Raw genomic sequence first — 131,429 nt, 5'->3', positions numbered from 1 at the left:
GTCTTTAATGGTAGCTGTTTTTTTGTTTGAGACTGATGTCATCTGGACAAGTTTATATTCAATTCCAATAGTTTTGTGAATAAAATAATAAATTATAACTGGAAATATCTTTGCATCTTTGTGATTGCTACTATCAGTTGTAATTTTTATGAATGGAATATTTTTGTAATTGAACGTTCTGTAATATAAGTATATAACCTAAAAACATTACTGTTTGCATTAATTATAAATTCATTACTTACATGACATACGCAACTATCATATTGTCTGGATATTATTTTGGAAAGGATACTTAGAAATAACCAGATCTATGACAGTTATAATATATAAAACTATTAGGCTTAATTTTCCTTTCTGAACCACTCATTATAATGTACTTAACGGTATTTTCCATTTCATATTTCTGTTTCCATTCCTTAAAATCACTAAATGAATTATATGTCTGAATATTATTAGATATAAAAATGTCATGTACCTTGCCAAAATTTGACAATATTTTTTTTCTGATATCCACTTAAACACAAACTATATTTAAATATTTTTAAAACTCTATCCTTGCTGTAATCCTTTGCATGTTTTTCTCTCATGTGTTTGCTTAAACTTTGTTTATATTCAGGGCCGGATTAATCCACTTTGGGGCTCTAGACATTTCCTTCTTACCGGGCCCCCTCTCTCTTCCACAAAAAATAGAGCGCACAAAAAATATAAAACAATAAATAAAACAACACTAAATAATGTGAAAAACTAAAACAAATCTTAAATTTTTATTAATAAAAAATATTTAATATACAACAATAAATTTTAGTTTTTCTAGAAAAGTTTGAACAGTTTGTTTATAAATTTAAAATTATAACAGTAATAATCAGCACAGTCGATTATTATTCCTTTTATTAATTATTTACACAGGAATAATAATAAAAGGAATAATAATCGACTGTGCTGATTATTATTATTAAAATTTGTGATAATAATAAGCGCAGACCCCAAACGGTTAGGAGTTGAAAGTTGAAATTTGGTACACAGTTATGGTACGTCACTAAGAAGGGATTTTTCGAAATTTTCCCACGGGGAAGAGGGAGAGGATTAAGTCTTACCCTGAAGAACTCGGCTTCTACTGTACTATTTTAGATGTAATTTTTTGTTTTTAACTGCGTTTTAGTAGGGTACCACGTGGGGATGAAAAAAGTTTTATACTTCCGACGCCTACTAATCCCTTTGAAAACCACTAAATTTACATTAAAATTATATAATATTAAATATTAATAAACAAATAAATAATGTATATATAAAGCTCGGATAAATAAATTATCTAAAACGTAAATTATTTTAAACGTGTTAAAATACTGTATATTACGAAGTTTAAAAATTTGAATTTATACAGAAGTAATTACAATTTTGTGCTTATGTGTATAAAAACATTAATAATTTAAATAGATAAATTTAAAATATAATTAATTTTATTCGAACAAATTAAATTTTATGTAAATTCTAAATACTCTCGTCGATAAAAAGTTACGCAAAACACGGCTCGCGGGCTATCTTTCAACAAGCGTGTAAAGATTACTGTCGCGGTCATATTGCGCGCCAAGATAATGACGTAAGAGTGCTTTCAAATCGTTATCCTTATATTAAAAAAAGATGACAGAGGCTCGCCGCCTTCGCTGTCATCGGCGCACCAGTCGTTTGCGGGTCTTGGAGCGCCGGGCATGTCCATATGACGCACTCTAAGGGCTGTTTCACACTATGACCGAATGGACCGACCGGTCCGAATCCAAGTCGTGTTGCCATGGCAACAGCAGTCAGCCCACCAACTGGTCGTTCCAGTCGGACAGATTTAAAAAGTTAAATATTTGTAGTCGGGTCGGAGCAGTCGGTGAGCTACAGCCAATGAAAGCTTCGAAACTACAACCAATCAGACTTTGGATATATGAAAACTATCGAATCAATCAAACATAACTTTACATTATATATATTGCTAATTTATTTAAATTTTCCCTTGTACTTATTTCTTTCATATCTGCTTAAATTTTATATGGGAACATGTATGATTTTAATATATATATATATATAAAAATTATCGACGTAATGAGAAAAGATGGTATTATTTAGACTTTTCGTAAGAATTTATAAACGAAGTAAGATTATATCCGCAAAGTTTAACCAGGTAGATTACAAAAATATTTTGAAAATTAGAAAAACTTAAAACGATTTCTAACACGCGTTCCGATTGATCCTTACGAGTCGGCCACCGACATATAATCGTACTCAGTGTGAATGCATTTACTACTAGTCGGTCCGATTATGGGATCGGTCGGATCGGACCGGACGGTCTAGTCGGTCATAGTGTGAAACAGCCCTAAGACATCGCGCTAGGTCGACGGAGTCGACAAAGCGCGCGTTTTGGGGTAGCAGAAAGCGGGACGGGCTTTTGGTCGAATTTCCCGAAACGTCCAGGGCAGCCGTTTTGACCGGATTTCCGGGAGGCGTCGGTGGCGGCGGATACTTCGGGACGCTGCCACCGATGGATAGACCACAAACACAAACGATAATACGAGCGTAAACGGCTGCATAGCTTATATCTGAAATCGAAATGATAGATTCTATCCCGCACTCGCAAGTGTGACGGTTCATATAATTGGCCGATGTATTAGCGTTTCCGATTGGCTTCTTATGCGTAGCCGCCAACGGTACCGCTTTCGATGGAATAATGTTCTACGTCTTCGCCGCCGAACGTCGCCGCTTTCGCTGTAAACTTGTAAACTTGACTCAAAGTATTAAACACTTACTCTAAGGCTAAGCGAACTCGAACGGATTGGGACTTCTCCGTCCCAGTGGCGTGCCGTGACATTTGATGATAGGGAAGCTGTGTTTCTGTAAGAAGCCGACTTTCAGGGGCAATCAATTAATTGCGCGTCAGGACCCGTTCGTATTCGTTTGTTCGATAAGCCAGTAAAAACCGTATACTTCTTTAAATGTATTTTTAATAGATTATCCGACGTACTTAATAAATAAAAAAGTTCAATATAATTACCTCCGTTATTAGATTCAATAAATTCCCTACGCCCTCTAAATGCCAATTCTCGCTTTGAGAAAAAACATATAACGTCTATTAATTTAGATATATCTATTAATCGTAATTATCTTGTTATAATTTTCAATATTTATTTTATATTGTCTGCCAATGTTAAATTCTATTCCTCTTTGATTTCCAAATTGCTTCACATTTACGAAAGAATCGTCATTCGTCATAAATTTTATCGTCAAAATGTCGAAATTTTTTGTTGACGTATTTATATTTAATTTAGGCATTGGTCTTTCTCTTTTAATAATGTTTTCTTTTTCATTATATGGTCTCGAGCCAAAACTTTTTTTAAATAAATTTTTGAATCACTAGCCACGATATAAGGGCTAAAATTAAAATTTTCAGAAAAACTTACTTGGTAAAACAAAATGTGTGACGAATGTACATACCTAGTACAAAAAATTCTTCAATTGTATGAATATACTTTTAAAGAAACTTATAATTAAATATAACTTTGTGAAGAAACGTAAGGGAGAGCGGGGCTACAAGTCCCGTTTTTTAATCAACCTTATATTTTGTTAAGGAAACATAATTCTAGCATAAGTATTAAGAGATTAAAATTTAGTAATATATCTAACTTTGCTATAAATACAGTTTTTGGGGTTGATTTTTTGTAAGTTTTTTTATAATTAATAATACAATACCTAAAGTCGGAAAGTAACAACTTACCCCGGTTCGGGGCTAGTTGTTAACAGGGTGGGGCAAGTTGTTACAAGATCTATGGAAGGTGTAATATGTAAAAAAAAAACAATAATTTATTTAACTAAGTATGTATTTAAAGACTAATCAATAATATCTTATCAATAATTAGTTGTTTTTCTTAAATTTATTATAAAGAAAACATTTTTACGTTTCAACATTTATAACTTTTACTTAAAGAAAAGGGGAGAAAGGAACATCCTTTCCAAGTTCTTGTATAACACCAGAAGTTGCAGGCAAATTTACAACTCCTGATGACCCTGGCTGATCCAAGATTTGTCTTTCGTCAGTAAAGCTTACATTTAACAAATACTCTGCTAACTTGTTTTCCTGTTCTTCAATAAAGACCAATTTTACTTTTTTGTAGCCAATCGCAGTGTTTTCTACTCCAGATTTCAACTTCTTTACAAATCTATATAACGTCATATGACAAATATCTAATTCTCTGGCAACAGTTTTTATTTTTTAACCATCTTTAATAACTGCATCTGCAGCTCTTTGCATCAACTCCCGAGATACAGAACCCCGTGTTGCTTTTTGAATATAAGTCCGCATACTGCAAAAGGAAAAGAAAAAAAAAAAAACATTATTTTTACTGCATTACCGGTACAGATGAACTGGGGCAAGTTGTTCCAAGGTCACAACATGCCCCCAAAGAAGGGAACATCTAGCCCCGATAGCACATGGGTTCAAAACAGCAGCTACTAGATTAGGTTAAGAGACATATACAGTTTTAGCGTAGTATATCAAGATACTCGATATACTACGCTATACTCGATATACGCTACGCTCGATATACGCTACGCTCGATATACTTTTTGAATAAAAATACCAAACAACTAATCGCTAATTATTTAAATTCGCCAGATATACCAAAAATATCAAACACGAAAATATTTACTTATGTGGATCAGCGACGTACAGGCTCTCTTTCCAATGTACCGGACGTCACTGGCCTGATTAAGATACCTGCCGTCGGTGCGCAGAAACGTTCGATTTCATGACATATTTACTAATTATATATATATTTTTTCCTTGTGGAGCTATTTCAATCGGAACAACTTACCCCGGGAACTTTTAGCCCCGCTCTCCCCTACATAAAAATAACAAAATATTCTTTACTTTTTAAATCTTATAACAATCCACTTAGTGAAATACTGTAGCTCCCTACGAGTGGCTAATGAATGGAATCGGAGACGGTCCAGGTAGGTGTATCCGTGCCAAATCCCGAGGGTGCCGATACCGGTCGATGTCAAATGCCTCTTTTGTCGCGTCACTAGTATATATCAAAGGACGCGACGGGGTTGTTGTAGATTTTAAACGTTTCTCACCGTAGCTGTAAAAATCTAAATATGTTAAACTTAACAGATTGTCCGTCGTTCGTTTTTTAACTAATTCGTTTTAGGATCGAGTGTTCACGGAAATTTCCAAAATTTACAACTTTTCGGTCACTCTCATTGAACTGGAGAAGTTTCTGTCTTTATTACATCTAATATTACGAAGAGATCAGACCCCACTGTACTCGTCAAGAGATTGGTTCGGTTAAGCTTCTGTTTAAGTAAAATTTCGGCTCTTTCATCGGGGCTTTATTTATGTTTCTAATTCCCTAATCGCTTAATTATTTAACTACTTCTTAAATAGAAATAAGTCGAAACCGGTTACTTTGTACTCGAATATCTGTAGTCTTGGGAAAGAAGTGGAAAGAAATTTTTATGACAACCGATACATAAATCGTAAATTTAAGGAAAATAAATTCTAGAGCTTTTTTTGTACCATTGTACGTCTCATTCATTAAATTTGGTTGTAAATGATGCAGCCAAAGTAACAGTTAATTTTTTAACACTGTACTAGAATTGTACACGTTTTTTCTGCATCCCCTTACAGATGGGACATACTAAATCGTAATATCACCGGTTTAACATTGAAATCCGTAAGTAATATAAGATGGGAGAGCAGAATAAACGCGGAATAAATGTATCAAATATTTTAATGGATTTTTTTTAAACTCCTGTGAACTATACAGAACTATCATAAAAACGTGCCAGTAAATTCCTATCGGTTGGGTTAAGTTATAAATCTAGTCTACGGTGGGCAACCTTTTTTATAACGTGGGCCAGAATAAATTTTACGTTTTTTTTCCGCGGGCCGTAGTAGTTAATTGACGCTTTCTTGTAACTCGTAATTTTTTTAGTCTGCAAATATGAAATAAATAAATAAAATAGTTAATTACTACATTTATTTCTCTTATCGTTTTCGAAAATTACAAAGAATTGGAAAAATAACTATTAATTAGTTATTTTTCCAATTTAATAATCTATTAAAGATCTCGCGGGCCGGATAGAAACTTTTCGCCAGCCGTAGCTGGCCCGCGGGCCGGGGGTTGTCCGCCGTTGATCTAGTCTGCTCATGATTCACATAATCGGGCGAGGGTGGCCGAATATCTAGCAGGCGGCTAACAGCCCACAACCGCTCCGGGATATAAAGTAGGACTCTTTATGCGTGTGTCGCTTCTACCAGCTAAACCGGGTGAGGTTGGTGCTTTGTAAACCGCATGTGCCAATGCCTATATAATCTGGCTGATTGGAAACTGACCCGGTTTCGACACTCCTTCGCCACCGAATCATTCGAATATACAATAGCAATCTTATCGTTTTTTTTTCACATGTAGTATAGAAATTTGTAAAAGATACATAATGCAGTTATAATAAAATATTAATTCTAATTAATGCAAAGTACGTTAAAATATGAAAATTTATATTTTATAAAATACAAGGGAAGGTCATTGGAAGGTGGAATCAGCACTTCCATCGCTTCCAATGACGGCACGCCACTGCTCCGTCCTCTATCCAATGGTAATCGCCGTGGCTTGAGAGCGCGCGCGTTTGAAGGCATCTCATATTTGTATCTAGCGATAGGTTTCTGGAAAATAAAGAAATTCTCGAGAAAATTGATCTTCGAGATACTTTAGACGAGCTCGGTAAATTAATTTAGATATTGGTACTAGTTCTTCGGTGCGCAGGAAATGATGTAACGTAGCAAAGAATTACCGAACGATTAGTGCTAATGTGGAAAAGCTGCTCACAAGATCTCGCGACTACGAAAAATTATAATGTACTGTACTGTACGTTAGGGTTACCAAATAACATGATGCGAAAGGAAGACAATTCCTGTTGGAAAAAGTCAAAAAGGAGGACGCATAGGAGGACGATTTTGTAAAAAAAGGACTTTTTATTGAAACTTTACGAATACCAACATCTTTTCAAAATTATTTTTGAAACAAACTTATTTGTTCACATTTTAATTAAGGTTGCTGTACGAAATCATATTTTTCTGGTGTGCTGAGTCTGTTAAGCAGTTATTTGTTTCTTCAGATTTCATAGTAAAATTCTAAACAATTACGATTGTTGAAGTTGAATTTCACCATAACCAGACTTTTTACTGTTTCAATTGCCATTCTGTTTCGTTCATCTGTCCACTGAGATAAATACTCTTTCGGTGGTGGCATTGTGTGCGGGAATTAAAAACAAAATGCAAGGATAAGGGTTCCTAATCTTTTTCGTATATTGTCCCCTTTTAAAAAGTATTTTTTTCTGTCCACCCATTCAATTTTATGTACTTTATATATTATACAATATTATATACTGTATAATATAACCTCTTATATAATTTTTTAAAAAACATTTATTTAAGAGCAGGAAAATCGTGTAAAATTTTAAATATTTGCAAAGTTTTAGCCATTTCCGCAAACTTTCATCAACCCCTACCGACCTCGTCAAACCCTGAGTTAATATAATAAAATTGAAATATTTAACAAAATATTTCAATTTTACAATTAATAAATCACAAAAAGGGCAATTGTAAATTACTTATCAGCAGTTTATAATAAGTTTAAATTTGATTTTGTACTCGACTTTTTCAACGAAACACCAAAACACTTTGGGTTTTCAACGTCAATCGGCATAAGAAAGTTGCGCAGCTGCGCCGAATAGATAAAATGAAACAAGTAGCTCTTCGTCTGCCGTTCGTCAGTACCAGACGAACGACAACCCAGAGGTGGCTGCTTCAGAGTTCCACCAAGAGTTGGAAAGAATCCAACTCCACAAGTGACCAACATCACTTGTCGAGTCGAATTCTTCCTAACTAATAATGAAAATATTCATAATTACCTCTGAATTCAGCTATTCGAAACTCACCATATTATTACTATCTAAACTAAGAAATGCAATATTACAACAACTAGTAATAAAGAAAGACGAAAATCTATAAATACACCTGGTCGTAATAACATGCACGTTAGGATCACAAAATTTAGTTCAATCTCATACCGAACCTCATTAACCAAAAACAGTAAAAAAAAATACTCGCCCCTGCGCGCGATTTAATAAACCGGAACACAGAAAGCCCTCTCCATCTCCGGTCGGCCTCTTCACTCGAGCGGGCCTTAAAGAAACGAAACACAAAAAGCCTCACCGTCTTTTGTCTTCACCCGAGTGGGCCCTAAAGATGCAAAACACAGGGAGCCTTGGAGCCTCCCGTTCTTGTATCTTCCTTTTTCGCCCTAGCAGGCCTGTTCGCCCTACGTGGGCCTGTTCGCCCTACGCGGGCCTGTTTGCCCTACGCGGGCCTCTTCGCCTTACGCGGGCTTTATTAGAACGGGGTGCTGTCTTTGTCTTCATCCGAGCGAACCTTAAGGATGCAGAACACAAAGAGTTAGTTTGAATAAAGAGTAAAGAGTAACTCAAATAAAAAGGCCGACGGGAAATTTCATCTCTTTACTCGAGCGGGCCTAAGAGAAAGGCGACACAGAGAGTCCTTTCTGCCTCCCGTACATTACTAAAGTTTACTTAATCACAATTTTTTTCTCAAATCTCAAAGAAACGCGGAACTTTCGAACAAATTTACGCTTAACAATAGCCACCTACAATAGAAAAAGCCAACAATGCATTCTAACAATTCGTTACGTATTGTTAGAATGTATTGTTTAGAACGCGTGAGGTATTATGATCCCTTCATATTTTTACGTCACGCGTTACGTAAAAACATTAATCAGTTAGAAATATTTCAGAAAAGATTATTTTATTATAGTAATGTTTATTAGAAACAGGATTACTTTATGTTTTTTAAGTTAAAATAATGCTTTCTGTTTTTTAAGAACGGTGTTAGATAAATGAAAGTTGAGACCAGATATGGAAAGCTTAGAGGAAGGAGGCTCCTATTAAATACAAAATAGTTTATATTAAGAGATATTTGTTTAAATAAGCAAAACTATATTTTATTTATAAAAACCTTTTTTTTTTAATTTATACGGTAATTTAAATATATATCTAGCTATCGTCTTGTTTATGAAATCTTTCCTCCTCTCCTTCTTTCCTTAAGCTTTTCCTCCATGACAATTTCTGGGAGTCATTCTCTTTATATGCCCATACATATAATTTAATCTACCTGTTATTAAAATTTCAAATTTTAATATAAACTATTAATTCATTAAGCTTATAATAAATTATATAATGTATAATTCTTTCACTGGTTTCAAAAATTATTCACAGTTTAAGATTTAAAGCTGGATTTTTGGGACCAGGTACTGTATAAAAGTCGGTTTGACAACATTTAATTTGTTTGCATCACTTCTATACCAACAGGAGAATCTAGACGAATTCGTATAATTAGTGTAAGATAATTTTTAAATAATTTAAAAAAAACATTTTAACTATAATATATTAGAAACAAATACGACGTAGGCTACATTCAAAGTTTTTTTTTTAACTCTTTCCACCCTGTGGGCACTAAGAGGGCCTTTTTTTAAGCAAACTTATTATGGGTTCGGCCAAGTGGTGAGGGACGAGGGCACGACGGACCACCTCCGAAAAATTCCTAGGGATTTTTCGACCCGTATTCGACCCGGGTCCCCAGAGCAGTTAGGTTGCTACCCTAACCACTCGGCCATTCGGCCGTCACATTCAAAGTTTAAGACTATAATACAACAACAAATTGTTAAAACTTAAAATTATCAAAAATAACCAACTATAATACCTTTATCTAGGCGTGAAAGAAAAAAATGTTTCTCGAAGTAACGAGCCTTTGCAGTGTACATTTGTATTTTTTTTTTTTGTTTGTTTGTTTAATTAATACAGGGTGTCCCAAATTAAACTTGACATTTACCAGCTGGCTATAGCAAAAACTATTCATTATAAAGTCAAAAGTTTGGGAATGCCTTAATGAGATGATGAGAAATTTTTCTAGAGGAAAAAATTAGTTCTAAAAACCACCACTAATGGGTGCTTTTTAGACTAAAATAGTGGAATATCGGCCTGCAAGATCCCAGACTTGAATCCATGCGATTTTCGGCTCGGGATATCTCAAAGACTTGATCTATCGTAATCTCATGACATCGCTGTCAGACCTTAAGGACAGCATAGCACGTCATGAGCGTAATGCTGCTTGCAACCGTTGAACATGCTGTTTTACGCTTTCAGATGATAGCAGACAATGGTGGCCATTATGTTTAGACCGATAACTTGTGTAACTCATTGTATAAAGCTACCATACGCTCTAGTGGTGATTTTTGGAATTTTTTTGCTCTAGAAAAAATTTCCATCCTCTCATTAAGGCCTCCCCAAAATTAAGAATGTTTAGAAATTCATTTAACTTATTGCTACAAAATATTTTGTCTTGTTTAAAAATGTTTTTAAAAAGGGTCAAAGAAGAAATGTCTTGTTATTTACTTTCAAAATTAAAAAAAAAAAAAAAAAAAAAAAAAAAAAAAAAAAAAAAAAACACGAAGCAGGATCATTTTGATTCGCACCATCTCAGTTGAAAGTTAAAACTTTTCCTTTCCTTTGCACACTTTCACACGAATTAGAATATTTTAGCTCGTTACCTTTACGCGACACAAATGCATGCCCCTTGACTAAAAGGAAAATGGCGGACGTGTATTCAATTTTCTTCCAAAATGGCGTTGCTACATCCACTCTATGTAGTATATTCTATATAGTATATAGCTAGTTTGGCGAAACCTTTCTACTTTATGGACATCTAAGTTGGACTTTGGACTATGTATCTCGGTCAAAAAATTAAGAAAATCACTTCTTGCATAGTTTTTCATGCTAATTACGGGTATTGCATGTCATTTTTGACGAATTTAAGCCATTTGCAAATATTGCGCCACAAAGTTGCGCTTTGCCCGTACAAAACTCCATAGATGATGGCTCCTCCATATAGAGTGGCTACTCAAATTCGGGTTGTCAATTAGCGCCCTGGCATTTTTTAATTTACGATTGCACCCTTGGTTTATGTGGAAATATCCGATTAAAGGTTTGAAGAAATTTTCAAATAATTTCACTGGAAAAAATCCCTTCTATTAATTAAGAGATTTTTAAAATCTGAGTGTTATGTTTATTCTTTAATCATGCTGTCTCAATTTTCAACTTTTCCAATGGAAAAAATGTATATATATTTCGTATTTGTTATTCGTACTGCTATAAACTTTTTCAAAACAATATTAATTTTAAAATTAAAGAAAAAAATATCTAAATATTTAAAATGAAAATGAAAAAAATAGCAAAAGGAGAAAATATCATAATCTTATTTAATTGTTTATCATAATTAAGAAATTTAATATACAGTATATATATATATTTTTTTTAAATGCTTCAAAAGTAAAACCAATTTGGCCGGATCGCCGAGCGGTCAAGTGGCAGTCTACTGCTCTGGAGGACTCGGGATCGAATCCTCAATTTTTCGGGGGTGATCCGACCGGATACGTCGGCCCCCGCCCCTAACAACCGGGCCGCCCCATTGTGAGCCTGGCCGATTCCATAATGGGTTTGCTAAAAGAGACCCTCTTAGTGCCCACAGGGCGGAAGGAGTTTAAATAAAAGCCAATTTCTTTAAAATGAAACCATTCGCGTTTTTGGTAAATTAAGACAAAAATTATTTTAAATTTTGCATATTTATTATTATCGACCATTAGTTGAAAACAATTAATTTCGTTAAACTTTAATATTATCTTTCATTTTTAATATCTCATATTTTATTTTAAACGCAGGCTTCAAATCGCCAAGCGACACGTTCAATAATGTATTTTTTTACCTTTTATGTTAACCGGTTTGCTATTCGAGAAATCATACCTCGTGACGTAAAACTACCAATGAGTGCTGGCGTTTTTGACGGTGTACGTAGCAGAATTGAGCGAATAATAGCGCAGTCTTCTGTTAAAGATTTCATCCACCATCTTTAATCGATTTTGAATAGAATAGACAGACGAAAATGGATTTATATATATTTTTAATAGCAGTTTTAGGTTGTTTAGTAAACGATGTAAATAGCTTAATGTTTCATCTTCAACCTAATTCTAGGAGATGCTTGAAAGAAGAGATTCACAAAGGAGTTTTAGTTACAGGCGAATACAGTTTAAGCGATGCGCCTGGTCAGAAAACCGATTTGATTGTAAGTTATTTGCTTAAATATTTAATCCAAATCGAACTCAAGGTCTGCAACTAGATCTAAATACAAGAAAATTGTGTATTTAAGATCTATTGCTGATATTCTGTCCATCAAAAACCTGAAAAAGATGATTAGTGACCAGATGCTTGGTTTATTATGAAGCTGTTCCGTGTTCTTAGAACACGTGGAAGTCTGTGACCCAGTTTTTAAAAATGATGTTTCGTATTATACGGCATATAAACAGAAAAATATTTATAAATATATGTTTTATGGAAGAAAATAAATCAATAGAAGCAGATGTATTTAGGCTGAGGCAAATTTCAAAAATTCTGAGGTGTTTTTATATTTATTTTTTAGATTTTTTTAAAGTATAAGATATGTAATATCTTGTTAAGGTAGCTCTGGTAAACCTGGATGGTGTGAAAAAACTTAGGAAATTTTTGCAGGTGCTCCATCCAGGGTATGTTGGACCTCATTTCTTGTCGTCCCTGTGCGGGCCCAGCTAAACTCATGATGGGTGTGCCTGCAGGATGGAAAGATTTAAAATAAAAAAATATACAGTATATATCAAATTTCATTGATCATCAAGTTTCTTGGTTTTATTAAAATGATTTATGTGTAAGATATACTGAATGTTTTGCTTAACTTGAAACTGTGAAATATCTCAAGAAATACACATTGTACAAAAAAACAAACATTTGAAACAAATCCTCGGTATTTTGGAGGGGAATGTTCGATCTTGCAAAATGTAGCCCCCCGCCACCCCTGGGGGTGGGATGATGGCAAATTTGTAAATTCAAATGGGAACCCCCATTTTTCTTAGCAGATTTGGATTCTACATCCAAAATTATATAAGGTTTATCTGAAACATTTTTTTTGAATTGTGGTAGATGGTGCTGTAATCTGTGAAAATTAGTTTTTTATTTTTAAGGGAAACTCTCATGTTTTATTGCATAATGATTCCAGACTGGAAGAAGAGTAACTCTGATGGCTGAATATGCTTTTTGAATCATATAGAAAAATGAAAAATAGTTTTTCATTTTTCTATTTTAATCACTATTTACACTTTAATTATATTAAATGTTTTTGAATTTTTTTTACAGAGCAAAATTTTCATTACAGACCTACTTAAAAAATTCAAAGATTTAATTTGAATATAGCTGATTTCAAATTGTAACAAATAAGTTATATATATATATTGGGTCCATATATTTAATGCTTAAATTAAATATAATTGGCCATTAGATATGAAATAAATTACTTTTCATAATTAAATCCAGGTAATGGAATCTGAATATTTATGTATTATTTACTCCTTAATACAAAAATAATATAAAATTTCAAAATTTATATATAAAACTATAATAATTTTTTAATAAATTTGTATGTTTTTAAATAATACATAATTTAACAATATAATTTTTCATGTTGAAATAAGGAATTAAAAGAATTGTGACAGATATATGAAAATGCAAAGTAATAATCTATCGATATTTAAAAAAGAATTGAATGTGCTTTAATGGAGTTAAAGTATATTTCAGGTTTTATAAATATGAAAAAAGATGATGACATTATATATACACATATATATATAATATGTGTGTACAGATAGGATAAAACTTTTGTAGATAGCATAGATCCAGAATTATTTCCTATTGAACTGTTTTACAATGAAATGTAGTTTTTTCGTAAGTTAACTAGAAATATGTATAAAACTTCAGTTTAAAATAATAATAATGCAAGTTGCAGACACATTTAAGCAATAATGATATGTAGAGCTTGGTTGGCAGGTTATTTTTGTAACATCTGGACAACACTATAATAAGTTAGATACTGGTTATATTGTCTTATCCAATTATTAAAAGGATTAATATTTTTTACCTTGATGAGTTATAAATAAAACTTGTATGAAAATGCAAAATTTATTAAAAAATTTTTAAAGTTCAGAATAATCTCTCTTATGAATAAAAAGTTTTATTTATTTTTGTAAATAATTTTATTACTTTAAAGTTAGATTTATATGCATTTTATTATTAAAATAAAACAAATTTAATTCAGATTGTTTAGCTTATATATGTAATTAGATGAAATATATCAAATTATTAACCTTAGATTTGGTTTTTGTTATTTTTATAGTTAATGATTATTAAATAATTATTCTTATCTCATATCTATTAATTTTCTAAAGGCTTTTTTCATAGCAGATTAAAATAGTTTTATTATTAATTATATAACTTATAAATTTATTGAACTTTTTTAATTTAATAATTGTTTTGCATGAACTACTGTATATTATTTTATTTTAATCTCATAAAATTTAAAAATTAAATTTTTCTAATCATAGGTCACAGACACAAAGGGCCATACTTTGGTTTCAAGAGATAACATAGAGAAGGGAAAATTTGCTTTCACTACCGATGATTATGATGTATTTGAAATTTGCTTTATTTCAAAAATGCCTGCTGGTAAGTTTTTATGTTTATTATTTCAAATTAAATTTATTACTTCATTACAACTTTCACTTGTAATACAGTCGACTCCGCATAAGTCGACACCCCAAGGGGAAGTGGAAATGTGTCAAGTTATCCGATGTGACGACTAAAGCGAAGTTGGAAAAAAAAACCACAAAACTACAATTAGGAAAATACAGTAGTGCATTAAACAGTAGTATAGGCTTACAATACATTGTGTCCTCCATTTACAATTACTCTGTAGATGAAAAACTGAAAAATTTGTTTAGTGTTGTTTGTTTTGAGCATTTAACTGTCTCGACTTTCTTTTTCAACAATGACGAACGCTTCAAAAACATCATCTTTGCAATTGTCATTGTTGGCAAGTAACATCGAAGGATTCTTAATGCCTCTAGCGTGAGAAAATGCAAAATTGGATTCTGGTGTGACATTGATGTAGATTCTATATTTTCTTTTTGTTTATCTGTTATTATTTTATACATAAAAATACATAAAATGTTAAGGCATTTTTATTAATATATATATATATATTAATTATATATTAATAAATAAATCAACTCTCCCTCCTGAAAAATATGAGTTCGCACCATACGTGTGGAGTGAATTCATTTTTTCAGGAAGGGGGTGACGACTTATCGGAGTGTGGGACAGCAAAAGTATGTAGACTTATCCAGTGGTGACGAGTTAAACGGTGTCGAGTAAACCGGAGTTTTTTAACATTAATGCCTATGTAAGTGGGCCGGGACCACAGAAAAGTGACTACTTAACCGATGGTGTCGACTTATGCAGACTCGACTGTATTTTCATTCCCTTTAATGCAAATGAAGAGGTTTCAAGTGGAAATTTTCTTGTACGTAATATGTCCACATAGAGCAAAATGCAATGTTCTCCCTGGGCCCTTTTGGCTGGATGTTCCTCCCTAATAGTTAAATGTGGTGAATTGACATGTCAAAATAATGATTCTTATAAGTTGTAAAAATTTTTAAAAAAACTGTGCAGAAACAAAAATTAGAAATAACTTTATCTGTAACATAAAGAATACCCAGAAAATCAAATTTAAAAATATTTTGAATTTTATTGTTGGAAGCAGAAGCAGAGAGTTGATAGAAAATGACAGTTATCTATAGATCAATATGGCAGACATAACAAAATGAAATGCTGATTGCTTACAAGGAAATGTGAACATTCTGCTATATTAGAAACTTATTGACATTCATCAATATTTAAGTTTTGAAAAGATGCACAGTTTGGAATTATAAATCATCATGCATAAAAAAGTATAAGATGATATATAACTGACAAATACATTGTCTTTGACTTGCAACCACCTACATTTACAATGACCAAAATTAGTGCAATTAAAAAAAAATTTTTTATTAAGTCTAAACAATTGATTGCATTTGAAACAATTATTAAGTGTTAAATATAATACTTTAATTAATTAATGGATAAATAACTGGTATATTCAAGTTTCACTATCACTTCAAAAACTGAAAACAGAACTAACTTTCTGCAGAGCTACTTGATCTGGATAATCATTCTAAATTTAATTTTATAATAAAGTTAAAGAGAATTAATAATAAATAAAATAAATAAAAATGACAAAAATAATTCCATATGAGGATTATAACACTCCCTCGGTATGATTTTTGGTTTCTTTGAAAATGGTTGGCTGCCTGCATTCCTGTGAATCTTTGTTAATAAAAATACTAATTAATTAAAATATTAAATTAATGCCAAAATCTCAAAAAGAAAATTGAATATAGCAGGTTATCACTTAACATTTGAGGAAAGATGCAAGTATATTTATAATCATTTACAATTTTTTTTATTGAAGTTTCTTTATAAACAGTAAAATTGATTTTGCAAGATGGAAAATAAATCCTGGAGGTTGCAAACGTGATCCAACATCAATAAGAATAATCAAATTCTTTTCTTGAAATTTGATTAATATAATTTTCATTCATTACACTTTCAGCTTTTTTTTTTTTTTTTTTAAATAAAATGAACTTAAATCCATTTTAACAACATGTAAGATAGCATTTAATGTTGAAATAAACAAATGGGCCATATTTGCATTTGCCATTTTAAATTTATACAGCAACCTCTATAATTTGTTGAAATTGCCAATTGTTTGTTTTTGAACTTCATTGTTGTAGGAAATGCTCTGCAATTTTTGTTTTGCAAGCATTTACTTTTTATTACTCATTTTAACCCATTACCAGTGATGAGGATTAATTGTTGTTATAACAGTGTAAGAATTGAATTATATAAAAATTTAAACATAAATGTAACTGATTTGTATAATAGCTAGAATAAAACTTTTTAAACTGAATTCAATCTAAATTTAAATTTATAAAAATAATAATCTAAAATATTTTGTTTTCTTTACAAATATAGGTCAGAGAGGAATGGTTCGTGAAGCAACACTTGTGATAAAGCATGGTGCTGAAGCAAAGAACTATGAGAATGTAATTATTTTTTAAAATGTTTAATCTATTGACTTTATTAATATTTCTATACAAGTTTTTATTTTCAAAGTTAGATACTATAGTCAATATAGAATGCTAAATTTGCATGTACATACCATATGCTGTGTGTCACAGTAGGCTTATCTTCAGCAGCAGTGGTACCCAAACTTTTCAATTAGTGGGCCAAAGTGCACATAAATCATAAGTAGGCTAGACACAAGTAGTTTGTATATTTCATACATACAAAAAGTAGGCCTGTTTCCATCATTTATACATGAAGTGTCAAATATGCTCATGCACCAGATTTGGCCCAGAGACTGCAGTTTGGGCACCACTGTTCTGCTTAGAAATAAATTTGAAATAGATAATTACTTTTAATATCCAAGTTAATTATTTTTTTAATTTTTAATTGCAACAAATGTTTTTTAATTGCAAATGTTTTTTAATTGCATTAACCACTAGTTTTCAGGTTCCAATTTTATGGAATTCTAACTATAAATGGTTATATTCTAGAACAAATTGCATTTAAATTGAAAGATTATGTGCATTATTTAAAATTAATAAATAGTGTTAGATGCAAAAGGAAAAAGTAGATGTATACATAAAATAAAAGTGTACAGAAAAATAAAATTGAAAAATATTTTAATTTTATATGCATGTAACTTAACAAAATTTAACTAAAAAGTAAAGTACATTGGTGCCTCATACTTTGAATTTAATTTGCTTCAGAAAGCTGTTTGAACTCTGAATTGTTCAAAGTTCTAATCAATTTCCCCCATTAGAAATAATGGGAATTGAATTAATCCATTCCCAGACTCTAAACAATACCCATTTTAATAAACTTAAAACAGTAAATACATATAATTTAAGTTAGGACATTTAATTGTGTTATTTTTAAATAATAAATTTACAATGTGAAGACAATAAATAAAGTACATAAATAATGTAGCTGCTTGACTTTTCTCACAAATAACTCTTATCTTAGATAGGTATTGCTATTGGAGATAGGGTTATTTGAGACAACCAAATTTCATTTTTCTACACTAGGAGAAATTTTTTCATTTTCTTAATAACATGCAATCTCTAAACACATCAAAAATAAAGCAAAAAAAAAAAAAAAAGCACTGAAAACATGAGTTTAACATTGTCTCTCACTTTCACTGTGAAAGCATCTCATTTGGGCACACAATAGATGGGTTTATGCAGTGAGTGTGTTTTTTTTTTTTTTTTTGCTGAATGTGCAGTTTGAACATAGAGAAGCATTATTCAAACTCTGGATCAAATGTCTCTTGAATTTAGTGTTCAAATTCTGGAACATTTGGAATATTAGGTAACATTGTATGAATAAGTTATTTGAGCAGCAATGTTTTAATATTGGAAAATAGATCCACATTGCATCGATTATTACCTTTTCATACTATATTTAAGGATTTCCACCATCTAAGGACTTAAGGATAGCATTACACTTAATTGTGAAAGCCTTACTGTCCTTAATTCGAATATTATTGTTAATTGTCTACTTGGTATTATATTACTATTATATTACCTGTAGTAATAATTTCTGTGACAGAAATTATTACTACAGGTAATATAATAAAGAAATTTTGTTTTTTCCTGAACTAACTCTCATTACTGTGCCAATCTTTAAACACCAGTGTAAAGTCCAAGTAGACAATTAACAATAATACTAGTATTACACCATCTATTTCTGGCTAAGCATGCAAATTCTATGAAATAATGATGACTATCTCAAAAATTTCATTAGCTGATTGTGCAGTGAATGTGGTGATGTATTCACAATCAATGTTTTAAGTGGTCATCTGGAATTTTATATATTTCAGTGATTTATTGCCTCTATTGTTGTTATATTGTAACTGGTAAATAGTCAGGTTGCATAAGTTTAAAATTATCTTTTACCAGTACTTTTGCAGGGTTTGCATGCTTATCAGGGTACTTTTTCTTATTCTTTTCATTCTGTGGGCACTAAGAGGGCCTTTTAATCATACCCATTATGAGTTTATCAAGGCCTGTAATGGGGACAGCTGGATGGTGAGGGACAAGGCCTCACATAACTAAGATATCAAAAAAATTCCTGGGGTTTTTTGACACCTGGATTAAATCCAAGATTTCCACAGCAGTAGGCCATAACTGCCTTATTCATTTGGTCATCCTTATTAAGGTACTTTTATAAGCTATTACCGTGAACTTCTATAGAACTAGATGAAGATTCCATGTAACTGACAGGTCTGTGCCTTTATGCCTTTTACATGCAATAATTGACTTTTGGATAGGATTGGGGGCGAAACTATATTTGGCAATTTTCTTAATCTATTCTAGTTTTCAAAGGCCTGTTATGCTTGAATGATGTGTATGTTCTTCTAATGAACATTCTAAATGCTGAGAATTTGTAAGAAATCAATTTTTGGAAAAGAATATGTATAAAGGATGGCTTTAATGTCAATTGGTAGTTTATGTGCATGTTTTTATGTACTGTACAGTCTGTTACAAAAGTATAGGAACACCATAAATTTTGCATTTTTAAAAAATGTATTTTGAAATTATTACTGGAAATATTAATTATTTTTTATCATTATTTTAATTATTTTATCAGGTTTTTTTTACATTTCATAAAGCAGCATAATTTTTTTTCTTCACAAATATACATTTTTTGATGTGTTACAAAAGTATAGGTACACCACTTAAAAGTTTTTTAAAAATTAATTTATTACAATAATAATTAAAATTATCACCACTAGGGTGAGATGTCATCATTTTTAATGGTCACAGTGGCTTTTTTGAATGTTTTATTGAATGTTTTATAAACATTTTCAACAGTATCTCGTGGAACTGTACTTCAGGAGCAAGAAATACATAAAATTTATTGATTAAGTAAACATCTCTTTAATCCGAAAAAATCCTTTGGTAGCCTACAGCCAATTCAGGTTATAAAACTCCTTTATTGTTTTTTTACAGATGCATTTCAAGCTAGGTTAACTTTCTAGCTTCTCTTCAGTGCCTCAGGATCTCCACAGGTTTCAATGACTTATTTTTCACAAAGGGCGTATATTGTGTTACATCAAAAGAATGTTCACCATGAGGTTTCTTTAAAATTAAAAGCATATTATTTTAAAATATCAGTATATGTTGTATAATCTTTGAACAGTCTTCTCATATAAAATAACTTTTCATTAATGAAAAGTTATTTTGTATGAGAAGAGTGTTCAAGAAGTTTAATTTAGATGGCCCAGATGGGTTTTCATATTATTTGCATGATTTACAAAGAGAAAGTAGAGTTTAAAATGAGCCAGCAACAAGGGGGTGGGTCTGTAATGATTTTGGGTGGTTTTGGATGGGGAGGTAAAACTGATTTAGTATTTGTTGACAAAAATATGAACTCAGAAAAGTATCAAGAATTATTGTATAATAATATGATTGCATTTGCTGCATTAATTGGAGGTCATAAATGGAAGTTTCAACAAGATAATGCTCCCATTCATGCCTCAGTATCAACAAAAAATTGGTTTAAAAAAAGAAAATATTGATGTAATTGACTGGCCTTCATATAGTCCAGATTTAAATCCCATTGAAAATTTATGGGGGATTTTAGCAGCCATTGTTTATCAAAATGGGAAACAACATGAATCTGCAAATCAATTGAAAATTGCAATAATGGATGCATGGGACGAAATTAAAGATGGAGTTTATTAAATTTTTTAATTGTTCATGCCTAACAGAATTTTTCAAGTAATTGTAGCCAAAGGGAGTGAAACCAAATATTAAAAGTGTTTAAAATATATTTAAAAATTATTTTTATGTAATTTTAGAAAGTGTACCTATACTTTTGTAACAAGTAAAAAGTGAAAAACTGTTATAACTTTGATTATATTATTGTTTAAAAATAAAAAGCTTGAAAATGATATTTTTGTAATTGTTTTAAAACATTAAAACAGTTTTCTAAACAAAAATTTAAATAAATTTTGAAAAAATGCAAAATTTGTGATGTTCCTATACTTTTGTAACAGACTGTATATATACTAACTTTTTTTTCTTCCATATTTCATATGCAGTTTATATATAAATTTTTTAAATAAATATAACTTAAATTGCAGCCTAATTATTTTGCCTCTATTAAATTACTAATCATGATTTAGCTATTTTTAAAATATTTATTCTTCAGTGTTAAAAAATTTGTCATGGAAATTAACTCTAGTAAAAGCTTTTCCAGGAATAAATTGTATCATTTATATAAATTTTAGAAATCAATTTTAGTTTTTTTATTTAATAAAATATGCTAATTTTACAATTAATGCATTTTAATCTTTAAAATATTTTAAGCTCGCTGAAGTAGGCAAACTCAAGCCACTAGAAGTAGAATTACAGAGGTTAGAAGATTTATCCGAATATATTGTCAAAGATTTTGGTTACATGCGACAACGAGAAGAAGAAATGAGAGATACCAATGGTATAGTCTTTATTTAAAATTATAACTTCTACATTTTTATTAAATTATAAAAGTTTATAAAATTATCTGAATGACTGATAAGTAAAAAAAATGTTAAAAAATAACAACCAAAATATAAATCTAATTGTATAAAACATACATTCATTCAAAGGAACAAGTAAGGAGCAGATAGAAAGAAATGCTTTTTGTTTAGATCAAATACACTTATTTACAAAACACATATCTGTGCAAACAAATCAAACTGGGTGCAAAAGTTGATAGTTAGAACCTAACTTATACTATGTGTCTATCTTAGTACTCTTTGGCCTATTTAGATACAGGTAACCCCCGTATAATACGAGAGTTATGTTCCAAAAAATTGCCATGTTATGCGAATCCGTGTTATACAAAACAAAGAACTAGTACGAAAAGGGGGGTTACGTTCCAAAAATTAAAAAACATGCTATTATATTTTCATAATTAAGATAAATATCTTTATTAAAATTTTCTTAAGTGATACATATTAATATAAATTAAACAATGTTTTCTTCATCATCACTAGGCACTATTAACCGAGGGTGTTTTCTTTTTGGCAAGTTATGCTTATCCTCTGAGCATTTTTCTGCATTGTCTTCAGATCCATGCTTTACTGGGTGTACTATAGATTACTCCCTATGGAATTTCAGGACTTCGATTATATATTTGAACTCAAGGGACCGGAGACGAAAAATAAAAAAGTTATCACACTTTTTAAGTTACCATACTTTTTTAATGCTCTCATGCAGACGGCACCGTAGTTGCTAGTATTGCCATCTTGCGGTAAAGTCTGCAAACCATGACGTCGGACTACGATCATCTCCCGGAGCGTTAAACACGCGATACGAGAGCGGAGAGAGCGACGCGACTTCCAATCATCACGCGATTGCCATTTCGGTTAATGTTACTTATGGCAGCGAACATGGTGGCCCGACTGACCTCTCGTATGGGAGCCACCACACGCCGCCATGTGCTAAACTAGTGATCGATTCACGGTAGTTCTTGAACAAAGTAAAAAAAGGGGGAAACGTCTACTAAAGGCAATTTTAACGGCAAGCACACGACTCCCGATTGCGATAACGAGGCCGACTTAGCGGAGAGTGACGCGACTCCCTATCATCGCGCGATCGCCGGAAAAAAGTATAATAACTTTTATTTTTCGTCTCCGGTCCAAAAGTAGAGTATCGTTGAACTCGTCTCGGTCCCCTGAGTTCAGATATATACCCAAACACACGAAATTCCATAGGGAGTAATCTACAGTATACCCACTTTACCTTTTGCAAAAAATATGTTATTTTAGATTGCTTGCTTTTAGTTAAAAGTTCTTTATAAATTTCCTTATATGGTGCTAAGCCCTTATGAAGAATAAAGCAAGTATGGAATAAGGGAAAAACATCTGGCAACACCAAAAGCAGAAGTGTCGATCTGGCAACATTGAAACAAGTTTCGAGAAGAACCATGTGTATTGTCAGAAGGCGGGAAAAGAAAATTTACATACATAAGTACTAATAGTTCACGAAAATTATTATTTTTCTATTAGTTTCGAGGGTTTTACCCAATTCTCGAACTGTGTTAGAGTGAATCTGTGCTATAAAAGTACCGTGTTATACGGAGGTTACCTGTACTTGTCTATAATTTAGAAAATCTATATAACTGATGATAAATGAAATAAATGTGCACTTAATTTTGAGATGTGGTTCCCATATGGACATTTACAAAAGTAAAATTGGTGTATATATCAGTTTGTTGTTCTAATCTGAAATGATGATATCAAATTCTGTCAAATCTCCAACAAAGTGTTAAAGTTGGAGGTTTTATTATATTCAAAGTAAAAACTTCTAAAAATTTTTTTATTCCGACATTGAATTTTATCTTCTTTTTTTTTTTTTTTTCAAGGAAAGATTTTTGTGTTTTAAAACTCTCATGAAGTCTTCCTTACATTTAGGTCTCATAATTCATAATAACATTGCAAGTTTTTTATTTCTAAAAAATACTTGAACTGAATTAACAAAATTTGACTATTTCCTTTGTATTAAAGTGAAAAACAGATTATATTATTAATACTTCAAAATATAAAAAAGTATCTAAAAACAGAATCTTGTCTGAATATATAGAAGAATGTGTTGAATATACAAGATTCTGGAATATGCATTCTTTTTACCTCTATGTCCTTACTGTTATCAGTTTTCTGTTTGTATCCTTGTCTACTTGGACCTTGTTTATTAATAGGACTTATTACACTGGTGTCGTTTCTGAATAGCAAATAGAGGAGATCTCAGTTCAAATAGTTAAAACAAAATACAGGTTGACATTCAAAAATCCAGCAACCTCCAGACCTGAGGAGTGCCAGATTTTTTTATTGTTAGTCATTTTCTGTTAAAATATATACAGCATATATATCTGTATAATCTTTAAAGAAAAAAAATTAAACACTAAAATTTTATTTGCTTTTCGTTTAATGTTCAACTAAATAAAACAGTTTTACAGAATTTTAGTTGGGTACCTCCAGAAAACAGTGGCACACCAACACAGTAAATTTGAAAATGAACTCTGAAATCCATACCAGAAATCTGAAGGAACCGGATTATTGATGGCCAGATTTTTGAATGTCAACCTTTATCTTTATTTTTACCTGAATATAATATCTTCAAAATATCTTTGTTTACAGGTGAAAATAAAATATTTTGTTTTGACTATTTGACTAAGATCTCCTCTGTTTGCTATTCGGAAACTACACCAGTGTAATAAGTCGTATTAATAAATGAGGTCCGAGCAGACAAGGATACAAACAGAAATTTTGTAATGTGTCTTCATGTTTGTTTCCATAATGTACCATAAGTTTAAAATTAAATTTGGGCATACTATTTTTAAAAATTCTCGATAATAGCATTTTAAAATACTAATGATTTATACATTTACAGAATCCACAAATTCTCGTGTTCTCTACTTCAGCATCTTTTCTATGTGCTGCTTGCTGGGCTTGGCAACGTGGCAAGTGTTATACCTCCGTCGTTTCTTCAAAGCCAAGAAACTCATAGAATGAAGTGTGAGAGAATGCAAATGACTTCCAGAGTTAAGAGTCCATGCATTTGAAATTGCGCATTGACATTTTCATTAACTGTGTGAAAATGTATTGTATGGTGAAGGAAAGGAAACGTGGATTTTTTAAGTTATAAAAAAATATGGAATATAAAATAATGTAATTATAATAAATTGGATAAAAACATTTCCTCTTTTTTACAAATTTGTTAAGTAAATTATACTGTGTTTTTTCAATGTTAAAAGTTTGTTCACTGGTAGTTTGTTTCTTACGTGGCTTACTTATTAATGTTTTTATCATTCAAAATAGATGTAACGATCTCTTACTGAAAACTTAGAGGAGACCGAATTATAGGTTTCGTACTGTGCATGAAGGAAAATGTATATTGGCATAAAACTGAAATAAATTCAATTACAGAATGTGGTTCAAAACTTTTGAATTATTTTAAAAATACTCAAAACTTATAGACATTTGTATTTCGTGAGAAAATCTAAACTTCATTCACAAATTATGTTCAGAATCTATACAGTTTAAAATATAACTCATCTATAAAAGTTAATTCTATAGCTAAAGCTATAAAAATAAACCACCACTAAAAGATTGAGAATATTGTGACGAAAAGTTTCAGCTCGGCATTGTGACAATGTCACAATAAATAATTGCTCGTTATAATTGGTTTGATTTATTTAGTTACGGCAATGCAACATGCGAGCGATTTGCCAAGGAGAATGCATCCTGGGAAGACTTTTATGGGAAACTGGACTATATTTAGGTGAAGAAAACCTGAAAAACTCCACGTGACTGGCCCGTTTGCCATGCCTCCAACCCACAACTAACCACCAGAGTTCGGTGGTTTTTTGCACTCGGCTACTGAAGAGCGCTTATTAGAATTAAGAAAGTACTGTTTAGAAATAAAAAAAACCTGAGTTGTTAGACATAGAAAATTAAATACTGACCGTATAGGCCAGGGTTCACCAAACTTTTTTCACAGCGGGCCAGGTAACTGAGAGAACGACGAGCACGGGCCGCATAATCAGTTTGTTCAACACAGCACATTGAATACACAAAAATAAAGACAGACAACATATTTATTTACCAATACACAAACACGATCCTGTAATCGCTTTTGTTAGAAACTTCTTTGCAGGTACTTACATAAAAAGCGCTCTGATATCCAAAGTTGCAAAAAGTTGCCGAATTTTTTATTTCGCTGATTTTCCTAAAAATTATATTATTGTCATATGCAAAAATCAGATTGAACCACTACTGGAACTTTATACTTATTATGCATTAAAAAAATTTAAATAAGTAAGCTTATCTACAAACTATGACATTTCCAAATAAATAATTATATTTTACCTCATTTGTGGCACAGTGTAGTGGCGGGCCGGATTAACAGACCTCACGGGCCATAGTTTGGTTACTCCTGTTATAGGCTACACACAGGCTTTCACAAACTTAAACAATTTTGATTCCACACAGGCAAGTGCTATACGCTACCTGTCTCAGTAATGATTTAACGCATCTATTTCGCGCTATATCATTGTCGCAGTAATTAAGTGAATATAATATGTATATCTTAAAATTATAATCTTTTTATAAGAATTATATTTAGTTTTATTATTTTGTTAAATTTCCTGCCAATAGATGGCGCTACGTGTAACTCAGCAAGTCGAATGTAGATAGAAATTTACTCATTTACAGAAACTCGATAGGTATTTTGGAATGGGATGTATGACATTATCTAAGTTGCGGGTATTTAAACGTAACTGCCGAGTTTCGTAGCAATTGGTCAGACGGCCTGGGCGTGTATAAAGAACAAACAAACAAACAAACAAACATTCTAATTTATATATATATATATTAAACAATTAATACTAAAAAGAACTTACTATTACAGCAACTTAAAGAAATGTTAATGTTGTTCACTAAAATAACCTAACTTAGCTACTTGTAAGTGATCAATGGAAATTATTGGTTTATATCTTTAAAATACACACATTTTTATTTATGTAAATTAGACTGGGAGGGCAATTGGTTCAAAATGCATTTCTAATCTTTCATCTAGTAAGCGATTATTAACTCTACTGTATATTTATTACAAGCAGACACTAACAAAACAAACTGAAAGGTGAAAAATAAAGTTAAAACGTCTATTCAAATTAAAATCTGCGGTTGTTAAAATTATTTAACGTTATTTTGTCGGTATTGACAAAAGGATTTACGCAACCGGTGATGCACACTTTATCATACTCACGCAAAAGTTTATCGAATAATTTATTGATAACTAGTAATTTGATTTATTGCTTACTTGAAATGAAATGTTTCTAACAAACTCTCGCATTGACATTCACTTTATTCGTATTGGAAAGTTTTTCTGGTTAATTCTCCAGAGCCATGCAGATTGCCCCTGGTCGCGAAAGCTCCTCAGTTTAGGGTCTTTCGTGACAAATAACGCCGGGAATTCTTGGGTGAACTAGCATTACACAACAATTCACCATAGTGATATTCGCGACGAATAAACAATACAAGAAGAGCTCACGTGAACACAGATAAACCACGTAAATATTTACGTTCACGTAAATAACGTGAACGTAAATAAACCACAGAGATGGCGCCAAACAATTGCGCATGCTCGCGACGTCACTCCTGATGTCGACCCGAAATCTCTATTAATTAAGTTCGGAGCAATTCGAAAAACTAACCGAACGAATTTCGCTGCTTAAGAGTAATTGCACGTAAAAAATAATAATTTTCAAATGTAATAAATATAATTTACATAAATTTATTTTTTTATGTAAAGCTGAATCTGAATAGCGAAGTTGAGGCCGAAGTTTTAAACGCGAAAACGTGTACGTCAGACGTTCAGCGCCGCTTTCCTGTAAGTCTGGAAGTTTGACAATAGGGTTGGGAAAGTCAGTGGAATCATGCTCGACATTCCAAACGCCATTGTCAAACTTCTAGGCTTACAGGAAAGCGGTGCCGAACGTCCGACGTACATGTTTTCGCGTTTAGAGCTTCGTTTTCAACCTCGCTAATGTTATCTTTTATACAGTAAATTCGAAGTTGAAAATTCAAAATAGTAAAAGAAACAGTTAATTCAATTACAAGAAGCCAAAATAACAGCAATGTCAAAGCAGAGAGTTCAATAAACATGTCTACTACTATCAGTGGTGGCGGGCAGCGTAGTGGGGGCGGCAGTTTTAGGGGGAGGCAAAATTTCACAATAAATAATAATATAGTAGAGAACCGAAAATCGGAATCAATTGGGGACTGGGGTTGTTCAGATTAGTGATATGTTCCGATTACAAAATTATGTGCGAATAAATATATTAACCTGTCGGATGTTCAAATTTTTCTCCGTTGCGTGTCACTTCGTGTTGAATTTTTCTCCGTTGAGTGTCGCTTCGTGTTGAATTTTCGTCGATTTTAAGCCTAACGAAAATTTTTATAATAATAATCGAGGCTATCGTATCGTTAAAAATTATTTCTGCATTTTGTACAAACAAAATAAATATATTGAAGAATATAAAAACATGAAAATTATACTTTAGAAGTAAATTTAGTATTAAAAACGTTCGACTCAGCACGACACAGTACGACTGAAAATCGTGCCGATTACCGGCGATTCCGATTACCGGGGTGCCGATTAACGAGTCTCTACTGTATCGTGTAAAAATTTGAACCTGTACAATACACAATAATAATGATTGTTCTTGCTGAAAAGTTCTTTAGAATTACTGTATATTTTAGTCTTAAAAGACTAAAATATACAGTAATTGAAATACCTAATATATACAATTGAAATACCTAAATAAGGGGGCGGCGAAATTTTCTTCCGCCCCGGGCGGCTGACAGCCACGCTACGCCACTGACTACTATTATTCTGATCAGATGATCAAAGCATATAAGCATTGGAACTGTTAGTGTGCTAAAGGAGAACGCGACAGTTGATTTAAGTTACGTAGTTGAATTTTGGACCGAACGAAAAGAAAAAAACTTCAGTGGTGTAACAAAAGAAGTTTTAACGAATATAAATAATAGTAACTCGTTAACATCCGAGTGGGACGAAAGTACAAGAAGTGCTAACAGAATGGATAATTCGAAGATCAGTACTACTATTTTTTTTTTTTTTTTTTTGTAATTCTTTCCGCCCTGTGGGCACTAAGAGGGCCTCTTATAGCAAGCCCATTATGGGTTCGGCCAGGCCCACAATGGGGCGGCCGGGTGGTAAGGGACGGGAACCGACATATCCGGACGGATCACCCCCGAAAAATTCCTGGGGATTTTTCTCCCCCAGGGCGGCAGGCTGTCTAACCTTGACCGCTTGGCCATCCGGCCTAAAAAAAAGTACTGTATACCAGTGGCGTGCCGTCATTGGAAGCGATGGAAGCGCCGATTCCACCTTCCAATGACCTCTCCTTGTATTTTATAAAATATAAATTTTCATATTTTAACGTACTTTGCATTAATTAAAATTAATATTTTATTATAACTGCATTATATATCTTTTACAAATTTCTATACTACATGTGAAAAAAACGATAAGATTGCTATTGTATATTCGAATAATTCGGTGGCAGAAGGAGTGTCGAAACCGGGTCAGTTTCCAATCAGCCAGATTATATAGGCATTGGCACATGCGGTTTACAGAGCACCAACCTCACCCGGTTTAGCTGGTAAAAGCAACACACGCATAAAGCATCCAATTTTATATCCCGGACCGATTGTGGGCTGTTAGCCGCCCGCCTGCTAGATACTCGGCCGCCCTCGCTCGATTATGTGAATCACGAGTAGACTAGATCAACGGCGGGCAACCCCCGGCCCGCGGGCCAGCTAAGGCTCGCGAAAAGTTTCTATCCGGCCCGCGAGATCTTTAATAGATTATTAAATTGGAAAAATAAATGTAGTAATTAACTTTTTATTTATTTATTTCATATTTGCAGACTAAAAAAATTACAAGTCACAAGAAGGCGTCAATTAACTACTACGTCCCGCGGGAAAAAACGTAAAATTTATTCTGGCCCATGTTATAAAAAAGGTTGCCCACCCTAGACTAGATTTATAACTTAACCCAACCGGGCCGGATGGCCGAGCGGTCAAGATGGCAGCCTACTGCTCTGGGGGACCCGGGATCGAATCCGAACGGGTCGAGAAATTCCCAGGAATTTTTCGGGGGGTGGTCCGTTCGGATATGTCGGACCCCGTCCCTCACCACCCGGTCACCCCATTGTGGGCCTGGCCGAACCCATAATGGGCCTACTAAAAGAGGCCCTCTTAATGCCCACAGGGCGGAAAGTTAAAAAAAAACTTAACCCAACTGATAGGAATTTACTGGCATGTTTTTATGATAGTTCTGTATAGTTGACGGAGTTAAAAACAAAAATCCATTAAAATATTTGATATATTTATTCTGCGTTTATTCTGCTCTCCCATCTTATATTACTTACGGATTTCAATGTTAAACTGGTGATATTACGATTATAGTATGTCCCATCTGTAAGGGAATGCAGAAAAACCGTGTACAATTCTAGTAGTGTTAAAAAATTAACTGTTACTTTGGCAGCATCATTTACAACCAAATTTAACAAATGAGACGTACAACGGTACAGAAGAAGCTCTAGAATTTATTTTCCTTAAATTTACGATTTATGTATCAGTTGTCATAAAAATTTCTTTCCACTTCTTTTCCAAGACTACAGATATTCGAGTACAAAGTAACCGGTTTCGACTTATTTCTACTTAAGTACTAGTTAAATAATTAAGAGATTAGGGAATTAGAAACATAAATAAAATCCTGATGAAAGAGCCGAAATTTTACTTAAACAGAAGCTTAATTGAACCAATCTCTTGCCGAGTACAGTGGGGTCTGTTCTCTTCATAATATTAGATGTAATAAAGACAGAAATTTTTCCAGTTCAATGAGAGTGACCGAAAAGTTATAAATTTTGGAAATTTCCGTGAACACTCGGTCCTAAAACGAATTAGTTAGAAAACGAACGACGGACAATCTGTTAAGTTTAACGTATTTAGATTTTTACAGCTATGGTGAGAAACGTTTAAAATCTACAACAACCCCGTTGCGTCCTTTGATATATACTAGTGATGCGACAAAAGAGGCATTTGACATTGACCGGTATCGGCACCCTCGGGATTTGGCACGCACACACCTACCTGGACCGTCTCTGATTCCATTCATTAGCCACTCGTAGGGAGCTACAGTATTTCACTAAGTGGATTGTTTTAAGATTTAAAAAGTAAAGAATATTTTATTTTTATGTACGTTTCTTCACAAAGTTATATTTAATTATAAGTTTCTTTAAAAGTATATTCATACAATTGAAAAATTTTTTGTACTAGGTATGTATATTCATCACACATTTTGTTTTACCAAGTAAGTTTTTCTGATAATTTTAATTTTAGCCCTCATATCCTGGCTAGTGATTAAAAAATTTATTTTAAAAAAGTTTTGGCTCGAGACCATATAATGAAAAAGAAAACATTATTAAAAGAGAAAGACCAATGCCTAAATTAAATATAAATACGTCAACAAAAAATTTCGACATTTTGACGATAAAATTTATGACGAATGACGATTCTTTCGTAAAATTGAAGCAATTTGGAAATCAAAGCGGAATAGAATTTAACATTGATAGACAATATAAAATAAATATTGAAAATTATAACGAGATAATTACGATTAATAGATATATCTAAATTAATAGACGTTATATGTTTTTTCTCAAAGCAAGAATTGGCATTTAGAGGGCATAGGGAATTTATTGAATCTAATAACGAAGGTAATTATATTGAACTTTTTTATTTATTAAGTACGTCGGATAATCTATTAAAAATACATTTAAAGAAGTATACGGTTTTTACTGGCTTATCGAACAAACGAATACGAACGGGCCCTGACGCGCAATTAATTGATTGCCCCTGAAAGTCGGCTTCTTACAGAAACACAGCTTCCCTATCATCAAATGTCACGGCACGCCACTGCTGTATACTGAATAATTGGGTGTACTATAGATTACTACCTATGGAATTTCTGGACTTTGATTATATATTTGAACTCAGGGGACCGAGACGAATTCAACGGTACCCTATTTTCGGACCGGAGACGAAAAATAAAGAAGTTATTACACTAAGACCATACTTTTTTAATGCTCTCATGCAGACGGCACCGTAGTTGCTAGTATTGCCATCTTGCGGTAAAGTCTGCAAACCGTGACGTCGGACTACGGTCATCTCCAGTAGGGTTAAACACGCGATACGAGAGCGGAGAGAGCGACGCGACTTTCAATCATCGCGCGATCGCCATTTCGGTTAATGTTACTTATGGCAGCGAACATGGCGGCCCGACTGACCTCTCGTATGGGCGCCACCACACGCCGCCATGTGCTAAACAAGTGATCGATTCACGGTAGTTCTTGAACAAAGTAAAAAAGGGGGAAACGTCTACTAAAGGCAATTTTAACGGCACGCGACGGGACTCCCGATCGCGATAGCGAGGCCGACTTAGCGGAGAGCGACGCGACTCCCTATCATCGCGCGATCGCCGAAAAAAGTATGATAACTTTTTTATTTTTCGTCTCCGGTCCAAAAGTAGGGTATCGTTGAACTCGTCTCGGTCCTCTCAGTTCAGATATATACTCAAAGTCCCGAAATTCCGTAGATAGTATTCTATAGTATCCCCGAATAATTAAATATTTTGTTAAAAAAATGAACAATGGTCATCTTTTAAAGCTACAATATTAGACAAAAGATTCAAAAACCGAACAGTAGCAAATTGTTTGTAATAAATTAACTCTGTGCCTTCTGTTTCACTTATTTCTTAAAATTCAGCAATAATGATAAAATACCACGTCCCTATTCACTTTCGAACCATTGTGTATTTACACCGACTGTGTTCCGTCATGTGATTCAGTGACGTCACAACCGAACGAAAATTACAATTATGCTTGTCTAGCTTCTTGACGTCACCAGGTAGCGACATCTCGTGGTAAAAAACAGAATTACGGATACGGAATCTTCTGTAATTAGCCACCAGTAATATGACACCCTTCTGTACAAAGAATGGCCGGATTAACGGGCATCTATTGTAACAAAATTTTTCATATCATGAAAACATGAAGAATAACTGTTTTACAGAACTTTGATTAGGACGGTGTAGTGCTTGTTTTCGAAACCCATTCGTAGGCCTTCGGATATTACAATTTGTAAATTATTGAAATTCATTAAATTTGATGTTTTTATAAGTTTTGTAGTTTTTAATAAAATAACACAAAAGCAATTCATTAGACAGGAAAGATGAGAAATATAATTTCCAGCATATATAACCTAGAAAAATTACTAGAACACAACCTGTACTTTCTTTAAAACATTACACAGGAAATTATCCAGAAAACCGTTTCATACGATTATGAAGATTCAAACACTGAACTGGCTCTAAAATTTGAGTTTGGTTAAAACTATGGACTGTCATTTTCACCATAAGCCTAATTTCCTTTCCGTCTTGTAATTGCCGAAGCCTCTCCTATTGTTATCTCGATAGTCTCACGATTGTACTATTGTTCCCTTCAATAAGAAATCCTTAGAAAATTTGTGGACTGACTTTTTCGAACATTTTGTGGCATATTTTAGTCAATGGGTGTGTAAAGCAGTCACTGTGTCAGACCATCTGAAATTGTATTTAAAAAAAAAATAATGCTCCTCGTTTGAAGTACAGCAGTGGACTCCCTCTCTTTCTGGACTGTCACCAAAGAATGAATGTTTTGATAGAACTCGAGTGTTTACTGTCAAATATTAGTCTTCGGGTAAGATTTATTGTGGAAATTCTCGTATGTACTCACCGTGGTTAAGGAGCATATTAATATGTCGATAACAAATTTATTAGACAACAGGTTTACAATTTAAGTTATATCAAGGTGTCACTTTCCATGACTCGTGCGACATTAATCTCGAACACAAGGCAAGTCATTTTTATCCCTTCGGGTTTGCATAACTTGCTGGCTCGAGCCCAAAGTGATTTAGAAAAAACAGACACATCATGACAATGCTGACAAAAGCCAAGAATGAAAATGTTGGCCAGTTTTATCATTTGTATTTAGTGGACTTCTGAAAATCAGTATCTACCAAACAGATAATGATGTTATTGCAACTTTAATGTTAATGTTTCAGCCAAAGACAGAAATAAATCACATATACTGTACATTTAAAAAATAATGTACATTCTTTTGTAGTTCTTTCATTTCCTTTTATGTTTGATCTTGCTAATTCAAAAACTCGGGTAGCGAGAGTGCAATACGAATTTATAGACTTGTCATTACAAATTTGTTTGAAATAATAGTATACTAACTACTAATTAAAAAATTAAAGAAATATTCTTTTTTAATAATTTTTATTTACAGAAATGCAAGATTTACTCGCATTTGTTGTGCAGATTTCTGCATAGCAATAATTAAACATAAATTGGTTGACTCAAATTCAGTCATCTGCTGGTGTTACAAGAATGGACATATAAACACGGCAAAAAAAAATAAAACCTATCATCTTGCAACCACAAGAAAATTTCACTTTAAAATATTACATTTTGCGAAAATCACAGTCACTATCCCTTTGGACGCACACTAAGTTCATACAATACGGTACATAGAAACTGCAATCAAATACAGTCGACAAAAAACAATAAAAACAAAAATCACAAGCATTAACAAATGGGGAATGGTACAAAATTTAAATAAATATATGTATATATTTATTTGTTTTATTAAAACTGCTCTTTTAAAATTAAATTCGTTTTCAATATGTTTTTTTACTGAAAAATTGTTATCAAAATTTGAAAACAAATAATGAATTAAATTTTAAGTAAATTATTGAGTGTATGCTAATTACAAGTTCTCTCTTCTTTTCTTACAAATGAGGTGTATAATGCATAGACATGTAGATTATAAAATTGTCAGAAAAACGTTTTAATATAGGATGATTTTTTAAGATATGCTTTCTATATATTAATGAAAAACTAACAGAATTTTATAAAACAAAAATGTTGTTGTATGTAACAGTTTACCGAATTGCAATAGATATATACACCACATCATAGTGCATGATAAAATGATCTTTGTATTAGTGCCAACTAAGTTCCCGTACATATTTTTGTTTTCATTAAATATTTTACTGACACCAACAGATGACAGAAACCCTAATTCAATGGACCTATTTATTTATTTTTTTTTAATGATAGGCATTGATGAATGAATGATTTTCAGGCAGGATACTAGATAGGAATTAATTGTCCTAAGCACCTATGTATTTTTGTCACATAAATGCTAATAAATTGCTTGCATAGGCCATAGGTTTAACATTTGGATGAGGCTGAAAATAGAAATTGTTCGGGATGTATCTTTGTTATATCAAATTAGAATACAGAGCAGCATTGACAATGTGAATGAGGAAAATTACCCGCATCATGTTCAAAATGTACCTAAAAATACCCAAGTCAACCCACTCTCTTCTTCAGGAAATCATTTATGAATGATGTATTTTGACCACTCCTTAAAATTGTTTGACTTTTTCTTATGGCTTCTCCGCCTCTCGGTTTGAGTGTCCTTTTGCATCTCATTTATCAACTGAGTCATGACCTGCCATCTTGATAAATCTGCTAAATGCACCTAATTAAAAATTATCATCCCTTTATTGATTATAAAGATTACAATGTATGCAAGCCCATAAAGGAATGATGATTTTTAATTAGGTGCATTTTAGATTCTCATACATTGTAACCTTTATAATTACAATATTAATGAAAAGGAAAATTTGATTCCTAAAGCTAAAATTTTGAAAAATGCCCATCTAATATTTTCTATAATATAAAATATTATGAGAGAATTGCAAATGAACAAATATGCTTGCAACATGCAAACAACTGAAGATTTCAAGAAATGGATTTAACGTTAGTACAATGCTAAAACATCAAGATATTGAAACAATTAAATTTCTGAAACTACCCACCACAATTGAAAATTCCCAAAACTAGGTAATTATCCATACATTGCCAATGTTAACACAAAGTTAAGAAGTGTGATACTTACTACTGCACTATAAGTTACAAAATTTGGTTTCAGATCTCTTCCATTCATAGTTATGAAAGCTCCTTTATTTCCCATTGTGTCACTAAAACCAAAATTAAATTAGTGATTAATTTAAATTTGAAGAATGCCTATTGATAAGACTTACCAATAATTTGGAGCAGAAAATACGGTTATGCATTTTCCATCATGCATGACTTCGTAACCTTCCGCTTTCACTTCGTGACTACGAATAATGTAATCTAAATTATTATGAGTTATAAAATTTTTGGTAACGTCAGGACCAAACTGGATTCCGACGCCTCTCTTACTGGGCGAACGTCCCTTTTGTGGTTGAGGATCAGACCATAGTAATTCACACATAATACCTAAAAACAGATCCTCTTAAGTTGTATTGATCAATTCAAACAGATGCACTTTTACTTACCCTCTTCTGGTGGCTGTCTGTTTCTGTCTGTTTTTTCTATATCGTCTAATGTAACATCATCTTGAGAAAATAAACCACCGTGCATAACCTAATTGTTGAAAACTCATTGATTACAAAAATAACTACTTATTTAATTTTCTTTAGATATTTTTAACTTACCAGTATTTTTTTATTTATACAATATGCTAATGGAAGAAAATTAAATACTTCTGTAAATAATTCTGCCATCTGAGCAGAATATGTAATTATAGTTAAGGCTCTTTCCTCTAATTAATTTTACCAAAAAGATATATACTTTAAAAGTTTTATGATTTACAAATTAAAAACTATAGGTTATCTAGAATACGGTAACAATCAAATAATCTTTTCATTCAACCTATTTATAAATTTAATTAAAAGGATATTTTGATCTGACTTCACCTTCAAACCCATACATTTGATTCATTGTTTCACTTTCATGATTGCCTGAAAATAATAAAAATGAATATTTAAATGTTACACAAATGTTATTTTAATAACACACATTATATCTTACCTCTAGACATGTAGAAATGATTAGGATAAAGCAATTTAAAACCAAATAATGTAAAAATGCACTCAACAGAAAATGATCCTCTATCAACAAAATCACCATTAAAAAGCTTTGGTAGGAATTAAGAAAAAAATTTCAGAATAATAATATAACTAGTACAGTAATATATTTTTGTTTGATATTTTAAAAGCTTAAAAAAGATACATAAGGATTTGTTTCAGAAGGAAGTCCGTTCAGTTCAAATATATTGAGCAAATCATAATATTGTCCATGAATATCTCCACAAACCGTAAATTTGCTATCCTGATAAAATATTTAGTATTTATGTTTTCTTAATATTTTTTATTTTAATAATTAAAATATCAATTACTTACTGGTGGAACATCAATATAAACTAAACTAGGTGAATTCTGAAATATTTCTTTTATATCCAACAGCATCTAAAATTTAATAATATAACATTGCTATTAATTAGACTTGCACAACTTAAATATTAAAATCAATATTTTTTTGACAAAAGAAAATTTTTATTATTAATTCTGTAAATAAAAATAACTGTAGTATAATTATTTTAATAATGTTAAATTGAGTTTTTATTAAATCATTTACTTAATAAATATTTTTAAATTTATTTTTTAAAGCATTAATGTTTGTTAATATATAATACTAACTTTATAAGCATATTTCCTATGTAATTTTTTCCCATCTTTAAAAGCAGCTGTTAATTCTTCCATAAACTTTTTAGTTACTTTCCCATCTTCTAATTTTGGTCCTATGTAATTATCTTCTATTGCTAAAATAAAATTTGTAAAAAATTTTTAACTTTTTTTGAAATTAAAAAAATTATTTAATTAGATATATAATAATCATTTATTAAATACTCATCTATTATCTAATCATTTAATATATTCAGAATAATTTAATTGTTATTTCAATGAATTTAGAATCAAATAAGAACAACATTTTTTAAATCTGAAAGAAAATTTTACAGTAATTTTTGTAACTATCATTTTACAAAAAGAATTTAACTGAAATTTCACTGTAATGAAAACATGTTGTATATTGTATTGTAATTTATTGCTATAATTATTATCTATTTGTAGTACAAATTTATTCTTAACATTGATTTCAATTGATAAATCAATGAAATCATTTCAGTATCACAAAATTTAACTCTCATTAGCAAGCATATAGTTTGTGTATTTTTATAATTCTACATTATCTGAATTAGTTAATAAATATTGATAATTAAGACTGCACATAAAGAAAGCTAGCAATATTTGTCCATTTCAATTTATCTTAATACTAGAATTGCAATATTGTTTTTCATTAAAAATTTTATTTCATTTCAGTAATTACAAAATTTATTTTTTGTTATAATGGGGGGGCGCTCAGATCGTCACTGTGGTTGGTAACTTTTTTCCTCACTTCATCCAACTTCGATATAATTGTTAATAATTGGAAACTGTAATATTTTCAATTAAAATAATGAATCTCAAGCTAATCCTACTACTATTATTAATCTCTGGAATTGAATCAAATCCAGGACCGTTGCAGAAAACACCAACGAAGAGAGGTAGACCTCCAATAAATCGTCTAAAGCAATCAACTAACAATGCAATATCATCGGAATTAAAGACAAACCTTATCATGGACTATACTGAAATAAGAAGAACAGAATTACCAACTCAGACAGGTGAGAAATCTAATTTAAACCATTTCATAGAGCTAACAACAGACATTTCAACTACAGACCTATAGTTGAGAATTGTAGAACTTAAATACTATCAGTAATGAAAAAATGGAGAAACAATTTTCATTTATCCAAGAGGAAATTGATGTAGTTCATAATGAAATAATTAATTTTAAAAAACAATTGCAATTTATTAACGAAAGATGGCATCCGATTTAGTTAAAAACTCACGTAATAGAAAAAAAATCACTATTACCATATTATATTGATTTAAAAAAACAAGGAGTTCAACTCAAATTATGAGATTATCATCTGTTAATAAATCAGCAAACAATTACACACAGTTTTATGCAAAATCAATTAGTATACGCTGAGGATTTTTTAGAATATACCCAACAAGAAAATTTAATAAATCAGAGTTCATATTAAAACCAAAAGAAAATAATGAAACAAATAAGAATAGAAACCAGGAAAACGTACAACTAAAAATAACAAACTGGAACTGTCAAGAATTAATAAGGAAAACTACTAGTAATGACTTCTTATATTTATTAAGAAATACTGATATTCTGGGTATTACAGAAACCTGGATAACCTCTCCAATCGAAGATTTACTTAAAAATAACGAAGATTACAAAATTATATCAACAATAGCACAAAAACCAGACTGCCCAGGACATCCATATGGAGGACCAAGTTTGATACTAAAAAGAAATATTGGAGAAATAAAATTTATTCAGAAAACCACTAATTATACAAACAGTATTATGTGAGATAAGCAGAGGGTCAGGGGTTAATCTTCGCTGACCACTTACACTGCAGGGGTTGGCAAAACTCAATCTCCTTGTCGGTTGGATGCCTAGGAGGGCAAAAACGAGTGGGGAGGTGTGTTGGTAAGTGAACAGGTGTCCTTAAATTGACAGAAGACAGGTCTTAACAAATAAAACATTTATCAGCTAACTAGATTAACAACAAAATTGGTTACAAAGCTAGGCTACTAGATTAAATGCAATGCTTTACAAGTTCAAAATGGGACGGCTATAAGCTAAACCTAATGCCGATGCTAGGGAGAGAGAGTTCACAGAATTCTAACAAAATACCTCTATGTGAGACTGGATGGTATGGCTGAAGTATGGCAGTCGCTGACAGTATGGAAGATCTGCCGTTGAATGTCTTCTCCAACAGGATTCAAATCCGAAGCATGGAGGTTGACTGGCACAAGTACAATAATAACTTCTGTATGCTGACGCATGCCAAGTTTCCGACTGTGCGAGTTTTTATAGCGTTAGCGTGGGAAAGCAGTCTGTTGTTGACGATCTTGCAGTTCTTGACAGCTAAGTGTTAACTTTCCCACCTAACTGTTGATAGTTGAAGGGGGATGTTTACAATAATTTCTGATCGAAAAAAATGAAAGTTTCCTTTCATTTTACAAAAATTTTCCTGCCAAATCTGCGGTCTCACAATTATTACAAATCACTAATCCAGATATAAAGTTTCTAGAAAAAAAATTCATAATAATCATGCTGGTCTACGTACCACCGGAACAACTACAGACTCTAAATGATATTTTTAAAGATTTTGAAAAATGAAAAAATATTTCCCCATATGTTCAAATGATAGGAGATTTGAATGCTCGAATAGCACAAAAAATGGACTTGGAATATAAGAGACCGAATATGCTAATTCAAAACACACGAGAGTCTAAGGATAAAAAACATAACAAATTAGGAATCCAATTACTAGATTATACTTACCAACTACAGTAACATATATATTGAATGGAAGAAAAAAAACAATTATCCGTCAGAAATAACTTGTATAACTAATTCAGTAATTGATTTAACAATATGCTCAGAATTATTAGCAGATCTATGTATGGATATACAAGTTTTAAACTGTGACTTATCAGATCTATGTATGGATATACAAGTTTTAAACTGTGACTTATCAGATCATTTTCCTGTAAGAACTTCTATTGAAGTGGCAAAAAAATGAAGCTTACAAGAATAAACCTGTACCCTACCAAGTAACTTATTATAACTATCAACAATATCGATTACAAATTGGTGAAAGAATTAAACACATACTAAGTAGTGGACTAGAAGATGGAATTGACAAATATTTACAATTGGAAATTCAATAAAACAATTTATAAAAATACATAAAATAAACAATACAAAATCTCATATGTTTAAAAAGCCTTGGTTTGACTTTGAATGTTATATTTTAAAAATTAGGAAGAACAAAGCCTTATCATTATTCATACAAATGATTCATTTAATCACTACAAAAAACTAAAATCTATATACTTTAATTTACTAAAATCCAAAAAGATAAAATATTTTAAAAATTACAACAGCAGCTGATTACGAATAAAAATAACAATTTTTTCTGGACAACAATACAAAAACTATGGAAAAAAGATTTTGAACAACAACTGTATATTGATTTCTCAACTTGGTCTCTCTACTTCAAGAGATTTCCCAATATTGAAAAAAAAAATCCATGAAATCAACAAATCTGTATAATGAAATATTAGATACACTGTTTACTTATGAAGAATTAGAAGAATCAATTCGTAAACTGAAATTAAAATCGGCTCCAGGCATTGACTTAATTACTGCTAAATTAATAAAATTACTGCCACCATCAGCTAAACAAATATTACTTGACTCATTTAATTATTTTTATAATTCGCTAAATTTTCCAGAATCTTGGAACTCAGCTAAAATACTTACGATTTACAAAAAAGGAAACTGGAATAAACCTGAGAATTATTGCTCAATAGCTCTTCTATCGATCATAAGAAAATGTTTTACATCAATTCTAGCAGCACAATTTCAATGTTGGATAAAAGAACAAAACCTGACTTCAAAATTCCAATTTGCCTTTACTAAATCCAAGGGAACTGAATCTGCTATATTCTTTTTAACTTCAATAATTCAGATTTACTACAAAAGAAAAAAAAAAAAAAAAACACAGGAATATATATTCAGCCTTTATTGACATTTCAAAAGCTTTTGATTCCATACATGTTCCTACTTTAGTTAATAAACTAAAACTGTTTAGTGTTGAAAATAAATTTTCTGATTCTATTATGCAATTGTTCTCCTACTACAAAATTATCATCATTCATGGCAATCAAAATTATCAGGAAATAACTATAAACCGTGGTATACTCCAGGGCAAGCTACTATCATCACATCTGTCTAACTTTTATATTAATGAAGGATTTTTAAATGAGACGGAAGGAATTTATCTCAATGGTCAAACTTTCCATTATATACTTTATGCAGATGACCTAGTACTAATTGCTCCAACTCATGCAACATTACAACGTAAGATCGACAAGGTAAATAACTATCTGAACTCTCTATATTTATCAATTAATGTATAAAAATAAAAAATAATTATTTTTAGAAGTAATATTAAAATAGCAAATCAAGAAAAATCTTTACTTAAATGGGCAACCTCTTGAATTGGTCAGTAACATCAAATATCTAGGTATTACCTTTAATTGGAATGGAAATTTTCAGTTACATTTGAAAGCCCTTACTACAAAAATTAATCTACTTATCAGCAATGTCATTTATTTATGTTCAGCTTTAAAAATTACAGACCTAAAACTTCAGATGAAAATATTTAACACACTAATTACACATTCATTTTTCTACACTAGTCCGATATGGGCATTAGATTTATTTTATGATCTGGAAAAGTTTCACATCACCTACCTACGAAAACTATTTAAAATCGAAAGAACAGTCCCAGGATATGCCATAAGAGCAGAAACAAACAGATATCAACTATTCCCTTTTTTTCTGAAGAGACTGATCAAATTCTACTACAGATTAATAAATACCAATAATGACAATATAAGGTTTATACATCAAATTATGTGTACCCAAATCAACAATTCAAATTCAAAAACAAACACATGACAATTTAAATTTAATAAAGTACTTCAATCATTTGGTGTCTCAAGCAGAATATTTGATAATTCAGAGGATAATTGGAAACACAGCTATACACTAATGATGGAATCAGCCTTATCACAGTCTATTATAAAAGATCAAAATTTAATAATGAAGTTGATTTATAACCCTTGGTACTTGGAAACTCTAAATATACCTACAGAATCGAACATCTTATCTGCTAATATAAAACATGAATATTAAACATTTACTAATTCAAATCAGACTTAACAAATTCTCTTTATTTATCAATAATACTTATATAGATTTTTCTAAAGAATTCTGTTATTGGTGCAAATCCAAGTACTTTTCATTACTTCACTTGTTTAAGGACTGCGCTGCATTAGAAAAACATCGTAAAAAATAACAAATCATTGAAATAATCCACACAAACCAAGACAGACTACAGAGCCAGGATAACCTAACAATAAGTAATATGTTTAAAATAAATAATTTTTTTTATTCAAATCACAAATGAGCTAAAACGATATTGAATTAATTGAAAACTATTGTTGATTCATTACTTTATTATCTAAATTTACTATGTAAACATAATATGTAGGGATAATAATTTATTTATATTGCCATTTTTTGAAACCATGTCGTATTTTTTATATTTGTTCTGTAAGCGTGATACGGTGCAATAACGATCACTTGGCACAATTCACTTCTTTACTTCAATTGAAATAAAGACGTGAATCTTGCCAAGTGATCGTTATTGCACTGTATCTCGTTTATAGAACAAATTTATTTATATGTTCATATTTGTTATAAAAAAAATTTGTATAATTTTACTGTTGTGTTTACAGATTTGGCTAACAGAATAATGTATAAACTATATTTGTAAACTTAAAGTTATATATAATACTAACCCTCTGTAACAAGGTTTTTCCTTACTATAAATAAAGATTGATTGATAATTTTTTGTTATAATTTTAGAAAAGAACTTTTTAAATGGTAATTTTAAATCATTAAAATACATTGATTTTCTAAATGTCTATAGTGTTCTGTTTTCTACCAATGTGAGTCTCTTGTAAATGTCTTGTTTTAATTATAATTAAGCTAATCTAACAACATATTCTTACTTAATAAACAGTAAAGTAAATATCGATTTCATACAGAAGGACAAATTCATATAAACATAATTATATTAATTTTCTGAATATAAATTAATGAAGTTTTAAATTTAAAAATTATAAATCAATATAAAAATATCTACATAAATTATACATATACAGTACTATTAAAATTATATTTAAGTAATTTTTTAAATTTAATTATGTTAAAATATTAGCAGTTTGTAATATTATTAAAAAAAATGATATAATAAAGTTTGTATTTTATTGATAGTGTAAAATATTAAAATTTGTCAGGCTTACTTACTCATGCTATCAAGATTTATATCATCAGCTACTGACTTTTTTGTATCATCAACAGCTATTGCTTTTTCAAAAGCTACCCTTCTAACTATTTTATTACATTCATTAAACTTCATTTTTGCATCTCTGTCATTGGGTCTTGCTTTTGTCACCTTGAAATAAACAAAAATAAATAAATAAATAAAATTTAATCAAGAAAGATTAAAAATGGAATCATCAATAAGTTTACTAAATGAAAAATAAAATTGTAGTTGTTTTAATGCAATTTGGACGTTAAATTAAAAATGTACTGAATATAGCAAATTTAATCTATTTCATTCAATTTAAGACAAATTTATTTTAGGAAGTCATAAAATTAATAATTTCCTCAAATAAATAAATAAATGATGGGTGAAATTAAAGAATTTTAATATGTCGATATGCTGCTTACTAAAATTATTCACAATAGTCTAAACTGAATTATAAAGATCATCTTAATTGGGTACTTGAGATTGTAAAATATATTAATTCTCAACACACAAGTAATTTGTAATGAATAAAATTTTTAAATTGTAAATTATAATATTTATTTACATTAAATAAATCACAAATTTTGTAGTTTAAAAATTAAGCTAGAAATTTTTATTTAATAAATCTGCTTATGTAAAAAAATACACAGTTGTTGCATCTTCTCTAGCGTTTCTAACACTAGAGAAGCGTCACAACAACTGTTACCAGACTTTATATTAAAACTAATGTCAGGCTACCAAAATTTACTTTAATAGAATCATGTCACATGCGTAATCTGTTAAGAGGATAATTATATTTGAGGGGGACAAAAAAGGAATTGATTTTCTTACAATGCACAAAAATCAGATTTACTATTTCAATGTTTTAAAATTAAAATTTTTAGAAGTCACTAAATTATTTAAATTAAAATATGCCTAACTTTGTTTCTTATTGACATTATATCTTTGTTAGTAATAAAATCAAATAATAAAGCTCATCACATTTGTAAAGAAATTAAAATTTCATTCATTATAGTCTATTTTGTTTTAGTTATAAATATCTGTTGTTTTGAAATGTATCTACTCTTTTTAACATAACATTTAGTGATTTTATATTCTTATTTGTATAGATTATTTCAGAATGTTTGGGAAAAATTTATATCAAGTGTTAAGGTTAAAATGAACAAAATACTTTCAGCTAATTTACGCCCAAGAACAAGCTATTCTCAAGTAATGTACTGTACAATGATTTAACAAAGATTTATTTATTTCAAATAGATTGTAAATGAATAAGTAATTATTTTCCTGAGTAAAAAATTTTATGAAAGCATGTGAACTTTAACATTTAGGATTTGATTTTTATTTTCAATAAATGTTTAAAACGATAACCAATCAAGCCTAATGTATGCTTCTGCCACTATTTCAATGACTGGTAAACCTTTCCTAAAATTCCAGCAGTATTTCTTATTTAATTAAAGGTTTTTATTCTTTTTCACATATATTCTTCATTATTGACCTCATACCAATAAATTAAAATTATTGAAATAATTCCAAAGATGAGCCTTTTCTAAATTTAACTTTTGTAACTTTTGTAATAGTTTGGTCTTAGGACATAGTACAAATTTTAACCTTACTTAAAGAGTTGTCACATGGTATCCTTTGACATGATATATGAATTTTCATGTCAACAAAATATTTCTACTGTATTATTCTTCCTACGAAGAGCAAACCTCAAATACAGAGTGGTCAGTTTAATCAAAAAATTTGTTAAACCAAAAATGTTCAACTTCAAGGGACTACAAGATGGCTATATCAGTTTCATCATAGATGGAACTACTACAATCAATGAAAACAGGTCAAGTTAATTTTCTTAAATGAAAACCCCCATTTTTTTTATTGCATATTACGATTCTACACCAAAAAACTTTTATGTAAAATATTTTTTCAAAAAATGAATTTGATGAATGATGAAGGAAATATTTCTTTTTCTTCAAACAATGACTGATACAAAAACTAGGGCCACAGCATGTTAAAGCTTTTGATAAATAAGACATTGATCTTGATTCTACCAAATAATAAGAGTTTCCTAATAATATTTTTTTTTTTTAGCACTTTCTTCCTTTTTTCCAATGAAATTCACATATATCCAGATTCACATGTGCACTGTACAATGGCCATGTAAAACTTTGTGCGCTCATAACTTCTGATAAGTGCATTTTTTGAAAAAATATTTTAGACGAAAGTGTTTGTTTTTGACATAGAATCATAATATGCAATAAAAAGGGGGGGTTCCCATTTAAGTAAATGAAGATGCCCCATTCTCACTGATTGTAGTGCCATCTATGAAAAAATTAATAAATCTCAAGAGGACCACAAGATGGAACTAACATTTTTAGTTCAATAATTTTTTTTCAGGATGCATATTTTTCTGGTTATTTCAGTGGACAGATTAAAATGGACGCACAATGATAACTTAAAAAGTTTATAATATCCAAAGTAGAGTTGCTTCTGCAAGTTATTTAATTAACTTAATTATTAAACATTCATTTATTCATGTAATTTATATCACAATTTGTAAATTTAAAAAAAAAACAACAAATTTTTTAAATATTCAAATTTAATTTTATTACATTCCATTACAGTGTAGATGATATTTCCAATCAGCATGCTGATTTAGTTTTAAATACTTTTTGTAATTTATAAAATCATTTTTGTAATAATCAATACTATACATTAATTTTTGTGTTTATATAAAATTAATATTAGCTACAAGTAAATTATTGATAACTTTTATTATCTTGAAGTACTTGAGAGAATATTTGCATAACATGAATACTGTACATCTACTTAAGTTTTAAAAATGACATTATTTGTCCTGTTTGAATATCAAATTTGGTTTATACATTTAAAAAAAATACCACTTTCAATGTCTTTAAAAATAAAAATTATTTAATGGTTACAGTTATTACTTAATACTTTTTATTTATTTTTATAATTACTCATTACTAAAACACACATCCCAAAAGTAAGGTACAATATTTTATAGCAACTTAATAACAAATTACATTAAAAAATTAAATTATGCATTTGAAAGTACACAGTTAATCTATTTTTCTACAGAGTTCTTTTCTAAATACTTTTCCCAGCAGGAGACAAGAGCAAAAAATTCCTTTCTGAAAACAAGTCAATGAAGTTAAAGTTGCAATGATAATCTTAGAAGTCCAGACTACATGCAGGATGGTATGCCTGTTACATGACAATGCAACTCCCCATACTGCATGTTGGACTTCAGACTGGCTAAGAAGTGTGGATGGGAAATAATGGATTATTCTGATCATAGTCCAGACTTAACACCCTCTGATTTTTACCTTTTTGGATCTCTTAAGAATCATCATCATCTGAGTAAGCCACCAAGAAGTTAAAGATAATGATCTGAACATATGTCCATAACTGCAAGTGGAAAATTTTTTCAGAAAGGAATTTTGCCCTTGTCTCTCACCAGGGAAACTGTTTTAAAAAAATGGTGCCTATGTAGAAACATGTGCACTTTCAAATGGCTAATTTAACTTTTTCATTTAACTTGTTATTAAGATGTTATAAAAGATTGTACCTTATTTTTGGACATCTTGTATTTTCTAATTACAGGCAGTACGAACATTTGACTTACGAACTTTCGAAATTACGAACAAAGCCGACAGATGGTGGGTTAACATGAGTGTGAGTAGAGTACCTAGATATCAGAGTAGCGACACACGAGTCATCGCCGCCATGTTCTGTCGATCGACTGTCATCACGTGGTCTATGGGTTTACATTAAGAAATAACGATTTTTTTTAGTTTAATAAAGCATATTTCTTAATGTAAACCCATAGACCACGTGATGACAGTTGACAGAACATGGCGGCGATGACTCGTGTGTCGCTACTCTGATATCTAGGTACTCTAAGCGTGAGAGGTAGGTGAGAGGCTCTTAGTTGAGTTTGGACTGTAGTCATGTGTCAATCATGTGTGGTGTCATTTGTTTACTATTAAAGTGCAGTTGGCTATTTTTTTTTTTTTTAATGTAAAGTCAAGTTTATTTTTGAAGTTTTACGTTAAAAACATTTACAGTACATACATATGTACATTTGTAGTTTTGTTTTAAATGAGTAATTTTAATAAATAGTGTACATGTGATTAATTTGAATTTATACTTCACTTTAACAATCTTAATTCAACATTATTCAAGTAGCCTAAACATTACATAATTGTAAAAACAACATTATATTTGAGTTTTTGCGCCAAACATCGTCTTTTCGAGTTACGAACTTTTTGACTTGCAAATGACCACTACGAACGGATTAAGTTCGTAAGTAGAGGACTGCCTGTATACTTTTTTATACAGAGAATATTTTTAACTTGTACTTACTCTTATTATTAAAATAAAATTGAAAATTATTTCAACAATAATAAAACCCCTAATTTCTTGAATATGACATTTGTGTTTGCTAGTTTATTTATTTTATTAAAAAAAATATGAAGCTGTTTAATAATATAAAAAGAATCATTGTAAAACTGATCTGGAAAGTTTTTATGACAATCAATATTTATGATTAATCTGAGTAGTTAAATGATTATAATTTTAGTACAGTTCTCTATAATCAAAGATTATAGAGAATACTTATTTACAGTTCTCTATAGAGATTATAGAGAATACTTATTTACAGTTCTCTTACTTATTTACAGTTCTCTATAATCAAAGATTATAGAGAACTGTACTAAAATTATACTGTATGTTTATTTATAAACATGCATGCTCATGAAATATATTTATTAGAAAATAAAATGTAAACAGTTTGCTATTAACCTATAAAACAATCTTAAAAAACTTATAAAAAAGAATAAAATTAATTACTGGATATTATTATTAAATTAGTATTTATAATAATAATAATAACTCTCCCGTGGTCACCACCTGGTCGTGGTGGGAGAGCCCAGTAATTTTACTGATCCATAGGGCAATGCAGGCTGGAGCATAAGCTCCTGGTAGGGACACCCATGCCAGTAAGGTCTATGGGGAGAAATGAAGCTAAGAGTGACCACGCCCACATTCTGTGGAGATATTCATCATGGTAATAACTAGATCAAAGTGTGATACCGGCTCGGACGTCGCCCGGGTTAACAAGGTCCGCGTTCGTGGGTTAGGCAGAGGCTCACGTTCGAAAAATAGGTCACAGTCTCCCTTGGTTACCGGTGGCGAAAGCAGCACCGGCCCAAGCATGGCTACTGCAATGCCCTCAACAGATGTGAGGAACCAACCCAGCCTTGGTGTTTCTGTGGCAATGCATCCACAGACCACAAAGGCTGGAAAACCACGCCAACGGATGAAATGGACAGTAGAAATGAACGAGTTTATCATCCGTACTTACTACACCATCACAAAACTCGAAACAAACATGACAGCATACAGACAACAACTACACCATAGATTCACACAACAGTATCCTCATCTCACTGTCACCGAACAAAGGGTTGTTGATCAAAAAAGAACAATTATACACAACAACCTTATTCCACAAACAACACTTGAACTTATCAAACAACAGGTTGCTGATCAAATACATCAACAGACAGAAACATCTAACATTAATGAAGATCATGTAACCTGTCAGGATAATCCAGCAACAAGCATTGATAATAACACACATACAACAATTACCACTAATGATACTACAGACACTTCCTCATCCATCACTGATAACATAGACTTGGATTTAGTTAATACGCTCTCACTTATATTTCAGGAAACACTCACTAAATATACAGGCACAGATCCCACACAACGACCACGAATACCAAAAATCAACACATCAAAGAAAGTAGGAAAAACACTAAATTATGTAAACACTCACTTAATACCACACTACATTCATTCAATTTCTACACTCGCAGACATTCATACATTAGTTTATGCTGGGGCAGTCACAGTAGTGACACACCATGGACTGAAAGTACAGTCACAGACAAATACACAGAAAACACAATACTATCACAAGCCTGCCTGGCAGAGAAGAATAGAAATACAAATAAATGACATTAGACAGCAATTAGGCAGGCTGACACAATACACTAAAAGCAACATAACACCCAAATTAAGGAAACAGCTCAAAAACATTTTCAAGAAAATAAAAACACACACAAAACATGAACATCACAACACACACATTACAGAATACATTGATACACTAAAACAAAAACTTGCTGCCAAAGCACGTAGACTCAAACGATACAAAACATGTACACTACGAAAACAACAAAATAAATTATTTACAAACAATGAAAAACTCTTTTACAGACAAATTAATAACAAAGCAAACACTGATACACAGCACAGTGGCACACCAACAGAAGAAGAACTCACAACATATTGGTCTTCTCTTTGGTCCAGTGCTGTCACGCACAATGCTGAAGCAGGCTGGATCGAGGAGGAGAACAAAAACTTACACAACATACCAACTATGCCCTGTGTTGAAATAAGCATACAGTGATTTCCAATACACTGTTAACAGAACACACAACTGGAAGACACCTGGTGTAGACAACATTCACAATTTCTGGTACAAAAAGTTTACATCACTGCACCAGGAACTAGCTAAACACCTAACACACATCATCATCAATCCACAAGACATGCCAAATTTTCTTACTCAGGGCATCACCTACATGAAACCTAAAAACAACAATACCACAGACCCCACACAATACAGACCAATTACATGTCTTCCAACACTCTACAAATTATTGACTTCCTGTATCGCAAACAAAATATACAAACATGTTGAAGAACACGACATTCTAACGGAACAACAAAAAGGTTGCCGTAGAAATCACAGGGGATGCAAAGAACAGTTACTCATAGATTCAGTCATTCTACGGCAAGCACACAAACAACACAGAAACATACACATGGCATATATAGACTACAGAAAAGCATTCGACAGTGTTCCACACAGTTGGCTGCTACATATCCTACACATGTACAAAATACATCCATCACTCATTGCATTCTTTCAAAACACTATGCAGCACTGGAGAACAACACTACATCTCAGGGTTAGTAACACTTCCATACAAACAAACCAAATTTTTATTAGGCGAGGAATTTTTCAAGGAGATTCCTTGAGTCCTCTCTGGTTCTGCTTAGCCCTGAACCCATTATCCAACATGTTAAACAACACGCAATATGGTTACAATATCAGACACGAAAAAAACAACACAGTTTACACTGTCACATCTCATGTACATGGATGACATAAAACTTTATGCATCCACACAAAAACAACTTCATCAACTCCTACAAATCACACATTCATACACCAAGGACATACAAATGGAATTTGGCCTAGATAAATGCAAAACAGTTCACATAGAAAAAGGAATCCTGAAGAAAGAAGATTTTGCACTTGGAAATGGAGACGTTATTGAATCCATGGAAGAGGGCGAGTTCTACAAGTATTTAGGATTCCAACAGGCCAAACTAACAGAACATACACAAATAAAGCAAAGATTAATTAAAGAATACCAAAGTAGGTTAAATGCTATTCTCAGAACACAATTAAATGCAAAACACACAGTTAAAGCAATAAACACATATGTCATCCCAGTACTCACATATTCTTTTGGAGTTATACATTGGACTCACACAGATCTTGAGCAACTCCAAAGGAAAACAAGAACAACACTTACTAAGCATAAACAACATCATCCTAAATCCGCCACAGAAAGATTAACCCTTCCACGTAAAGATGGCGGACGTGGCCTGATTGACATAGTTAACCTTCACTACAAACAAATACAGTCACTGCGAGAGTTTTTCTACAAAAAACAAGAAACATCACAATTACATAAAGCAGTAACTCTAGCAGACTCGAATAACACACCATTAAACTTACACTCACATCATATGGACACAACACAACATATAAAAAGCATAGACACCATTAAGCAATCGTGGGCTCGAAAGGCACTCCATGGCAGGCATCCTTACGATCTGGCCCAGGATTTTGTTGACAAAACTGCGTCAAACAGCTGGTTAGCTCGGGGATGCCTCTTTGGGGAGACGGAAGGATTCATGATTGCCATACAGGATCAGGTCATAAATACTAAAAACTACAGAAAACACATACTCAAAGATGCAACACTCACAAATGACACATGCAGAAAATGTCACATAATGCCAGAAACTATACAACACATCACATCTGGTTGCAAGCTCTTGGCACAGACAGATTATTTACACAGACATAACCAAGTAGCAAATATAATACACCAAGAGCTTGCAAACAAACACAAATTAGCAGACATCCACAAACCATATTACAAATACATTCCACAGACAGTATTGGAAAACAACACGCACAAAATGTACTACGACAGAGCCATAATCACAGATAAAACAATTTACCACAACAGACCAGACATCACACTCATTGACAAACACAATAAAATCACATACATTATAGACATATCTATTCCAAACACTCACAATATACAAAACGCATGCACTGAAAAAATTAGCAAGTACACAGAACTCGCCCAGGAAATAAGGCATCTGTGGAGGATGGATAAGGTGCTTATTGTACCTGTTGTTCTCTCCTCTACAGGTGTCATACCACACACACTACACAAAAGCCTGGGCACATTAGAATTGAATAGAAACACATACATCACACTACAGAAGGCCACTATATTGAATACATGTCATATTGTGAGAAAATTCCTGAATACAGACACACACACTGATACACTTCTTTAATTTCTGTTTTGGTTACTATGCCTTGACGTTGGTCCGGCATAGTACACAGCCACCGGTGTTAACCGAGTATATCTAACTTAACCCAACATAATAATAATAATAATAACAAAAAATTCTTGAAATCAATTATTGTTAATTCTACTATAAAATTAACTATTCTAAATATTTTGAAATGAACCAAAAGAAACTTACAGCTTCAAAATCTTTTAAGGCCAATTTAAATTTTCCTAGTGACATGTATGCTGCAGCTCTTCTATAATATCCCTGTAAAAAAAAAAAAAACGAACTTAGTTCCAATTTATATTTTAAAATTAACTAAAAATAAAAATTATTATGTAATGCATACTATTTTTTGAATTACAAAATCACAAAAATTAGTTTTGAGAAAAAAACATTACTTCATAGCATTTTCTATCAGTAAATATCATAAATCAATAAATACAGTTCTTAATACTTAAAAAAATAAATCAAGTGCTTTGCTTCAATCTGAAATAGTTTAAATTTCTGTATTATTATATTCTTGCATAAATTTACTTATTCTAAAATCAATCTGTAATCATATGAAAAAAAATTTACTTTTTTACTTTATATAATAAAAATTTTGATAATGCCTATAAAATTCATTATTATTTATAAATTTTACCTAGTCAAGTTAGTTGTAATATCGTTCAGTTCAGTTTATTGGAATGGTATGGTATTTGAGTATCAGTCTGAGGAGAAATTTTCGATAACAAATCAATGATTATCATTCCGATATTACAGGTCAATTGCTGAACAAAATAATTTCAAATAAAATTTTATTACAAGCTGGTTGTATGTTAAATGTATTATTATTGTTTGTCCTATTTGATCATCAAATTCAAAGAAATATTTTTAAAATGTGTAAACCAAGGTCCTGAAAGACAAATTGCTTAATGAACACACATATATATGTATATTACTGTTTATCAATTACAAGATATATGTCAAAAGTAAGGGCTGATCAGTGATTAAAATAAAATTAATTAACAAAGAATTTTATAACTAGTTAAAGTAGATATGGAGCTGTTTCTTAGTATTCAACATAGTTGCTGCTGTTTTCTTTCAAACAGTTTTGGTAACAAAGTACCAATTTTTTTTTTTTATCCCCTCTATGCAGAATATATACAGAAGATGGCTCAAAATGTTTCAATCTGAACTGTTGAATTTTTTGCACTGTACAGACTGCAGTGTGTGTGGGTGTGTATTGTCACGAAAGAGAAGAATTCCTTGTTGCCGGTTCTGAATGGCACATCTAAAAGTTTCAAAAATGTTTTGCAATACATTTTGGATAAGATCATTGTTCCTGGCTCCAGAATATATACAATAAGGACACTTTTTGCAACCCAAAAAATAGTAGCTATAATCCTTCATATTGGCTGGTTTTGTTTAAATTTTTTTGCACTTTGGTGAAGATGGGGGGGGAGATACATTGCACAGACTGTTGTTTTGACTCTCCTTCACATAAGAAATCCATATTTTGCACCAGTGACAATATGGACAAAAGTTCTCCCTCTTACACATAATGGTCCAAAATTGCATGTGTAAATTCCATTCGTTGGTTTTGGTGCACATCCAACAACATTTATAGAACCCATCTTGTGCACAATTTTGATAGATTCTCACTAAGAAACTTGGCTAATACACCCTAGATGGTGACATATTGGGAAATTTCTGTGCAAGAACATTAACTGTAAAATGACAATTTTCTTGAATTCTCAAGTTCATACATCCGAGGTCATCTTTGTGAATACTGGGCCTTCCATTTCTTTCTTCATTGTACACATTTGTGCAGCTTTCCTTAAACTAGCAACACACTGCCTAATCTTTCCTTCATTCATTATTTTAGGCTTATAAATTTTGCATATTTCATAACTTTCTGCAGCACTACACCTTAAACAGTGAGAAATTGGATTATTAATCTGACTTCACAATTGGCAGAACTGTTTATTCTTATAGCCATTATAAATTGCTCTCATGGAACAGAAAACAAAATTGATAACAAAATGGCTGACAGCCATCAAGTGAATCAGTGGAAGTTACTGCACATATGCAATTCCACACACAGTGTTTAAGCTGTTGCTAGTTTTTTTTGCTAAAATGCTACAAGAATTTAGATTTAGTGATAACTTTCTTGACATGTTTCACTAAAAAATTAATGCTTTCCAGGTGGTTAAAATAGTTTTTAACAACTAACATTTTAAAGATGTTTACCAACTATGTATAGTTCCACTGGAGGCAGATGGAAAATTCCATTACTCTTGTTTGGCCTACCCTACTGTATTTTCACAGATTGACCAGCACATGGCATATAACCAGGGTTACTGAAATGCTGGTTAAACTGAGAGTAAAATTAAAATTAATCAGATCTAACAAAAGTATTTGTGAAATTAATGTTAAAGTAAATATTCTTCTGAGTACAATAAACAATCATCATCAGCTAACTCGTTAAAGTAATACTCCAACTGAAGCTGAATTATCAGACTAGTTATCTTATAAATTATCTATTATTGTAGCTGTTTCTAGCCCGATAATTCAGCTTCGGTTGGAGTACAATAAAATAACAACATTGTAATTTAACTAACTCACAATCAGGAAGTTTTTGTTTACAGGCTAATAAAACAATTAGTGGCTTATTGACATTAATAGCAATAGTTAGTAAGTGTGGACTGCACTGACAATCTGCGATGAAAGTAAAGTTTTATCAGTACGCCACTGAACTTGAAAGGTTTTTACCATACAGAAGTACCTGATTTCATGGTCTCCCAGATAGACTGACATGCTGGAAATCCATGATATGGTACTTGTTAAACTATGGCATTTAGCTAGTGTCCAATGATGTCTCGGTTAATGTGAATTCATGTTTGATGGTCATGTGGTAAAGGAGCGGCATTCTTTGGAAAATGTGAAGTGGGGTTTTTACCTACTTTGATTGCCAATTTAGAAGATAGGTTTTTCTGATTTGGAACAGTTAAAACTGTTTATCATTGCCAAGAAATATTCAGAGTTCAGACTCAAGTGAATTTACTGTTATGGTCATAATGGAATGGCAGATATTCACAAGTTCTTGCAACCACACAGTTTGATGAAATAGACAAAACAATTTCTAATGGAGTGGGATTTATTTAAAAAATTTGTTGCCTTCAGTTGTAAAAATGTCATTGGCTAAAGTTTATAAAATTATAGTTGTAAATGTCCTCTCGGATTACCCTCATGTAGTAACAGTTATTGAACTTGTTCTTTCACTTCCAGTGCACACTATTAAGCATGGAAGAGGTTCAGCAAAATGAAATTAACAAAAGCTCTAATTCGAAAGTCTTGATGTAAAAAATATCAGCAACTTGTTGAACATCTCCATAAATGACCCTCCAAGACAGGAATTTGATTTTCAATCGGCATTTGTTGCCTGGTGTGAATCAAAACCAAGAATAATTGTTCAATAATATGTGATGGTTGTATGTTGTAACAATAGATTCACCTTTCATTAACAGTGCAGTATACTGTAATAATGTACAATATCTACATGAATAAACAAATGTTTAAACAATAATGTATTGTGTATTTTTCTGAGCAGCCTCACAGGTGAGAAATGTTAGCTACAATTTCTAAAATTTTGCTAAAACTTTTTTTTTTATTAAAATTTGCTAAAATGCTAGTTTTTTCCCAGCATAAATCCTGCATACAGTGTTGTCAACAGTCTAACTAGCAACAGCCTGTAATTTTGATATATGCCTTGTATATTTTTTTAATACTATGTACAGTACAAATATACAGGGTGCGGCGCCAAAATCCGGACAAATTACACATTTTTTTTTCAAACATATTTTTTATTGAAAAAACGATAAGGTTTACAAATTTTTTTAAATCACATTGTTTGCAATGTCATACAGAATACATTTATTCAATATAGCTCCCTCCTGCTTGAATGACAGCCTCTATTCTCGGTCTGAATCGTGCGCATGCGCGCTTTAATGTCTCACGGTCGATATTGGTGAATGCCGCATCAATAGCGGCTCTCAACGATGTGATGTTTGCATGTCTGGTCTTGTTTGTGACCCTTTCAACTACGCTCCATACGTAGAAGTCCAGAGGATTTAAATCTGGGCTGTTGGGAGGCCAGAATTCTTTTGACCAAAACATGTCAACGTTATCCGACAACCAATTTTGCACCAAATGACTTGTGTGGGCGGGCGCACCATCCTGCTGGAAAACATACGGCTTTCCAGATGACACAGTTTCCATCCATGGCTTCACTACATTTGACAGAGCATGCAAATAAACATCTTTTGTGACATTTTCCCCTTTGTTAAAGAAATACGGTGGCATGACATCACCCTCACTGGACACAACACCTAGCACATGAACATTCGCCGGAAATTTCGTTTTTGCAATAACAGGGACATCTTCTGGATCGTGGGCAAGCCATCGGTCATTTCTTCGATTGATTTTCGCATCAACAGTAAAAATTTTCTTGTCGGAAAAAAATCTGAGTCGTCCGGCAGCATTGTTTTTTAAGGAACACAAAAGCAGGTTACAGCGTTCAACTCGCTTCGTCCTGGCAGCTTCAGAAAGCATCTGTCTCACTTTAATTGTGTAAGACTTGTAGCGGAGGTCCTCCTCAATGACTCTACGCATAGTTTTCTCGCTCACACCAACAACCGACGACAATTTTCGGATCGACTGACCTGGATCCTCAAAAATCAGCTCCTGAGCCCGTTGAATGATTTCAGGGGTTCTGACAATGCGCTCCTTCGAGTGAATTTTCCTTGCCGGTGTTGCAAAACCTTCATTTGACTTCTCTGACTGATTGTATTTTGCAACGACATCATAAACAGTCGATCTCGGGTATCCGAAGAACCGAATAATTTCTGTCGCCGAGTGCCCAGCGCGAATACTTTCGATAATCGCGGCTCTTCGGTTATACTCAGCACTTTGTTTCAACATGGCGACTGTTTGCACGCGGTTAAAATAATTTAATACACATGTCAAGCTATTTGAACGCCAAACACGACATCTACCGGTGGTACAGAATGGCGGGAATTTGAAATTGAATTTTGTCCGGATTTTGGCGCCGCACCCTGTATATACTTATATAGTAGTATATAAAATATAACTTATCTTTATAATTAAACTATTTTGTAACAAAACTATAAATAGTACAAAATGAAAAGTATAATAATTATAATATGAAAATCTTTAGATCTTGTTTTGATCATGAATAAATATCAATATGGATAATGTTTATATCATCAACAAATTATTAATTTAATTTATTTTTAAAAAATTCTACCTTCAGGAACAATTAGACAGGAATAAATAATTGTAATAAATAATTTGAGGAATAAATAAATTTCACATTTATTCCATTAAGTATCAAAATTCCTCTATCTTATTCATGATACATATAAAAATAATTCTTATAACTCATGGGAAAAAATTTGATGTCAAAGACTTTTAAAAATATTTTCTGTTAATTTAATATGAAAAACAATATTAAATAAATTATGTTTATTTGTAATACATTACATTATTTATTTGTCATTTAAAAAATTACCATAATTATTTTGAAAAAAAATCATAATTTAGTATGTTATAATTCTTTTACAATAGTCTTTTTATACAGAAAAACAAATAGTAAAAATAATGCAGTTTCTATAACAAATCTTTCATTGATCAAATAGTTAATCAATAAGACAATATTTAACATAAAAGATAAATTTATTCTTTTAATCTTAGTCACGTGTTTGAATCTTGTACACATATATGATTTAATATTTGCTTTCTTATCATATGTTCAAAGTACTTTCTATATATTCTTTACACTTTGTTCATTATTGCAAACAACATTAGTTTGCCTGTTCAACCTTATATTTCAAAATGTCAGTGATAAAATACTGAACAATGCATAAATAGAACTGATTCTGAACATTTTCAGAAAATTATTTTAAGAAATCTTTATATATCAATATGAAATGAAAGTCAAATATATTTGAATATTATGTTCTACTCTCTTTCAATACAGGAAACAAATTCAAATTATAATTTATTTAATTAACAATGCCATAAAAGAGAGAACTAACAACAAATTTACATAAATAGATTTATCTCTGTTTTAGGAAATTTGTAAATTTTACTCAGAAGAAAACATTAAATATTCTTAATAAAAATCAGTTTGGATTTTCAAATTTTTAGCACACTACAAAATAAGAGAGAAATGATTTACAATTTAAAAAAAAAAAAAAAAAGCATTGAAAACATTCACTTTCATAAAAAGAGTAATATATTACTGTGACAACATAAATATTTAAAATCAATTTTAAAATATTTTACAATAGTATAATTGTAATTAATTTATTTAATATTTTTTACATTATTTGGAATCTTTATAGATCCATTTGGCTTTTATTTTACTTAATAATTTTGTTTCAAATTACACATCAATGTTCAATATTGTTCTTTTCCATTAATCAACAAATAATTAATAATAATAAATACTTTTAAATAATTCAGTTTGTTTACTAATGGCTTTTCTTTCTTTTTTAATACAAATATAAAGTAAGATTAAACTATAATCTAAGTGAATAAATGAACTATGTTTTATTTTAATTGTTTCAACTTAAAGAAATTCAAAAGTAATAAAGAAATTATTTATTGTGACATTGTCACAATGCCTGCCTGTAATTTTTAATCATATTTTTAATTTATTTCATTTAAAATACCTCAAATTAGTAGTAGCTTGTCCCCATACATCATACTTTTCCTTTAACATGAACACTTTCATGAATCTTTCACAATCATTGAACACTTTTCAGGAGAAAATTTTTGAATTGAAACAACACAACTTCTGGTTTGTATTGGATGTTCGTATATAGTTAATTGGGGCCTCCCGTCCTAAGCTTCTTTCCATATCTGGTCTTGGTTTTCATCTATCTAACTCCATTCTTGAGATTAAGGAAAGACAGACGGATGGCAAACAGTGGAAATTTATAGGTCTATAATTTTTTTAAATTGCAGCCTGATAAAAATAATGGTTAAACATATACAAATTCTAGTTTATCTGTTTTTGAAACCGTATTTTACTGTGTATTGAGTATTGAACACAAGACTCTTATTTATTAAACACTTGGCTTTTTCCACCTTTATTTAGTTCCACCTAAATAAAGGTGGAAAAAGCCAAGTGTTTAATAAATAACACAGTCTTGTGTTCAATACTCAATATACAATTCTAGTAAATTTAGTTGCCTCACAGTTCCTTATATACTTTATTACAAATTCTCATAAGTCCTTTATTTCTACATATTTATACGAAACGTAAATGATATGATTAAATAACACACAAACTACTGAAATAAAATTGTATTTTTTAATTTTAGAATTTTAATTCTGTATGTATTTTCATTTATATTTAAACTAATTATAGTAATGAAATTACATTAATATAATTAGAATATTAAGCTTTTCAAGAATACTTTCAACTTTCAACAATTAAATTTTTCTTAAACTTATTTATTTATTGGTATTCAGAATTTTTTATTAGACAATTTTATTTACCTTCACATAGGATTTATCTAATTCTATGGCCTTGGAAGCATCCGACAGAGCATAACCAAAACATTCCGTCTTTAAATAGGCAGCACTTCTATTTCCATAATATACAGCAATATTTGGATTAATATTAATGGCTTTTGTGTACAGATCTATGGCTGCATCAAATTCTTTTTCTGAAATTTAAACAAATTATGATTATTTATTTCAAATTAAAAATTTTTTCTTTTCATAAATTAATTTTAATAACTAGATAAAATTGATAATATTTGATCACTACCTATACAACATTAATGAAGTTTGCTATAATGACTATAACAAGTGAATGTTTCATTCCTTTCTTTTGTTAAAGGGCATACATTTAAAAATTATGTATTGTATACATAAATACAATAAGTCCTCATTTAACATCATTGATAGATTCTTGGAAACCATAACTAAGTAAATTTAAAATGGCAAATGAAAACAGGGCATGCTTGTTTACTTCAAAATTAAATTATATCTTACACGTTGTTAATGTGGTCCAGAAAAAAAGGTGAAAATTCACATTATATTAATCAAATCTAAATATGTATATTGGTTAATATTATTTTATTGGATTATATTTGCAATGCCCAGCATTTACCTTGTAAAATCAATTTTACTATTTATAGAAGAAAATTCAACAATAATAATTACAAATAATTACAAATAATTTGTAATTATTACTTGTATCTTTCCTAAACACTGTTAAGTAAAAACTTGCTGTATACAGTATTTATATATATTAATATATAAAACCTTTTTTCAAGAAGTCAAAGAATATCTAATGATTTTAAAATCAAACCTTTTTTATATTTTTATTATTTAATGTTATTGTTGAAAAATGTTATCATCAGTATTGGATAATGTTACTTAATGTTCCATAATTTGTTTTTTGATAATATTGTAAAATGATATCCTAAAACAGCAGACAATAAAACCCATTTACTCTAATCAATAAGTTATTTGGCTACACTGATAGCAATATCCATGGTTAAAGTGAATTTTGTTGTGTTGTATTCTGTAGTCCTTCCTAAAATATATCAATTATAACTGCTGCCTGAAAAATCTTTATAGCTTAAGAAATACAAGAATCATTAGATCAAATATATTAAAGATGTTACATTTATTTTAAATAAATATAAAATCAAAGTAAATATTTGATTCTTTTATGCTTTATTTATTTTAGATTATATTATTACTGAACCATAAGAATTTTATTTTTGTTTTTTTACAACAAATGCAATAAAGAATCATCACAAATGAAGCTTTCAAGGTAACGAAAAAACTTCTCTTTGGATTAGTTTTTTAATTGGAACATCAAAACAAAAGTTAAATCAGAGTCAAAAGCAAGTTTATATGACTGTCACACCAGGTGCATGTAAGAAAAAACTCATTAAAAGAAGAAATTTAAGGTCAAGATACATACAAAGAAACAAAAATACTTCCAAAACTGCAATTTATAAAGATATTTTCTTTGAATTAATTGATGAAATAAGCAAATTCATATTATTTCCAAATAAATGTAAAATTTCTCATAAACAGTCTTGATAATTTCCTCAGTATTTAGAATTTTACAGTTATTCATAACAGCACACTGTAGACTGATGGTAGAAAAAAATTTTTAAAAATGGAATGTTTTGTTTAGAAATTTTTATGCTCGACAAGAATTTTGTAAAGACAAATCAAATAAGGATGAGAATCAAAAACTGGACCGAAGAATAACTTCTTCACAGTCTAAACTGATTTTTAACATTTTAAGCCACGACAATAAAATCCAAAACAGCAGCACCGAAAAGTGGACACAATATTCTCACGCATATGCATAGAACCTTATTTGATATCAAAAAATATTTCATTTTGTATTTCAATTTCATGAACATTTCCATTTTCAAAATTTCTACTCACCAGTCTACAATTCTACAAGTTGCTATAACTTGTCCATTGAGAATCACAATAGTTCAGCAACGAACGTAATTCATCTCCATTATATTATCTCGTTCCCTACGTTGAATTGTTCAAAGCAGGGTCAATTGAAGACAGCTTGGAAAAATTACAAAAGCAATTTTAATAAATCAATAATACATTGTGTTTACTCCTTATTAATCAATATAAATAAAAAAATAGAGTAAAAATTAAGCTTTTATAGTAAAAAAAGTTTTGAATTATAATTCCGGGTAAGAGTTACTTTTAGTTAATTTATCCATATATAACACATAGGCAGTTGACCTAAAAGTAACTTCTACCTTATTGTGTTTGCCTTAAGACAATGTAGATGCATAGACATGGTAAGAAAGCCAAGGTAAAGATACCAACATAAATAACGACTAACATTCCCTAATTATTGAATAAATATCTTCTTTTATGCATAGAAAAATCATATTAAAGTCAAGTTAGGATTTAATAAAATATTTTCTCATTCAAAACTTTATGTTTATAAATATAAAAGTTTACTTGCTTTTAAAATGTTCGTTTGCCTTTTCTTTAATGTCTTCCGCTTGTTTTTTAGTCTCTTCGGTAACTTCATTCTTAACTATTTCGCCTTCTTCGGACGAATAATTCATCTTCTGAATATTAACATCTTCGCCAAGATCCGCCATCTTGGCAAATATGACCGATTCCTATGGAACGCTAACATGGTTAAGTAATTAGCATATTTCAAAACTTGTTTAATTATCTATTTTTAATAAAGAAAATTTATTTTCGAGAAATATAATTATTGTTTTTCTATTTTAATTATTTTTAAATTATGATTATTAAAAAACAATATAGTTTTTTAATTGAATGAAGTTCACCTGATGGGCGCGCTGTAGTTTTATTCTTGTATTGAGGAGTCCGAGTTCGTATCCAGTTCGGTCTATCGTGATTTTTTTTCGTATTAATTCGAGTCTGAAATTCGTTTCTCGTCATTCATTATGCTGGCCGACTCTCTTGCGGACAAAGCCGCATTTAATTAAAAAAATAGACATAACACATTTTTTTTTTTAACTCTTTCCACCCTGTGGGCACTAAGAGGGCCTCTTTTAGCAGGTCATTATGGGTTCGGCCATGCCCACAATGGGGCAACCGGGTGGTGAGGGACGGCCGGACGGGGCCCGACATATCCGAACGGACCACGCCCCGAAAAATTCTTGGGGATTATTCGACCCGTTCGGATTCGATCCCGGGTCCCCCAGAGCGGTAGGCTGCCACTAGACCGCTTGGCCGTCCGACACAACACATTGTAAGTTGATTTCTAGCAATACGAAGCCGAATAGAAATATAATTACTATTATGATAATGTATTTTTTTTTTCATTAAAAATTAATTTTTGCCACAGGATTAGTAATTGTTCAATATTAATCCAAATGTGAAGTATCTTTGAGAAAGGAGTGATGTTTTTATTTTTGTTTATTCTATTTTGTGGTCCAGTTTTTACAGGCTCGTCGGTTCTTCCTTTCTTTTCATCCGCGATTTTGTTGGTAATGTGAATTATTTATTACTCACCGAACGAAAAATTATTTCTACTTTATCATTCGAAACGTGTACATCATACTTTTTCCGTTAGCAATGGAGTCGTGCCGGTCATCTATTAACTGCTTTTGGAAGAAAGTTTTGAAATGAAAAAACGCGACTTTTGGTCCAGATCGGTTCATATATAGTTAATCAGGACCTCCTACCCCTAAGGTTTCCAGATCTGATCTCGTCTTTCATCTAACTCCGTTCTCGAGATTAAAAAAGACGAACAGACGACAATGGGAATTTATAGGTCTACAGTTTTTCAAATTGTAGCCCAATAATTTTTCTATAAACGCAATTATATTTACGAGAACACACTTCCTACGTAACTTTATACAATCTGTTGCCAAAATTTAAACACTATCGTTACATAAAAGCAATTAGTCTAAATAAAAAAAAAATTGTAAAAATGCTAAACAAGTTTTATATGAAGTTTTTCGGACGTTAAGATTAGTAACTTCGATCACACGCTGGACTGTCTCAACCTGTCTAACACTGATCACTTTTCAAATATTAATAGTAGAACAGTATTAATTAGTAGTCGTAGACCATCCTCTCTTCCGGGAGGAAGTCAACTATTACTTTTGGTCGAATAACTTCAACTCTTTCGCGACAGTCCTTTTTTTCTATTGGACAACAATCCCCTTTTTGTAAATATAAATCAAATACTATAATATAATGCATGGTTAGAAGTACGAAATAATCTAATCTTAATGTTTGTTCTTATTTTTTGCACGGGCAACGCCGGGCTAACCTGCTAGTACTACTATAGTTTGATAGTACGATTGGATATATGTCGGGTCACGTTGCCTGGTGTAAGGCCCCCACACACGTTCGGGAAATCCTTTGACGATAAACTGTGCAGGCCTGGCCTTGGGAAATTCAGAATTTCCTGTCGCCCACACACGAGGAGGAAAATCTCTCAGTTCGTCAGTCGGCCATGGCATCCGATGACGACGTACTGGCTGTTCTTGGATGTTTATTGGCAACAAATTGTATTAAAACTCTCGGGAAAAAAACATGTGCGTAGAAGTGTGTGTGTAAATAGTAGCAGTAGTGGTTTGGGTAGCAGTAATCACAAAATTAATTTTTCATATGAATAATTTTTTAATGGCATTATTTCAGATCACAAAATTAATTTTTTAAGAGAAATCTTGGGCTATAGATTCTGTTAAAAAGCATCAATTACCAGCGAAAGATCAATGGCAAGTCGATTTTACTACCAAAAAATTCACGGGTTAAATTTTATAGACGAGAAACCATTGGATATAACTGGCTGGATCGAACATAGTAATTTACGAAACTTATTAAATTATTTCTCAACGTATAATTATTTTTATTTAAAGGTGAATAGATAGGGGAAAAAAGTCTTTTTAAAACTGGAGCTACAGGTATGGGCGCGTTTTTTTATGCAGCGAAAGTGTAGCGAAAATGACGTCACGAGCAGCGTTGGCCATTTAGAAACGGGTTTCAGAGGATTAGCAGTAAAGCGCTTCTCGAGCGCTGCATAAAAAAACGCGCCCTATTTAGACATCGAACTTCTTGGGTGTCCAAGGTCAGATAATATTAAAAAGAATTGTTATTACCACAAATATTTTAAAAAAACATTGTTCTTTTTGAGATATTCTATCTTACGAACAATTCTTAATTGAACAAAAAACAGATATTTTCAAAATCAATACGTTGTATAGGTATTTAATAAATAAGTAACAAATATAATTTAAATGATTATTATATTAAACTATTTCCCTATTTTACTTTGTCTTATTGTTAAAATATTATTTTAAGTTTTCATGTTTTAATATACTTGGATATTAAAACAATAAAAAAGAAAATGATATTATAGAGCATCAAGATGTTTTATGAAAACTAAAGAAATGAATTGAGAAGTTTTCTAAATATTAAAATTATTTATAATTTTAATTTACTCGAGAAATTTTTGATCTGAAAATAATTTATAACCTTAATTTTTCAGGTTATAAATAATAAAAGTTAAAAAGGTTATAAAAAATAATTCTTCCAAACATTCACGAGACATTGTTCTCACAACTGAACGACACGACAACACACACGTTCAGTTGGCCTGCGCAGTCCAAAACTGTGCAGGAAAATCAAATGGTTTTTCGTTTCTACTCCGGCGGCCTGCACAGCCGCCGAAACTGTGCAGTTTTTCCCCCACACACTATCAGGAATTCCTCAAGGCCAGGCCTGCACAGGTTTTCCTCAAAGGATTTCCTGAACGTGCCTTTACATTTTGATATAATGTTTTACCTATCTGGTGTGAAAATCTTTTATAATTTATTTTGTGATAAAGCATAACGATAATAAAAATTAATTAATTAATCGTGAATTTATGTTAATTCCATAAATCATTTTTATATCAATTTTATAATAAATATTTCATTTGAAAAACTCAAATTCCGAAATGCCAGCCATCTATTCCACTAACAGAAATAATTCGTATTTTTAAAAGTTTAAATTAATACATTTCCGTGATGATATTGCAAATTCATAAGACGTTTGGAATGAAAATAAATTATTATTTATATCACAAATTACATGAATTAAAAAGTTTTAATTAATTAATTGTTATAGATTTGATAACATTTTTGCTTAGAAGAGTGACAAAGAATTATATACCGATCGTAAAAAACATATATAGTATAGAGGGAGTGACAAATGACGAAGTAATAAATGTCTGAGAAACACTACAAATAGCATGTCACAGGAAGTGATGAATTTTACATCACAACGATAAGCATATGCTATCTTACTTCTTTAGTGTGCATTTCTAATTTAATTATTTCCAATTGGAGAAAAATTATGGATTAACTTTTTCAACAAATTCATTTAGCAAAAACATTGAAGTTTTAAATTAAAAAAAATGTTTAAAAAATACATAAACCTAATCATATAAAAATACATTATAAAAAATGTATTTTATTTATAACTCCTCTATTATTTAAATAAAAGAAAATTAACTCCTCATATAGATAAAAAAAAATTATGTTATATACATAAACTCAAGTTTCGTTAAAAATATTGAATAGAAAGAGATTGTATATTCATGATGTGTTTTTACTCCCACTAAATAAGAAAAGTATTCCTGGCACTGGCGATGTTCGGCCCCTTAAACATTGCAGGAAAGCTCGGCACGCATGGGGTTTAATAAATTATTAACTTAATGATTTGGTAGTATGTATTCCTGCTTCTGTTTTAATCTAGTTTGGATTTTGGATTGTCTAGGCCAGTAGTTAAATTCTGATATAATAATGAAAATAGATTTAATAGATCTTATTTATCTATAAAATTATAAAAATAATTATTAAAGATTAAACATAATTGGAAAGATCAGATCTATATTTTTAATATTACATCGAAAACTGACTATTTGTGTTTTAAAACTTTGGATTTTATTTCCAATTTCATAAGAAAGATAATTTAAAATATGAGATATTTTTTTAAAATTAATGATTTCACTTTCACTTTCTTAAAATTAATGATTTACAATACTTTGAAGGCTCATGATGAGCAAGTCCCTTTACATAAGTATCCTGTGGCAGCAATCATTCAAACTGTATAATGCTAAAACTTGGCACCTAAACAAAATTTAATATATATTTAGGTTTAAAAAGTATATGGAAAATAAAAAAATTAATAAAAAAATCATAATCTTACTTCTTTTCAAACTTTAACTCGTGAATTTGGTCCAATACTTTTATTAAATATTTCTTTTCTCTAGTGTGTCTGTAAATTTAAAGTTTCAATAAATATATAAAAATAATGAAATGAAATCTCAAATGACTTTTCCACTTACTTTTCAATAATTTCACCCACACTGTTTTCAAATGCATTTTCATTTTCCATCTGAAATATATTGTATAATATTAAAGATACAATAAATAATGTATTCAACAAAAACTTTGTTCTCATTTCAACAATGCTAGCAACTATGGTAGTATAAAAGTGTTTCCAATTCTTATATACTATTTTGACTACAAGAATAACTACTTTAAACTTGCATATCCTTAATGTGTTAAACATTAACTACTTTTACTTGCAAACCCATGTTTGAGACAACAAACTATTGTAACCCATGTCGACGAGCACTGAATCTACATTATTCAGTGATGAACCTTTTTCTGAAGATGGTCAAAAATCGAATTTGAAATTTAATAACTCCAAATTGCAGATCACACATTTAAATAATGAAAAATATATAAATAAAAATAATAATAAACTTTATAAAAGAGAAAAGAAAAATTTGGTATTACATCATTACAAAATTGTGATGGCACAATTGCTTTTACAAGGCAAATGAATGTATTCTTTGATGCATTAAATGCAAAACTGCCCGAGATCTACACTGGATCACCAAAACTACAGGTATATTACTGACAAATGAAAACTTATAGCTATAGATTTAGTGCAGTACCTTATCTAAATATATTTAAATTTGTTGAACTGTTAGAAGTCACCCTTTCTTGGCTTGATGTATGGGAACAGCAATCAACTGTAGCAGACAATGGTCTGAAGCCATTCTTCCTCAAGCAAGTCACTAGTGAAACACTTTGCATAAACCTGCACAGTTTCATGAACATTATCAAAGATCTGTTGTCTGGTTTTTCTTATGTGCTGACAGGGAAAATTAACCAAAACCATTCAGAGGTAAGTGAATCTCACTGCTAATTTAAGTTTTATAAAAGTTTACTAAAATTAAACTTTTGTAATTACACTTTGGGATGCTATGTTCAGCATGTGGTGACAATGATCATTCTACATCAGAGCAGTTTCTACATTTGTACAGACTACAATTCTTACATAGTTTGGTAAAAAAAAAGAGGAAATGTATCTTGTGCACCTCCAAGTGATCTACTTCTGAAACTGAACCAGCTAAAGAGGAATGGTGGAAGCATTAAACAGGAACAATTAATGGAATTACAGGATGCTGTGTCCTCAGTTCTGTCAACTGACAGCTTTGATGGAGCCAATAATAGGGGAAATCCAGATCACTGACTATATTCAGTATAGTGTAGATGATGCCATTGTATATTTTCTAGAAGGTTATATTCCTACAGTAATTGCAGTCATTCTCTCTTATCTGAGCAGAAGGAACCAAGAGAGAAAATTGCAGGGCTGAACATAACCAAATGCCATGGAAGACTCCTGCATCCTTCCAAACAACTGCTACATTTACTACTTTTATGTGAAAAACATTTCTCAGCATGTGAAAGATAAGAAATTTGTTGTTGTTAGAACATTTGATGATATTGAAACAGACAGCAATTTGGCTTTAATCACTTTAGAATGTAATAATCATTATGTACAATTAGTTTCACACACAACTCATTTTATGCAACCACAAGAATTCATTTTTTCACAACAGAAGTAAATAAGTCTATAAGTAACACAGTGGCCAATAAAAATGCTAGGAAACTAAGCAGTAAAGTAACTAATAGAATAAACTTTTATATACTGAGGAACTTTTAATTTTCAGTAATGTTTTCAACTCATTTCACAAATCATCATCAGATGGAACAACATTTGAATATCAAAGATAATTAAAAATATGAAGGTTTACAATATAGAATACTTACAACATAATTATGTTACCATACAAATAAAATTTAAAAAAATAAAAATAAAAAATAAATGTAGTGTGATTAAATAAAAATGCAAAATAAAAAAAGTGATATTTTGTGTTAATAAGAAATAAATTGACACAACCAACAATCACCTGAATGATCAGGCTAAAATTTGGCTAATTAAATAATTAATATAAAGCAACTTGTCACTAGAGGGAGGCATTAGGCATCATCTCTTGATTAAATTAATAATTACAGTGGGTGAATGGTTAATGAACATAATCCATTCCAAGACTTTGTTTGCTATCTGAATTGTTCGTTAACTGATTATTAATTTACCATAGGTTTTTATGGGAATTTGATTAATTCGTTCTGAAAACTCCAAAAAAATAAAAAATATATACTTTCTTACTATGTTTATTTATATGTAATAATAAAAATACATATATACACAGTCTTGCATTTTTATTAGTCATATTTTTTCCGTTTGTGGGGGTTAAAGAATCTGTCCAATGTCGATTGCTTTTCTCTCTTCTTCAGGATTTTTCGGAAGTAATTAATAGCATTGTTGTTGTAGAGATCTCCAAGCCTATTAACCTCATTCTGGTTCACATGCCATTTGGATGACCATTGTTCTGACATCCTCCCACTTCTTCAAAAGATCTTTAATAGCAGATATCGATGTTGGTCCTCTTTCATAAAAAAAAAAAAAAAGAAAGAAAACATCTCGCTGAGTTTCTTGGTGTTCTTCATTTAAGAGTTCGTGGAGTTCTGTCGTCACATCAGGTTCCATAATGTTTCAGTTTCCATAATGAGCTCTTCAATGCTCTTTATTTCTCAGATGTGATTTTCATTACTCCTTTAGCTGCTTGAGTCTTCTTGATTATATCTTTCATAGCTAAGATTGTGCCTACTGTAGACCTGTTCAAGCCATATTGCCTAGCAACATCAGACATCTTGTGCCCACTCTCTACCTTGGCTATTATCTCTTGCTTGGTTTCTATGGTGAGTAGTTCTTGACACTCCACTCTTTTTAGGCTCCATAATATTATTAGTTTCTTTTTTAAATAAAAAGTTCAGAAAAGCACTTACAAAAATTCAGAGAACAGAAATCAACTAGCGCACAAAAAATTATTTAAATGCAAGACCAGGATGAAATTCGAAATTTGGTATTAAAATGTTAACAAATATCCGATGAGACAAACACTCTCCTTTTGTAAATAAAAACCGATGCAAAATGTAATGAGTATCTGCGTGACAGTCTTGCAAAGACTATAAAATTATTTGTCAGAAAGGTAAACAAAAAGCTGGAATTACAAGGGAAAGTTTCAAAGTTCGGAGGAATAGCCTACTATCTGATTGGTATCAGGTTGAGCGTCGATGTCGATATTCAAAACCTTTCGGAGCACGAGGAGACGATGTCTCCTGTGCTCCAAAAGGTTTCGAATTGTCACCTGGAGACAAGGGAAGACCAATCAGTATTCACTATTTTATGTCGCTTCTTTTTCTGTTTGTTCTGTGAAGTGTTTGGATAACAATCACCCACCATATATCATTGGTTGTGTGTATTTATACTCATCGGATGTTAAGTTTATTATATATGAAATCAATCATTGAATATAGATATGTCACATGTTTATTATTATTTTGGTAATATCATCCACTAAACATGCAAACACAGCTGCATTAATTTCTTTTTATTTTATACCTTTTAAAAACTATTACAAAAATCAGATACATGAGATTAATAATTTTGCAAATATAGTTTAACATTTATTTGATCTGTATAATAATTCTACAACATTCATTATATGAAATAAAATTAAAATTATATATACATTTAGAAAAAAGTAATGTTAAATTACCTCAATATGAGAAACAATAGTCTTTATAATAGCAATTGGAAGTTCCACAGCTAAAACTTCAACACTAGTCCTACTTGAAAAACACTGAAGTATTGTTGATAACTGTGACATAATCTAATATAAATATTAAAAAATGCTTAATTTATTAATTTCATTTTAGTTTAAACAATTTAAACTAGTAAAACTAACCTGAATCTCACTGCGCTTTTTACAGTTAAATGTAATTTTTTCCTTTGGTAAAAATGAAATTCTAGTTTGAGACCCAGAAAAGTTATCAGAACTGTTACTTCTTCCAATTTCATTTTTAAAATTCTCAGTTTGTTCACTATTTTAAATAATATATTATTGCTATGTTTTCTTTAATTTCCTTTTAAATAAAACTAAATTTCTTACCATTTGCTTGCAGTATGTTTTAATATATAATCCACTAATTCATATAAAGGTAACTTCTTTTCAGAAAATTTATCTTTATCAAACGTTCGTATCTATTTTTGAAAAGTTATTGATAAAAACAAGATGGAAAAAAATAAAAATTTTATAAAAATCAAAAAAATTTACTTTAATAATTCCACTTTCACCCTCTTTTAAAATTATAATATGAGGAATTTTTTGTTCTTGACAGAATTCAGTAATTTCTTCTAAGCTCTGAAATATTTTTATATTTTATTTAAAATAAATTGTGTTTATAAAATTGATTTAGGTAATACAAATTAACAGTACTTGTGTAATATCATAAATTAGTTGTGATCGAATACCATTTCCCCATAATTCTTGTAAAATCATGGATTTATCCTTTATCATAGATTTTGTTCCAATTGAACAAACTAAAACATCAATTTCACTTGAAATCTAGAATTAAATATTATAAATTAAATTAAAAATTTGATATGTTTATAATTTTAAATCTAAATACCTCTTCTTTTTCAATCATTGCAGATATAATTTTGTCAACAGCAATGCTAGTTCCAACACCAGATTGATTTTCTTTATTACTGCTTGCTGAGAAGGAACTTATCTTTAATTTAAAAGAAAAAAAAAAAAATATATATATATATATATATTATATTATTCACACTCAATAAATAATCTAATATATGTGGAATTTTATATGTTATTAAAGATAATTCTATGTTATAGAAACTGTACATACTAATTTATCATATCGACCACCAGCAGCTAACACATCCATTCCTCCTTTTTGATTATTTTTTTTTAATTCACATTTAACTTGAAATATGACACCAGAATATAGATTGATATTATATACAAGTCCTGGAGTTATAAATATCTGTAAGTAAAAGATGTATATAGTATATTAATAAACTAATTCAAAAGTATTATTATTATTGTGTTGGGTTAAGAGAGATATACTCAGTTAACACCGGTGGCTGTGTACTATGCCGGACCAAAGTCAAGGCATAGTAACCAAAACAGAAATTAAAGAAGTGTATCAGTGTGTGTGTCTGTATTCAGGAATTTTCTCACAATATGACATGTATTCAATATAGTGGCCTTCTGTAGTGTGATGTATGTGTTTCTATTCAATTCTAATGTGCCCAGGCTTTTGTGTAGTGTGTGTGGTATGACACCTGTAGAAGAGAGAACAACAGGTACAATAAGCACCCTATCCATCCTCCACAGATGCCTTATTTCCTGGGCGAGTTCTGTGTACTTGCTAATTTTTTCAGTGCATGCGTTTTGTATATTGTGAGTGTTTGGAATGGATATGTCTATAATGTATGTGATTTTATTGTGTTTGTCAATGAGTGTGATGTCTGGTCTGTTGTGGTAAATTGTTTTATCTGTGATTATGGCTCTGTCGTAGTACATTTTGTGCGTGTTGTTTTCCAATACTGTCTGTGGAATGTATTTGTAGTATGGTTCGTGGATGTCTGCTAATTTGTGTTTCTTTGCAAGCTCTTGGTGTATTATATTTGCTACTTGGTTATGTCTGTGTAAATAATCTGTCTGTGCCAAGAGCTTGCAACCAGAGGTGATGTGTTGTATAGTTTCTGGCATGATGTGACATTTTCTGCATGTGTCATTTGTGAGTGTTGCATCTTTGAGTATGTGTTTTCTGTAGTTTTTAGTATTTATGACCTGATCCTGTATGGCAATCATGAATCCTTCCGTCTCCCCAAAGAGGCATCCCCGAGCTAACCAGCTGTTTGACGCAGTTTTGTCAACAAAATCCTGGGCCAGATCGTAAGGATGCCTGCCATGGAGTGCCTTTCGAGCCCACGATTGCTTAATGGTGTCTATGCTTTTTATATGTTGTGTTGTGTCCATATGATGTGAGTGTAAGTTTAATGGTGTGTTATTCGAGTCTGCTAGAGTTACTGCTTTATGTAATTGTGATGTTTCTTGTTTTTTGTAGAAAAACTCTCGCAGTGACTGTATTTGTTTGTAGTGAAGGTTAACTATGTCAATCAGGCCACGTCCGCCATCTTTACGTGGAAGGGTTAATCTTTCTGTGGCGGATTTAGGATGATGTTGTTTATGCTTAGTAAGTGTTGTTCTTGTTTTCCTTTGGAGTTGCTCAAGATCAGTGTGAGTCCAATGTATAACTCCAAAAGAATATGTGAGTACTGGGATGACATATGTGTTTATTGCTTTAACTGTGTGTTTTGCATTTAAGTTGTGTTCTGAGAATAGCATTTAACCTACTTTGGTATTCTTTAATTAATCTTTGCTTTATTTGTGTATGTTCTGTTAGTTTGGCCTGTTGGAATCCTAAATACTTGTAGAACTCGCCCTCTTCCATGGATTCAATAATGTCTCCATTTCCAAGTGCAAAATCTTCTTTCTTCAGGATTCCTTTTTCTATGTGAAGTGTTTTGCATTTATCTAGGCCAAATTCCATTTGTATGTCCTTGGTGTATGAATGTGTGATTTGTAAGAGTTGATGAAGTTGTTTTTGTGTGGATGCATAAAGTTTTATGTCATCCATGTACACTGAGATGTGACAGTGTAAACTGTGTTGTTTTTTCGTGTCTGATATTGTAACCATATTGCGTGTTGTTTAACATGTTGGATAATGGATTCAGGGCTAAGCAGAACCAGAGAGGACTCAAGGAATCTCCTTGAAAAATTCCTCGCCTAATAAAAATTTGCTTTGTTTGTATGGAAGTGTTACTAACCCTGAGATGTAGTGTTGTTCTCCAGTGCTGCATAGTGTTTTGAAAGAATGCAATGAGTGATGGATGTATTTTGTACATGTGTAGGAATATGTAGCAGCCAACTGTGTGGAACACTGTCGAATGCTTTTCTGTAGTCTATATATGCCATATGTATGTTTCTGTGTTGTTTGTGTGCTTGCCGTAGAATGACTGAATCTATGAGTAACTGTTCTTTGCATCCCTTGTGATTTCTACGGCAACCTTTTTGTTGTTCTGTTAGAATGTCGTGTTCTTCAATATGTTTGTATATTTTGTTTGCAATACAGGATGTCAATAATTTGTAGAGTGTTGGAAGACATGTAATTGGTCTGTATTGTGTGGGGTCTGTGGTATTGTTGTTTTTAGGTTTCATGTAGGTGATGCCCTGAGTAAGAAAATTTGGCATGTCTTGTGGATTGATGATGATGTGTGTTAGATGTTTAGCTAGTTCCTGGTGCAGTGATGTAAACTTTTTGTACCAGAAATTGTGAATGTTGTCTACACCAGGTGTCTTCCAGTTGTGTGTTCTGTTAACAGTGTATTGGAAATCATGTATGTTTATTTCAACACAGGGCATAGTTGGTATGTTGTGTAAGTTTTTGTTCTCCTCCTCGATCCATCCTGCTTCAGCATTGTGCGTGACAGCACTGGACCAAAGAGAAGACCAATATGTTGTGAGTTCTTCTTCTGTTGGTGTGCCACTGTGCTGTGTATCAGTGTTTGCTTTGTTATTAATTTGTCTGTAAAAGAGTTTTTCATTGTTTGTAAATAATTTATTTTGTTGTTTTCGTAGTGTACATGTTTTGTATCGTTTGAGTCTACGTGCTTTGGCAGCAAGTTTTTGTTTTAGTGTATCAATGTATTCTGTAATGCGTGTGTTGTGATGTTCATGTTTTGTGTGTGTTTTTATTTTCTTGAAAATGTTTTTGAGCTGTTTCCTTAATTTGGGTGTTATGTTGTTTTTAGTGTATTGTGTTAGCCTGCCTAATTGCTGTCTAATGTCATTTATTTGTGTTTCTATTCTTCTCTGCCAGGCAGGCTTGTGATAGAATTGTGTTTTCTGTGTATTTGTCTGTGATTGTACTTTCAGTCCATGGTGTGTCACTACTGTGACTGCCCCAGCATAAACTAATGTATGAATGTCTGCGAGTGTAGAAATTGAATGAATGTAGTGTGGTAGTAAGTGAGTGTTTACATAATTTAGTGTTTTTCCTACTTTCTTTGACGTGTTGATTTTTGGTATTCGTGGTCGTTGTGTGGGATCTGTACCTGTATATTTAGTGAGTGTTTCCTGAAATATAAGTGAGAGCGTATTAACTAAATCCAAGTCTATGTTATCAGTGATGGATGAGGAAGTGTCTGTAGTATCATTAGTGGTAATTGTTGTATGTGTGTTATTATCAATGCTTGTTGCTGGATTATCCTGACAGGTTACATGATCTTCATTAATGTTAGATGTTTCTGTCTGTTGATGTATTTGATCAGCAACCTGTTGTTTGATAAGTTCAAGTGTTGTTTGTGGAATAAGGTTGTTGTGTATAATTGTTCTTTTTTGATCAACAACCCTTTGTTCGGTGACAGTGAGATGAGGATACTGTTGCGTGAATCTATGGTGTAGTTGTTGTCTGTATGCTGTCATGTTTGTTTCGAGTTTTGTGATGGTGTAATAAGTACGGATGATAAACTCGTTCATTTCTACTGTCCATTTCATCCGTTGGCGTGGTTTTCCGGCCTTTGTGGTCTGTGGATGCATTGCCACAGAAACACCAAGGCTGGGTTGGTTCCTCACATCTGTTGAGGGCATTGCAGTAGCCATGCTTGGGCCGGTGCTGCTTTCGCCACCGGTAACCAAGGGAGACTGTGACCTATTTTTCGAACGTGAGCCTCTGCCTAACCCACGAACGCGGACCTTGTTAACCCGGGCGACGTCCGAGCCGGTATCACACTTTGATCTAGTTATTACCATGATGAATATCTCCACAGAATGTGGGCGTGGTCACTCTTAGCTTCATTTCTCCCATAGACTTACTGGCATGGGTGTCCCTACCAGGAGCTTATGCTCCAGCCTGCATTGCCCTATGATCAGTAAAATTACTGGGCTCTCCCACCACGACCAGGTGGTGACACGGGAGAGTTATTATTATTATTATTATTATTATTAATAATAATAATAGTACACAGCCACCAGTGTCAACCGAGTATAACCCACTACACCTAACATAATAATAATAATATAATAATAATAATAATGATATACATTATAGACATATCCATTCCAAACACTCACAATATACAAAAAGCATGCACTAGAAAAAATTAGCAAGTACACAGAACTCGCCCAGAAAATAAGGCATCTGTGGAGGATGGATAGGGTGCTTATTGTACCTGTTGTTCTCTCCTCTACAGGTGTGATACCACACACACACTACACAAACGCCTGGGAACATTACAATTGAATAGAAATACATACATCACACTACAGAAGGTCACTATATTGAATACATGTCACATTGTTAGGAAATTCCTGAATACAGACTCTGACACACTTATTTAATTTTAGTTTTGGTTGCTATGCCTTGACTCTGGTCCGGCATAGTACACAGCCATTGGTGTCAATCGAGTATAACCCACTAAACCCAACATAATAATAATAATAATTATTATTAGTGTTGCAGATATTATATAAAAATCTAAAAAGATATCATTTACATTAAACTAAAAAATGTAAAATATTGAATGCATTTTACACAGTATACTACTGTGATCAAAAAGTATCAAGAGGGTGCTGTCATCATTTAGTATGACTTTCATCGACATCCAGTAGCAATCTATGTCATCATCTATATTCATTTGCAAATAAATGTTTGCTTTGTGCATAAAGAATTTTTGCACCTGCGATTTTTCAAAATGTCTAGTGTAATTGAGCAAAGAACATGCATTAAATTTTGATTTTGTAATGGAATTATTGCAACAAAATCTTTTACAAAAATAATTTTGAAAATAATAAAGTTTACAAAAATAATTTAAATACGCGTAACATCTTTGCACATGTACCTTACTGTACAAGAAAGGCATGGATATTGAAACAGATTTAATGCAGGTGTTTTATCCATGCGTTCCTTGTGCAGTAAGGTGCATGCACAAAGATGTTACGTGTATTTAAATTATTTCTGTAACAAAATCATTGGAAATGTTGCAGAAAGCCTTTTGTGACAACAGTATCAATGACTAGAGTTTGAGTGGTACAAGATATTCAAGGAAGGCAAAGAACATGTCAAAGATGAACCCTGTTCTGGTAGACCATCCACTTCAACTGACAAACAACACATTGTTCAAGTCAGAGATTCGGTGCTCAATGTTTATCATTAATTATTAGAAACATTATTGAGCATGTTCCAGTATCATTTGGATTTTGTCAAGCAATTGTAAAAGATCATTTGGGCTTGTGGTGCATAACTTCTCAAGTCATCCTGGAAACATTGAATTTTTTCAAAAAAACATATTCAAGTGGCTGAAAAAATGTGTTTTCCAGGCAAATCATTCTTAAAATGCATCATTACAGGTGATGAAACATAGATTTGTGCTTTTGACACTAAAACAGTTCAACAATTGAATGAATGACATTCTAAAGGTGAAGCAATGAAAAGACCACATCAAGGTCAGGTCAAAAATCAAGATCATGTTGACTGTTTCGGTCAACATCATCTTTGATTCTCGCGATAATGTGCATCATGAATTCCTTCCAACTGACCAAATAATCAACAAAGATTATTATCTGAACATTTTGCATCATTTGTGTAAAGCAATTCATAGAAAACAACCCGATTTAAGGCAAAAAATGCTATGAATTTTGCACCATGATAACATACCTGCTCACAATGCTCTTGCTGTTCATGATCTTTTGGCCAAAAATTTAGTAAACACGGTCCTGCAAGCTCTGCATTTATCCAATACGGCACTGTGTAATTTTTTTACTTTTCCTTGATTAAAATTTCTGCTTTGTGGTCATCATTTTGAGTTGATTGATGCCATAAAAGAAAATTTGTTGAGAGTCCTGGTGGAGTTTCATGAAAACAACTTCAAAGCATGTTCTAAGGATTGGAAAAGTTTGTCCCAAGAGCATTGCAGTGGGAGTGGTTTATAGTTTGAAGGGAATAAAATAAATTTTGATGAATAAATTCAAATCTTGCATTTTATTGAACCATTCCCAATACTTTTTGATCACAGGATTATGAATTTCATGTTTAAAAAGTTTGACTGACAGAATATAAATATAATAGTTGTTAAAGGAGCTGCTTTGTTTGAACCACAACTACAACAGATTGTTGTTTTTTTGGATATAGAACAAATGCAATTTAAAATCACTGAAGATGGAGTGTGTGTCCTGAAAATATTGTTTTCATTTCACAATTTTGGATTATTTCATGAACTTTTTGGAGATTCGTTTGAATTTTGATTGTCATTTGTTAGCTTTATAACAAATATCACTAAATTTTAGTCTATAAAAATTAGTCCAGTATAATATTAAATTCTTTTTTAATTTAATTATGAAATTATTTGAAAATCAGAATATACTTATTAGCGCACAAAAAAATTAAATGTTAAATGAATAAAATTTTTCTCAATTATAATAATGAATAATTCTTAAGAAAAATTAAAAAATAATAAAAAAATTTAAAGACAAAAATATTCTGTTTTTTCATCAGCTATATACAATCAACGATAAGCGGTCATTATAGGCCAGAAGGACCAAGCTCCACCAATAATTTTACTAAACAAAAATGGAAAAAAATGAAAAGCAAACATCATAATCATGAATTACTGAATCAATAAAAGAAATATAAACTGCAAAGGATTGTAAAGTATGTAAGATTTGTAACTGTATGTAAGATTGTAAAAAACATTTTACAATCTTACATACAATTAGGCAATTAAAAGTACACTAGAAACAGGACCTGACAGAGCTGGCCTGAATGCTCTGTAAACTTATACATATTCAACCAGTGTGCCAATTATCATCAACTAACAGCAACAGTGCACACTCCTACATCTAACATTAACTTGGGCTATTTATCTGAAGTCCAGTCCCAAGTAAGATAGAATGTGATAAAAATAATTTTTCACAAAAAGATATTTTTTTATAACAATTATTTAGATTATAAAAAATCCAGCAACAAGTTGCTTAACTTTCCCTAACAATGTTTGGTGGTGCTATCATCTGTTATATTTATTTTATTTTTAAAAACTTTTATATTTTTAATTATTATAAAATGACAAAGAAAAACTTAATTTTGAGGGTAGGGATGGGTTTTATAAAAAATTGTAAATGTGAATAACAAGTAAAATAGGGCTAAAAGCATTTTCTGTAACAAAGTATAAATTAATTAAAATATCTATAACCGTGAGGGAGATAATAATAGGGCTTATCACACTAATGATAATGGGCACAAACGCTCAAGAATCAAAGTAAAAACATTTAATAAAACAAAAACGGGATGTACAAAAGAATAGAAACCAAAAAATCCAAAATGCATTTCAGACTATTTTCCAATAGAAAATAGTCCCTCATCAGCTGGTTAACAAAAGGTTTTAGTATACTTAAGAATTATACTTAAAAAATTATACAAGGTGAAAGAATAAATTTAAAATTAAACTAAAAATATGCCTAAAGCTATACAATAAAGATGAAAATGTCACCATGATAGTATGAGCAGTAAGCAATATCAATGTAGACAGGAGTAATATTTCTTCTTAACGTTGTATGGTAACTTGACGAACAGGATGCTGATACAAAACAGTTATGAATTAGCTGGATTATTGGTTACAGTTATGAACTAATGTTACATATCATGGCGACATTTTCATCTTTATTGTATAGCTTTAGGCATATTTTTAGTTTAATTTTAAATTTATTCTTTCACCTTGTATAAGTTTTAAGTATAATTCTTAAGTATACTAACACCTTTTGTTAACCAACTGATGAGGGACTATTTTCTATTGGAAAATAGTCCGAAATGCATTTTGGATTTTTCGGTTTCTATACTTTTGTAATCATCTTATTGTTCACCCTGTTTGTTTTATTAAATGTTTTTACTTTGATTCTTGAGCATTTGTGCCCATTATCATTGGTGTGATAAGCCCTACTATTATCTGCCTCACGGTTATAGATATTTTAATTAATTTAAGTAAAATTGTCATTAAGTCCAACCCTACTCAAGATATGACCCCCTCCCTTGACCTTTAACCACCAAATTTAATATCAATCCCCCTAATTCACAACCTCCCTGCAAAATTTCAGAAATTTTCAACAAAAAGCACAGCAATTATTAAACTTCAAAGAGGGTAAACAAAATTGTGTTCCCCACACACACACTACAGAAATTATCCCTGGATTTTTTTTTGCATTTCTCAAAATTTCAAGGTCCTGAATTTAAAAATGTAAAATTCCTGCAGGGTGCAAAAGTAGGTATGCAGTTGAGAATCTGAGAAATACAAATGTTCGGTGTTCATTATTAATATTTTTATTATCTTTTATTAGTTTGTATTCCTTATTTGCGATTTAATTTTCACCTAAAAATAAATGTTTTTTCTTCCTATTTTCTCCCTGTATGTTTTTTTTTCTCATAACAACTGTATACCTACTTTTACACCCCCCGTATAAATAACAGAGCTGGAAAGTAAAAAGTAAAACAATTTATTCATCAAAATGCATTTTTGTCAGTGAATAATTTGGTTTGATAAAATTGTGTGGTCCAGTCCATTATCCTCTAATGATCAATTACCCTTGATTATTGTATTCTATCATACTTGGGGTTAAGCCTCAGATAAATAGTGCAAGACAATATTAGACATAGGAATACAACTGTTACTGCTAGTTGCCACTAGTATGTACAGTACACAAGAGTGCCAATTAGTGCCAATTAATTAATGGTAATTGCATATGTGTTAATTTACAGAGCATTGAGAACTCTGTCAGGGCCAATTTCCAGTGTACTTTCAGTTGCTTAACTGAAGTAGGGATCATTGTACATTTTACAATATTTTGCAGCTTATATTTTTTTACTGATTCAGTAATTCATAATTATAATATTCATTTGTTTTCATCTTTTCCATTTTATTTTGCAATTTATAAATATACATTAAATTATTTGTTTATGCATGGTTATACTTATTTTATTGGAATTTATTTATTGGATTATTTCAATTTTAAATGCTGCTTAAAAGTTGTCATCATTTTTCATTGTTGTTCATTTTACAAAATTATAAATGCTAGGCCTGTGCACAGGATTTTTAAGAAGGTGGGGTTTTAAAAACATCATATTGTAAAAATTAATAAATTACATAATGAAAAATTATAGTAACAGAGTATACAGAGTAACACAATACAGTAGACTAAGAAAGAATTGAACAGATATAAAATAAATAGAAAATTAAATAAAAAATAATGTAATTCTTCCCAAATGGAGAGTTAAACCTCTAAAACCCACATGTACTGGTACTTGACTTAATTGATACTAATGCTTACTGTAATTGCATATTTTAAGGTTTTCATCATTGTATTCTTCATAACTTTGCTGATTAATACTGTAAACCTGTATAAACAAATAAATAAACCATGCAAAACCAGGCATGTTTGTTTGTTTTTATTTACATTAAGATTTTATTATTAATAACCTAAGTAATATTTTTTTAACCTAGCCCCAACACTCAGGATCCATGAGATGCCGCTGCAATGTATTAAAATGAAATTGATACAATTTATTTCAATGAAAATAAATGTTTAGTAAATGATTTTATATTAAATAGACTCATAAGTGTTAGAAATAAAAATATTAGATACTAATTTAAAATTATATAATAAGAATACTTACAGGAATTTTAACACCTAATAGTTCAGCATTTGTTATAATTGACTGTAATTCTCGTAATCCTTGTTTTGCTAATGCTGCTGCCTAGATAATAATAATTCTAACAATTAATAAATTAAAAAATTATCAAACTAATCTTAATTATTTTTATTATGAATTTATTATTACTAAAAATTACTAATTACTAAATATCAACACACACACTGACACGTAAATCAAGAAAAATTACTTACTTGATTTTTTCTGTTCAATATTGAATTAAAATGACTTTCAACCTTTGAATGTGATTCTTTTAATTCAATGTAATGACAAAATGAACTAACAGATTGTTCTCCCAATCCAATATCAACAAGTTTATTTTGCATTTGAAATCTGTTGAAGTTTTCTTTCTATATAAAAATGAATAAATATATGTAAAATTAAAGAAAATTAATATAAAAGAAAATCACTGAAAAGAATTATAGATATTACCTTATTATCAGAAATAACTTTATAAACTGATTGATACTTTTCTTCTGGTATTCCACAATGCATAAATATTGCTTTTAGAAGGGATGCATGATTTATATGTATAGTATAATTACGAGACTGAAATAAATGTATTTATTTAATGTAATAACTAATGGTTAATACAACTATTAATCTACACTGAGAAAAATTAGATTATTTTAATGAAAATTTTTAGAGAAAAAACACTTCTAATAATAAATTTTTCATAAACGTTGTTTATTCTAAGAACTCCAATATACTGGTGAAAGGTTCCAAGATGAGTAGGATATTTACTTAATAGTTTCACATATAAAGATTGCTCTTATCTTGTTTATATATAAATATTTATTATATTTGATTCGAATGTCAAAATGGTAAAACTTTAATTATAGGCAGAGTAATTTAATTTTTAAAAAAAACCTAAATTTATGAAATTAAATCAAATAAAGTCTGAAAGTGCTAATCTTTATACATTATTCTTGAAAGAAAACAAAGAGTCAAAACTTTCAATAAAGTAACATTAATATCATCTGAAAATGCTTGTTTTTTTTGTATGAATAAAATTATTCTACAATTAAATATTTATAGTAAAATAAAAAAACAAACTAGCATAGAATCTCAAATTTTTTGAAGTTTTAAACTGTCCAACAGAAAATGAACTTTTCAAGTCATTTTTGATGAGTCAGTCTGACAGTTAAGACATCTGACTTGATAATTGATATGTTAGTAGACTATAAACTTTTTTTTATATTATATATATATTTTTTTTATTCAAATAAGACTATTTGATCATTAATCAATCCTAAACATTTACAGGTATCCCTTGATTAATGCAGTTAATTAATCCCTCAATGCTACCATGTATATCAAATTTCATTAATTAAATACAGAAGTAAATACAGTATTACATACAGAATACAGTACCTTGGTACTCGAGTGAACAATCACCACCCCTTAGAACAAATTTTCAGTTAATTACAAATATTTTTATATTAATAAATAAAAATAGCAAATTCACTAACACCTTATTTGCGGAGATAACCATATCTATGTTAAGTAAAGATGGCTGTTCAAGCCACGTTAATTAAAAACTTTTGCCTCACAAAAAGGAACTGCCATAATTAATTTCACACATTAATCAAAGGATACCTGTATTATATTAATAAATGAAAGTTAAACTTTAAAGGATCTAAGAAAGATATTCAGCTATTATGATCTTTTCCTTCTAAGATAAATGTTATAAAGATAAATGGATAATAATAGTTATACAAGGATTTGAATCTTTATTCAACCATCTCAATTAAGGTATCATCTACATATTGCAGATATAGCAGCAGATTATAGCCCCTCTTACTGTCCATTATGAACTTAAATTCCAAATTACACATGGTTAATTCTGCCAATAAAGCTGATAATCCATAAGGATGTCCTGTTTATGCAGGTAAAAATGTTTCTTGAAATGAAAGTAATTGCTGTTGATTATTAAGGAAAGGAATTAATCATGTATAATTTGGAATTGAAGATCTTTATAGCCTCTCTTACCATCCATTATCTGCTATTATATCTGCAGTATGTAGATGACACCTTAATTGTATGGAAAGACTCATATAATGATTTATTAATCTGAATATTATCATCCATTTATCCCTCTAACATTCATCTAAAAAGGCCATAGTAACTCAATATCCTCCTTAGATCTGTGTATACATAGAACACCCAGAAATTGTCTTTTCAGGTTTACCATAAGTTTAATCTGGTCCTTCGATTAAAGTTTAAAATTTTGTGCACATATATTTTTAAAATAACCTTATAGTTGTTGTATTTGTCTTTAAATTTTATATTAAGAAGTTTATAAATTGATTTTATTAATTCAGTTACCAAATTCCTTTATCAAATGTTTTAGTCTTGAAAAAACTGTTAAAGTAATCCTTAGAAAGAACTTTATTAAAAACAGCCAAACTTGAGTAATTAGAAATTCTCAAAATGTCTTAAAGTTCATTCTCACTCTTACTGGTTTCTGTATCATCAAAATAAAAAATTAAAAATAAATCACATTCTTCAATAAAATGGTCAGATTTCCAATTGTTCAATGCTTAAAATATGTTTAACTGTGTTTCTCCAATTAGAAGTTGTAGCACTGAATGTTAATAGCTGATGATTGCAATTTCTAAGTAAGTTTAAATGACACATTTTTTGATTGAATCTATCTTTTTGCTTGTGTTCATATTAATTAATAGGATTCCAATCACAATGATAAGATAATTGTAAACAATATATCCTTGAGATTTTGCTAATTTTTTTTTATCTCAAACTTTCTTTTAATATCATTTGTGTCATGTGAATTTGCCTTGAGCATGTTTTAGAAGAACGAGTGATTTCTTTTCTATTTAACAATGCTATCATTTCACTTCAAGAAGTTGTTGATCTTTTTCTAATTGTTTTTGAATAATAAGGAGTATTATAACTATTACATTTTTCTGGAATATCTGGCAATAAATGTTCAAACTGTATACAAAAACAATTATTATTCCTTTCATTGTAATAATTAGTAAAGTTTATTTTAAACACATACTAAAACTAAATGACAAACTTTAATGTTAGGAATTTGAAACCACAAATAGAAGTACTATTCTACTACTAAAAGTTTGTCAATATTAGAAGTAACTTTCTTTTGGCAATAATCCTTTTGATTCCATGCAGATATAGGAGTAGATTTTGTTGTTTCATCAATACTATGTCAATAAAGTAAAGTTTGGTGACTAAAATAATTATACACATTTTAAATGATAACCTTAGCTAGACTGTGCAATACTTTGCCTTGTTTACACACGACAGCACTTCTTTCCACCACTTTACTTCATTAATAAATCAAAATCATTAGCAAAGTAAAGTATGAATTTAATGAAGTGAAATAAATCAAATTGGAAACTCTACAGTATAGAATTCTGTTTTATATTAATTAAAAGTAACATTAAAAAAATTTAAATGATGAAATAACTTTCAAGTTAGAAGACAGCAAATACTTTATTTTCATGTAATGTTTTATAAACAGATGAATAAAGTTTTATGAACAAAAAATTATCATTCAATTAGATGGCCCACCTGTTATAATCCATCAGGTTTTTACCATATAAAGTAGCTCATTGTTTGTAAAGCAATAGATACAATGGTGCCTCATACTTCAAATTTAATACATTCCAGGAGGCTGTTCAAACTCTGAATCATTTGAAGTCAAGCAATTCCCTTTTCCCTTTAGAAATAATGGAAAGTGAATGAATTCTTTCCCAGACCCTAAACAATACCAATTTCAAAAAGAAATTTTAAAAAGTAAATACACATAATGTAAGGTAAAAACAGCATAATTAAATGTCATAACAATAAACCAAACACAAAACAATAAATACATAAATAATGTATAATAAAATGAAAAATGCATTTACTTGTTGCACACGGTTGACTTTGGCATTCTAAACATGGCTGTTAGATCTGCCACACTTGTACTGCTTTCATACTTTCTGATAACTCCTTTTTTAACCCAAATTGTTGATACTACAACCTTTCCTTAGACTTCTTGTATGCCATGATTATTAAGTAAAGGTCATATTAGGGAAACAGATAGTTTTTTGAGTATTTTTAACAGCTGTTGTTACTTAACATAAATGCATGATTTAATTATATGCTGTGAAATTTAACACATTATTGCTAAGGTAAAATTGTATTCTTTGTTTAGAAGCTCATTTTAAACTTTGTAACTTGAATGTTTTCAAACAAAATGCAAAGAAAAAGGTCTTCAGATAAAAATCATATCAGCTTTTCAAAAACTCAAGCATAAAATGCTTGAGTTTTTGAAAAGATATAATGCTGTACAAACAATAAGAAAATTTCTAATGCATATGGGGAAAATTCTAAACTTCAGACATGTCATTTGGTTTAACAAGTTCCATTTGGGAAATTTTGTACTAAAGGATATATAACATATGGGGCACCAAAAAACTGTCAACAAAAAAATTGTAGGAAGGAATTATTAAAAATCAAATAATAAACAATACATATAAGGAAAGACAAAAAGAGTGGGAGCCAGAGATGACTCAGGAACATAACAGCTTGTATTTATGCTTTGAGCACATTTTTTCACTATGCGCACTGTTTAAATTCTGAAGCATTGAAGTATGAAATACCACTGTATAACAATATTTTTTAACAGTAGTGCCCAAACTACAGCTTAAATCAAATCCAGCTTGCAAACATTTGACACACCATTCACAAGCAATAAAAATAGGCCTATTTTGTGTATTTATGGAATATACAAAATATTTGTGGCCTACCCATTTACAACTTGTACACAATTCAACTTGCCAATCAAAAAGTTTAGGCACTATGTTTTACTCTCAAGAATACATAAAAAATAGTTTAATTCTTTAGTCTGTTCAACTTAGTATTATAGTAACAGTTTATGTTTAAAAACTATTGCAACAGCAATTATTGTATATTTCAACATTAACGTTAGCAACTCCATAATCTAAAGATGCTTGATTTGAAGATCAAGTCTTAAAATAATTAATTGCAATTAATCTGCAAATAAAATCCTATATTAAACCAAATTTTAAAAAACTTAATTTTTTAAATAAAATGCAATAAGTAAAATAGTAAATTAGCCTCATCATCAAGAAAACTGATTCCAATAAGTCGATTTTAATAATTTTTAAAATACTATTTAATCCAGATATGAAAATGCACTACTTACTTACTGAAGGTTCTGTTTAAGTATTTAATAGATAATTAAACACGTTTATGATAATAAGAAATATTATTTAAAAATATAAATATCATATTTAAAAAAGCTATAGTCTTACTGTTAGTTTATATTTTTAGAATGGAGCTATCTTACTTAACTTCCTCAGTTTTATAAAATTGATATTATGAGACAATATTTTCAATTGTAACATGAAATAATTACAAATTTATTTATATTGATCCAAATTAATCTACTACCCAATTCACCTTGGTTTATTTTATATTAATTTACACAATTATATAATTAAATGTATCAAATAATTAATTTTAAATTATTCATAAACTTTTGAATCAAAAATTTATTCATATTCCTACAGATAAACTATGAATTATATTTATTCAGAATTCAGTAGTAATGATGTACAATAGAATTATATAAAAAAATCATTGCCAGATGCATTTGATGTTTTTAATAATCAGACAATGAGTACTTAGGTTACAGTTAAGAAAACAATTCTTACAAATGTAAAAATGTATAAATTTTACATATTTAGTTTTTTATAGTCCTTAATAATACAATGCATTAAAATTTATTTCAGTATTGACCTTAAAGACCAACTAATAAAATAATTTGTTGAGAAAAAACAAAACAGTGTACAAACACAAATAATATGTAAACATTAAATTTTTAGACTTAAATTTAATGTTAAAAATATTTTATAAGTTATGTCTTCATTAGATAGTCATATCAAGTCAACAGATTATAAAAATTATGTAAAAAAAAAAAAATATATATAGAAATGTGAATAAAATCATAATATTCTGTAAAAACAGAAGAATTGCTAATTGTTTTTACAGAAAGATTATTTTTTTATATGATAAAATCTATTATGCAATTATATAATAAATGCAATACAAAAGAATGTTGAAAAAAAAAAATCAATTTGAAAAATCTTAACTAGCAAATTAATAATATATCAGTAATGTCAATTAATAATAAACTAATACTGATTATTGATATAAAAAAGTAACATAGCAACAACATATCTTACAGATATGTTTGTTATTTGTTTTAATCCAAAAGTTGTTATAATCTAAAATTAAAATTTTGCTGATTTGTTTTAAATTTTTAGTTTTCTTTAAGAATGTAATTTAATGATAAACACAGAAGATTTTTAATAAAATTTCCATTATAAATTTCAATAAAATCTGATGATAATTGTATGAAAACAGAATGTTCATGTTTTAAATTTATAATGTAAAAAAATTTGTTATATAATGATGTTTTATAATTTTTCAATACTAATCTAATTTATATAATATAAAAATACTATACTACCTGAAGCACAGATATTTCATTAATTATTTCATATATAACTTTCAACACTTCTGCATCAGGTAAATATCTAAAATATAATTGTATAATAATAGATTTATATAAATGTATTTAAATTACATAATTATATAAATTGAATTCTTAAATAATTACCCAGCAGGATTTGCAGTAACAATATCAAATGCACATTCATACAGTTCTCGTGGATGGTATCCAAACACTTTACGTTCGCGAAATACTTTACCTATTGTATATCGTTTGAGATTTATAATCTCTCTTCTTGCAACATAACGAGCAAATGGTACCTTTAAAAATTAATTTTCTGTGTGTCAAAAGATGATGATAATTATTAATAAGTTTTTTAATAAGAATGAAATTTACCCTGAAATCATGAGGAAGTGTAACTATTCCACCTCCATGATTCATGACATGTACACACAATTCATTATCTTTATACACAGTTGACTTTGGCATCAGTGTAGGAACTGGCCAATTTATTGCACCTATAAATCATCAAATGTTTTAAAATTTAAAAATCTTGTTTCTTTAAAGACTTAATTATCTTACCATGTCTTTCCATGATATTTGCAAGAATAGATATAACTTTTCTCATGGCTATAGATGACTGGCTCAAAGGTAACAGTTTTTGTAAATCCATATCATATGTTACATCTGAAGCAATACTTGTTTCTTGTTTAAAAAGTGTACTAATCATACGTTTATATTCTTTCCTTTGAGGATTATGTACTATATGCCTTAACATTTCATTTATTCGAGTTTCTTCCATTTGTGGAGGTGGCATATACTTAGATGCTAATAACTGACATGATGTTGGTCTTTTTGTAACATCGTGTTCAAGAAGCCATTTAATTAAATAAATCTTAATGGCATAAAGTGAAAAAAAAATCATCATAAGAGCTAGTTCAAATAAAAAAAAATTGTTAAATTTTAAATACCTGTTGTCCAGAAAGATATTCTTCAACGTCATTTGGAAAAATGACACCAGGAAGACGCAAATTGGCAAGTATTTTTACCCGTTCCATTCCAGTGGACAGTTTTGGATAACACATTTCAAAAAATATTATTCCCAGACTATAAATGTCAACTTTCTATAAATATATTTCAATTCAAAAATTAAAAGCTTTAATATTTAAGAGTAAAAATACCTTTTTTAATATTTTATTAAATAGAAAGTAACCTGATTATAACTTATTTTTGATGAAGCAACATTAATTAATTCAGGTGCCACATATAAAGCAGTCCCTACACGACCTGTTTTTGTATTATCTTCAAATTCTAAATGAGAATACTCATTAACATCTGATGCATGATTATCATTGATTGAACTGCATTCCAGAGTAGGAAGTGGCTAATATTAAAAACAAAATATTAATACACTTTTTGAATTTGAGGAAAAATATTCCTTAACTCAATTAAAAACATTAATTATTAAAATAAATTTACCTTTAATAAGATATCAGTTGTAGCTAGACCAAAATCTCCAATCTTAACCTGGTCATTGCAGTCTAAAAAAATATTTACAGGCTTTAAATCCCTATGTATCATTCCCTGTAAAAATAAACATTGCATAATAATCATCACAGAACTCAGAACTTTTTAGAAATTATAAATAATGCTTTAACTAAAAGTAAAATTATACTGAAAAATATTTTGATTTACTAGATTTAGATATTAGATACATTTTAATTTTGAGTATATTAGTATTTTCTGATTAAAATGCTAAAGTAAAAATCAATATATTCTCAATTTAAAAATATGAAAATATATTATATAATTGTGGCAGTAAATGGATACACAATAACTTTGAAAAGAAGTTGTATGCATAATGTATGATAAAAACATTCAGTCATGTATAATGAGTACAACAATCTACCAAATTTGTAAAGTGCTAATTAATTTAGAGAAAGTAATAAATATTTCCAATTAATATTAAGTTTATCACCAATTATTTTTGATTTTAACAATTAATCAGTTTAAAATTCATTAGATATTGTTATATTATTATTCATTAATTTTTATTTTAAAAATATTTGTGTATGAGTTTAAAAGAATCATAATCAGAAAAAAAGTCACAAAAAAGTGCAGTTCTAGATTATTTTGAATTTATCTGGAACTAAAGTAAAATTACAGGACCAGTTAAGCTGCATCAACAATTGCTAACTAAGGAAACTCACAAAGTCATAATGATGATACTCTTATAAAGACAATCATATATTTTTCCATAATTTCTAATGTGAGAATCAAACATATAAAAGGAAAACTCAAGGATGACCTCATCAGAAGCTAATATATGTCAACCTTCTGATCTGAGTGTGTGTCAACTTATGCTTTTTCAGAGTCAGTAGTGACCTTTCCTGGACTTTTAGTCACCTCTACAGTATTTGCTGCTTTGAATATGATGAGGAACAGTTGATTCCAGTCAGTCATCATCTGTTCTTTCAACTGTTCAGTTTAGTGTGTGTTTGTGCACCTCGTTTGGATTAGTGCTTTTCTGTATCCTCAGATTCCTCATCATCCCTCTACTTGCAGCTTTTTCTCCTGAACTGCTAATGAATGTGAAAGACTAAATTCCAATAATCCTCAACGGGAATTCTTGTTCCAACTTGTAAGATAATAAATATTTGTAATCTTTCTCTTCATGAAATGCAAATACTCTGTCATGTGTTGTACCAACTTTCATGTTTACTACACTTGAACATTTATTAGACAATTGTGTTGAGTGAAACACTTCCAACTGAATCTCTTCCTTTCCTACTCCATCATCTTACCCCTAGTCTCACATACGAGATCACATTATTGCTACCCAAAAAACGCTCAAACCTCATGTAATTGGCATAACCTACTTGGTGTCGGAAGGAAAGACAAAAGTAGAATCACACAGTGGTGTCAGAATTCAGAATTAACACACTAATTCAATTCAACTTTTTTATTCAACAATTTTCCTTAAAATATAATCATTAAGAGCAAGAATTTATTAGACTTATTTTGAATAATTTTCTTTAACTATTCACAATTCATTTTGCATTTAGTATTATTCATATTTTGTTTTCATTTTTTTTTAAGATAACAAACATTGAATAACATTTATCTTAAAGTTATTAAATTATTCATTGGCAGAATAAAAAAGTCTAATCAGATAAATATTTATATTAAATGAACTAAAATACATTGATTTTTCCAATGAAATTTTTCAAAATCGTTTATAATCTAGCTAACAAATTAATATCTTCTTTAGAATATATTATATATATACTGTGTATATATATTCTAAAATGCAAGTTTTTATATTTTATAACAAACCTGTTGATGAATATGACAAAGCCCTTCAATTATTTCTCTAAAAAGTCTCCAGATTCTTGATCTATCTTTATGAAGACCTTCATCAATAGCAGTTCTTAAAGTACTCTTCTCACAAAATTCCATCTATTAAATTGAAAAAATAAAAATTTCCTGTATTCAGTTCTCATTATAAATAATGATGTAATAATCTAAAAATGCCAATATTACTCCATTTCTAATTATTATTATTTATCATTATTATATAGTGGACTCCTGTTTTATGATATTAATTCATTCTAGAGACTCCATTATATTGTGAAAATATGAAATCTCTAAACTCCCCAATTTAATGCAAATCCAATAAGATATATTATGTTTTGATAATTCAAAATATTTCCAATGTAAAAATCATTATTTAAAAAAAAGGAAATAGCTTAAACCAAATGTTCCCTTAAGCTATTTTGTTTCTAAATAATGATTTTTAAATTGGAAATATTAATTTTATATAAAGTAAAAGAATAAATATCAAAAATACAATAAAAACCAAAGAAGCTGATGGAATCTTTCTTCATTTACATATTTTGACTTAAAAGAAAAGCATGTAAGTAAAAAAACTTCCATGAACTTCTTTGGTAATGATAAATGCAATTTATCCAAAATATTTATATTTGATCACTAATTTGCTTATCTTTCACTTATTGACTCGCTCATGCAATCTGGTTGGTGTCATTAAAAGTCATCAAAAAAATAATATTTATCATACATTATTATTATTACAGAGAATCCATCCTAAACCATTGTATTGTGCATGCTAAACTAATTAAAAGTATAGTGTTATTTTTTTTTTAATGAGAATATAGCAAGAGCCACTTATGCAATTCTTCAAGTCATCCAGGAGTTCTAAATGTTTACAATTGTGCATCGATTGTATTTTCTTCAAAACAATTTAAAAACTTTTAATCTATTAATGTCATACCTGTATATACATGAACTGAAACGTTATTTCAGTATTTTTTACCAGTTCAGAATCACTTTCATGCACAGATGAACAATGACCTTCCTAAAAAAATAATTTAAAATTAAATACTATTGCTTTTTAAAACAATTTTCAATTATTTAAAAAAATAATTACATCATTTGTAGATTTCTTCTCACTTTCTTCAAACAGAATACTTTCAGATGAATCTGAAGCAAAATGTCTTAAAAAGAAATTATTTATATAAGTGTTTTCCTTTTATATATACAAAGACTTAACACTAAAATTTTTAAGTTATTGTCATAATTAGATTTTAAGGAATCCCTGGAATTTTTCAAGGTTATTTAAGTATCCAATTAAAATCAATCTATAGCTATAAACAAGAAGTGAATTAACAAAATTATTATTAAATAAAAATTTTATTAAGATGTTAATAAGATTGATATTTTCTATGTTTTGCATTTAATATATTTTAATATTTTGCACTGTCAATTTATAAACAAAAAAACTATCTACATTTTTAATATATATATATTATATTGTGTTTGAAAATTGTTAAAAAAAATTTTTTTTTTATTTAAATTCCATTTTATTTATAATTCTACTTATTCTTGAAAAATATCTATAATAGTGAAAGTATTTGAACTATTCATTAAATATTCGTTTTAATAATATTAACTCCCATCTTGATAACATATTTTCACGTAGTAAGTATGGTTGCTATGTATACTGATTCTGTGTGTACCGTCCTTGTAATCCAAATAATGATTTTGGTAGATGATCATACAGCAATGGTTAGGAAAATTTTCGTTTATTCAATCAAATGCATTTCGGGTTGGTTTATCTCCCAACCCCTCTTCAGTGCTGTTAAATGTTGTAAAGAGGGGTTGGGAGATAAACCAACCCGAAATGCATTTGATTGAATAAACGAAAATTTTCCTAACCATTGCTGTATGATCGTCTACCAAAATCATTATTGGGATTACAAGGACGGTACACACAAAACATATTTTCAATTTAATATTTGGTACACATCTGCTGTGTCTACATTGCCAAATCAAGTAAAATTTAGTTAATTTTTCATAATTTAAAGTCAGGAGTTCTGTCACAATAAGACTAGCAAGAATCAATGAATTCTATCCTTATTTGCAAAAGTGTTTTTTTATATGGGTAAATGCATGATTGTGAAAGCAACTCAATGCTAGTTTTTCTTAAAAATTAATCATGTTTATTTACAACAAGTGAAACTTAAAGATTTGTTTTATCACTACTTTAATGTGATACCTTTGGTAAATATAAATACTTTTTCAAAAGAAAGAAAAAGCAAATCAGTTCTGAAGATCTAAGTGTATCAATAGTACATACAATATCTGATAATCTCAATGCAAATGGATTTATAGTTTTTCCGATCTTTATCTTTGAGACAACACATTAACTTAGGGTGAGAATAATAGTTGTCTTGTTTTATTATTAATATTCCAGCAAAGCCTTCAAACATTTTTTGTTGTTTTAGTAATAATGTCATTCTCCAGCATGGTTTTTTTCTGATTCAATAAGAACTCTAAGAATTTTCTCCAGCACTTGCTTTGCTGATTTGATGCAACTTTTTCAACTTCCTCAATACCTTCTAAATTCGCCTCTGTCATAAACCAGATTCTTAACAGTTTAATAAACATTTTCTCAGCATATGATGTTAGAATGTAAAATATTTGACATTAATGATCTCTAACAATTCCAAACGACAAATTTTATATCCAGTTTTTAAATTTTTACAAACACTTTAAGGCATGGGTCCTTAACTAGGTTTTTTGTTCCACTTTTACAAATACTTTAAGGACTGAGTTCAACTGTAGCAGGGCAAACTTTGAGTGAGGTAGAGCATTGGAAAGAACTGAGTCCCACCAGTTGTCAGTCTCAGCCATCTATGGAATAATAATTTATTTGGTCTGGTTATTTAATTGACTACACTATTATTTATGCATTTAAGAAGTTTGATCTGCATTATTAGGGTGATTTTCCCAGAAAAAAGAAATAATAAATTTAAAGTTTTGGTACATGCCAAAGAATAATAATAATCTTTCAGGTAGTTCTAAACAATAGGTAGCTTGGCCATCTGGGAAAAGTTCTGGTGTCAAGGACGATTGATGTCCATCAGACAGTTTGTGTTTCCCTTTTAAATTCAATAGAATACATAAAATTGAAAGCTTGGAAAAGTGGGTTTAGAAGTTAGGCACCAATATAGAAAAAAGGTCCCGACATATATAATTTCTTTATGAATGCTAAGAATGTGTGTTCATAACATTCCAGTATGACCACTCAGTCAGCATGTATATGCATTTCTGTGTCTTTTCTAGCAAAGAAAACAGAGGTTTGGTTTAGTATAGGGACTTGTTTATGTAATGTCTGTGGATGTCAATATTTGTCAATGGGAAGGAGGATGGACTGTCAGCAGCATCAAAAGGGCATAAGACGGGCTGTTAGTTGCAATGTTCTTCATGTGCATCTCAGTCTTCTCCTTGGAGGGTTGCCAGACACCCATAGATTTGATGCATGCAAGGAGATTTTATAGTTTTTACAATCTGTTCAACAATAAAGCTATAGATATTTCCTAATGCCTCCTGGCATTTAGGGTAAGTATTGATTTGGGGATGGCATTGTGCACAAATAATGCCATGGTACATTTGTACATTGATGAACAGGTGATTTCACTAAGTGATAGCAAATTGGACAGGCTAATAAAGTTGCAAGGGTGGGTTCATTAGATTGATTCATTTTGCTGGAGTTGAAAGAGTAAAAATAAGAGGCTATATGCACTATTTCTTTAATGAATATTTGATTTATTCAATTAATAGTATCTAATAAAAATTATTCATTAAGGTTAGTATATTATAGTTGTTAAGAACTTAAACTATTAAGATCATAAAAAGAGTACAAAGGGCTACTAAAACATGACTTCCTCTTAACAGTTTGGATGTTCTTGAGGTCTCAAGTGGACAGGAGTATCTGACTGATAATGTTTAATTCTATACTTTCTGAGCAACGAGATTCATCTATTTCTTTTGAAGTATTTTTTTGCTTATTGGCTGGTTCCTTCTTTCTGGCAGTAAGAAAATAGTGTAAAGGAAAGGAAAGGAAACTCTCAGAATAGCAATTACAGTTGCAACTATAATTCTAATTGATAGAGTAAGAGAATGGAAGATTGACATTTGGTTTGAAGCAACTGTTCTAGATCTAATTGCTTCAATGACCAGTCAGCTCTATCTATATCTAGATGATTTTAAACAAAGAAATAAATTTATTTCCTTGTCTAAATTGTCTTTGAAATAGAGTTAGCTCAGTTTTGTTTAAAATGTCTTCAATTGGAGGTACCACAAAATGGTGGACCATGTTAATTTGTATCATAGAACTTTAGAAATGAGAGGTTAAAATTATTGTTGGAACGTATCTTACATGTGCTGGGAAGACTGATGAGCCAGTATTATTTAGTTTAGTATTGTTGGCTAAAGTGATTTTTTTCTGACTTGAAAAGCACTTTGTTGCCAAGGTTAGGGGTTGTATTGAATAAATCCAAGTTCCCTGATCATCGATTCTCCTAAAGATAGTTAGGTGGGTGGTCGTCGAGATAATTACCTTATCCTTGCTCGCATAGGAAAGTTTATAATTTTGTATACCTCAAAATAACCACTAGGGGGTGATTAATGGCATCTCCTTAACAAAAACCCTTTGGATTTTTCCCAGGGTTACAACCATGATAGTAATCCATTTGTAATATTTAAATGAAGTATCAGTTCAAATGGGTTATATCAGTGAATACCTTTCAGGAAGGTGGATTGTACTTCCCTAAGCATTTTTAGCAAAGCCACTTGTGGAAAAAATATGCACTTAATTTACCCTGTTCTAATAAGTCAACATCACTTCAAATTTCAATGAGTTGAGATCCAAACTCTCACCGATAATTCCACCAGTCTCACTGCTGATTCTAAAGCTAAATTGTATTGATACTTATGTAGTGTTTCTTTGAGTGATGTTTGTTTTTGAATTAGGAAATGAATTTGATGATTTTTCAGATGCATTTTTAATGATATCTTCAGACACATTATGATCAGAGCAAATGTATATTATTTTCATTTGTGTTAATGGATATATTTCAGCATTAAAATTTTGTGTATCGTCAGTGATGACTATCAAAAATGAAGTTTTACTGCCTTTCCATCAATATCTATTAGTCCCCATTTCTCTCTAACTGGATCATTACTTTGGCAAAATGCATTTAACAGGTAACTTAGTTGTATGATATAAGTGAGAATAAATAATCCTTTTCTTGTTATAAAGTGTTGTTTGAATATGTGAATCACCCTTAAAGCCTGAACAGAAGAGGGTTTTTTCCTCACTTTTTATAAATTTTTTAAATTGAAATTTTCCAGCCCCATTGGATTTTTTAAAATTTTATTATAAGTTTTTAGATAAAATCTCATAACAGATAGAGTGACACACACAACTGTGGTGGCCAGGATGGCCTAATTGACACCAGTTCTGAAGTTTCTACAGCCATTAGATCCTTCTTATCACCAAATTTAAGTGATTACATTCAGAAGTTTCTGACCAAGTAGGTTACTCTATTTGAGTTTTTGAGTGTTTTTGTGGATGGCAATGATGAATCTTGTATATGAGACTAGGGGTAAGAGGATGGAGTTTGAAATGATAAGATTCAGTTGGAAGGAGTCACTCAATGCACTTAACTACACTTAAATATTTATTAAACTGCATGAAAGTTCATACAATACATTACACATCTAAGCAAGATATAGTATTCACACAGTTATGTGAATTACCATGGAGAGAGAGAGTTTACAAATTTCAGTACCTTACAAACCTGAGCTAAAAATCCCATATCCTGGAGTACAGGAAATCAGTTGGAAACAGTTCTTATTTGTGCAAAGCTTTCAGATGTTGGAGAGAAGCACACAAGCAGAATAGCAATAAGAAATCCAAAGGAGGCACACAAATGAATTGCATAGTAGTAACGGCACACAGGCACAGATCTTAACAGCCTGAAGAATGGGCAACAACTGACTAAAATCAGCTGTTCTTCATTGTATTCAAAGGTGCAAATTTCCCAGAGGTGACTAAAAGTTGAGGACTATCAACTCTGAGAAAGCATAAGTTGACACACTCTAGGGTCAGGAAGTTAACATACCTGCTTCTAGTGAGATCATCATTGGGTTGTTTTCCTTTATCTTGTTTGATTCTCACACAACTTTAGCTTTTTTGCCAAGAAAGTTATGCAACTTGTTGCTGGATTTTTAACTTAGATCTGATACAATAATGATTAAACTTTTATTAAAATATAATTTCTTAGGATTTCATGATATATAGTATAATATAATTTCCTTGGTTGGAAACACAAAAGATTCCAAATAAAAGAAACTTCCAGAATGTTTGCTTGAAGATTGACATTTTCCAACTGAAGTATCATAATTTTGTGTAGATAATCTGCAACAGCATATAGTCCACATTGATATATATGAAACAAAATTGATAAAATTAAAATAAAACTTTTGCATAACCCATCCCACTATATATTCTGAACTTCTGAATAATTTCTGGTATGTAGTTTAAATAGTATCATCTCATTCATTCTGTTTTTTGACAAAACTTGTTTTGACTTATTGTGGCTCTGTCAAATATTTGAAACAGACATTCTGATGGTATCAACTCAAACATCGTGGCATGCTACAATGCAGTCGATGTGGTTTTTGATATAAATGATTGGCTTTTTTTTAAACAGAGGGCATTTACAAGAAAGCCACATCATGCATAAAATTATACAACATACCACATGCTTTTAGCATATACAAATTAATTACATTGACATAATCAAATGAAAACCATACTACAAACACACACAATAACATAAGAAGAAATACACACAAAATATGCTATGAACAAGCCATAGGCACAGACAAAATGATACATTACAACAGACCAGACATCATATTCATTAGAAAAAATATATATATATAAAGCCAGCCAACCGAAACGTTGGTTAACCAAAAGCTTTCCAGTTGGACTGTGTCATGCTGAATCGAACGTTTTTGATACTAGATTAACTTCTAAAGTATAATTTTTTTGTTTTTATATTTTTCAATATATTTATTTTGTTTGTACAAAATAAAGAAATAATTTTTAATGATACAATAGCTTCAATTATTATAAAAGTTTTCGTTAGGCTTAAAATTGATAAAAATTCAACACAAAGCAACACGCAACGGAGAAAAATGTCAATATCGGATAGGTTAATATATTTTTTTGTACGTAATTGGTTATCTGAACAACCCCAGTCCCCAATTGATTCAGATAAACAATGCTCTACTGTGTATATATATATATAATATATATATATATATACACATACATATTGTAGACCCCCATAACATGGTAGATACGTTCTGTGTTATATGAATTCAGTGTTGTATAAGTCACTTAGATTTTACAAATACATGAGCTGTTCACAGCCCGAAACTTGTGGAGTTTAGGGGATACAGCTGTTTGAAAGACTTTCTGCCATAAAATTAATCAATTCTAGACTAATTTGACTCGAACATTTCCAAAACAAGTATATTTTTTTGGGAATAATCCATATAAACTATGCTATAAACAAAAACTTGTAGGAATACTTACAGAGTGCACACCATTCGAAGACGCCATTGCTTAAGCTTGTTTTTGTTGCAGAGCGGCTCATCAAATGGCGGATGCGTTTCCTGATAAGTCATTCTTTCTGTGCAAAGTTCGCTGAACTTTGGACACATCATTAATAGAAATATAATTTTTATGGCGTTGAATAATAAATGTTTTTTAGTAGGTCCGCTGCTCATTTAAACTCAATGGTTTGTGCAATGTCCACTATTGGTCCAGATTTGACCAATCCTGTCAAGACACAAGTCAGCCATGACAATCTGTCTCATTCTTTTACAGTGTTATACGAGCCTCTTTTAGCATGTCATGATTGCAATTTTTCCACCGTGTTATATGAATCCATCTTATACGAACCTGTGTTATGGGGGGGTCCTACTGTGTATGTATGTGTATGTATATATGTATATATATATATATATATAGACAGTGGTGATATTCGAAATATTTAACAAGGGGTTCGCTAGCAGAAAATTTTTCCCTGACAATCACCGACAAACGAAATGGAAGTTTTGGCTAGAAATAAATACAATACATTTTCTTGCAACCATATATCTAACAATCAGTGGCATATTTAAAATGTAACGAGCCATGGGAGAAGGCCAGGTAACAATAGTATTTTTGAGCTGTCGACTTTTTTTTTTTTTTCAAGGCAGAGCAATTCTTTACCGCAATATGGCGCTTCTAGAAATAGGCACATGTATGTCATCATCTCTCGAGATACATTATACTTTTTCTTTCGCTGTCCATAGCCCAACACGTGTTCCACAGCCATCTTGTATTGTCTCGCGCGCGCGTGGCATTCTGGGATCTCTCTTATGACTGGATCTACTTTCAAGAACACTCTTGAATCGATCGCGATTAAACCTCGATTGAAACGGTTGAGAGAGATCGCACCAAGACATACTCCCTGACCATGCTCACAATCTAGATTGAAATGCTTGGTGCAAACGGGGTATAAGGCCCTAGTTTAGTAGTATTACAGAGTATAATACGCATATTTTAATATATTTAAAAAAAAAAAAAAAAAAACAAACCCACTGAGAAATGTTCCGTGTGTTTAACAAGGTTTGGGAAACTGAAAATTTTAACAACGGGTTCGGCCGAACCTGTGCGAACCCGCCGAATATCACCACTGTGTATATATATATATATATATATATATACAAAATGCAGAGCCATACAGAGCAGATATATATATCTGCTCTGTATGGCTCTGCATTTTGTATATTGTAGTGTTTAATGTATATATATATATACATTACACACAGCTGTGCCAAACACTACAATATACAAAATGCAGAGCCATACAAAGAAGTTTGGCACCTGGGGTAAACCTCAGGCCTAGCATCCGATTCAACATTAATTACAAAAAAATTCTATGGGTTTTTAATTCTATGGACTCATTTTGAAGCCCTGAAGGTTGATGCCCAGGGCATATACCCCCTCACCCCTTAGTTATGCCTCTGACAAAAGGTACCAAAAAAAAAAAAAATTTAGTAAATATTCAGAATCTGCCCACAAAATAAAGTTAATGTAGAGAACAGTTAAATTACTTATGCCTTCAGGCCTCTCTTATACACCATGTACACTATATAAAGTCTAGAAACATTAAAAATTAACAACAGCATATACATCATATTACAAACAAGAAGTAACTGTACTAAACATGATATTATTTAATAATTTTCTATATAACAATAACAGCACAAACAAAATAACACCTGTTTTGGTAACTGCTTTGATTTGATCTGGCATAGCTACTAGGCACTAGTATTAACTGAGGAAGATACAATACAATGCATCAACATAAAAATATTTATTTAAAGCATTTATTAATTAAAATAATATATTTGAAGTTTACACTATTTACAAAAAATAATATTTTTGAGTCTATTATTTTTTGTATTTACAAAAAATATGATATTTACATAAAATATGATTTGATACGAATTATATGATATTTATATGCAATATCGGGATATTTTTTTCATATATTCGAAGTTTATACTATTTAGTATAAACTTCAAATATATGAAAAAAATATCCCGAGTCAACATGAAAATTGTAAAATAATTAAGTTTAATATAATTCTAAAACATTTATACATACAAAAATGATATTCCAAAGACATCATCATCATCATCAGATAAATCCTGGTCTTCTTGAATAAGAGAATCATGCTTATATGATCTACTCCATTCAACTGAACTTTCAGGCTGGCAATAAAATTTTTTATATAATAAATTATGATCACAAACTTTCATTTGTAAGAATTATATATATTTATTGTATTGAATTATATTGTAAGAATACATTTAAATATATTTAAGCAATATATTAAATATTTTTTCAATTATTAAAATCAAATACTGTAAATATATGAATACTTGCTTTTGGTTAGTAAAAAATGAACAATACTTGAAGATATTTAAATGGAATTAAAGATATTATATACAATTGAATCTATCTATCTCTCTCAAATCTAATAGGAATGATGAAAAAATATTGTAGACAGGTTGATATATAAAGGTTCCTATACAGCAGCATTTCTCAACCTGGTGGTCACAGCGATATTAGAGAGAGAGGGGGGGGGGTCGCAAAACAATAATAAAATCATTTTTTGAGAAAAAATCATTTATTATAAACTTATAAACATTTTACTTATAATAAGTACACATGTAAAGAAAAGAAATTAATGTAAGGTGACCAGACGTCCCAAATTTGGGTTGTTAGTCCCGCATTGAACACCGTCCCGGAAAGTGTCCCGCATTTGGTCATGTAACATTTTCAACATGTTTGCAAGTTGTCAAGAGCACAAAGTTGTCATTTTCTTTTACTACTAGTAGCCCTGGATGCCCCTAGTGGGCGCTCTAGCAACAACGGTGTCATTCCGTGGTATAAACAATAAACTTATATGAATAAATCAAAAATAAATTCCTACTGGCATAATATACTGAATTTACTATTAATTTAAATAATATCTAGGGGCACCCCTAGTGGCCATTCTAGGCATACCATGACAGATATACAAACAGCGCCATCAATTTTTTTTCTACAGAGAGTTATTTTTAAGTTTATTTATGCATTTATGTATTTATATATTTTTCTACTAAATTATTTATTAATGAATTAGTTTTTATTATTATATATATGTATGTTGGAGGTTTACTCCATTTTTTGCTCCCACAACACGGAAGCGTCCCGCATTTCAACCTAACATATCTGGTCACTTTAAATTAATGTGATGGTTGCATTTGTTTTTCATTTAAAATTTTCTCCATACGTGGATCTAAGTCAGAAACACACAAAAGCAAATTGTTTTCAAGTGATAAAAGACAATTCCTGTATTTATTTTTAGCGCAACCATAGACAAAAAACCCTTTTCACAGAGATAAGAAGTAGTGAAAGGGATTAATATTTTCAATGCTTCTGTGACAATTTTTTTATATTGTCGATATTTTCTTAATGTATAAAATTAGTACAATGTGATTATATAAATATTTTAAAAAATTTACATTTATAATTACAGTCAAAATTCAATTAGTAATAGTAAGGCTTACTGTTATTATTCCTTGGGGGAGGGGGGTTGTGAAATATTAATTTTAATTATATTTACTATTTGCGGAGCTAAAAAGGTTGAGAATCGCTGCTATACAGTAAACAGTAAACAGTAATAGGTTTGTTAGATAGAGTTAAATAACCTAAATAAATAGGATTTAACAAACTATCTAATTTATAGTTGTGCGCTAAAAGTATTGTTTATTATTAGCAATAGGTTTGATTGGAGTTATAGTATTTTATCAATACAACAGCAAGTACAGTACATGCCTGTATTAAGGTATAAGGTATGTCAAAAATGTTTTATTTAACAGAAACAGTTTGTCAATAGTTTGATGCCTGACTTTCTTCAATCAATAATATGCAAGCCAAACTCAGCCAATAAGAGAAAAACAGCATTAATTGTAATTATGTACTGTATTGCAAGAGATATTTCTCAACTGCAATTTTTGCCATCAAAATGTCTTTGCTGGTCATTGAATTTGCAATTGATGTTTCAGTTCACAATTTGTGAAGAAGTTTTTGGAAAATATTATTTGAGATAAACATGGAAAATATATTTGAAATTTCGCTGAAAATGCAGAGGGAAAAATAATATTGAGATAGAGGTTTTCAAGATAAACATGTTTGAGATATAGGTTCAACTGTATTAAAAAAAAAATTGTGTTTCATTGAAATATATAAAATTTAAGTTTTAATATTTTTAATACAGAATGTACTGTAATAAAAATTTAAAGTTTATGATAATTTATTAGTATCATTTCTAAAGAAAGTTCTATAACACGAGACAATTGTGTTAACTATAATTATTTAACATTTTTACCTAATCAGCTGTTTTATTTCAATAAAAAATTTGTATCTGCTTATCCTAAACAATATAATAATAAAAATTTAAAATTCATATATATATATGAATATTTTTAATGGATCTTTTAATTGGAATAAAACTGAAATCAAATTATGTATGTTATCAATCACAAACTAGAAATAGCATTAATATAATAGCATAAAATAACATTATATTTATTGCAATCATGCAATGTTCATCTCTGCATCTTTAGAATCAATAGTGTGTACCTATTTTATCAGGTATTAACAATCTTAGTATATGTTCTAGAGAACAAGATATATTGGGTCTATACATAAGTTTGTAAGGTTTTTTACAAATTAAAACACTCAAAATATGTTTCAACAATATCATTTATTCAAAATAGTTTATTATTTTCAACAACTTTCTGCCAACACTCTGGCAGCAAATAGATACCATAATGGTTGAAGGTTTTGCTGGCTTAGAGCTGAAGAAGTCAGTAACCCATTTTTGCACATCTGTGAGATTTGTGAAGTGCTCACCTGACAAACCATGCTGCATTGACTGGAACAGATGATAGTCAGAAGAGGCAATGTCTGGTGAGTATGCTGAATGTGGTAACACTTCCCAGCTCAGTTCCAGAAGGGTTTGCTTTGTTGTTGCTGCAGCAGCATGAGGCATGCATTGTCATGCTGGAGAATGAGTTGCCATTGGTTTGATGCATATATTGGCCACTTCTCCTGCAAAGTTTTGCAGGCCTAATTTTGCAAGCTGCACACTGTAGTGGTCAGCAGTAACCATCTGACTTGGCTGCAGCAACTTGTGATAGACTATATCTTTTTGGACCCACCAAACACATAGAAGCACCTTTTTGCCATGGATGTTGAACTTTACTGTTGATGAGGTTGCTTGTCCTGGGTCTATCCAATGTTTTCTCCTTTTTGGGTTGTACAGAATTTACTTTTCATTACCAGTGACAATTTGCCACAGAAAACTCTTCCTTTTTTGTCTTGCCAACAATAAAAAGCAAATGTTGACATGGTTTGTCATGGCAGATTCTGACAACTGGTATGGCATCCATTTTCTGTACTTTTAAATCTTACCCATCACACTGAGCTCCTGGCTAACAGTTGATTGGTTCACACCAAGTAGGGATCACAACTGAGTTTATTAATCAGGGCTTACAGGTTTCCAACAGCAGTTTCCTTGGGGCAACCTGAACTTGATTGATCATCAACATTGAAATCCTCACTATGGAAGCATCTGTATCATCTGTATCACTTTTCACACATGCTTACTGACACAACTTCCTCACCATAGGTGTCATACAAAATTCTTTTAGCCTCAGCTGCTGTTTTTCTTTTGTTTAAAAAAAAAAAAAAGAAGAAACACCCAGTGACAAAGGTGGAATTTGTTGATATTCATCTCAAAATAAGGACAAAACAGCTGAATAACTAAAACTCAAAAAATTTTCCCATCCATGCCAAGCAGAACTAGATGAGTGACACACAAGCAAAAGGCAGAGCACATGCACAAATTTTAAGGTTATCAATGCACTAACTTGACTGTACAAACTTATGCATAGATCCAATATATTGAAAAAGCATCTGTTGTTTGATGTTGAAAAGAACCTAATGAGGGGAGAAAAAAATCACTAAAATTAAGGTTGTTTAAATATATTTTTTGTATTTAAAACTGAACAAAAAATAAAAGAATTGTTTAATTTTTTACTATTTGAAGACAGTATCCACAATCTTATACTTAAAATGAATGAAATTTGCCTAAGTCATTCATTTTTATACATAAAATACTAATCAAATATATCATCAACACATTTGAATTGAAAGTTATTGAACATTAAATGTGGATATTGATTGGATTACAGTATTTTTGGAAATTATTGCATAATTTTGATAAATATTCATAGAAAATTATTTTTTTTTATCATTTATTAAATTAGAAACTCAAAAATCAGGCATTCAAAAATAATTTTTAGTTAACTTAATTTATAAAAATAAAAAAATTTCACACAAAGTAATTTATACCAAAGGAGGAACTAAATCTTCAATTTTATTGATTTTACTATTTAATAATTTATCAATACTAGGAGTAGATTCATATTTAGTAGTATCTGAAGAGCTTTCTTCTATACTATTTGTTAAAGTCTCTGTTGTAGTTTCAATCCATGAATGATAATACCTGTATTAAAAATGATTATTTTTCTACGACCGTTATACTTAATACAAATTTTTATATTAATTATAATTATATAAATATTTAACCTGACAACATTTTCATGATTGAGGCTTGATAATAATTTTACTTCTCTCATTATTTTTTTATTCAGTTGTTTATTTGATGGATTCAAAAGGATTTTCTTTATTGCATAAATTCGGCCATCTAATTTATTTTGCACCTGTAAATTCAAAATAAATTTTAAATGTCTTATAAGATAATAAATTAAAAACAATTTTTTCATTAAGTAAATTTTTAAATACAGTAAGAACTCACTAATTCAGTATTTGCAATAATGCAGACTACTATTTTGCATTGTATATTTTTTTAAAATAATGAATTAGCCAATTCTAATCTGGGTTTTAACAATTATTTTACTCTTAGACAAATATGTCAAGATTTGATTAAGGAACAGTTAGAAAAAGAATCTCAAACAAAAATTAGCTTCCTTTTGAGGTCCAAATTAGTAAATACTGGCAATGACAAAAAATGATGCTACCACTACTTTTGCATTGTAAAAGTTGAAATAAACAAATGACACTACTCAATAAGATGAAAAACACTAGATCTAGAATGGTACAAAATTCCAAGAATAAGTCCTGTTAAGTGGGAACAATTCTAAAATATTCCAGGAAAAAAAAAACTTTTTTTTTTGAACTATCCAGTAAAATAAATTATTTACTTTGTAATAAATCTCAAAATCATGAATATATTGTCTTCATTCTCTTACAGTCTTGGTCTATTATCAAATAACTGGAAAATGCTGAAGATTAAATTCAAAAGCTTGGAATTAAATGCCTTTAATGCAATTTTGTACATCATATTGGTGAAACTTTTTTCAAGATTCTGTAGAGAACAAAAAAAATCATAATCAAAGAGTAAGATCTGAAAAATATAAATTGTTTGACTTCCTAGTTGAACTTAGTTTTTCCTGAATTTTTGCTACAATAAAAAAAAATTAAATCCTATTTACAATTATGGTAAATGCATTTTAAGCATACAGCACTGCTAAAATAAAATGCGTTACCTTGCCAAATTGTCTAATCAAACAGAATGTGTTAGTCATGATGATCATGTTGTAATAAATGTATTTTGAAATATCACAAAACACACAGCATTACCTAACATAGGTGTAATCTAGTTTTAGTGATACTGAAGATGTCTTTCCATATTGTCATCATAAATACTTTTGATACAATAATCAAAAGGATTCATTATCAAGTAGTTTGAAAAGTTTGTTTTTCATGCACCTAAGCAATGAAGTAAATATTTTCAATAATCCAATAAATTTTGACCACATGCAAAAGTAATATATTGATATCACTTTGTCATTACCATTTTTGATACATTTAATGTTACTTGAAAAAAACTGCTAAATGTATGTCTCATTTCAAATGAAATCTGAATTAGTTCATTTGAAACCTTAGTAGAATTACTGAGTGCAGTTTATCACTATACCAGAATTGTCATAATAAACTTGACATTTATGACAGATTTTGAAAGACAGACAATTTCTTCTCTACATAGTTCAATTTCTTTACAAGTGTTTATACTACCAGTAATCATTTTTTTTTTCTTCAGAACTCAAAACATTACATGTCTGAAATGCAATCTATTGTAGGTAACTTTTAATAATACAGGTATCCCTCATACAACACAGCATTTTTACAACAGTGTTTTGCTCTGACATGGTTTGAGAATTTAGGATCTCAGTACAAAATTTTACAATTTTTATGTGCAAACTCTGTTATTCAATATTTTTTATTCAAGTAGACATATATCTTGTTTCAAATTTGTCCATGGATTTTAGAATATTAAAATTCAATTTTTTTTGTGCATTTCATTAGGGGTACTTTAATGAAAACTGATAATGCAATTTTTTCTTCCTTGTCCTAGCTTTCCTATCAACCAGGTGTCATTGTCATAGCTTTAAGTGTTTAGCCTTTCAGATTATAAAAACAAACACATGGTGACACATTTATCTTCATATTTACTGACATTTATTTAAACATTTTTAGGTAAGTGTTAACTACTGTTACAAAAAAGTTTAATAAGTAATCATTTGTAAAAATGACAAAGGAAATACAGCAGTATCTTGCTACTTGATCTGTTCCCTACTCAAACAATTTGGTATTTGAACAAAAGTCTGGAAAAAACTTGTTTGGTACTCAAATGAACAAATGCAACCTGCTAGAAAAAATTTTTGATTTTTTAATTTTAATCATAAAAATGTAAAATGAAGACATTGCCGATATTTCTGATCAAGATTAACAAAAAAGCTTAGATGATGATGATACTTTGTAAAAAGAAAATGCTCTCATTTAACTAAAATTAATATTAAAGCATAATACAATACTTTTAACTGTGATTGTTAATAAATTATTGATTGCTTTAATAAACATATTTCTCTCAGGAACAAAAAAGAATAGTATACTTATGTTAACTCTTGGAACCTAACCCCTTGTTTTGCACTAGTCCTTTGTTTCATATAGCACAAATTCAAATAACACTGCACTTTTTTGGAATGTAAATACCACATTATACAAGGGATACTGTACATACATTTTGATTTATTCACTCAAAAATTGCTTTACTGTACAAATAATCCTTATGACTTATAACAACATAATTACATCAAATAAAAAAAAAAAAAAAAAAAAATCAATATAATTTTCCTGCATAACTCAATCCTTAATTTTATGACAACATAATTAAAACATGATTATATATAATTTCTATGCAAATGTACTGTACATTCTGGGCTGGAAACTAATAAAGTGTTGAAAAACAGATCACATTTAATGAGAACTAATATGCAGATTTATAAATTGTATTACATAAAATTTTAATTTAAAAGTGAAAAGAAAAACTAATCTGTATTCAATATGCTAATAATGCAATAACAGCAATGATATGTTACATTAAGTTTTATGTCAAAATTTTACATTTCCCAATTAGTGAATATAGTACAGTCTAACTCATAATGTCATCCATGGAACTGGAAATTTTTTGACGTTATAACCGAGTGTCGTTATCTGCAAGGTCTACTATTATCATAATAAATTTATTATCATATGTATAAAAATGCAAACTACATGTTTAAATCAACTTTATTTACATTATTATGTCTAAGTTTACATTGACGCAATTAAAAATTTCAAAAATTACCTTTTATAAGAAATTTCTATTTGTTTTAAGTTTCAATAATGTCGAATCAAAAGGCAACAAAAGGTTAAACTAATGTATGCCAATTAAAAATAATTCAATTATTTCTTTATAAACTATTTAATGTAATATGTTATATTAAAAATAATAGAATATTTAACAATTTAGCATAAAGTAATTTAAAAATGAGTACATAATAACCGATTGTCACGTCGTTAAAAGTGTGGCGAACCTCACCTCACTGAAGTCAGATGGTGAGAGTACCATCCACAATCATTCTAGGAAGTGGACTCTGACCCTAGAACTAAATATGTAGTATTTTCTTTGTGAAATAAAATTTGTAATCTAATTTTGTAAATTTGGGAGTGCTTCAAATATGATGTTAAAACAGGGTTTTATGTCAAATATAAAATATAAAACATGGCTGACGGTAATACATTTAATTCTTGTAAAAATAAATATATAAAACGTTTTAACAAAACGTTGTTTTATATATTTATTTTTACAAGAATTAAAGGGTTTTATGTCATTACAAGTGAATTTTTTAACATTATCTAGTATAGTAAACTCATGGGACCAATAAAAATTTGATGTTACATTAGTGTTTTCGTTACATCCGATGACATTATAACCAAGTTAGACTATGTATAGTACAGTACAGTAGAGCATTGATTATCTGAAACAATTCCGAACTGGGGTTGTTTGGATAACTGATTTTTCAGATAACTGATCATGTATGAAAACATTAACCTATCCCATGTTGAAATTTTTCTCCATTGGGTGTTGCTTCGCGTTGAATTTTTGTCAATGTTAAGCCTAACAAAAATTTTTTTAAAATAATAACTGTGGTTATTGTATCATTAAAAATTATTTTTATTTTGCACAAACAAAATAAATATATTGAAAAATATAAAAAACAAAAAACATTATACTTTGGAAATTAATCTAGTATCAAAACAGTTCCGATTCAGCATAACATGTCCGGACACACAGTCCTCAGAAAAACACCATACAAAACAAGCAAAGCTCACTACTCACGATGGGAAGAAAAGCCTCATTCAAATACTGGCACATCTTTAAGTACCCTCTCACGGTCACACCAGTGCTGCCAGCTAAAACACGCACACCAACAAAAATAATATTGGAGTAGTTCCTACCTCTGTCAGGAAAACAAATGCTACTTGAACTATTTAACTATTTTTACGATTTATCAACTTACCCGTCATCATGGAACTCCGTTAAGCTACTCGTGATTTACAAAAGAAAAGGAAATAGATTAGCACTAGAGAACTATCGCCCCATCGCACTTCTATCTACTATAAGAAAATGTTTCACATCCATATTAGCAACATGTTTTCAAAAATGGACTATAAACCAAAAATTAAACTCGAAATTCCAATATGCTTTCATCAAATCTAAATGAACTGAAACGGCTATATTCTTGTTAACTTCCTTAATCTAAATATACTTAAGAAAAAAACGAAGGAAAATTTTTGCCACATTCATTGATATTTCTAAGGCCTTTGATTCTATACATGTACCCTCTTTGGTTAAAAAATTAACAATATTTGGAACTGGTAATAAATTCGCAGCTAATATTATGAATCTTTTTTCCTCATACAAAATCATTATTATTTATGGAAATCAGCAATATCCTGAATTTACTATAAATCAAGGTATTCTTCAAGGTTGTCTCCTTATTTGTTTAATTTTTATATTAATGATATTGATAAGCTGTTTCTAAATGATTCAGAAGGCATTTATATGTACAGAACAACATTTCATTACATTTTATATGCCGACGACCTGGTTTTATTGGCCCCAACCAAAGTTACTCTACAACATAAGCTTAATAAAATTAATGACTACTTGAACTCTATATTCTTATCGATTAACATCTTCAAATCAAAAATAGTTATTTTTAGAAGCAATATCAAACTTGCAAACCAAGAGAAATCCTTCTACATAAATGATCAACCTTTAGAACTGGTCAATAATATAAAATACTTAGGTACATTTTTCAACTGGAATGGTAAATTTCAGATGCATTTGAAATATCTTAATGTTAAAATCAATCAACTAATCAAAAACATTCTCTATTTGGGTGCTAGTTTAAAAATTACAAATCTAAAACTTCATATGAGAATGTTTAATTCAATGATAATGCCAGCTATTCTGTATGCCAGTCCAATTTGGGCCATTGATTTATTTTATGACTTGGAAAAATTTCATATCATATTCCTACGAAAACTATATAAACTCGAACGTACTGTTCCCGGATATGCTATACGTGCAGAAACAAACAGATTTCATAAAGAAGGGAAAAAGTTGACAAGACTAATCAAATTCTACTACCGATTATTGAACTCAAAAGATGATAATATTAAATTTCTATTTCACATTATGAATACTCAAATGAATAACGATAATATCAACAAAACAACATGGTGCTATAAATTTAATAAAGTTTTACAATCTTTCAGAGTATCTAGTTCCTTATTTGACAACGATATTGACAATTGTAAAAATGCCTATTCTATGATGATGGACTCTGCATTCTCGCAATCGATGATTAGTGATCAAAATGCTATAATTAATTCAACATATCATCCTTGGTACTTACATATTCTAAGCCTTCCTACTCAATCGAACATTATCACAATGAACACATCTTTAAATATCAAACGTATGTTACTTCAACTGAGACTCAACAAATATTCCTTAATTGTAAACAATACTTATATTGACTTTTCAAGATCATGTTATTGGTGTAATTCCAACACATTTTCTGCACTTCATCTTCTCAGAGATTGTACAGCTTTGAAAAACTACCAAAAAAAATTTCAAACTTCTAACCTATTTTCTACAAATAACGAATTAAATTGTAGATCCACTTTGGCCAATCTATCTAAAATGACTATGTATAAAATTGCTAATTTTTTTACCCAAATTTTTAACGAATTGAATGTTCATTACACGAATTAATTATATGTTCAAGTAAATTATTATCAGATTTACAATTAACCTAATACTTTGTACAGTACTTACAATTCTTTGTACTTTAATCAATTCCCCCTGTAACAAGGGCTCCTTTATTATAAATAAAGACTATTATTGTTATTATTATTAAAATAATATTGGAGTAGCCCAAGACATAGCCAAATATTGCAGTGCCACAGCACTAGTGGAAATTTGAATTTGCCGACTGGAACGCTTTCAGTTAACCGATGTTTCAGTTGATCAGTATTCATATAATCGATGCTCTACTGTATTTAATTATATAAAAATGATTACTATATCATAAATAAATCTTTAGGTAAATGTAATTCTATAAATAATTTAATATCTTTAAAATATACATAATTTATACCATAAGAATAAAAATTTATATGTATATGTAAACAACATTATTAATTTTATATCTGAAGTATCTAAATAATTTTTTAATAGATTTACTTTTAATACATCTCCAAATCCACCACTTCCCAACCATTGTAATATATCAAATTCTTTTAGTAATCTAGAATTTTCTGGGATGTGTCTTGCAAGTTGATGAATTGTCTGATCTGAACTGCCATCTGAAAGTTTTTATAAGACTAAAAACATGAATATTTATTCCAATACAACTGCTTAAATTTTATAAAATGCAGTTGAATTATAATTAATGTAGTATTATTTTAACTGTAATATTATAATAAATATTTTAAATTTTATAATCTGTTTTTACCTTGAAAAAAGTTTTTATCTTTTTCAATCTTTTTAAAATTCTCCTGCCTGAAAATAAATAAATAAAAATTATAAGCAAATTTTACAATTATAAAAAACTTTTCTGATTTGCTATGTAAATTTATAAAATAAATTGATAAAGCATTTAAATCATGTATGCTTAATTTTAAATATTCATTATCAGAAAAAAAATTTCAGAAATACCTTTCTTGATTAAAATTTATTTTGCCATTAATTTTATTTTCAATTGGCTTTGACTGATGACTTTCCTCTTCTGAATCAGAATTTTCATGAGAATTAGTCTACAAAAAATATTTTTAAAAAATCAATTTTTTTGTACTAGACATAATTTAGAATTGTCTGATCATGTGTCGAGTATAGACTTATAAAAGAAATCTCAAATGCAAAGATAGAAGAAAAGGAAAAAAAGATGTATATGATGAATTAATAAAACTAAAGATACATTGAACAAGAAAAAGACTTAAGAGACTGCAGTTAATGTGATAGAAAATTGAAAGACAGATTTATAAATAAGGAAATAAAAATTGATGGTGTGAGCCGTTACACGATGCCTTTGCTGTTTAAACACCCCTACAATAGGTTAAAAAGTAGGGTTACTCGCCACTCTCATGCTTCTGTCAGGGTGATGCAAGAGGATCGAAACATAAGGAGGTAGTGGTGACAGACACAGACAAACATGATTATTTCTGTACATTTGTTTATTTTAAAGGAAAAAGTCTTACAATTATTCGTACGACACTCAAAATGGGCAGAAGACCAGGTGGAAGTTGCTGATTCTAGTGTTTTGATGGTGGATCATTTAGAGGTCAAAGACTGGGAAGCAGAGATGGTGAATCCCCAAATGCTGGACAAGTATGATGGGTATGGTCAATCTCCCAATGATGGCAAATAGAGGTTGGAAAGTTTGATCTGGAAAGCATTGGATTACCCAGATGGAGGGTCTCTCAGAGTTGGATTGGTGGCATGGCAGTAACCAACACACAGACTCAATGATAGATCAATGGTTTGAACATCAGAAACATTGATGATTCACTTTGCCATTACCCTATAGTGACTTCTTTGATACTGGCAACAACTCATACTTTGTGATACTTGGTGGCGACTCGTCTGTCCTTGGGGGTCAGTCCCCTTTATATGATTCGGATTCTAAATCCTTGATTTGGATTGGTCGAGATCTGACTCTTCTTTACTCTCTCATTGGCTCCCACTTGTTGCTAGGGTCCAAGTTTCGGTTTGATGGATAGACATCTTCCTCACTCCCACATCAGGGCTATGACTTCCTCCAGCATTCACTTATGAACCCCTGGGATGATACCCCAGGGAGTTTGCTAATTATGGACTGAAGACCTGTAATCAGAGAAGGTAGGTGTTTTATCTCCTGAAAGTTGGGCATCTGGACAGATTACATAATTGTCATGTAAAGTGGCTTCCCTTGTCTTTCTTTTGTACATTAAAGCTGGAAATTGGCAGTTTTATGAATCTCAATGTTTTCATCAATTACTTTTTCAGCTTAATTTCACACCATGACATCTCTTTCCCACCTTCAGTTAGACAAAATACATTAACTTTACTTACTTTGTGTTCTGTGTTCATGACAATATGTCAGAATGACGACAAGGACCATGCAAAATGTGTATGATTGAAGAAAAGAACACAGAAAGAAATGATTTTATCGTGGAAATAGAAAAAAATAACAATTGGAATATTGAAATATTGTGTAAGAGTATCAAAAAACAGTTGTGATTCGTTTGGTCTGTTTGAAAGAAAGCCCACTGAGGAAGGAAATATTGTACTGGGTAAAATACAGTTGTTGATAGGCTAGTATTTTTTGAATCTGCAAATGTGATAATTCCTACAGAATAATGGTGTTTGAACCGATTACATATTGATAGAGAATGCTCTTTGCAAATCACTCTTTCATTGCTATGTTAACTATACCTTCAGAAGGTATTAAAACATGTAATGGACATATCAAAATTAAGACAATTGAAATTTTATACTTAAAAATATTTTTAAAGAGATGTTTTAATTTGTTTATGAGATAATAAAATATTAATATTAAAATTAAAACTTGATAGAAAATGTTCATGAAAAGTATTTTTATATATAAAAACTGTAAAAAAGTAATTTACAATTTTAACACTAGCATTATAAATTAAATTTTATATAGTATATAATAATAAAATTAATTATATATATATATATAATAAATATATACAGTAAAACCTGTCTACGGCAACCACATATGGTTCCTTTCAAAAAGTGGTCTTTTAGATAGGTGGTACTGTAATACCATATTTCCGTATGTATTTTGCACCCTTTTTAGTCATTCCTACTTTCCTACTAAGCAAAACTTGAGGTGAGCAAAAATAAGCAAATTTTTTCAACGATTAAAATACAATACCAATATAGTTCTTTATCATCGGATAACTCAATGAACAGGAGTCATCATGATTTTATAAGACAGATTTAATACTGTATTAATCTTTAAAATATTTGTATTTGCATTTTCTAGATTATAAAAGGCAGACTCTTTTTTCTGACTTAACTAATTCAACTTGGTTCTCTTCGTTTGCTCCTCAGTTACGTATATTATGTCATCGATATAGAAGTGCGAGGTATCTCTCCATCACTTTGGCCTTCTTTTTCGTTAGTTTAATGTTACTTTAACTTAAAAAAAAAAAAAATACGGTACTTTTTTAAAATATTAAATATTTTCTTAAGTACAATAAAAAAAATTATTAATGAAACAATTTTATTTCTTCTTCTCATAATACGATTTCACTACACCAATGACAACTGCAGAAATTAAAAAGGAAGGTTGCCTGTAAAACTGATTTTTGTGTTAATGCGTTTGTTGTTTTTTAAATATTGCAAAAATAAGGTAGGTTGATACAGAAACTGTTTATCACACATGTACTGTATATGTGTGATACTATACATGTACTGTAAAAATTATATATATATATAATAAATAAATAAAATAATTTATATCAAATGAGGAGATCAGCCAATTAATTGTATTGTGTACAATATTTTTATACCCCTAAGGAAAATACTGTAGGTCTACAGTACAATAAATTGCATTTTCCCACAGTTAAACTTTGCCGCTAATTGCCGTTGTGATAAACCATTTTCACTTTCTCTGATAACTTTAACACAATCTTCTAACGACGGCACTTTGCATTTCTTTCGTTTTCCTGACATTTTCGAACAAACTGAAATGAGTTTTCTTTGTAGCTGGACTAATCGATTAACACCTGTACCTAATTTCAAGAGTGGGAGAAGTGCCCGAGGTGGGTTCGAACAATAGTTTAGACCAGATATATTCACAGAAGTGGTCATTTGTTACAGTTGATGTATGTTGTTTCCGACCAAAAACTGATGCCCATGGTCATGTTACACAGGTGATCATTTAATACAGGTAACTTATATGAAGGACTATGTATAAATTATTCCGTGACAGAAATTTTTGCCCGTTTTGACAGGTGCCCGTCAAATGCAATTAGTCGCCTAAGCAGTTTTCTGTATTTATTTTATGTCTTTGATAAGTAATATTTTTTATCAGTTTTAGGAAAAAAATTAAAAATGTATAAATAAAAAAAGTGATAAAATTTATATTTTAAATTATTGTACATTATTTTTAATCTTCAAGGTCAACAAAATAATGACTTATTGCCACTTAAGATTCTTTATAAAAAACCAAAAAAAAAAAAAAAAATCACCATTCTTTTCTGTTGATATACTACCTGGTAAATTTAAATAAGACTTTTTAGAAATGAGTTAAAGCAGTTATAAGAATGATTTTGTAATTAACAAATTTATACTCATTGTCTGATAAATTGCTTGATGGTAAGAGGTTAGGGAACAGATGTCAGATGGAGCCAAATCATGCAAATAAAATGGGTGGAATAGCAAATCATACTTTAGTTCTATGATTTTTGCCATAGAAACAATATTTGTATACATATGCATTATCCTGATAAAAAATGATTTCTTCTTTGAAAAACCTGATTTTTTCTTTTTTGTTTAGTTGATCCAAAGGGTTGCCATAATATTCAGTCCTTTGGAAGATAAAAAAAATATTGATTGATTGATTAATGTTAAGGAAAAACCATTATCTTTTCCATAGACAAAAGAGGCAGACAATTTTGACTACTTTTTTGGAGATGGAGTATCACACTTACTTCCACTACTGTTTTGTTTCCAGTGAAAACTGGTAATCACAAGTTTCATCAGTGGTCACAATAGACAAATAAAATCAGTCATATCCTTTTTCATACATAATTTGTTGGTTAGGATGTAAATGTCCATTCATCTGGGATGACCACAGAATTAGCAATTTCAGACATTTTCAATCAGTAATCTTCCAAATCATCATCATGCAGTTTATAAATAATTTCAGATGTTGCATTTCTTAGATGTCCACTGAGGGATAATTTTTTCAAGCTTGTATACCCATGTTTAAATTCTGCAACCCATTTTTGGAAAAAACAAAAAGTTTATTTGTTTTTGAGTGTCCATTCATAGCAATCTAAAGTTTTTATTTGGTTGTCAGAAGTGAGTCAAAGACTTTTCCAAGCAGTCAATCTCTTTAGTGTACCACTCACTGAGTTGCTTGGTTCCTTAGCACTGTTTTGCAACATCACATGGCAAATTACACTACCTTGTACTGCATATGTATGGCAATCCAACACAGAGATGGAAAAGGGAACATGTCAATAGATACCTTTACATGTTATATCAGACTCAGCACCCAACTCCTGTAGACAAACACCAAAAATGCTATATGCTTTGTACAGGTAGTGAATCAAAATTTTCACTTCATTTTTCTCTTTTAAATGAAAAATTACTGCCACCAAACTTTGCCATTCAATAGAACAGGGATATGATTTAAAAATATGTGAAAATAGGCAAAAATCAAAGATGGAATGTTTTGAGCTATTCAACTTTAAACATTGAACAATTGAAAACTTAGTAAAAAATATTAGAATGAAAAGAACTAGAATTATTTTTATGTCCCTTTATCTACAAAATGCAACAAATCACATCTCTAATGAATTTAGTTTCATTCAAGTATATAGCAGCTTTTCCAAAAGTTCAAAATTTGGAAACTAGTTTAAAAATCATCAAAAATGAAAATTTTGCAGAACATTTTGGCAGATCTTCATAAGGGTACAAAATGAACTCACTCCATGAAAAAAAAAAAAAAAAAAAAATCAACAAAATCGGGCATCAAATTCCACCTGAAATGACATGGAATGATCCTTAGTGTAATAAATTTAATTTGCTTAATTAAATGTATATAAGACAGAAATTTTTAAAGTAACATAGTACACACATTTACTGTATAGTTGATATTGAAAATTAAAACAAAAAATAATTTTACATATATCTTATAAGCTGAAAGTTTTTTATATCTGAATTATTTAAAATTAAGTTTTCATATTTCATAAAAATTGAGTATATAAATGTTACTTTTCTATAAGATTCTTTTCTTTTTCTTGCTTCTTTTTTCAAAGCTTCTTGCTTTCGATGAATTTCTTCCTGTATTTCTCTATGCTAAAGTAAGATTTTGAAGTGTTTTTCAGTTGCATCACCAATACAGTACAGAAACCTTACTTAAACAATTTGAAAAAAAAACTTACTTCTCTTTGTTCCTGAATTTCTTGTTTTCTCTTTATTTCTTGGGCTTCTTTTTCCTCAGTACATCGTTTATTATGTACCATTTCCTCATAAAAAGATTTAAACTGGGGTTTGTTATGTTGGTGGAGAAAATTTTGTACATCTTGACATAACTCATAAATCATTTCCTAACAAAATAAAAATGAATATCATAAATTTCTCTTTCAAAACGCATGATTATAATAATTGTAACAAAATCTAATATATAAAGTAAATTTAAGAATCAGTTTGGAGAGAACAATAAATTTAGTTTATCTAATTCCATCTAATTTATTCAAATAACAATTTGAATTACTTTTAAACTGTTAATTTAAATTAAATTTAGCAAATTGGTAAAAATATTTATTTGTTATAAATTTACATAACATTTATATTATACTTATATTTATTTGTGATATTATTTTACAAAATTTAGTTAAAATTGGAAAAAAATTTATGTAGATTTAAAAATTTTTTAAATAAAATTCTGCAGTTTAAGTGAGATTAAGGAATGATAATTTTGGAAATTTTACCAAAAATTTTATTTAGATTGTTATTCATTAGAAAAGAAATAACTTTTCTGAAAAGAAACCTTTAGAAATTCTGTCACATTAATTTAATAAAAAATTTTAATTAAATAAAATAGTAACCTTTGCATTTATTTATTTATTTATTATTATTTTTTTTAGTTCAAAAACAGTGTAAAAATGTGTAAAATGATTTTACTTGTGTTTAGTAAATAACTTTTAATTAATATTTTTAAAATTATGTTTGAAAGGCAAACTAAATACATACACTTAATTTTACTGTTAAGTGGCATAAAGATATTTGGTGGACTTGAAAAATCAGTATGTTTTAATTGCACTCATAGCCAATCTTTTTGTTGTTATTACAAAAAAAGCTTAAATTAAGTAATTATTAAATGATTAAATCACTAATACAAATTAATATCATTAATTTCTTTCTTTTATAAGATAAAAATTTAACATTGATTAGCATATCATGTTATAGTGGCCAAATATTTATTTAGGCTGATTAAATGAAATTTCTTTATCATACCATACTATCACAGAATTTATAACTATAACATATCACAGATGAACATTTTATTAAATTTATTTGAAACTGATATTTGAAAACTGGTAAAAGAAAATACGATTAATAATTACAATTATTATTTATGATATTATTTTTTATTATTATTACACTATATCAACATGTGAGCTTACCACATGGGTGGCTAACAAAAACAAATGTTTGAAATATGAGCAAAGTATGAATGGTTTACTAATGGCTAATTGCATACTTAAAGTAATTTATTACAATATAAACCATTTTAAATATGATCTAAAATTTGATTTCATTATATCAAATATCAATATGTAATAATTATTAGTGAATTATATTATTTAAATGAAAGCTCTAAAAAAAATTAAAATACAGTAGAGCATCGATTAATTGAGGACTGGGGTTGGTCAGATAACCGAAAAGTATGAAAAAATACATTATTAGTATAGTGTATTAGGCCTGGTTTAAATACTAGCCTCCCTTTCATGGTCGAGCCAGTGCTGCCAGCTAAAACATGCAAAAATTTAACAAAAATAATATTAAAGTAGCCAAGACATAACCAAATATTGTAGCGCCACATCACTAGCGGACATTTGAATTTGCCGACTAGAACGCGGTCGGTTAATCGGGGGTCGGATAATTGATGCTCTACTGTTAATTCATTAAAAATTTGAATTTATTCAAATAAATTTCATAAATTCTTCAACAACAATAAAAATAAATCCAAAAATCTAAAAATGACAGTTGGATAATTGTAATTTTCAATACAAGTACAGGAAATCCTTGTTAGTTCTAAATTCAAGGGATGAAATAATCGTGACTTCGAATTATGGAGTTTTAAATTATCCAAGATTTATATAGTTCTGTACAATATAACTGATAATTTATTAAACAAACAAAATATGAATATGTATATGTCTGGTGAGAACCTCACAGGTTGCCAGATAGATTTTATAAAAAGTAAGGGTGCGGCTATGCAGACGTGAGCGAGTGAATCTTCCGAGTGAGCAAGAATATGTGGCTAGAAGAGGTGATAATGTTTCACGCGCTCTGTCTCGTGCCCTCATCTGTGTGGTTATAATAAATGAGAGTGAGAAACAGGAGAGTGTGAAAAGTCACCACCTCTTCTCGCCACATATTCTCGCTTGCTTGGAAAATTCGCTCACTCACATCTGCATAGTCACACCTTAAAGTAGAATTCAAGATGTAGCTCAAATTTTTAAAGGAGCCTAAAAATTAGTAAGCTGCACAAATATAGTAGCCTAAAGCTCTACAAATATCTCAATCTGCTACTTGTAATCCAATCTTGTAACTTGGAATCCTGAAAACCAGGCATATTTGATGAGATAAGGTGGGGAAAAAATAAAAACGGATGTCCATGGGTAAGGTGAACCTAAAAACATGTTACTGTGAAAGCAAAGCCATATTGACCAGATTAGAGTTTAGAGTTGTTCTTAGTCTATTGTTCTCTTATAGCATGGAGAGACTGATCTGAACAAACAACATATGCATATGACAGTTCAGACAGAATTTTTACTTCAAATTTTGAAGTAGCCATATTTTGAACTAAACAAATTCCTTAACATGTAAATCTCTATCCCTGGCTAGGCCAAAAGTATTGTTACAAACTAATGGGATTTTGAACTATCTGAGTTTGAATTAATGAAGATTTCCTGTAATCATCTATTAGAAATTTGATTGTTATGTATGTCATAACAATCAAATTTCTGTGCTGAGACAAATGCTGAAACAGAGCAAAAGTATGCTCTGTCTCAGCACTTTTCTGTCACAAAGTTATCTAGTTGATTATATATATATAATTTGTTTCATTAATAATTAAATTAAAACAAATATATATTTATTTATTACATGTACAAAAAAAAAAAATGTTACAAGACAATAGATATCCTCCATATGATAAATAACATCTGTAACAAAAGATTAAAATACAAATAAAAAAATTAATAGAGTTCATAAATATATACCGTATTTTACAGACTATAAGACGCGCTTTTTTCTTCGAAAAATTGCCTCCAAAATTCAGGTGCGTCTTATAGTCCATAGCGTCTTATAGTCCGTAAAATACGGTATATTTAAACAAACTAACAGATGATAAAAATGACAAATTATAAAGTAACCATTTATAAATGTGTTTAAATTGTAAAAAATTATGTAAAGATTGTTCCACTAAGCCCATATCCTGCATATACCAATAGAAAAAGGATCTGAGAGAAATGGCCAGTCTAAAAGATGTGGTAAAAAAAAAAAAAAACAAGTTTCATTATGAGTAACATAATGAAACTCTAAGGTACAGCCAATCAGAACAAATTAAACCATGGAAATACTTATACTTTGATCATTTACTTTTATATTTGACATATTCAGAAAAAATGAGAATTTCCAATCTGGACCTAGTTACATTAGCATTAGGGATAAAAGGAAGGTTAGAGAGTTTGTTTAAATGTGTTATTTTAGTTTATTATGAAATATTTTTCTTTATATGAAACTGTCAATCAACTTATTTGATTATTTCTCACAATAAAGTATAATATTGTGAGAAATACCCAAAGGGGGCCAAAGACCCAAAACTCATCTTGGTAAACAGGTAAAGAGAATTAAACAGATGTAAAGAAAGCCTTCTCATTTATATTATACTTTATTGTGAGAAATAATCAAATAAAATTTTTCATTTAATTCTTTTCATATTTTTTGTAAATGAGAAAAAGTAGCCATACCTTATATATATATATATATATATATATATTTTTTTTTTAACTCTTTCCGCCCTGTGGGCACTAAGAGGGCCTCTTTTAGAAGGCCCATTATGGGTTTGGCCAGGCCCACAATAAGGCGACCAGGTGGTGAGGGACGGGGCCAGACATATCTGAACGGACCATCCCCGAAAAATTCCCAGGGATTATTCGACTCATTCGGATTCAATCCCAGATCCCCCAGAGTAATAGGCTGCCACCTTGACCATTCGGCCATCCAGTCGTCGCCATATCTTATATTGGTAGACAGTAATTGAGTAAAGACTGAATATTGGCAAAATAAATGGATCATAACACTTTTAGAAGAAATAGTTTTACAAAAGTGCCAAAGAATTTTGCAATAAATAATAAAATCAGTAGTTAACATATCCTTTGAATGTAAGTTTAGTATAAAAAAAATGTACTATTCTTTCATAATTGATGTTAAAGTAGAAAAAACATTTATTTTTTAATTTATTTATAAGATAATAAAATCAATTGTAAAAATCATAATGAATAGATTATCTATAATTAGATCTTTTCAGTTGTATTTTTAAATAACATTTTTAATTCTGTGCATAGCTTTAATAAAAAGATGAATTTTATGGAAGTATTTTAAAATATTTCAAATTATACTTTAGATATAAAATATATATACATTTTAGAAATTATGCTATCAGATAATAAATTTATCAAGAAATTCAATGTACTGATGTTGATATTGCTGAGATAAAAAAAGAAACTAAGAAACAGATTAAAGTTTTTCTGCTAATGATTATGTCCCAAAAATTTTAAAATTAAATTATTTTTAACATTTTAATATTAATTTTTGCTTCTTATTAAATTTTAGAAAAAAAAAAAAAAATTCAAAAGCCTTTCAAATAATTTTTATAAGCCCTCTAAGAAAATTCTCTTATAAACCCTATTTAAAAATATAATTACCTCAGTTGTATTCATTTAATCTTAATGCTGTTAGGAAGAATCTAATGTTAAAAAAAACTTAAATTTATTTTTGTAATTAGTGAATTAGCTGTGATATCAATACAGATATTAAAAGTTTTTTTTAATTAAAAACAGTAAGCACACACTAAATGGAAGAAACTAAAAATAAATAATAATTATACAGTATAAACTGGACGACAGACAAAAAAACAATAAGTAAAAGCCAGCAATAAAAATTTATAATGAACAAAAGTTTCAGTTACTTAATAACTTGTCTTCAGGTTCAAATACCTTATAGAATAAATCATGCATGTGGATGTTCTATCATTTAAAAATAAGCACTAACTTGTAATTAATCAAAGATCTTAAAATAAAAACATTACATACAAACATATTACATCCTTCTATTGTAATTTATTTTTAATTTATTAAAAGTATACAAGTAATAAAGACCATTGGTGTATCAGGAGAGACCAAGGGACCCTGGCACCCTCCAAAAGAAAAACAAACCAGAAAATTTTCCAAAAATCTTTTCTTAGTTAAAATTTTTTTCATATGTTGTGTGTCATGTCTTATATTTCTATACTACTTACAAATTCCGTCACATATGGTGAAAATTTGGTTAATGTTACTTATGGTTACAAAATGGTGGCTCGTCTGATTCCAGCAAATAGAAGAAAGGAAACAGTGGGGACGTACGTTCTATGGTAACTTATTGGAATAGATTAGGTTAGAACGTGCGTCCCCACTGTTTCCTTCCTTCTATTTGCTGGAATCAGACGAGCCACCATTTTGGAACCATAGGTAACATTAACCGAAAATTTTACTGAATTTGCATTAAAAATTTTTTTATCCGTACGACTCGGCTACCCCCAAAATTAAATCCCAATTAAACTAAAGTCTCCATCGTGGCACAAAGTTACAAGTCAACACTTATTTTCAAATCCAGTAGAACACTTACACATCAAATTTATTCCATAATGCACTTGAACTTGAGTTATTATGTGACACAAAGACAAAGACATTCATTATAAATTTTTATTGCTGAATAAAAATAAAAGTTGCATTTCTTCTTTTTAAATAATATAGAATTATTAGACTTTGTTTTTCTTCTTAGGCTAAAGCTTTGTAATTAAACACACAGCATCACATTTCAATTAAAATACTTTAAAGAACATTTCATTTACAGTAGAGTCTTGATTAATGGAAACTTGTTTAATTTTAGTGAATTGTGGAAGAACACTTTGTAATAAAGGAAAAAGAACAGTAGAATTACAGAAAGTAGTTCATTTTACAAATCTTGGCTACAGACATGTAGTACTATAGTCTTGCAAAGAATTTACTCCAGTAACATCTAACAATATGAATTTAAAACAATATTCAATGTTCTTGTATTTTGTTTTCACACTTTGCATTAAACACTGTGCTATCAAAATTTTTGATTATAAAAAGGTATTTCAGTCTGCATTACATCTGACAATCAGGACTATACTGTATATTTGGTGATATAATCAAATTTAAAATTAACCAAACAAACATCTTACTTCTCCTTTTAACGCACGCGCCTTATTCTTCAGTTGTTTCTGTAGACCGGTGATGAGTTGTGTTGACAGTCCTTTTGTATTTCTTAACTCTAATTTAGGAATTCTGTTACATTTAAAGCCATATTAGTAGTTTATAATCTTAGTCAAATAATATAACATTGAATAAACTCACTCATTGGGGTAATTGCTAGTAAACTTTACATACAGATCAACTTGTACATGAATTTCTTTGCATGCAGTCATACTCTGCTGGGGTCGAAGAGTTATTAACATCTCGGGAGATCTCCAGATCTAAATTATGAGTGTTTTTAAAAAATAAATTACAATTTAGGAATAACTTTTAAAATATATTAATTAATGATTTTAAATTTATGACGACCTTCCAAGCATTTCTCTGCCTGAGATCCTTCAAATCATCTGTAAAAATTGATTGAAGGGCTTGAAATTCGTTCTCCTGTCGTTCTTGTAACGGTTCTTCTAAAACATCTGTCATTTCTGACTCGTCCGAATTTGCATAAGTTAGCGAAATCCGAGAATATCCTCGGATATTTGTGTCATAATCACAGGAAAACCACGCGAGACATCTTATATTTGTATTTCCACAACATTCTACGTCAGCAAGACTGTCGCGCCCCCTACATTAGAGTTTTCGTTTCAGTTTTGTTTTCGTTTTAACTCGACTCCACTAGCACGTTACGTGGAACTACGCCATCTGTTGATCAGTTTTGTAATTGTTGTAGAGTCAAACATGGACGACGCTACGGATTTTGCCTTGCTTTCTCTGCATTTATTAACAATTCCATCAGTGGCGTGCCGTGACATTTGATGATAGGGAAGCTGTGTTTCTGTAAGACGCCGACATCCAGGGGCAATCAGTTAATTGCGCGTCAATGATGGCCTAGGGTCCATTCGTACGTGCGTGGTGGCGGAACAGACGTATCTGACAAAAACCGACAAAAAAGAAACATAAAATAAACATATACTACTGTATGTACAAAATAGTTTGCTTTAGGACAATCAGCCGTTCGGACATCCTGGGCGTCGATGTGGTTTTTTTGATAGTCGATCGAAGGTGGCCCCGGGACAGTGGCGTTGACAAGTCTGTAGGGCACGGGGAGACTTCCTCCTCTTCTTCTTCTTCTTTGTTCCAGTTTATATGGAGATTTTAGCCTGTTGGCCTTTTCTCCGATGTACACCGCTTGACGATTATACGAAGCGGTTGGAACGTTCTAAAGCTCCCACGTGCTGACGAGGAGGAAGGTCGACGTGAGCCCAGTAAATTGGAGTGAGGGTTTGGACTAATGTTAAATCTATTGATAAAGTGCGACCGAGGTCTTGACGGGCCTCCTTGTATTTTGGACAAGTAATCCAAAAATGGCGGGATGTTTCCGGAGCGCCACAGTTTGGGCAGTCGGGAGAGACACAAAGACCTCTGGAAAAGAGAAACCCATTTAGCGGGGCTGTATCGGTTCGAAGGCGGGCCAAGAGAGTTTCGGCGTAGCGAGACGAGGCGTACGAATATGGCCAGGGAGCAAAAGGCCGGAGGTGATCCCGACCTTTTTGTCTAAGACTAGTAGACCAGGAATCAATGTAGGTGTTGATAATAATATCGCGTGTGGCCCGGATTAGATCGCGTGCCATGAGGGGCTGCCTCCAGGAGCCGGATGGATTGTCTTTTCTTGCCGCCTTGTCTGCTGCTTCATTGATTTGAATGCCGACATGTCCCGGGATCCACCCGATCTCGACTGCCTGGGGTGCAGACTGATTTCGGCTGCTAAGTCAATTATTATTGCTGGGGATGAAAAATTAACATTACCCACCGCCTGTATGACAGATTTGCTGTCTGAGAGAATGACAGTCGGATTGTCGAAGCTGGAGCTGATTTGCAATGCTCGTTTTATTCCTAGAGCCTCTGCGCCAAATACGCTACAGTGCTCATGAAGGAGCCAAGTTTCCCGGAGTTCGTGAGCCGGGAAAACTATACCTATCGCCGTACGGGCACTGGATTTGGAGGCATCTGCCCCCAGGAGGCATTTGCCCTGCCAAGACGACTCCAGAAGCTCCTGAAAACGAGCACAATTGACCTCCGGAGGGTCAGTGGTAGAAAATGATAACTCGTCGAGGCGAAGATGAGGAAGAATGCTAACTGTGCTCGGTGCCATATGCGTTTGCCGATAGAGGCGAGTCATTGGCAGACCCTCTCGGCGGAGATGGGATAAAACCCGGGAAACGTATGGACGCTGGTACAGGCGCCAATGATAATATTCCAAACAGGATGCCGTGAGAAAAATTGAGTGAAGGGGGCTAAACGGACCTCTGGAAATTTGAACGATAGCGTGGGACATCGCTCTTTGGCGTATTTTTGTCTGTAATGGGATGTAGCCTGTTTCAGCATAAAGCGAGATAAGGGGGTAGACTTAGGAACACCCAACGCCGTGCGAAGAGCGGTGTGTATTGGTTTTTCAATACGACTAATCGTGGTAGGAGGAGCGCCATCAAGAATAGGAGCACCGAAGGTTGCCATAGGACTTAGAACCGTGTATACTAGACGAAGAATGTCAGCTTTTCTGGCGCCATTCCGGCGCGAGGCGAAATATTTTAATAAGGAGCTTGCGCGAGTAAGTTTCGATCGCAGGAAGGTTTCGTGTACACGCCACGTAAAGGTCTGGGAGAAATGAATACCTAAGATACGTAATGACGAACGTTGGGGGATGATTCCCGATTTTAGTGACAGTGTTATTGGTGGGCGGTGGATTTTCGGAGAGAAATCTATAGTTGCACTTTTGGTGGCTGAGAATGATAGGCTCCATGTTGTTGCCCAGTGTTCGAGGTGGTGAAGAGCCGTCTGAATGCGGCAAGCGGCTTGGGAAGGACTAGTGCTTGTGGTTAGAAGATAAAGATCATCAGCGTAAAGAATTGCCGTTACATTGGCTGGGAGTGCTGTCCATAGGTCCGCCATATAAAAAGTGAAAAGGACAGGGGCGAGAACGCTTCCCTGCGGAACGCCATGCGGAAAGGCGTGAGGTGCTGATAAAACACCCCGCCAGCGGACTTGGAATGAACGATTGCGGAGGAACGATGAGATCCAAGTGAGCAACCTCCCTCTGATGCCAAAATACTCCAGTTTTGCCAGGAGCCCCTCCTGGCACACTGAATCATAGGCCCCCTCTAAATCGAGGGCGACCAGATAGACCCAATGGCGTCTCGCTCGGGCTACTGCTATATGATGGTGTAGTACCACTAGCGCTTCCTCCACTCCTCGGTATGGGAGAAAGCCAAAGTGGTGACTATGAAAGAAGTCGGTATGTACGACCAGGTTCAAGATACGATACAGAATCATCCGTTCGAACAGTTTGGTGATGTGAGAAGTTAGGGAGATGGGCCGATACGAGGAGCAAGACGTCGCTAGGCGGCCTTGTTTTGCTATTGGAATAATGATGGCTGAAGACCAATCTGGGGGACAGGTCCCAGAGATCCAGATATCGTTCAAACGGTCCAGTAAGATAGAGAGACCCACGGAGGAGAGAGCCCGTAACGCTAGGGCCCTCACCCCGTCTGGACCTGGAGTAGTTGATTTGATTTTGCGAAGAGCGTTGTAGAGTTCTATCTTGTTGAATAGACTATCATCAATTATGAGAGGCCTCTGACGAGGGGTCCCTAGAGGAGCGAAAAAACCCGTCTGACGGGCTCGCCCGAAAAAGGACGCTAGGGCGTCTGCTTGTTGTGTTGGAGTTAAAAGAGTATCCGAGGTCTGAATGATGTTGTGGGTCTCCTCTGGCGCCTGTGGGGTCCTCAGGCGACGAAATATCCGGTAGAGAGTGGACTGGGATGGAGGGGAGGCGCACAGGCGCCCCCACCACTCCCGTCGAGATTGGCGAGATTTTCTTCTGAGTAGCGCCCCATAGAATTTGTACCGGTACCACCAGTCGAGAGAAGCTAATTTGCGTGCTTGGCGGAAAGCACGACGTTTCTTTGCTCTTATCTGGCTGCATTCAATGGTCCACCATGGTGGTTGTCCCGACTCGGGGAGAGAGCGGAACGTGGTATTGGCCGCCACCGCCTTTTGGAGATGGTCAACAAAATCCCGATAGGAATCGGGTTGATTTTTATCTGAAGACCAGCTCTGGTCTAGGTAGCCGGAGTATTTACTCCAGTTTGTAGTATGGTGTAGGCGTCGAGGAATCTGCACACGATGGGTGCCCGGAATTGTGATTGTAATGAATATTGGAGCATGATCACTAGTGAGGGTGTCTTGACTTGGTTGCCATATTGTTGAGCCCAGTAAGTCTGGGGAGCCAAAAGATATGTCAATGGCCGATGAGCCGTTGGGATGGAAGTGGGTCGGTTCCCCTGTATTCCAGCAGCATACGTTCGCTGATGAAAGCCAATCGAATAATGCCCGGCCTGAAGCGTCAGGGAGGAGTCCTCTGTTGGCGTCGGGGACACAGTCTAAGTCCGAAGTGGCACGGGTTACAGGTTGGCACAATAGACGAGAAATTTTTTTTTTTTTTTGCACATTTACACACGGCGTTTTGGTTATTCGGAACCGAGTGCGAGGTGTCCTCGATTGTCGGGGATTATATCAATCTCCGTTCTTTCATCCATTTTGATTGGTCGTTCTCCCTCAATCACGCTTCCCGAGTGGTTGGTCCCTGGTTACTAAACGTAACGAGACTCTTACCTGGAGCGGGAGAAAAGTCAAAATCGAAGACGAATTCGATCTTCCACCAATCATAGGATGACTTCCGCGATTTATGGCTTCTACCTCGCAGTTTGATATAAACAATGGGTGTCCGACTACAAACGAGTTTTACCTATGTTTTTTAAACTAATAAATTTTTCTCTAAATTAACCGTTTTTTCGCGTCTTTCGTGACGGGTCAGACCTGTCCGGTACATCACATTTCCATAAAAGTTTTAAACAAATACTGGAAATGACAAAAATAAACAATTTATGTATTTTAGTTCTAAAATACAAATAATACATACATAATACAAATTGTTATGATACAAACAATGATAGAAAAACTTGGTTTTTTTAATTTTTTATAAACTAACTCTATTCGGCGATTTTTCCGCAAAGTCGTTAATTACTTTATCATAAAAGTCGCTGGTCGTCGATTCCATCAACGTATTTAAATGATCTTTTTCTATCGAAAGTAACGCTAGCGACCACAATTTTTCCTCCGACCGAGTGTTCCTGGCCAATATATGAATTTGCTTCGTGGTCGAAAAACTGCGCTCAACAGACCCATTGGTAGATGGTACCGTAAAAATTAATGATATTAAATCATATAATTCTTTTAGTACGTCTTTGTTCGGATCGACATTAATTATATGTTTTATGTCTAAGAGTTACTTGTCAATGTAGTCCGGACACGAATATAAATATTGAGATTCGCTACGTAATTTAGATAAGTCAAAAAATTTCCCATAAAATTTACTTAATTTATAGAATTAAAACACGCTTGGAAAAATTGTTTTTCATAATATTAAAATTATTAACATCTAAAAGTGATAAAAATTCTAAAGATTTTATGTCTGAAAATCTGTCAATATAATTACAGTATAATTAAAAGAAAATTATAATCAAACATAACTTTGCAAAAAAAAAACGTACATAAAAATAACATTGGATACTCTTTACTTTTTAAATCTTAAACAATTCACTTAGTCAGATAGCTCCCTACCCAGTGGCTAAGGGATAGAATCGTTGAAAGCGTTACACGTGTGTAGCTTCCACCAACTAAACCGGGTGAGGTTGGTGCTCTGTAAAGCTCATGCGCCAATGTCCTCTGGCTGCTTTACACCATTCAGTTATTCTCGCCGTGGAAACTGTCTCGTAAGCGCTTCCATTCCGCCACTCATATTCGAATATACAATAGCAATCTTATCGTTTTTTTCACATGTAGTATAGAAATTTGTAATAAGATACATAATGCAGTTATAATAAAATATTAATTTTAATTAATTCAAAGTACGTTAAAATATGAAAATTTATATTTTGGAAGCGGTGGAAGCGCCGCTTTCACCGCTTCCAATGACGGCACGCCACTGAATTCCATTGTTAATAATCTTTGAATTATTTACATTTTTTGTCGTATTTTCTAACTTCTTCAATGAATAATTCCAAATCTATTTGTTTCCTCATCCTTTTCGCTACACTTTCTGCCTTTACGACAATCAAACTACACGTGACGAATGCACATGACTACGCGTCACAAATCCTCGCGTTTTTATTGGTTGCAGTACGACAGAAGCGCGGAACGAAAACGGAAAAGTTAAATAATTTTTAACTTTGCT

At 30.8% G+C, this 131,429-nt stretch overlaps 3 protein-coding genes across 4 annotated transcripts; 1 reads left to right on the top strand and 2 right to left on the bottom strand.

Moving 5' to 3' along the window:
• The first annotated feature begins 11,956 nt into the window (after positions 1-11,956).
• Positions 11,957-25,101, top strand: bai (Transmembrane emp24 domain-containing protein bai). Its single transcript, XM_067263812.1, has 5 exons — positions 11,957-12,226; positions 14,568-14,688; positions 17,095-17,165; positions 21,501-21,627; positions 24,564-25,101. Exons 1-5 carry the CDS (start codon positions 12,047-12,049, stop codon positions 24,683-24,685), a joined length of 621 nt encoding a protein of 206 aa, XP_067119913.1. The 5' UTR covers positions 11,957-12,046; the 3' UTR covers positions 24,686-25,101.
• An 8,948-nt stretch (positions 25,102-34,049) lies between these two features.
• PpD3 (protein phosphatase D3) lies at positions 34,050-62,776 on the bottom strand. Its single transcript, XM_067263788.1, has 14 exons — positions 62,600-62,776; positions 60,127-60,296; positions 52,750-52,821; positions 43,782-43,929; positions 37,403-37,524; positions 37,106-37,171; positions 36,936-37,034; positions 36,735-36,840; positions 36,604-36,664; positions 36,359-36,440; positions 36,200-36,287; positions 35,921-36,140; positions 35,776-35,857; positions 34,050-35,059 (listed from the first exon to the last, which is right to left on the bottom strand). Exons 1-14 carry the CDS (start codon positions 62,739-62,741, stop codon positions 35,003-35,005), a joined length of 1,515 nt encoding a protein of 504 aa, XP_067119889.1. The 5' UTR covers positions 62,742-62,776; the 3' UTR covers positions 34,050-35,002.
• Positions 62,777-66,981: 4,205 nt separating this feature from the next.
• Positions 66,982-125,764, bottom strand: Gcn2 (eukaryotic translation initiation factor 2 alpha kinase Gcn2). Of its 2 annotated transcripts, none has more exons than XM_067263799.1 (34): positions 125,507-125,764; positions 125,300-125,418; positions 125,128-125,230; positions 118,808-118,972; positions 118,638-118,721; positions 113,343-113,440; positions 113,140-113,186; positions 112,869-112,990; positions 106,295-106,428; positions 106,058-106,211; positions 101,756-101,862; positions 93,107-93,173; positions 92,951-93,034; positions 91,996-92,118; positions 90,139-90,243; positions 89,873-90,043; positions 89,631-89,783; positions 89,242-89,554; positions 89,056-89,177; positions 88,828-88,979; positions 88,678-88,744; positions 82,587-82,703; positions 82,349-82,504; positions 82,119-82,199; positions 72,240-72,377; positions 72,003-72,104; positions 71,810-71,938; positions 71,648-71,734; positions 71,483-71,574; positions 71,279-71,417; positions 71,090-71,203; positions 67,457-67,506; positions 67,318-67,386; positions 66,982-67,238 (listed from the first exon to the last, which is right to left on the bottom strand). In XM_067263799.1, exons 1-34 carry the CDS (start codon positions 125,618-125,620, stop codon positions 67,181-67,183), a joined length of 3,936 nt encoding a protein of 1,311 aa, XP_067119900.1. In that variant the 5' UTR covers positions 125,621-125,764; the 3' UTR covers positions 66,982-67,180. The 2 variants fall into 2 exon arrangements, with proteins under 2 accessions (XP_067119900.1, XP_067119901.1); XM_067263800.1 differs by having other exon boundaries at positions 71,279-71,414.
• Between the last annotated feature and the right edge of the window lie 5,665 nt (positions 125,765-131,429).

Source organism: Centruroides vittatus, unplaced genomic scaffold, assembly GCF_030686945.1.
Source record: "Centruroides vittatus isolate TY-2023 unplaced genomic scaffold, ASM3068694v2 contig_18, whole genome shotgun sequence".
NCBI lineage: Eukaryota > Metazoa > Arthropoda > Arachnida > Scorpiones > Buthidae > Centruroides > Centruroides vittatus.
This window is presented reverse-complemented; position numbering and strand designations above follow the sequence as displayed.

Bases quoted from the DNA above. Each gene is read 5' to 3' on its own strand.
- Gcn2 (XM_067263799.1), bottom strand. From the start codon at position 125,620: ATGACAGATGTTTTAGAAGAACCGTTACAAGAACGACAGGAGAACGAA. The intron at 93,035-93,106 runs GTAATTATTTTT...TTATTTTTTTAG, and splicing joins AGAAGAAATCTACAAATGAT to GAAGGTCATTGTTCATCTGT. The intron at 67,387-67,456 runs GTAAGTGGAAAA...TTAAATTTACAG, and splicing joins GTGGGTGAAATTATTGAAAA to ACACACTAGAGAAAAGAAAT.
- PpD3 (XM_067263788.1), bottom strand. From the start codon at position 62,741: ATGGCGGATCTTGGCGAAGATGTTAATATTCAGAAGATGAATTATTCG. The intron at 60,297-62,599 runs GCAAGTAAACTT...TTTAAATTTCAG, and splicing joins GGCAAACGAACATTTTAAAA to AAAAAGAATTTGATGCAGCC. The intron at 43,930-52,749 runs GTAAGTTTCTTT...GTTTATTTCAAG, and splicing joins CCTTAAAAGATTTTGAAGCT to GTGACAAAAGCAAGACCCAA.
- bai (XM_067263812.1), top strand. From the start codon at position 12,047: ATGGATTTATATATATTTTTAATAGCAGTTTTAGGTTGTTTAGTAAAC. The intron at 12,227-14,567 runs GTAAGTTATTTG...TTCTAATCATAG, and splicing joins GTCAGAAAACCGATTTGATT to GTCACAGACACAAAGGGCCA. The intron at 14,689-17,094 runs GTAAGTTTTTAT...TTACAAATATAG, and splicing joins TATTTCAAAAATGCCTGCTG to GTCAGAGAGGAATGGTTCGT.